Source organism: Tachypleus tridentatus, chromosome 9, assembly GCF_004210375.1.
Source record: "Tachypleus tridentatus isolate NWPU-2018 chromosome 9, ASM421037v1, whole genome shotgun sequence".
Classification (NCBI taxonomy): Eukaryota; Metazoa; Arthropoda; class Merostomata; order Xiphosura; family Limulidae; genus Tachypleus; species Tachypleus tridentatus.
In genome coordinates, this window is record NC_134833.1 from 55,128,285 (window position 1) to 55,272,463 (window position 144,179).

General features: G+C 31.7%; 1 protein-coding gene across 1 annotated transcript; it reads left to right on the top strand.

The window, feature by feature from the left end:
* Positions 1-4,250: 4,250 nt before the first annotated feature.
* LOC143225275 (synaptogenesis protein syg-2-like) lies at positions 4,251-99,005 on the top strand. Its single transcript, XM_076454372.1, has 9 exons — positions 4,251-4,580; positions 80,250-80,585; positions 80,781-80,888; positions 85,153-85,356; positions 86,054-86,347; positions 87,737-88,027; positions 88,460-88,747; positions 90,151-90,449; positions 98,892-99,005. The coding sequence occupies exons 1-8, from the start codon at positions 4,454-4,456 to the stop codon at positions 90,411-90,413; spliced, it is 1,911 nt and encodes a 636-aa protein (XP_076310487.1). The 5' UTR covers positions 4,251-4,453; the 3' UTR covers positions 90,414-90,449; positions 98,892-99,005.
* Positions 99,006-144,179: the final 45,174 nt, after the last annotated feature.

A 144,179-nucleotide genomic window follows, 5' to 3' on the forward strand; every position in this document is an offset into this window, starting at 1 on the left:
ACAGTTACTGCATCTTGTCAGACAAGAAGCAAAAATATTTTAAACAAATTCACATATCAGTACTAGTTATATTTGTTGATTTAAAAATAGAGAATTTATGGTATATTTGTCCCCCTTTTTGTTTTTCTTGCGTTTTACACGCACTTTTCTTCTTACGAGTAATTTATAGATTTTATAAACGTTGTTAACCAGCACAACAAAACGATAAACGAGTGAGAATTTTGAAGACAGGCAGCCAACTTCCAACTTTCAATTCACAGTGAGAGTTTTTCTTGCATTTCTGAAACGACTTAGACGAACTCATTCATAATTTCTTTTCAAAAATGAACCATCGTTTATTAGACTGTCATAAAACTGTCAGAGTTTTGTTTGTTTTCTTCTCAGCCATCACCCTACTGGACGACTCTATATACGTATACTTACTTATGGATATATATATATGTTCCATGACACCAATGAGGTATTGGACGAGAAAAAAGACATAACTGAATTCTGTCCCGATGCACGAATAACTTAGTGAAAGTAGTGGGAATGATAAATGTGCTGTGTTGCAGTAAACATTGTAGCTTGGACGTGGCTCGTATTAGTCTTCATGTTTAGTCTGTGTATAATATAATCATGTTAAATAAAAGAGAGGCAATATCGTATTTCATAGAAGCGTAAATATTTAAAGAAATGTTTCATACATATACATTGTACATTTTATATTTCATGTCATCTTTGTTAAACTTTATATGTGTTATTTATATATTTATATATAAATATATATACAAATTTATCCTAAATATACATTGTAAATCTTATTATATTTTCTGCGATCTTTGTTAAACTTTATATATTTCGTTCAGTTGACGAAGTGTCTGAGATTTAAATCTATTTATAGTCTAAATGTTAAAAGCAGGGAATAAAACTCAATAATAAAACTTGTAAAAAATGTAAATATATATATATATATAGAGAGAGAGAACTGTTTTTTCAATGAATAAAAATGATCCCCTTTTAAAAAGTAAGTTACTTCTTTAATTAAAATGAAGTTTTATAAGAAAACAAGTCCAGCCATTATCAAAAAGAAATCACTTTAACCCACAGCACTAACTACTTAATTAATAAGCGTACAGTAATTTATAAATCCACTGTAATATTCAATATATCAACATTTAATAAAAAAACATGCTTAATTTCATTTTGACCTTCTTGGGTTAGACCCAGCATGACCAGGTCGTGAGGGCGCCTGACTCGTAACATGAGAGTCACGAATCCAAATTCCTTTTATACCATACATACTCACTCTTTCAGCTTTGGTGATGTTATAATGTAGTAGTCAATCCCATTATTCGTTGAAGAAAGAGTAGCTCAAGGTAGGTGGTGAAAACTATCGCTCCTCCCCCTAGAGCATAATTCGATCTTACAACACTATAAACCAGGTTTCGGAACATGTGATTATCAAAGCTCAGATAGCCTATTATGTAGTTTTGTGATTAATTACAACTAACTAACCATTATAATTTATGATTATAATATTCTTATAATTTGTACAAAACTTCGAAACACTAATTTTCTATACTTTTATGCTTTATTTTATTTCTATTTAAAATTATTATAGTAAATATTATTTTATTGTTTATTAAGTTTTAGTGTCACTTGCAGAGCCATACACTGTTGATCAAGAACGAATAATAAATGGTACTGAATAAACGTATTTCTGTAATTAGTAAGTAAAGTATATGGTAGCCTGTATAATTTTGATTTAATATGTCCTAACTTATTATGCTAGCATATTAATAAGTTTAACAACATGCTATGAAAAGATTTTAACGTCATTATTTTTAAAAGAGTTCATGTTTTACGTCTGGAAATTTTCGTAAGATTAAAGAATCATAATAATTTACTTTTTTTATCCACTGATATCCGATGATAACATGCTATAATATTTTTACATGTTCCTGAGCTTGCTATGATCACACTCTTCATGTTCAACGCTTGTTTGCTTGTTTTGAATTTCGAACAAAGCTACTCGAGGGCTATCTGTGCTAGCCGTCCTTAATTTAGCAGTGTAAGACTAGAGGGAAGGCAGCTAGTCATCACCACCCACCGCCAACTCTTGGGCTACTCTTTTACCAACGAATAGTTGGATTGACCATTACATTATAACGCCTCCACGAACATGTTTGGTGTGGCCGGGATTCGAACCTGCGACCCTCGGATTACGAGTTGAACGCCTTAACACGCTTGGCCATGCCGGGCCCGTGTTCAACGCAACAAGTAATCTGCTCGGTTTACAGTCTTAGCTGGAACCAGTGAAAGCTTAAAACTTGTACCTTGGTCGCTGACGCGTTATGATTTGAATAATTCTTCATCAGTAATGAAGGCTTAACCTCGTCATTATTTTAAATTTGGTGCTTGTTTCTTTGTGTGTGTGTTTTCTTACAGCAAAGCCACATAAGGCTATCTGCTAAGCCCACCGAAGGGAATAGAACCCCTGATTTTGGCGTTGTAAATCCGGAGACTTATCGCTGTACTAGCGGGGGGCTTGTTTCTTTGTAAAAACTAAACAAATAATATTCTCTGGAGTGCAGTTATTCAAGAAATTGCCGTATGTATGATAATCTTTTCTTGTAGTTTTCTTCAGATTCGTGTATATTAGTGAATGGATTGAGTGAATGATATTAAGAGTAGCTGACCTCCGATAATATGGGTCTTTAAGTTTTGTTTGATTAGTTTAGGCTTCCCATGGTAATGTAACTGACACTAACAAGTATTATTGCTTATAAAAATGAAATAACAAATAAGAAAATTAGACGTAGACTTGTACTGACCAGAAAGAGTTAGTTAATGGCAAACAAACCAGTTTAGCTTCCCAGTAGCTCAGTCTTAAGTATCCGTATGCTATAGAAGAACCATATTTGACCATCTAATGTCTCTGGTGCGAGAAACAAAACCCCGGATATAAGTGATACAAGTCTATAGACTTACTGCTGTCCCACCAGGGGACATTCAGCGGCAAGTTTTAAGGCTTATAAAGCTAAACACCGAGTTTTGATACATATGGTGGACGAAAGTATGTGCATCGTGTCTTTTTGTGCTTAACTACAAAAGAGACAAACATTAAGTTTAATATATAAATAAACATAGCTGATTTTAGTTTTTTTCAGTTGCAAAGATCTTCTATGTTTACTTATAACTTTATTTGAATAAATAATTTTCAATATTTTCTAACGTGTTCTTATTTTTAGGTGTTTTTCACGTAGATGATTTAAATTCTCACAACTTTAGTATTAATTCAACCTACATTTATTAAATATTTATATTATCATTACAGTCACCGTGACTATACCTGGACTTTGTAGGTGTAATACATTATTTATTATAATTTAAGTTTATGTTTAGTTTCTAGGCTATAGGTAGAGCAAATTATCTGACCTAAAAATGTATATTTATTTACAAGTTTGTTTGTTTTCTGTAATGAAACACGAATATTTAAATAGTATATTAACTATCAACCAACAAATTTCCGTATCGTTGTTTCTATAATTTGTGTTTGTGTTTTCTTTAGAAGATGTCCATGTATATGTTCAGATGCTAAATACGATGTGTTAGATGCCAATTGAAACGAGCTTTTGTTGAAGCAAATACTTTACTCGAAAATGGTAAAAATACCTTTTCAAAGGTTTGCTTAAGTACTAGAGGCAAATGTATTAACCTACCATACTATTTAAGGAATAAAGATAGCTCTTTAAATGTTCATAGAAACATATATGTCACCTTACTACAGTTTACCCCTGAAAAAGATAGTTCAACTGGTCAATCTTTCGAAAATTGTCTGATTATGAGGTATCATATTTTTATTTTAAATCAATTTCTTGAAACTACGTGCCTTTCTAGCATTAATAACTATATTGCTTGTTGTCTGTTAAGTAACTTCATCATGTTTACACTTTGTTGACCTATGTCAAACAGTGAAATTAGAAAAAAAAAAGAACCACAAACAGTGTAGAAGTAGAGTTTAATGATTTCTTAAATATACCGTACCTATCTTAAGACAATCAACTCGAATGATATACGAGGTTCGGCCAACTTTTCGTTACAAGCTCAGTCTTCCAATAGGTTCTTTTCTTGTATGGGAATGTTTCCATACGACATAACACGTCACAGGCTGAAGCTCGTGCGCTATTCACCCCCGATGATAAGTGGTCTCAGCCGGAAGGCAGTCGATCGCTGTGGGAAGCGGGAGATTCGGGTTCTGCTGGGATCTCGCGTCCAGGTCTGCAGATGGTGAGGATCCATTTAGTCCGCTGCGAGAGATCAACGCCGCCTTGCAGTTAAATTGACTCTCGAAATTGAAGTTAATACAAATCGAGTAGAATACTAATGTAAAGTGCGTATAAAACTAATCATGGGCAAGAAACACTGACGCAGAGAGAGGATTTTCTAATCATATACAGGATTTACTAATATGTGCTTGGTCTTCTTCATGAGTAAAGCGGATTTTTGGAGAAACGGCTGTAGGATCGCATCCAGACAGCTGTTTTGGATTTCTACAACATTTATCTTTTTTGTCTATGGGCAGGATGAAAATAATAGTAAGTAATTCTGTCAAGAAAACCTGTTTTAAACTCTCCCACAAGTTATTCTAATATAACTTTGGAAATATTATATTGACGAGTAAAAATAAATCATAATAAATAATTTCCTTTCACTCCAGGATTTAGGGAAATGATTTTCAATAAGTATTTCATATTTTAGAAAAAAAAATCTAAGTACTCTAATTCCACATACTGAAAAATCTTTCTCCTGTGACTCAATTGTATGTTGTAGGTTGTAAAACTAAAGTTCGAAGCTCGATCCTTGCGAGAGTACAACATGATTAGCCCATTATACAGTTTAGGCTTACTAACAAACTTTTCAGAAATATACAACCACAACATTGTTGATTTTCAAAATGTTTGCTTTTTGTCAAACGTCAAAATTTCAAACCATTGGTTGGGAAACAAAGCTAATGTTTATAAAAAACAATTCAGAGCCGATAATAGAACTTTACAATTTGTGCAATATACATTTTGTGTTCATCTGCTTTCCGTGAAATAATATTTCCTTATTGGTTGCAAAATATAATTTTACCTTTTCACTGGCACTTAACTTTTTATTAATTATGATTGTTACATTATTAGTTCAGATGTAATTCATTCTCAGTTCTAACTCTTTTTGATATAAAATTGGAATGTTGCGTCACTGATTATAAAACCTAAATTTTCGTTTCGTTTTTTAAATTATATTATCCTTGAATTGTTAATTACGTATCGTAATTATTTGTGTTTTTGTCACTTTCCTGGTTATAAAATTCTAATTCGTATCAGTGACTGGAAGATATAATTTCCACATTTATACCACATGACTAGTTGCATAATACGTACGTATATTAAAGACTACGAATATACCTTCCACTTTATTGTCACTTAATGGTTATTTGTTTTGTACGTTCTTGATTATATCATGACCAACAAAGTGATAATAAAACATAATATAGTTTTTATTTTTCTTTCTGATTAGGATGTGAAATGTATCCTTTCCTTCTAGTCATGTTAGTCATAAAATAAGGTTATGTTGTAGCAGTCTACCAAACACAATCTCATTTTCGGCTGTTCCTTTGATTTTTTATAAAATACCATTTTTAAATATTTGCTTATGAAACAAAATTTCAGTTTTCGTAGTTACTTGAGTGTTCATGTTAAACATATTTTGTTTATAGTAATTAACTGTTACAGCTTAGTTATTAAACCTACTTTGAACCTCCCATTTACTGTCTTTATTATAAAATGCAGTTGCTAAATTGTTTGTGTAAAAGTAGTTTATTGTGTTTCTAGGCTGACTCTAATGTAGAATAGTTGTTTGGGTTACTTTGAAACGGTTTTAAAATTTACATATTTACTCTTATCTTCTTGTTTGTGAGACCATGATGTTTCACTGTTGCAAAACCTAATTATAACTTTCATCACTTGTTTGGCTGTCGAGCATGAAATGAAATATTTATCTCTACGTATCAAAAATTATAAACGGACATCTTGTCAAAACTTTTAATTTCAACTTTTATTTTTACTTTACTGGTTATAAAATATTATTATTAGAAAGTGCGTTATGAACTTCATTGCTTGATATTGTTACAACACAATTCACACTTTTTTTTTACTTTGATGATTATAGGCTACAAGTATTAACTTGTTGTTTGTAAGATTTATTTTCAAATTATAAAGGTAGTTTCATTTTGGACTGGAGTGGTCAATGGTCCAAGGTTCAGTTTTATTTGAATCTTAGGAATCTACAGCCTAGCTGTTTAGTTCATACTCGGGTCTAACATTTCAACACATTTTCATTGCTATTTTGATGTATTTAGAATAATAAAATTTAATATAGTTTTATAAACTACTAAGCAGTTAAAGAAATATTTTCAATTAAAACCTTATTATTATTGAACCAAGAGACAGAAACATTGATGACATAAACAAAACATCTATTACATATATATAGTTCACTTAAAGATATAATCAAATGTGGTTTGTTCTTATTTATTGTAAAAACCTAAATATAAAATATACTTAACCATCAATCGATAATATTGTAGTTTTATATTGTAAACCGTAATCCAAACTACTGTCTGGCGTGTTTAAAACATAGGTAATTACTAAACAACTGCCCTAGATAGATCATGGTGTGTACAGACAAGCGAACCATGCCTCTGGGGAAAGCTGTTTGACTCTTTACTAATCAAATCGACACCGATTACAAAACCTTGTCGACTTCTTTCTTCGGTCTCTTGTGTGGTGCTATCTCTAATTGTTGACAGGGTCCGATACAGTGCAGGTATTGGTTCTGTACACATTTCCTGCTGTTTCCTGTCAACAACTGTGGTTACCACTGGCTCAAGCACTGGACATACTGATCGATGAGAATTCCTTCTAGCTGTCAGATACAGGGCCAAGGGATGAGTTAGATGACCATTGAAGTAGACGTTTGGGGAAATGTATAAACACCACATAAGAAAAAGAAAAGTGAAACGTGGAAATGACAGTGATATTTTTATGTATACCTGAGTTCTCAAATGTTATTTTTATGCAAAAGTGAACAAATATTATTGAGATAGTGTTTATTACATCCTTTTATACAATAAATCTAGTCGTACGTGAAGTTTATTTTGTTATCTAAACAAAAACTTCAAATTTCGAAATAAATAAATCTAAATATAACGCTATAAATTTTAATATTCAAAGACAATGGGAATATAAACAATGCTACATTATATATATTACCTTCTTCACTTTGTCAGCTGTTAAAATAATCTGAATAATTGATTACATATTCTTGAAAGAATTTTGATTAACTTATCTTTAGTAGACAGAAAATTGTACTTACAATAAGTACACTTATAAGCAACTAATCTTCCGTAGACAGTTTATTGTTTTCGCTATTAATGTTATTTTTTTTTCTTTTCGTCATTTGCTTCCAACATGGAACTCTTGTCCACCTAGGCTTAATACTGAAAAACACATTCTATTCCACATGTTAATATAATAAATAAGTTTTTCATTTTCATTGTTAATTAAGACTGAAAGTAAAATGTACGTAACAATCATCAATTCATCCATTCCCACAATTAACGTTTTTGTTTGCCACTTACATAATTATGAATCAGAGTAATTGTTTTTGATAGTATATAAATACTGCGTGCCCGGCATGGCCGAGCGCGTTAGGCATGCGACTCGTAATCCGAGGGTCGCGGGTTCGCATTCCAGTAAGGCTGAACATGCTCGCCCTTTCAGCCGTGGGGTCGTTATAATGTGACGGTCAATCCCACTATTCGTTGGTACAAGAGTAGCCCAAGAGTTGGCGGTGGGTGGTGATGACTAGCTGCCTTCCCTCTAGTCTTACACTGCAAAATTAGGGACGGCTCAGGTTTCTCCTCCTGGTTGGGGGTTGTGCAGTAGGCTAACAATCTGCTCACTTAAAAAAACAGCCTATTAATGAATCCGCAAGCGATTGCGGCCCTATTTTCCTTCATGGAAGCGAGAGGCATAAATAATAATAATAAATACTGTACTTTATCTAAATATTAAATAATCAATACTGTATTAGCGGTACTTGTCTCTGCGTTCTTCTCTTTAGTTTCTATCTTATATTTGCCAAAAGTAGAATTACCATCGACACCCTTTATTTTTCAAACCAGCCTTTTGTCTAATATTTACAACTGAGCACAAATAAATGGCATTTGTTTCATGAAATTGCATGTTTTAGGCCTGATACACTGTCTTTATTAGTCTTAAAAAATATAGGCTTCGTCACCTTATTCCCTCTGTTTATGATGGTATGCTAGTACGTATGGAAACATACGATAAAAGGCAGACACCAGTTTTATTATAAAAATTAGAAACCAGAACACACCTTTATTGTTCCTTTCTTTATTTCACTTACACAACCGTTTTGCCCTTTCTTTATAGCCACCTAAAGTTTACATAACGCTACTAAATGTACGGCGCAGATTATCCTTTTATGTTCTCTTTTTACGCTATATTCCGCTATTCTGTGGAATAGGTTTGTCAAAGCTTTTGCTAGCAAGCCGGAGGAATGATAGAAAAAGCTATTAGATAACTCATCAAAGGTTAACTGGCTCGCTACAATCTTTTATACGCTTGTTCCTATTCAGTCCTTTTCTTCCAACATCAGTATATTGAACAAAAAAAAGAAGAGAAAGGAACAAAAACGAAATTATGTTTTGTTGTCCGTACAACAAAGTAGAATAAGGTAGGTTTACAAGTTGACCATGCAACAAAGTAGAATAAAATAGATTTACAAGTTGTCCGTACAACAAAGTAGAATATAGTAGATTTACAACGACTTCATAATAATTAAACCTGGAAAAGCTACGAAGGAAGTTTCTGCTACTTTATATTGCTGACTGTATAAATCTACCGTAGTCTGTCTTATGACAAAAGTATGTTAATATAAGGTCATGGTGAGAAACATTTGTTTATTCCTTTGTCGTAATATGTTGCACCAGCTCCAATGTTGTATTTGTTGTGATTAAATGTTAACATAAAAATTATTGACAAAAGTTAAATAATAATGCGTTATCAAAATTATGTCTTCTGACTGGATGGAGTGTTGAAGTTTTATCAACATGTCACGACTTCCAGTTTAAGGGAAGCAATGAAAACCGGATTTCGATACCCCTGGTGGACAAAGCATTATGTAATATTGTGCTTAATTTCAAACCAGCCTCCTATGTGATTACTATACTTGTTCAGTCAGGCAACTCATTTAATCAAATATGGTACGAATATTTCAAAGAAAAAAAAAACTTTAAAATATTGTTATCACTCTAACATTATATACGCTAATTTAAGAGGAGTTTGCTTTTAAAAGTTAAATTAATGGGTCGAATAATAATAGAGGAATATATTTTCAAACATATTTTTAACACAAGCACCATTAACTGTTTCTGACACATTTCAGTTGAAGAACTGAGTAGGTAATTTCGATATATTACAGTGTTATGAGGCTATGGTTTAAATAATGGTGAAATATTAACCCTAAATTTTAATATATTATCTTTATTTCATTATCAAACAATTTTAACTGTCAACCGATTTAAATAACAATTGGCAATATAGTTTAGTAAACACACGTTTAACACTTCTTGTTCTACTTGATATTTCTTGGTTTGACCGGCATGACCAGGTGGTTATGGCACTCGAATCGTTGGTAAAAGTGTAACCCAAGAGATGGCGGTGGGTCATGATGTCTAACTGCCTTCCTCCTAGTTTTACACTGCTGAATTAGGGATGGCTATCGCATATAGTCTTCATGCAGCTTTGCACGGATTAAAAAACAAACAAACAAAGCAAACAAATCTCTTGGTTTAATTAATTCTCTGATGTAGAAATTGCTAACATCATGAAATACATAAATATATTATAATCGTATTTTGTGAGACAAAACGTTTTTTTTGTTATTTTATGTGTTTTCGTACGTCCATCAATTCGCGCTGAATTGTTAAAACAATACTAAGTAAAATCTGTTGAATATTAAAATAGCAACAGGACACACTTACCTGTCCTGTCTTAATACGCGTTTTTTATTTGTTTAAACATATTATATAGTTATTCTACATGTGTTTTTTTATAAGATGAACAAGTAGTATTGTTACTACTTAATATTAAAATTAAGTTTTCTGAATGTGTTTTGAAGAACTTCTACACAATAAACAATGACAAATGGAAGCTAAATAAATTTGTAGATGGCAAAGTGATAATTTAGGACCCATTAGTAAAATTAAGCATACTGGAATAGGATAAAACATATTTCGCTGTTATGAGAAAAACGAAATACACTCTATAGTCACTTTATTAGGTACGCCTGCTCTATAATATAAATAGTTAAACGGGTGTGGCTGCAACTTAATATGTAAATCATGCAGACTAAATATTTGAATGGGGAAAATGAATGATCTAAGACAATTTGGCCGTGGAATGATTGTTGGTGCCAGATCTTGTTAATGAGAGAGGTCAGAAAAGAATGTTCAGACTCGTTCAAGCTGACAAGAATGCCGCAAATACACAAGTAACCACTATTTACAACAGTGATGCGCAGAGGAGCATCTCTGAAAGCACAACACGTGAACCTTGAATTGAATGGGCTACAGCAGCAGAACACCACGCCAGGTTCTACTCCTGTCAGCTAAGAACAGGAAGATGAGGCTACAGTCGGTACAGGATCACCAAAACTGGACCATTGAATATTAGAAAAAACATTGCCTAGTCTGATTAATCTCGATTTTTAGTGCGACATGCAGATAGTATGGTCAGAATTTGGCGTAAACAATATAAATTCATAGATCCATCTTGTCTTGTGTCTGGTGTTGTGAGTTCTTTAGGCACACCTTAGGTTCTTTAATACCATCTGAGCGTCATTTGAATGTCACAGTGTACATGTGTATTGTTACTGACAATGTTTATTTCTTTATAATTACAGTTTAGCCGTTTCTTTATGGCTACTTCTACCAGAATAATGCGCCAAATCTCAAATTACGCATCATCTCAAGCTGGTTCCACAAGCATAACAGCGACTTCAGTATACCCCAATTGCCTGCACAATCCCCAGATCTCAATGCAGTAGAGCATCTTTGGGATGAAGTAGAAAACGAGGTTCGCAGCAAAATATGTGGCCTACAAATGTGCAGAAAGTGCTGATGCTATCAAGTTAGCACGGACCAAAATTCCTGAAAAATGTTTCCAACATCTTGTTCAATCCATGCCGCGAAGGATTTAGGCTGTTCTGGAGGCAAAAGGAGACTCTATTCGGTACTAGATAGGTGTATCTCTTAAAGTGACCAATGACAAAGAAGTATCTGACGAAGTAGCAACGATATGTAAAACAGACCATCATAATAAATTAGGTATATGTACATACAGACAAATACAAAAATAAAACTAGTATATTTCCTTAACCCTGATTTTGGTATTTACGGAATGCTGGGTTTTGAATTCTAAAATTATCTTGATGAATGTAATGAGCGGACTTTCATTTCGTTTTCCTTTTAGAATTTTCCTGTATTTGTTGGTAACCTTGTTTCAAAATACACCTATCTGTTAGGCTTTGTGGTTGTGTTGTACATAATGAGAAATACATTAACCAGAAATAAAGATTACGAGTCTTGTCGGGTACCACAAAAAGATTAATCAGATATATTATAAAAGAAGCCTAGAGATAAAAGTCGTGTTTGTTTCCAGAAAACATGAACTGTGTGTGCGTGTGTATGTGTAATGAAAGCTTGGATTCCCGTGAGTGCGATACCCTTGTGCTGGAAAACATGAAAACTGACTGATTCTCTGTCGGAAACAAAGCAGCGTTTTATTACATACTAATTTGTTATTTATACATTTTGCATGATGTGCAGACGGAATGTTTTATTTCATCAACACAGAAAAAAAAAAGTTAACACATTGTTGATATGTGCGGTTCTTTAACCTGCTCGACCATACTTGAAATATGAAGTATGAATTCCTTATAATTACACCATAACAAAGTTTTAAACCTAACACCACGCTTATTGTTTTATATATGAAAACGTACAGAAATCCTATTGTAAGACAGATATGAGTGAGAAGAATCCAGCTATAAAGTAAGAATCGAACAATTAGTGCAAAGTAATTGTTCATAAGTGTAAAAACATCTTGTAAACTATTAGATTGTAAACAAGGAGCAGAATTAAGTAAGTTACGTCTCCAAATCTTTCTTTATAACCCTACAATTGTTGGACACTGCAGAAACATAGAATAATGAACTGAAATATTTGATTTATTGCATTTTAAACTCATTTCTACCTCTTGTTTATTTTTGTTTATCTGAAATTAAGCTAGTGATGACGTAAAGAAATGATCTTTCAAAATATCAGATAGAGAGACTGATCAGATAATAGAATTATGAAGTATAGAGAATTGCATAATTACGAAAAAACGCAATTAAAGACAACTAGGAAATTAGATAACACTGTGCTTTTTGTGTTTAATTCAAAACGAAGAAACTTATTATCGAAAATACATAATATAAGAATACGTTTTGGCAACAAAATTAACTTTTTTTTTCTGAATCTAAAACCCGAAACTTCGTCCTATTTTTATTGATGTCGGTTTGGTTTGAAATTCATGCAAAGCTGCACGAGAGCTATCTGCGCTAGCCGTCCCTAATTTAACAGTATAAGACTAGAGGGAAGGCAGCTAGTCATCACCACCCACTCCCAACGCTTGGGCTGATCTTTTACCAACAAATAGTGGGATTGACCATCACATTATAACGCTCCCACAGCTGAAATGGCGAGCATGTTTGGTGCTACGGGGATTCGAACCCGCGACCCTCGGATTACGAGTCGAGTGCCTTAACCATCTGGCCATGCTGGGTTCATTGTTGTTCCTTTGTCTCTAAACTTCTCATTACCACTAAGTTAAGTCTATGCATTGGCTACCGTTAAACTCAAGCTTGTGAATATATAAATAGCTGAAATACTTTTCATTGTTAGACATTTAATTCTTGGTCCGTTAAGCTTATGTTTCTTAGGCTTAGCGTTTTAGTTATTGTGAGAAATTCACACGAATGTATGATTATTTTATTCGATTAATATTAAGGGTTATTATAGTAATCATTTAATTACTAGCTTACTCTCTCTTATATGTTGAAGAATAGTAATTAGTTCAGATTTTGTGTTTATAAAAGAATCAATAAGAATCCAAGTAATATGGAACTTATGGTACATATATTTGATCATAAATTAAGTATAGTTCCTCATATTTAAAAAGACGTAAATTTATTCACCATTTCAAATATTTTATGGGATAATAGTGCATCATAAATAAACTTAGCTTATCACAAACAATAACATAAAATTGATTTGAAAATATAGATTATTTCTAGAGTTAAAACTTTTGAATTAAACTTTAATGTTTCATATTTCGAAGTTTATCAGTCACATAGATTTTATAAAATAAAGAAAGTACCTTTTGTTTCTTCGTTACTGAAGTCAAAACCCTTAGTTTTTAAATGTTGAATACCAGGAATTCTCTTGTTTCTCTTAAGGATATATGAACATTGTAAGATAAAGACGAACTCAGTTTCTCTTTCTAACTTTTATCTCGAGAACTGTAACATATTCACACCCTTAAAGTGTTTTATTGCTATTATAAACTTCCCAGAAAAAAGTATAACCGTTGTTTTAAGTCTATAAAGTTTGTCCTTTTAAAATACTATTTTTATATAAATTAATTAATGCCATATAATGTGCGGTGTTTTATGAGAATAATGGCTCTACTATAATTGTGTTTATTAATTCACTAGAAAATGAGTTTGAAGTAAAAAATATAAAACATTCCAAGAAACATACATGATGCTAATGTTTACACTTTTTATGAAATTCAGATGATCTGTTTCTGCTAAAATCATCTACATCCGATAACTATTTTTTTTCTTTTATTATAATACCTATGTTATTTGTGGAAATTACCAGATGAACATTTATTGTTTCAAGATACCATTTACTTGGACATAATACGTAATTAAGTCATGTTGAAATTTTAAGTTATTTTCTGTGTATATTCCACAATCTTTCCTAATGCATTGAAATTTTCAATTATATTTATTAAAACGGTAAGAATAAATAAATTCAATATATAGTTCTTGGCTACTGATTTGCGAGATAAAAGCTGTATAAAATAACACCTACATTCTGTTCAACGCAGGGAATAGAGCCTCAAATTATTGTTTGTAATTAAGGACATAACTGCACAAAGGTTAAACATGCTCTACTTACCATGGGTATCGAAACCAGATTCATAAAGTTGTGAATCTGCACAAATAACGCTGCACCACTGGAGGGGTCCGTCAGATTCTATATTCGTGAAGTCCATAAATTTTCTTCAGACCAAACGTGAGGCTATTAGCAACTGTAAATATTTAATTTTCAATCAAATGATTTCTTTTGATTCGTCTGATTGCGGTTATCAACTTCTAAAAACTTACAGTTTAGAATCAATTTGATATATCTTTATAAACATATTTTTAGTGTCCACAGATTTGTCATCTTACATTGAATCATGATCTCACATTCAACTAGGATCGAAAAATATAAATTCAAATTCTTTAACATGATGAACTAGAGCAATGAAATTTTCGTAACTTTAGTCTCGTAGCCTTTTTTAAGCGATAAATCGTTTAGCCTGGGTTGAAAGTATGGTAGTGATGGAAATGGTATTACAGGAAGATGAAATCGCTTGTAAGCACGCGATATAAGCAGTTGGTCTCCTTTCAAAAAATATATATTCTCGTTCACTTTGCCTAACTTGGTGAAGTCGATATCTTGCTTAATAGGAATCTAAATATTTTTTTTTTTTTTATATTCTGATTTCCTTTAAACTAACATGTTTTTGTCAATTATCTGGTACGGAATCTTCTTTTTGAAAAGAACTTGAAATATTGTTGGGTGTTTGAAATATTTTCTAAACTTTTGGAATTCACCAAGAACAGAAAACAAATAAAAACACTTGTGCAAGAAAACGATAACAAAGCAAAATTAAGTTTCTTAAACAGTTAAAAGTATAACTGACAGATCACTTCATTAAAGAATTAGAAGTTTCAAGTGATACCTTTTGCACACATATTTAACCGTACGAGCTGTCTTATAGCAATCAGTTGGTATAGCCCCCCAGTAATACAACGGAATGCTAGAAACCTGGTTTTGATACCCGTGGTAGACAGAGCACAGATAGTCCTTTTGCAGTTGATAACAAACAACAACAGTTGGTACAGATGCTAGTTGGTTGTAGAACTGGTAATTATTCGAGATTTCATTTGATTGGGTAACTGGTAATTATTCGAGATTTCATTTGATTGGGTAACTGGTAATTATTCGACATTTCATTTGATTGGATAACTGGTAATTACACAATTATGCTTTTTTAAAACTTGATATTCATGAAACATATTTATCGTGTTACAACATATAATGACTGCAGTATTCCTATTAACTAGTTAAGCCCTCGGTATACAGATAACCGTCCGCACCTGTGTAAACGGATGATGATATAGAAGAGGTTTGTCTTAAATCAGTTTATATGTATAATCACATACCTTACTGTATAAGTCAAAAGAGACGACTTTACCTTCGAAGTAAAAGTACAAACGAAATACATATACATTGATAATAAATTGTACCGCTTCATGGACTTTAATGAAGGGATCGAAGACAGAGCAAGAAAAAAGGAATCTCGAATGGAAATGGCAAGTCTTTGTGTAAAGCATCACTAGTCCTACAAACATTCTTTTTTTAAACAAAGACACAACATATTTTCAAATCAGAGATGGCACTAAGAGTTATTACCAACTCTGCTAAATTCATTCTAACGCTTTAGTATGGATAAAAGGAACCACTGGCATTTCACGTTATGACATAACGTATATAGAGGATAAATAAATTACCGGTCAACTCTAATGAACACCAACCATTTTATATGTGTAGGCCTTATAAGCCGTACGTGGAACTTATAGGTTTACGTTTCTCCTAATATATGAAAATTACTCAATAATGAGTTTTGCACATGTGTAAAACGTATTTATTCTACAAGTTTTACAGGCTTGGTTCTATAATAATTAAATCATTATGCCTGTACTTGAGGTTGATAATATTAAGTTAAATTACCTTTACTAAATTAATTAACAAGTCTGTGACACGCTCTTGACCCTGATGCCAGGACGCAACACAACAAAAACTGCCACATGCAACATAGCATAAAACATTACATTCAGGTGAGAGTTTCGTATTCACAATGTAAAGCTCAACATACAGGAATTTCTTCTCTTTTTCACTCACTGTCTAACACCACTCAGTTCTCACTCACACGGTAATACTATTCAGTTTTACCTCACAGGGTAACGATACTCGGCCACTCACTGACACCGTAACACTAGGTAGTTCTCACTCACACGGCAACACAACTCAACTCTAATTCACAGTAGTCAACTCTCACTCAGAATTAAATTAACACCACTGAAGAAGAGAAGTACCGTAAGGAGCACGGCATGGCCAAGCGTGTTAAGGCATGCGACTCGTAATCTGAGGGTCGCGGGTTCGCATTCCCGTGGCGCCAAACATGCTCGCCCTTTCAGCCGTGGGGGCGTTATAATGTGACGGTCAATCCCACTATTCGTTGGTAAGAGGGTAGCCCAAGAGTTGGCGGTGGTAATGACTAGTTGCCTTCCCTCTAGTCTTACACTGCTAAATTAGGGACGGCTAGCACAGATAGCCCTCGAGTAGCTTTGTGCTAAATTCAAAAACAAACAAAAACAAGTATCGTACCCACTCAAGTTCACATACGAGAAAAACAAGTCAAGATATCTTGACAATTTTCAATACAAAACATTCATGTTTTTATCTAAAACGCAAAACATATCGACCTTTCTTTTTCATGAGCGTATGCGAACAATCTCTAATTTTCATTAAACTCACAATACCAGGTTTTCAGAATATTAAAATTACTTATGAAAACTATCTAAATGCAAATGATACACACGTTTTTAAGCGACTCTCTCAAATAACTTTATCAATTATCACGCAAAATTACCTTTCAACAAATTTAGTAGAAAAATATAAGTAAGACTTGGACTAGCCTAGTATTAGAACTATTTTCAAGGCGAAAATTGGCCCGACATGGACAAGTGGGTTAAGGCGTTCGACTCGTAATCTCAGGGTCGCGGGTTTGAATCCTCGTCGCACCAAACATGCTCGCCATTTCAGCTGTGGGAGCGTTATAGTGTGACGATCAATCCCACTATTCGTTGGTAAGAGAGTAGCCCAAGAGTTGGCAGTGGGTGATGATGACTAGCTGCCTTCCCTCTAGTCTTACACTGCTAAATTAGGGACGGATAACGCAGATAACTTTCGTGTAGCTTTGCTACAAACAAACAAGACGAACCGGCGCGGATTGGCCTAGTACTAGCGTTCTTTACAAGGCAAACCAGTGCGAACTGGCCCAGTATTAGAGCTGTTTACAAAGGCAAACTGGGCGTGGGCTGGCCCAGTATTAAAACTGTGGATTTCGAAGCTGACGTTCAGTGTTTGAATCCGTGCAGTACCGCAACATTTTCTTCTGCATTTTAAGCTATGAATGCGAGACACAGTGGATTTTGTTACAGTGGATATTAGGTAGTGAAGGGCTACTGAATTGCCGCCTTCATCCATCATTGACAACTGCTTCCAGCATAAATGAAGGAACTCCATTTGAAAAGTCACACTAGTGCCTTATTATAGCTTACCTTTGTGACTGAGATGCTTATTCGCATTCTTCAAACCAGATAAATTAGGAATTAATTTACCTAGAGAAGTCAGTAAAACTTATATTCCTTACAAATACTGCCCGGCATGGCCAAGCATGTTAAGGCGTGCAACTCGTAATCTGAGGGTCGCGGGTTCGCATCCCCGTCGCGCCAAACTTGCTCGTCCTTTCAGTCGTGGGAGCGTTATAAAGTGACGGTTAATCCTACTATAAAAGAGTAGCCCAAGAGTTGGCGGTGGGTGGTGATGACTAGCTGCTTTCCTCTAGTCTTACACTACTAAATTAGGGACGGGTAGCACAGATAGCTCTCGAGTAGCTTTGTGCGAAATTAAAACAAACAAACAAACAAACCTTACAAATAATCAAAAGTTCAGTCTTAAATTCAAGAATGCTGCAAACTTCCCTGTCATTCATATATCTGAGTCATCTTTTTGTATATCTTTCTGTCACAGATATTTCACTTCTAACCGAGTAAACTAAACTTTCTATGTATCAGTTTCAGACGTGTTTTTTCTTTCAAAAATATAATTCTCAAGTTGCATTATGCTTTGTTAGAATATAGCAAAAACTAAATGCATTTATTCGGAACTTATAGTGTTCTTTTGAAGTACTGTACATTGTTTTATATTAACTGTCGTGGTCAAATTCAATTTGCAACTAACCAGATGATAGATCTAATTTACCAACAGGAGGTCTCCAAATCATTCTGATATTCATCTGAGTGAGCAAAAAAGTGTACTGTTCTCTATTACAAAATATAAGTTTGTATCACTCCCTCGTTATCTTCGCAACAGCTATTAAAAATGATGTGTTCTTTTTTTTTCATGGTTGTATAATATCGTCATTTAACACCCGCCGAAGCTCAGTATCCACCACGTCACTAATACACAGTATTTATTCACTGTGACCACATTCTTTCACTGGTGTTTCAAATTCTCTACAACCCGTGTTATTTTTAATTTGTTTGTTTTTCAACTGCAGTGTTTTCAATACGATGCTAGCAATACTGCTACTTTCATTTTTCTCTCTTCCTCATAAAATATAATAAGACACTTAATTGCAATTACATACCATCACTGGTGGACAATGAGCTCTCAGAGAGCAATTGCAACTTGTTATTTGAGCAATGCTGTTTTACATTCCTTTTTTTTTTTTTGCATTACAACATTTTGAGTAACGATCTAACAGAATGCAGTTATAGTTTCCACGAACTTCTTTGTGTGTTGAAAAGAATACTAACTTCCTCCCTTAACTGTAGTTTTTGGTTTACTTGGCTGACATTTGGTGTTATATCAAGAAAGCTACAGTTTACCTATCTCATAAGCTATTCTTATGGATGACTTGTTACACGTAATATACGTGTAATTCAAACTGAGACATATTTTCAAACCACAATGAGCCGCAACTATTTCTGTCTGCAGTGGGGTCTATTTAAATGTTTACAAGTAAAGTCAGTTTTTAGTTCTTTGACTAAGGTAACTTATTTGACAGTGCCTGAAACACTGTGAATCCTTGCTTTATTCTATCTCCTACTGTGGCTACCAACAGTTCTAATTTGCTTTAATGCATTGTTACAAACACATACAAAATTGTACTGAAGCTAGAATGTGTTGAGATAGTCAGTTGTCTCTCTGTGTTGTTTATCAATTATCTAGACTAGTAGTTATTGAATTTTGACTCTAATATTTCTATTATTCTCGTAATTTAACAGAGAAAAGTTCCATCTACTAATGTTAGAGGCATGTGTATGGTGTGAATAGTCTTGTTTCTGATGCCCAATAACTCGACAACAGCAATAGAGATATCAAAGTGATCCAAAAGACTCAATAAAGTAATGCTTTAACCTCAAATAGGCACATTACGTGTGAAATACAATAATAACTATTGGGTCAGAAAAAATTATTAATCTTGGCTGAAGTTGTTCAATGGTAGTCGCACTTCAGGAGATTAGATCTGCAAGAAGTGGATTCGTAAACAAGTTCTGCTGCTGACGTAGTTACAGGTACAATAATTGTTTAATTTTTTTCATATCAGGGTCAAAACGTCTGGTAGCCCTTAGTAACGTAAAAAAGTGACTCACTTAGCGGGATCTATAAGACAATGTCCACTAAGATATTTTTATAATTTGTTTCAGCAACATATGAATAAGTTTTGCTAGTTAAAAGGTGACTCGCTTGTGCATAAATTCCTAGATTTTTTTAAGCATTGCTGATTCCTTTAGCCTCAAGTTTAGTTCTGTCTAATCTTTTTGAACTAAATCTGTGGTTAAGCTTTTTTATGATACAGTCCCAATTTTTAATTAATACAAAATGCTGAACCATCAAGATAAAACACAATATTCCAAAATGCTTGGATCTGCAACAACGTGTCTCATGCAGAAACTTCGGATTAATGTATTACAAGTTCTCTCTTAGTGAGCTTTTAACCATAATATCAATTTACTGTGTTTTACGCTAACAATTCTCTCCAATCTCTACTAACCTCAAGCTAGAGGAGTTTCTTCCAGCTGATGAGGTTATGATTCGTACATCGTTATTCTCCACCTATTTGTTCCAACAAAACATTACTTTTGGTTTTTTGCTTGACATGCTGTGTACCTTATCTCAGTTTTGAATATTTCAAGATCAAACATATATCAGAATTATCATACTCCGAGTGATCACTCTGCTTAAACATAATCCACTCAGTGTATTCGCTGACAATATACGTTTACTCGTCTGCAGTCTTACATATTGATAAAATGGGATAGGTTTGTCTGTTCTATAGGTTTGTTCTAGAGTTGAGGATGGCATAGAATGGAAGCTGACAGTTGAGGTAATCAACAAAATCCCTCCACATGATTTCAGCATACTCCTAATGTCTTAGAGCTTAACCAAGGCACCAACTGAAGTGCTTTATCTTCTATGCCCCTTCATTGAAGATTTTGGTCACGAGGGCCGAATCCTCTGGTAATAATTCAGTCCTCTTAGCTAAGGAATATAACAAGAGCACTTAGCGAAGTGTGGAATAGTACCATGTGTACGTTCTTGGGCTTCAGTGGACAACAGTTGTTTCTATGTACGCTAATAACAGACGTGTGTGTGTATATTACTACTTGAGAGGACAAATTTTTTCAGAAGTCAGACACGTATTATATTTGAAAAAACATGAAAAATTAGTTGTACGGAGGACTAAGACGAAGTTGCACCCATTTAAAACTTACGGGATAGGATTATGAAGTATATCATATTTTATCTTAAGTGGAAAAGTGATATACTTAGGGATAATTAGCCATTCAGCACAGAAGTAGCCACGCTCAAAAGTGATTGAACAAAGTTTCCTTATAGAAAGTGTTTGAAATAGGTCAACTCAAGCGGTTGACAATGTAAATCAAATAAAGAAACCAACATGATAAAAACATTGCATAACAATTCAGATATGAAGTAAACAATAATGAATAATAATTGAAGGTAGCGTTTCTAAGAAAATATCACAATTAAAGATGTCAAGTTTGTTTGTTTTTAACTTTCGCACCAAGCTACACGAGGGATATCTGCGGTAGCCGTTCCTAATTTTACCAACGAATAGTGGGATTCCCACGTAACATTATAATTCCTCCACAACTGAAGGATTACGAGCTTTCTAACCCTTTAGTTTAACAATTAAATACAGAACAAATAACTTTTTTTTTTTCAAAAGTAAAGAGGATTTTGTTTACAGTTTAATTGGTTTTTTAATATAATCAGTATTTCTTAAATAAAGATACAAAAGACTTTAGCAGTAGAGGTGAATTAAAGAGACCGTTTATGCTCTCGATATTCTGTCATTTTAATTATCTTATGCATCTTTAAATTTAAATATGCACATATATATATTTACCTAGACCCAATCATTACCAATTTTACTTTTATTTTCAGTGTAACGAGCTAGCTTGCTGTGATCGAAAGTATTATATATATATTCTTCCCTTAAATGAGACTTCATTCTGATATAACGAGCAGGTAAATATAAACAGTAACTTCGAATTAGTCATACTAGGTATCGTAAATGAAATATTTCAATTATAGTAACTTTACACAAGAAGGATTTTTTTCATAAAACTAAAACAGTATAGAAGTTTGGTTTTATGATGGTAACATTGTCACTCTACGTAACTGCATGTTTTATAATAGAATAGTTAGTTGTTGGCTGTTTTTGTTATTAAAGTGTATTTAAGTATTATACGTCCTTCATCTGTCACTTTAATAAAACTATCTTCATTAAATTCCCTAAAGTCATGACAGTCGATGCTAAGCTTTGCTATACATTAAATAGAAATAAGTGTGTAGTGACCCTTTTCTAGCTTCTTACCAAATTGGATTTTATCATAAATCTAGCACTTTTGAAAGTTACCAATGTGTTTAGAAACTGAAACAATATAGTTGTCAACTTGACACAACTTCGTTCATAACTGATAGTTAAAAAAAAATTAAATTAAAATAATGCCACACTTCAGCCACAAAATTCTGAATCTTCTGTTTTATGCTAACTTTTATATTAGTTACAACTAAAATGCTTTTCGAAATATATATAAAACATTTGTTTTAATCGAATTTCAACTCACTTTATTACATGATCATTAAAATGGATAGTAATAAATACCATTCCCATAAATAACTGAATCCTACCATTCTGTTAGAATATTACACAGTACATTAACATGAAAAAAAACATTTCATTCTAAATGGTTCCATAAACATCCATTATGATTTTTTGTTGGTTTTAACAGACTAGATTAAAATTATTATTTATATTTTGAAATTGAACTATTTACCAACAGAATTAGTCAGGCATACACAAAACCCAGTGGCAGGACTTCCCCTGTTAAGGCGAGTTATGGTGAATTAATGATACTGGGTTGACATGTGCTCTGATTGATATATCTAGCAATGTTGTATATTGTGTAATTGCCCACGCATCGAACACGTTTCGTCGCCCTAAGATATTAGTTTAAGAGTTTTTCCTGCAGTTCAAGCGTGAACAGAGAACAAAAATAGAACAAACTGCTCATCAAAATGTCACGATAATATATTTTTAATTAGACATAACTTGATGATAGTTCCCTTAGCACATAAATCACCATATAGTTCTTCATGAAACGTTTTACGTAGTTCTAAGCTCTGAGAAATTGTTTTTATTATCTTCATTTAACAATACTAAAGTGAGCCAACGAATCTCAGAGGAGTTAACACTAACATTCAGTGATATGTGTCATAATAATTAACTGCAACTGTCTGTAAGTTACTGTAATACTCAATAATTCTTTTTGATTGACCACATAATAACCTAAATTATTTTAGCTGTATAAATAATATCACGGTATCGCTCCTAATTTATTATTCGATATTTTACAGCAAACTAATTGCTTGATGTTACTATATGATTATTATAGATACATTTCTTATTCATCAAGGTAAAACTGAATATATCATCTCTAATGTATTTATTTGGTTTACCGACCAAAGCTTTACTGATGAGTCTTGCATAGGTAAAACTGTTGCCACAGTAGTGTGACGAATGAAAAAATGCATAAGATTTCTACGTAACAGGTTCTTTATTCAGTTTTACCCTTGGCAAAAATCTCTACTGTTATTCATTGATGACTGTATATCAATAACTTCACATCATATAATTATTAAAGGATTATTAAATGAAATATAGAAATATTTTTGGGTAGTTTTTTATTATTATTACAAATGATTTGAAAAATGCAGTACTACATTTTTGATGAATAACATAACTATTTCATCATGAAATAGATATTACTGAGATAATGGATTGTAAAACATCTAACAATTCATTTTCGAACACTTCTAATTCTCCATATTGCTGAATACGTATAAACATATCATAAAGTCTGTGACGGTTATTGCAAAATACCATTATAAGTTAGGCTGCAAAAGTTCAGTCCTTTAATATAACAGGTTGGTAAATGTACACTAATCTTAACAGATGGTTTTATTACATCCGAAAAAAATTTCTACTTGATGTAAACAGTTTAATTAAAATTATTTCACCATTTAAGTTCTTATAAAAACATATTTCAAATGATATTTTTAAACATTAATAGGCCCGGCATGGCTAGGTTAGTTAAGGCGTTCGACTCGTAATCCGAGGGTCGCGGGGTCGAATCCCGGTCGCACCAAACATGCTCGCCTTTTCAGATGTAGGGGCGTTATAATATGACTGTCAATCTCACTATTCGTTGGTTAAAGAGTAGCCCAAGAGTTGGCGGTGTATGGTGATGACTAGCTGCCTTCCCTCTAGTCTTACACTGCTAAGTTAAGGACAGCTAGCGCACAGAGCCCTTGAGTAGTTTTGCGCGAAATTCAAAAAAACATACAAGCATATTAATATATATTTAATTTATTAGTGTTTACTACAAATAATTTGGTGAAGAGACTCTTAGTTAAAATACTTGATTCGTATTCTTAGTTATTTACATATTTATAGTTTTTTTTGTGAAATATATAAACATCACGAATTGTTATCCTAATCTGACTTTAGTTTAAGATGAACAGACTGAAGAATTCAATAATGATAGTAAATAATGAGGTTGACTAATATCGGGTTCACAAGAAAAAATAACTTATTGTTAAAATAATACTTAACAATGATTAAGAAAAATACTCTTCCAGCCTTGAACCAAGAATTTAAACATCAAATACGGAAACACTGTAAGATGAGTGTTCTTCATTATTAAATATATGAAGGTCAAGCCATTATTGTGAGTGTTCCATTGGCTTCTTTTTTTTTATTGGCTCAACACGTTGTCAGTACGCTCAATCTATTATTCTTTGTAAATAATAAGAGATCTCAATGATATGACCTACTGAGAGAATGGTATGATAAAAATAGATCTACTATATCATTCGGCAGTCAAGGTGCCATCATGTTTCTGTAGATTACTGACACCTCTATCTGAGACACAGCCTAAACCTAGCACTGATCGGTAACCATGCTTCACTGTACATGTTGTATATTTACTGTGATAGTGTTTTTCTGTCTTTGCAGTAAAAAAAAATGTCAGATTATTTCCAGTCAAATCCTATTTAATGTAATCTCTAAAGCCTACACGATTCAACTTTTTTATATTCCAATGATTGTGGTATTATGCCTATTTCAATCTTTTTCTGCAATTTTGGTTAGCTCTTCTATGTAACAGCTTTCCGGCAGGTATACGCCTATTTAGACCACTTCCATCTAAAGTGTTTATCTTTCCGATTGGCAGGATAGATTACTGTATCTCATGCTAAGTTTAGCTTTAACACACAATACTATAGAAGTCAGGATGTTAGCCTTGGTGGCTAGGATAAATTGGAGAAGTACTAACCTGTTATCTCTTAATAAAACTATATGAATTGAATTGAAAAATGTTCTTATTAGCGTAGAAATTGTTTGTGTCTTAATCGTTTTAAACATTTCTGCATATGACTTCGTTAGTAAGATGACAGAAAGCATTGCATCGTAATAACTTTTTATAAAACACTTTCGATTGTAATAGTTGTAGGCACGGTACTTTTTAAGGTTATGAAATAATACTTGCATATTAAACGTGGCGGTCTGCGGATCACAAGGCCTTACATTGGAGCCGCATTATGCTGCCGATTACGTAGTACTAGACGATTGAGTGATGTGAGTATTATGTTTTTTTTTGCTTATTCATGTGTGCCGTGATTACTATTGATTGATTACCCTTAATCCGGCCAATACTTACAAATTAGTAACTTCTATTTATTCTGCTACTCTTTATCTAAATGTCGCATAAAGTTCCTTTTAGATCGGAGATTTTCCTAGTATACCGAACTCGTAACAAACGTTAAGGTAAATTGCATTATGAGAGAGTCGCATTAAAATGTTAAAAACAACTATAATGGTATTTCTAAAACAAATATTTCTAACTGTCATTTCTTATAAAATGTCTTAAATATTAAAAACATGAAACGTATTTGAACGTTGTAAAATTATATATGAGCGTTATGCTCTTCTTACCTATAAAGAACACTAAAACCTTTGCTATTTTTTATGGTAATAACAGTAGACCTGATACTGATTTATTCGATTTTTTTTCACAATTTTCCTCCTATCTCACTGTACGTTTTTTTCAATTTATTTGATTAAAACTGTTGTTCCGAGAACTATTTGTTGAAGTTTGATTATGCAGAAGTTAAGTATTTTCGTAATGACAGTTCTAATTTCTATTTACTGTTAATGACACGGTATCATACATGAACCTTAACAAAACACGTAATGTAAATATAAAATATATTTAAATGAACGAGATACTCTACTATCACAAATGCAAATATGTGGTGTAATACAATTCTAAGGAAAAATGCATGGCTTTAAAAGATATTAGCTTCTACCTCATGGTAAAATATTGTGTTTCTATTCTTGTCATATATATATATATATATATATATATATATATATGTGTGTATAATTTAAATCACCTGAATATTAAAAGTTTGAACTTTAAAAAACATATCAAGTTACAAAGAACAAGTTTGTTGAAATCTTAGTTTCAATTATTAAATATCACTGACATATAGTTTCGTTTAAAACTGACGCTATTTTTTAAAAACCAAATTACAGCGTTGACTAATTAAAATGTAATGTCATGTTTGTGTCAGAAAGGTTTGTTTCAATCGATAAAAGTTTAAAGTTTCTAGTGATTTATTTGAAATAATTTTATAGTACTCTTTGCTTCGTAAAATCAGTGTTATTACTTTTAATTTGAGGACAAAACATATTTCGAAAACTCTTACTAATAAAAAGAAGTTTAATTTGACTACGAATTGATATTAATCAATTGAAATAATTCAGTCTGATATTGCAACGCATCGTCAGAGCAACTCAAAAGTTCAAAGCATTTGGTGAACGAGTAAATGTTATAAATGTTCATTTCAATCATTTTCAGGATTTTGTGGGTGATAAAAAATAGAAATACTTTTCTCAGTAGAATAAGAGAAAGAAAAAATTCTTTTAAAGAATGATATTTATAGGAGTTGTATAGTCACGTTAGTTGTTCCTGTTATTTAGACAAATGATTCCCTTGATGGGAGAGCTGTAAATTTATGGAGCACGACGCAGGAATTTGGAGTTCGATTTCCTTTTGTGAGCGGATTGAAGATAACATATTTTGTAGCTTTTTACTAAAAATAATAAAACAATAGACACATGGATTTTTTAAAATGTCTTTCTGGGTCATAAATGACATTTTAATTACAAGATTTGCCTCAATATTTGCCTGGTGATTAGCGTATTGAACTGTCTATCTTTGGATACGATGTTAGAGCCATTATATATATATGTATATATGTACACACATTTCTGAGTATCATTCTTATTTCCAGCTTTGAATGTATTATAAGTGTAACAGTAAATCTCACTGATCGGTTAAGAGTAGCACCAAGGGCGGAGGGTACTGTGTATTTCTCACCCTCTGATCAACAGTGCTAGATTATACCTGAGCCTTAGAAGTATTTAAATGTAACAGCAACATAAGTGTCATTTGGGACACTGTTTTATCGTTGATACCAAATGTGACACAACAAAGTGTGTACATATGATCTAAGAAAATGAATGTTGTCACACTTGTATTGAAATTTACAGTTTGAACATATAGAACCAATTCTTTTATACGTAATTTGATTTGATTTGTTATTTCTTATCTATTTGATATGACATTTCAATTTGGCCTGATAGTTAGAGTGGTCGACTTGCAACCTACGAGTAGAAGGTTCGATCACCGTCATCGAGCATCTTCCCTTTTCAGCAGTATTAGTTTTATAATGTAACGATCAATCTAAAATAGTAGCACAAACGTTGGCGATGGGTAGTATTGGTTAGCTGCCATCCTTCTAGTCTATGACTGCTACATTAGGGACAGTTAGCTTTGCGCGAAATGTAAAAACAAATAAATTTCTGTAATTTATGATGCCTTTTGAGTTATATATATATATAGAGAGAGAGAGAGAAAAAAAGAGAGAACTGCAGAGTTAAAAATAAAATAACACGAAACTAGAATGGTTCTTTACATGATAGAGATGAGCTAATTTAAGTATATTAATCTATATTCCTCTGAACATGTTTACTTTCTATATACACAAGTTTAAATATTCGTTGAGCCACTGCTGTAAAATTCTTTCTATGAATTTCATTTAAAGAGATCTTGTCTTTGTAATAATGTTTTATAGGACTTTATACTATGTTGCAATGAAGATTTTATTAAGCTGGATTTATGAAATCCGGGGCAAAAACCACTAGAAAACACTTGGCAGGGAAGCACATTATGCTAACATAATAATAGTAGGCAAACCAAACTTATAAACATATAAAGATATCTTATTGATGGTAGAACTACTGCAGACTTTATCAAGTTATTGGTCTATCTTCTGTACTATATACCACCCTCAATAAAATTCTTTCTTCCGTATGCTAATAAGTTGCAATTTACCATTAGAACATGTCAGAGTGTTTACAAACTGTTTATTTTTTCTTTACAATAAAGAAAGCAGTAAATAAAAGAGGACTTAAAATTGAAATTTTGTCTTCAAGGATGTTAAAATTAGCACTATAAACTAAACTTGTAATACCATTAAATGTAAGTGATATTTATATATATTTTAAAACGTATATATTGACAATCACCGAGAATTGTGTTTTGGTACTTTTTAATCATAGACTTCATTATTTTGATGTCGTGTATTTAAAATATACATATATAAATATGTGCTGAAAGTTATTAATGCAGAGCAAAACAAAGCACTTCTTTCAATTACAATAAATAATTTTCTTTAAAATGCGAACAAAGTACTTTTTTCAATTATAATAAATTATTTCCTTCAATTAACAGTTTCTAAAACTTATTTTACATTAACGAATAACCTCGATCTGTTACTTTATTTTACATTATTGTTAACTATGATAACATGAACACCTGGCTACATGATTGTTTTATTATTAAATCAGCATAGTTAGAGAGCTTCACTAGCAACATTCGAATTCAAATCCCTTTAGTCTATCAGGTGTTTAAGGTAATCGACTCGTAATCTGAGAATCGCGGTTCGAATCTCCGTCATAACAAACATGCTCGCCCTTTCAGTTGTTGGAGTATTATAATGTGACAGTCAGTCTTAGTATTCGTTGGTAAAAGAGCAGTCCAAGAGTTGGCGGTGGGTCCTGAAGACTTGCTGCCTTCCAATTAGTCTTACACTGCAAAATTAGGGACGGTTAGCCTGTAGCTTTGAGCGAAATTCAAAACAAATCAAACTATCACTTATAAATTGAGGAAGGTTAGCGCAAATGGCCCTCGAGTAGCTTCGCACGAAATTCCAAAAATAAAAAAACAAGCAATTATTGTTTACTCGAAGCTCTACCTATCGCATGGATTAAAACCTAATTATTAGCGTTGATTACAAGGAAAATGTAGAATTGGTGTAAAAACAATAATGACACAACCTTAACTTTCTATTAAATAACTTGTGAAATAGTAATAACCCAGAAATACATATAGTAAATCTAAAAATGTGTTAGGAACGGTTCGACTAGCTATAAATGCGTCCTCCTCTGGTGCAGCAGTAGGTCTACGGATTTTCAATACTAGAATCAGGGGCTCGATTCCCTTCGGTGGACTCAACAGATAGCCCGATGTGGGTTTTCTATAAGAAAAGACACAGTAGTAAATGTTATTTTCTAGCATATATAATTATGTTAGTGCATGATATTTGAAAGGTGTTTCATGATACAATTTCAAATTTTTGTAAATTGTTTTTATTTTATTAATAAGCAAGTACGACAAAATAGGATGATGATGCCATAAAAAAAAAGGAAAAATACATCCGTTGGTGTGAAAGATGTAAGTCTAAGAACTTACAACGCTAAAATACGATGTTCGATTCTTCGTGGTGGACAGCGGGTAACCCAGTGTGGCTTTGCTGTAAAACAAACAAACATTCGAAGATCAATAATTTATCAAAATATTTGGGAATTAGGCATTTTTCACGATACTGTTTTATTCTAAACAAAATTAAAAACGTAAATTTTTATATCACACGAAAAATAAGACTTCAACAAAAGTTTACAAATATATTCTCTTTACAACGTCTACAGTCTGTAATGATATTGCATTCGATATTTTGCATCATAGTGTCCGCATTATCTTAACGTGATTTGCATTTTCACAGTTATCATTAGGGTACACAAAGCAATTCAACTACAAGTAAACCACTTTTATTTATTGACAACATAGTTTTATTCCCACATTTTAACGACATACGAACCAACTACAACGTTGTGCCATTTAATTGTATCGTGGCTGCTGTCGTCTGAATGCCTGTTCGTTTTCCCAGGCAAGAAATGCAATTTACTCTTATAGTTAATCTCTCTGGAAACGCTGGAACTGCTTATGTAACAAAACATCTAATTAATAAGTTAATGATCCTCGTGAACATGAACCACGATTTTTAAATATTAAATATTTTTTTCTTGTATAATTTAAATATTCCGTTGTACAATTTCGTTTTCTTTAGTTCAGTGTAACTTATTTTATTTTCGGAAATATGTGTTTTAGCAGTATTTTCAATTTTAATAACTCATTCGTACTCGGAACGTCAATCTCAGGATTCTTGGCTCATGTGCCTTTAAAGCGCTCTCTGTACTTTGAGGTTGTGGGTACTTGAAGAGTAGGCGGTTTGTGTTCCTATGTTTGATGCTTTTCGTTTAATATATTATTTCAAAATAAAGAAAGTGTATGCGAAGGTAGCATCTGTGTACTTTTGGGCGGTAATTATTAAAAAAAAATCTACCTATTCAAAATACCATAAACATTTTTCAATTGAAATGTGAAAAGGATCTTTCAATATTAACCAAAATTAAATGAAAAGTGTGTTTTATTTTTGCATACGTGTGGAAGTTTGCACAAATAATGTAAACTCGGACCATTACTAACACAATGAAACGGTAGTATTATTGTGTTACTTTAAAGGTTTCTGTAAATTCTTACGTAACAAAAATTGCAATATACTTTTGCGTTGGAAGTCCGTATACTAGGCGTTGACCTATTAAAAATCATTCCACAGCTTCATAAGTTTGTCTCTGCGTAATCCATTTCAATTATTCGTTGAAGATCTGTAAGAAAGTGATGCATATGTAAGTGTTACATAATAAATTATAGTTCTAGAAACATATTTCTTACAGAATCTCAAAAGGTGTTCATATATGTTGCATACAAACATATGCTTTCCAACTATTAGCTGAATCCACTGTCATTACTATTTAATACTATTTCTTAATGCTTTGGTATAAGCTTTAACAAAGACGATTGAAATGTTTAGAGTATTTATTGTTTATTATGTATGATTTCATTCTTTACAAAAGTCAAATCAATTAGATTCTAGCTGGATTAAAATTCATTTGATAGAAGACGCAAGGTAGGTAACCTAGAGATTTTCGTTCATTAAAACCGTAAGTGTGTGGTCATAACTTGTTTCCTGAATAAAATTCTACTTATTAACAAGAAACACCACGATAATTATTAATGAACGTCTTATTCAATCCAACCGTGTTCTTCCGTGTGTATTCATTATTTAAACAGAAGCTTGGATGATACAAAGAAAAACGTACTTTTCATTTCAGTCACCCTCTATTGTATTATGAAGAAACTAGTAGAAACACCATTGACATTTTAACTGGTATTCACAATACAACTAAAATAGTAGGGTGAAAAAAATACTACAAATAACGCTTGTTCCATTATAACAGATCGTCCTCCTATTATCGAAATAGTATTTTACAATATACAAGGAGAAATAGCTTTCTCTTACCAACTATTTTATAAAGCGGGCATTCTTAAAACAATGGTTTGGATAATACGGAAAGGAAGGATAAGTCAATTTGAAACGATTTCGTACACAAAACGTTTCGAATATTCTCAAGAGAATTATAATCATTCTAACCGATCGTCAACATATGACTGAAACCTTAAACTGAAAAATATACGATAACAAACGAAGGTTGCATTCCGTCTGCTATCTGTGGTTTGGAAGGTTTCTTTCGAATTTCGCTCAAAGCTACTCGAGGGCTATCTGTACTAGCTGTCCCTAATTTAGCAGTGTAAGACAAGAGGGAAGGCAACTAATCATCACCATCCATCGCTAACTTTTTTACCAACGAATAGTGGGATTGACCATCAATTTATAACGTCCCGGCGGCTGAAAGAGCGAGCATGTTTGGTGTGACAGGGAATAGAACCCGCAATTCTCGGATTACGAGTCGAGTGCCTTAACCACTTGGCCATGCCGAGCCGGGTTTTGGAGGATAACTTGCAGTTTTTGGTTTTGTTAGGAAAGGATACACGTGTAAAAAATATTTTTGCAGAAAGCAACCAGTCAGTGTAGTTAATTAGTTCATACGCTAACAGCGCTTCGTAAAAAAATGTTAATTACGACAGTTTATTACTGCTAAGATAAACATTAATCACGAACAAAATAGTTATTTCCTGCGGTATCAAAATGTTATTAATTGCTCGAACAAAATAAGTCTTTCGCTGATGGATCATTCTGAATTTCTCTATTTATACACACACTTTACATTTCATACTAATCACTTGCAACATCACACGTGACTCAAATATAATATTCTGTTTTTAATATTTACAATAAGGTTGTAATGGGTAGTAGGTTTATTCTGCCCTTTTGTTTATTGCTATTAGTATGAATCAGTATTTCTAGACTTCTTTTTTGTACTTGGAAGAATTTAATAATTCATTATTTTATCTTTCTTTCTCTATGTTCATGTTGATATTTACACTAACTGTAAATTTTTTAGAATTATTAAAAGTTTGCACTTGAGATATTATAATATTAATTTAATGATAAATTATTTGTTTACGGAGGTAAGATATGATTATTAACAACTAAGCATAGTTTGTACATAGTACGATTTTTAAAACAATGATATGATTTGAAAATAACACGGTAATACCAAGTAAGACACACCATACTTTTAACATTTCTGTTAGACATAATTAAATATATATAAATCCTCTATTTCAAATGTTAGCTAAGCGCTTTTGTTTTCTAAGCAGCTGTTACTTAGACCAACACCCAATATATATATACACTCAGACTTACTTTGTTCAACACTTCTATTTATACACTAAAACTTTCTTAGTCCAGCACCCATATACATGTATGTTCACTCACACTTACTTAGAACAACACCTATATCTAGACACTAAAATTTCCTTGGACCAACATCTGTGTACGAGTATAAGAACTCAAACTTACATAGACCATCACTCGTTTATAGACACTCAGACTTACTTAGTCTCATACCAATATTTATATACTAAAACTTACTCAGACCATCATTTTTACATATATACACCCAGTCTCACTTAGACCAGCGCCTGTATACAGACGTCCGGAGTTATTTAAACTAGTGTCTGTGTTTGTGGCATAACTTATATATTTATTGTTATATATAACATAACCGTAGTTGTGTAAACTCTGATTCGTTTTTTTTTCTGTGATTTTATATTTTTCTTAAAACATTAAAGATCAGAGATCTTCTAAAAGAAAATATTTTATCTTTACATGTGTTTCGTAACAATAGCCTATTTTATGGAATAAATTAAATTTGATGTTTGTTATTAACTTATTGTATGTGAACACATAAAAGTATCACAAAATCAAAAATCACATTACATGCCCTGTATGTAATTTTGTCAAGAGATGTTTCTATTGATGTATTTCATATATGGAGAAACGAAAATTTTCCTTTTTAATATGTATTCATGCAGCATTGGTTGCAATTTTAATAGTATAACAATGAGGAATGTTCATAAAAATTTTAACAATGTTTAATCCATTTTCAGAGCTTATCACTTCTTTATGAATTTTTTGTCATGGAATAACGAGTATTTTCATTTTTTTAATAACACAAACTATAGCATATAAAGATAAAACACTCATTTTCAATTTTGAACATCTTGTAATTAGTTACATTATAATTTTATCCTCCGTAACTTCATAAGAAATGAAATACATGATGAACACAGAGGAAGTGAAAAAGATATTTTTATTCAGTATAAATGGTAGTAAAATTAAAAGCGTACAAATAGAAACAAATTTATTGTATTTTGTACGAATTATAAATTTCTGTTTTTTATTGATACAATTAAAGTGAAAACTAAATAAAAGAATCTATAGCGTGAGGTTTTTTCAAGCTCAAAACTACATAGTGGTCTTTAAAGAAGAAATCAAGAACTGAATCTTTTATAAAATAGTATAACAATTAAGTTATTAAATGGTAATATTTATTGGTATTTTTATTTCCTAATGACACGTATCTAGCATTCTCGGAAAAATAATTTTATGTTTGTTCTAATATACTAGTTTATAAACCTCGGAAATAACCATTTAAAGATTAAGTTTTTCTGCTGTTGTTATAGAGTAAACAATACGCATCTATTTGTGGTAACGTGTTTATCACAAGAAAACAACTAGTAAAAATAAAACTATGTGTCTGACACTAGATGGCACTACATCACAAAGGTTCAGAATTAGTTAAATTGTTTTTGGTGTTAAAGTTTAAAACTACGGAATAGGCTAACTGTAGCTAACTACACATCATTGGTATCGAAACCCTTTTTTAACATATAAGCATTGGGAAAGGAAGGGCTATATTTCTGATAGCTCCATATATCATATATTGAAAATGAATATATTGCAACATCAGTAACTATTTAGAAATCATACTCTGTTTTGTTTCATGGAATTCATTATACAATAAATAGCAAACTAACATATTATGTACATATTTGACATTTTGAAAATCACAGTTTAAAAGAATAAAACTCGTAGGTAAAGGGGGATGTTCTTGAAAAATCAAATAATTTTAAAACAACAGTGTACTATAAAATCAATGTAGCAGTCGACCTGGATTTGAAATTTAATTCTAAAAAAAAAAAAAATCTCTGTTCGATAGGTATAAGCAGGAAATTGCAAAATACACTTCCTCATTATGGGCCGGGTGTGATCAAAACAAAATCAATTATTAGGTCAGACAACAGTATCCAAAAGTTGACTATCTGTCAACCCAAAATTTGGGCTAGATATGTGCATTCAAAACAAACAAATTAACAATATTTTTTTTTTATAATGTAGTTTTATAAAGGATATAATGTAATTCACAACTCTATAAATTACGTTTCAAAGTATTTAAAATAGCGAATTGAGCTTTCTTCCATGTCTACCCAATTCCTTGGCCCACATTTACAGACCTTTTATTTAACCAAGTTACGAGAGGTAATTTGTGGGCCTAACTATTTACTTTTTATAATTTAAATTAATATCAAATTTCAGGTCGGCTTTCGGAGAATACCGGTAAAAGTGTTTTTTTGTGTTATGTGTTTTCTCGAAATACTTAGGGGTTGGATGCAAGGTTTTAACCTTTGTTTAAACCTCGAGGACGAAACGATTCGTTTGGCTCCATTTAAAAATTGGTACGATCAACGATTTTGAAAAAAACATACGTTACACACAGACACTGAATATTTATGTATAGATATAATACAGTAAAATGTGTCACAGTTCAGAGTTAGAGAGTTATAATGTGGTACATAGGAATTATTCTATTTCATTATTTTGCAATAATGGCCAAGTTTGCAATATTGTAATTATAGATTAACAGCCTAAGTTAACGCTATTCTTCATAGGATTAGATGTAAGATATTAAAATTCGTGTCGTGTGTGTGTGTATTTTTCTTAGAGAAAAGCCAATTAGGGCTATCTGTTATATCCAACAAAGAGAATCAATCCGCTGATTTTAGCATTATAAATCCATAGACTTACATTAAAATCAGAAAACAGTATTTTAGCAAACCTTACTCAATTCATATTAGGCGTTGTTTATCTGTTTGTTTGTTTTTTTCAAAAAACCACATAGTGACCAATCTATGCTGTGACATCACGGATAGCGAAACCGAATGTTTAGCGTTGTAATACCCTAGATTTATCCATGAGCCAATAGTAGAGGGCAATATCCACAGTCATGACTATTAGGAAGTAGAAGCAGGAATACAATGCACGTATTAAGGCTAACTTTAATCAACTTATGTTATGAAGGAATTACATAAGAACACTGATTTGTTTGATATACTGTGTGCTGATATCTAAATATTTTGTGTGTGTTAGTGACGTTGAATTTGTAACAGGTCAAAAATCATTCGCATTTGTTATAACTATGAATGTGAATAATTCTAAGGTAAGTCTTGTGTATCCAGTTGAGCTATTGATGCTAAAACTCAAAGGTTGTTAAATAAGATAGTTGAAGATGTCGATACAAGAAATAGAGCAAGAAATTGCAAACCAGCTTTTTTTGTTTTAGTAACAAAGTTAAAAAACTAGGATGAAAATTCTGATAATATAAAAGCACACAGTTCAATGAAACATAATTCGCACTGTTGATTATTCTGATCGCTGTGAATTGTGAATATGTTGATCAATGTACATTGTAATGGGACTGAATACGCAGCTCTGACAAATAAAAGAAACTTAAACGATCTACCACAGTAATGTTGATTCGAATTGTGATGTTTTTATAATATTTTACAATTACACAAACCGTATCTAATTATCTGAAAATTGAGAACATACAGTTTATCAATAATCAACTTAATGTATTCTGTTGTACAAGTGTCCTTAGGCTACTGGCTTCCATATTCATAGAATGATGTTCATTTAATGCAGAAATGAACAAATAAAGAAGACAGTCGTTTGATTATTACAACTAACGATTCCACATATAATTCCACGAGCTTTATTCGAGAGTTTCGATTCAAAATGATAAACTGCAGCTGTCAAGAACAAAGAAAAGAATAAGATGATTTGGGAATTTTTTTTAAATTTCTAAACTCTAAATAAATATACAAAAATATTTTGAAGAATGCTCTCTTTATATATATGTGTTAATATCAATTTTTAAATATGTATAATAACAATCCTTTATGACGATTCACTTTTATCTCTCAATCGAATTTAAGTTAAATTCAACTGCAACATATAAGATACATATTTTGATGACATGTAAAATATCAAAGTAAATGTTAACCTTTTATTCAGTAAAAACGAAATATTACATGTTTCAACAGCTTGAAATACAGTGAGGTGATTAACGATTTTCGTTTGAAATGTGTATTCTGAAGATTTTTTTAAGAACTATTAATGATAAATTATGTCTAATTTGCTTGGATCATTAAGCCAAGACAAAAAATGTAAAGATTAATTATATGTTGTAACAATCCTTATAAAATATTATGATTAACGCAATTTATTTTATCATAAGTAAAGACAATACCACATATGCATAATATATTTTATATAATATTACTTAGATCAACTCTCTAGTGTTAGTCAGTGTTTACAAGAAACTAGAATTTTTATTTATAAAGAAAACGCTTAGAGGGTTTTTCTCTTCTTATATAGTTGAAATATAGTAATTATAATTCACTACCATTTTTTAATTGAACAATCACTTGATTCTTCAATTTTTTAGCGAATAACAAAACAAACGAGTGCAAACTAATGATTAGCCATAACTAGGCTTCAATATTTTACGAAATGTCTATAATCTAGTTTTGACTTGTCACAAAACTTACATCAAATATTGGTTCATTATCTAACTTTTAAATAGACAATATTTGAAGTCAAAATTATTTAAAAAGCTACCAACTTGATATTTATTTAACATCAAAAGAAATATATTTGTGTGTGTGTTGGAACTTTTAAGTTAACATTAAAATTGATCAAAAGTCTTTTATATGACAATTGTAACTGATTAGTGACATCCTTTAAATTTCAAATGGACGAGCATTAAACATTGTTTTAAAATCTAAAGACCACTGGAAATACCAATAGTAACCATTTTACAAACTCTTTCTGTAGGTAACACCATATGTATGTATTTATCTATGTTTCTGTTGGTAGATATAGAAAATTACATGGAATACACGACACACATATTCTTAAGAAATTAACCAACAGTAATTTCACTGTAATTCATTGTAAGTGAAAAACATACAAAATTACAATATACGTGAAAGCTGAAACAGAAGTGTTATAAATTGCATTCATTGTAGTATATCAATAGCATTCCGTATAACAGAAATTTTTAGATCCTGTGTTTTTAACTGTTAATATATGAGCCCGTTTGTCACATTTTTCTGCTATAACTCATAACTATAAACTAACATTTAAAATCAGCAAAGTCAATAATTATATCGCGAACATTATGTACATAATGAACCATAAAGTACTACAAATTTTCAGAAACTTTTGAACTAGTGAAAATTATTTAAGTTTGTCAAACTTTTTTTTTTTGCTTTTACTAACATTATTTGACTCACCTTTTTGTTTCTCTAAGAAAATTAAGGCCTAAGAAAAAAGTGTAAATGTTTATTAAGGACAACAGTTACAGAAAAAAAAAACAATAACTTGCAAAGTACATTTTATTCATGGTTTTCACTTATCTTCAATTAAATTCAATGCCAAAATTCATTCTTTCGCTAATTGAAACTTAGAATTACTCAACCTGGAAGCTAATCATAAATGACAAAGAAGTTCCAAGTGAAAACTTTTCGAGTGCCGTGGTATTCTCTCTTAATAGTGTGACTCTTTTTATTATTCACGTAAAATAACTTTTGCAGGCTACGACAAGATGAGAAATACTTAATCATTGAACCGGTAACTCGAAATGTCATTGCACGTTGGTCTTAATTAGAAAATACAATTTATTTAAAAATATAGCCTTATTAAGTAATTCATTTGTCCTTCGAAAAAAGAAGCCAAAAATACTTCCAAATCTGTTATTTCACTTTCTTCAGATACGTGAAATGAAGATTATTCTGAAAGCTTAAGATTTTCATCAGTTGAGAAGACTGTAAAACGAATTTAAGAAATTTGTAACTTATTGTTTAAAAATACGCGAAATATATATTTAAAATTATTTTTGCATCTGGTATTAAGCAGAGAAGTTGAATCATTGAACAATAGCAAACGAATCTAAACATAATTTGTCTGGGTTGATAAAAAATTGCCTTATATTCCAAACGTATGTAATAATAGGAAAATTTATTGAATTACATATCTTACTTATGATAAATGGAATTTATAATTTAATTTAATATTAATAAGACAATTATTTGAGCTATTCACGCCATATTCAATTAACTGTAATGAAAAAAACTGCTATAGCTTAGTGGTAAATCATTTCACAGGAACAAAACTTGAATTATACATCCTGAGTTCCGTTATTAAGGAAATATATATAGAAACAAATAAACACTGAGTCAACAGAAACAAAATAAGACATTAAGTCTTTACAAACTCAGAGTCGTTATTGATCACAAGCAAGTATTATTTTCAATCTATAACATTCATGTTAAAGAACCTCAGATACGATAAGCAACAATATTCCTAAATATGGATCTTTATAAATAGCACTATTATCAGGAATCCAGTTTTTACATAACATTTGTCTTTTTAAGAAGAACATTCTGTCTTCAGATATGTAAGTAATTTACTTTTCTAGACTTACATGATAGTGCCAGAAAATTAGGAACTCGTGTTAGTGAGTGAAATTAATAAGTAATACTTCGATCGCAACAATTACTCCAAGAGTGCTTTTATTATATATAACGTTTGAATCGATACATTGTTGTTTACATTTATACTAAATGGATGACTAACACTATACACTAAAATTAAAATCGATGAATTTTATTATGAATAATAAATTTTACACATTGATGGCCTAGTTGTGAGTTTTTTGTGATCAAGCACAAAAATTCACAATGAGCTATCGGCTTTCTCTGCTGTGTTATCGCGAGTATCGAAACCCATTTTTAAGCGTTATAAGCTTGCAGACTTGATATCCGCAGTAAGCACATCATATTGAAGCTTTGGTCGTAACAATACAAACAAATACATTTGTGAAACACGTTTGCTTAAAAATAACAAAAGCAGATAAGGAATTTAAGTATCTTTAATACATGAGTAAATATAGAATAAGCTCTTTTTTAACGAGATAAGAATGTCGTTTGAAATAAAACTAGAAAGTTTTAATGTTAAATATCATTTCTATTAATTAAGATGGAATGAGTAATCCACGAAAGAAACGCTAAGTTGAATGAAAGTTCAGGTCTATGTTTGCAAAAACTTCGCTCTGCTTTCACGCTCTCACGCCTCTCTTAACTCATCAGAAACTTTGAAGGTTTTGGTCTACGACCCGATTATTTATATTCTTTCATTTTCCTTTAAACCAGCCTTTAGTCTTTATATTGCAATAGATGTGTTGTCTTACATATTCCTAACAGTGAAAAGATAATAGCCAGTAAGTGCGTCATAAAAGCGTTATTATAATAGAATTCAATTTTCAAAGATCAAGAACATAAGAATGAAAGTGAAAACCATTATATAAACGGGATTATAATAAAGCTAAGCATTTAATGTACTAATAAATATTACATTAAAATTCATAATTTAGAACATACTATTTGTAATAAACATGTCTAGTGCACTATTATCTTTTCTATGCAGAAATTCTCTAAAGTTAGATTTAGACGTATTTAATCCCGAATTATACAGCCTGATTCAGTACGGTAACAAAAATATACGTCGAATAGAAATCTGTTGGTTTTGAACTAGAATAATTACAGTAGTTTATTTTGCTTATTCCCTATTCACAGTACGGTGCCAAGCATGATGAAGTGATTAAAGAGTTCAACTCACAACCTGAGGATCGCAGGTTCGAATATTCTTCACAGTAAACATGCTCGCCCTTTCAACCGTTGGTAAAAGAGTAGCCCAAGAGGTTGCGGTTGATAGTGATGACTAGCTGCCTTCCCTCTAGTCGTACACTGTTAAATTAAGGACTGTTAAATCAGATAGTCCTCGTATAGCTTTGCGCAAAATACTAAAAAAACAAACGAACAAACAATTAACAGTACGAGAACAGTCAATCCTGGGTGCTTGATGTACTAAAGCATTTTAACCAGTTTCTACGAATTTCTTTTTCAATCTTTGATTGCTTCTTAATGTGGTGAAGTCTCACTCTAACGAGGTTTATACCGACTCCAAACTTCTATCACATCTCGTATTTATACAACATTTGTATGAACTGAAGTATTTGTCAATTCCTAGTTTTAACTATCCAATACGTCTTATTTTCATTGTTAAGAACTCTCTTACCATTCAATTAACTTTTCAGAAATACCGGCAACGAAAACGTCACATATGACCAGTTTATGAGGTATTTCGGGACAATTCGTGAATTTTAACTATTCAGAGTCAAAATAGTACTAAAACTATAGACCCCTGTTGGGACAGCGGTAAGTCTACGGATTTACAATCCTAAAATCCGGGGGCTCATCCCCCTCGGTAGACACAGCAGATAGCCCAATGTGGATTTGCTATAAGGAAAATATACACATACACTGAAACTATAAAAAAGATATGTTTCATTCAAATATAAATTTCATATAAAGTCTAACATAGCTCATCTAAACAGTCAAACGTTCATTAAAACTGTAAATACCACGTCAGAATCATTATGAGGTTACGCGAACGTTTTGGGGCATAACTTACGGGGGAAGATTCTTATGTCTTTGATGTCTATGACGTAGCTTGTACTGTTCAAACACGCATTGCTGCATGGGACAATGGATGATGTATGTCGTTTAGTATGCTCGTCTTTTAGCTGACTTATCTGTAATGATGAAATATAAGGTTGCGGCTACTACAGTGGTTGGAAGAAAGGGGCTAAACAACACATCACAGTGTTTGTAGCCTGCTTTAGTCCCCCATAGATAAATCACATTTGATACTTTTAAGGTACTATCATAGCATGTAAGGCACGCTTTTTCAGATTACTTACTGTTATTTGGAAACTAAGAATATGCTTGAAAGCTTAAAAACACAAATTCACACTTATTTTGTATATAGTATTATACATAAAAACACTTCCGGGTATGCAAAGCAACATGTTTTTTTTCTTATTTCAAATACATTATAACCAGTTACTTATATAATACGCTATATTTATTTTAGGTCTGACTATTTTACGTAACTTTACTTAAATCTAAGTCCAGAAGATTCAGTCCCGGTTTGGCCAGGTGGTTAAGGCACACGACTGGTAATCTGCGGGTCACGAGTTCAAATCTCAATCATACCAAACATCCTCTCTATTTTAGCAGTGGGGCGTTATAATGTGACTCAGCCCCACTGTTCGTTGGTAAAAGAGTAGCCCAAGAGATGGCGGTGGGTAGTGATGACTAGGTGCCTTCCCTCTAGTCTTACACTGCAAAATAAAAGACGGCTAGCTCGGGTATCTTTGCGCGAAATTCAAAACAAGAGATTCTTGGAAATGATAAACTTTGAGCGAAAACATTCATCACACAAGAAAAATTAAAATATTTCAAAACGAGAAGCCTATACCGCAATAAGTTTGATGTTACTGTACAGTGACATGATAGTTTGTAAAATGTACTTCACATAAATTTTAATAGAATCAATATTCCTCGTTTTCACAAGCGCGTGATTCGTTGCAATAAAATTTTATCTGTGTTCTGTTTGGAATTACTGATAACAGTTTTTTACAGTTATTACATTTTCTTGTTTTCTTATTTAGTTTATTGAGTGTTTTTATTATATATTCATTTGTAAATTCATCTCATAATACTTTAAGACCACTTTTTATACTGTTTTTCTCAAGTATTGCGGAAGTTCTCTTTAATTAAAATTCACCTAATCTTATGTTTTATAGGAATAGTTTTAGTGATGGTTGAAACTAACACATTAAGCCGCAATTTGAAATTTTCGCTCATCTTCTTTAAGACATTGCAAACTCGATTCCTTACAACCGCTTAAAGAAAACAAAAAATAAATTTCAGTGTATAAGAGTGGATAACACATCTGCGGAAAGTTAGGTAGAATTAAAACACACACACACATCTGATCAACATCGTAACCGAAAAGACGTTTTCTTTTCAATTTCTGAGTTTCGTCTCTCACAGTAAAAATATATACCGAATCATTACAGCCAACGAGTCGAAGAAATGTATAAGTAAGCATTCGGTTATCTTTAACTGGTTGTTCAAGATATCTTAATTGAAAAAACATTCAAGAAACAATTTGTGACAACAAGTTGTATATTAGTCCTGTCTTAACTGTCTTTTAGTAATTTTTTCACAGGATTTTAAATTATGGTCCACTTCAATCGTTGCTAGCCTCACGCAAGTTAAACTAATTTCGTGAAAAGCTTTCAAGCAACTCATTACGAGCTCCAAAAACTCACTTACGTCGACTATGAAGAGTTATGTGGCTCTAGAAACACTTAGAAGATCCGTTTTTACGACATTGCTTCAAAGTCGGCACATTTAGCCTTTAATGCCGGTGTGATGGAAAGATTCACAAAAATAGGTATAATTTAACTGCTATACAAATGCAAATAATTTATCACTTCTCTCCGATTTTGTAAATCGATTTATGTTTTCCTTCATTAATTAAAAAACTTAGTTTTTAAAAAAAGTTAGGTTTTCGCCAGACACATTTTATTTTTTCCTTTTAAATACTGTAATTATAAGGCTTTTTTATTCAAATCAAAACACTTTGCGAACACATCTAGGAAATACCATTTACCTTCGTACAACTAAACTTTATTAGACTTCAGCGTTAATGTAAGAAGTTGAAATAACTTATGAACGTATTCGCGTATATCTGGCTGGTGATAACTGTATTTCGTTTTGATATTTTGTTCATCGTGCGACTCGAATTCTGATGGTCGCGGGTTCGCATCCCCGTCACACCAAACATGCTTGCCTTTTCAGCGATAGGGGCGTTATAATGCGACGATCAATTCCACTATTCGTTGGTAAAAGAGTAGCCCAAGTATTGGCGGTTGGTGGTGATGACTAGCTGCCTTCCCTCTAGTCTTACACTGCTAAATAGGGAAGGCTAGCGAAGATAGCCCTCGAGTTGCTTTGCGCGAAATTCATAACAAACAAACACAAACACATACTTTGTTCAAATTGGTTTAACGCGAATGCTTGTTCTGGTGTATAATTTATTGACAAAATTAAGATAGCTTTAAAATATTTCAATTTGAACTTTGTCAGTGAAATATTGTTTGTTCTTGTTTCATGGTACGAATAAAATTTTAAACTGGAAACTATTAGGTTATCCCATAAGAAATCTTCGAAAATTTAATACAGAAAGTGTATCATCATTTCTATCTTTGTAGAAGGCCTTAATTACTAAAATAAGTAGTAGGACGTGTATAAAAATGTTCAGACAAATAAAAGAAACTAACCCAACTCCACTTTTTTAGATCACTAAGCAAATAAACCCTTATGAAGATAGATGTGTCTAAGAAACACATCAGGCATATATTGCTTTATGAGTTTAAAAAAAGCAATAGTGCAGCAGAAACTACACGAAACATTCAAGGTGTTTATAGTCTCCATGTAATAAAATGTCGAAGGTGATTTTTAGGAGTTCAGATCAGGTGACTACAGCTTAAGTGATGCACCTCGTTCATGTCGTCCTGTTGAGTTTAATGATGACTTGCTGCTGGCTGCACTTGATGAAGATTGTGCTGCTGTAACAGTTGAAGAACTAGCACAGAAGCTTAATTCAACCCATTCAACAGTTCACCATTATCTGCAACAGCTTGGAAAGGTGTCAAAGCTTGGAAATGGGTCCTCCATAATTTGACAAACGCCAATCTTCGAGCAAGAGTGGACATTTGCACTTCTCTACACTCTCGTGAACGTAACTCAACTTTTTTGGACATGTTAGTACTAGAGATGAAAAATGAATATTTTATAAAATTGTTAAATGCCGCAAACAATGGCTAAACTGGACCTCCACCTTAGTAAAGTCTTGTCAAGTGTTTGGTGGGATATTGTTGGTGTGATTCACTTTGAGTTGCTACCACTCAATGTAAAGATTACATCAAACTTCTATTGTCAACTGATAGAGCGCTTGAATGTTGCACTGAAAGTAAAGAGGTCTGCTTTGATCAGTTGTACAGTTGTTGTGTTACACTAGGATAATACACGGCCCCATACAGCAAGAATCACATCTACAAAGATTGAAGAGCTAGACTGGAAGAACCTTCCACATCCGTCTTATTCTCTAGACCTTGCCCCATCTGATTATCGTCTATTCCGAAGTTTGCAGAACTATCTTGATGGAAAAGATCATGGAACACGTGAAGATTTCAAATCTACCTATCTACATTTTTTCCTCCAAACCCCAATAATTTTCTATAAGTGGCATTCAGTAGCTTGTGAATCGTTGGTAGGAAGTTAATAATAATAATAGAACATTCATCACTGATTCAATAACATTTAAAGCGTTTGAAATCCTTTCTCTTTTTCTGAATCTTGCATCGGACATTACTTATGGGATGACCTAATAGATCAGTAGCAGATAATATAAGTTAGTTGCTTATAGTGTAGAAATAAACAAAAGTAATTTACGACGTTTTTTCGGAAACAAGGATTTCGAATTTTCAAACTAATTATAAGATTGATTTAAAAGTATCGTGTATTTACGTATCATACATTGGTTGTGAAATGTTAGAAAAAGTAATGTGCAGAAAAGTGGCGAATTAAGCTTAAGTCTCACGAACTTCTGAAATTAACATTAGTTTTAAAATGAAAAATAAATAAAACGAACGTTGTAGATCAAAACCTTGTACACGAACGTGACACAATCAAACTAAAGAATATTACAACAATTTTATTTTAAGCATACATAAGATTATTTTTAAGTTATACGCTCTCATATTCTGAGAGGGAATGAAACGGTTTAAATTTAGGATGCAGAGTAAAATCTAAAAGAAAAAAACTAAGGTAAATATCGACAACTTAAACTTAACTAACTTACAAGTTGTATCATGATTTCAACTGTCTTAAGACATCTTTATCACTCATTTAACCAGGCTTTTATTCTGCACGTTCTTTGTTGTATATCGTTTGAATATAACAATAATGCCAAATAATAGAAACAGTTAAATTTGAGAGTGACCAATTTGCTCAGAACGAGTTGAATGAAATTGGTGATATAAAATAATATCCCATTAATGAATAAAGTTATTTATTTCTTATGATAATATTGAGTACCCCAGAATCTGAAATGAGTTAAATCATGTTGTCATTAACACTAATTCTAAGTACATTTCTAATTTTACAATGTTAGATATCTAGTTTCGATACCCGTGGTGGGCAGAGTTAGGATGGCTCTTTGTGTAGCTTTGTACATTACTGCAACATTAACCTAAAATAGTTATTTTTAGCTATAGGTTTCTTTGTTTTTGAATTTTGAGCACAGCTACTCGAGGTTTATCTGCACCAGCCGTCCCTAACTTAACAGTGTAAGACTAGAGGGGAAGGAGCTAGTCATCACCACTCACCGCCAACTCTTGGTGAATAGTGGGATTGACCACTATATCTTAATGCACCGTGGCTGAAAGGGCGAACATGTTTAGTGCGACGGGGATGCGAACCCGCGAACCTCAGATTAAGAATCGCAGGCCTTAACCCACCTGGCCATGCTGGGCGTTAAACACTAAGAATAAAGAGTTTTATTTTCTATTCTAATCTCTCTAATTACATCATTTTACTTTTCTTTATCATTTCTTCATTTTTCTTATTCTTTATTTTCTTTTCAGGGAAAATGAATTTATTCATTCAATGTTAATTATTATTAGTTTCTTTTAATTATTCTTATGCACCTCAATATATCATAAAATAATGTCGAATATATGAAAGTAAACATTAACTGTAAATGTCCTAGCGGCAAAAGTAATCATGACATTCCAAGCAATAATAATATGCTTGTAAATTGTTGTAACATCTTTTTAAACAATGCAAAAGGAAGCTCTTTCTCAGCTCTGTCTCTTGAGTACGCCATGTTTCATACACTATGACGTGACATATTTCATACATGGCAACTCATGCTATTTAGGGCATTTTCTACTTACTTAAATTACAAGATTCATTATTTTTGAATCATTACCTTAACGACCTCAATTATTTTACAAAGGAATATCTTCATTTTATTTTAATTTGATTTATTTAAAGAAAGACTGAACATAACTTTAATATACAAGTATAAGGGTTCTCCATTTTATACTAAACAGATTATGTCGATTTGCGACTACTAGTGTATAACTTGTTCAAAGTTTCGTCAGAAAAATCTATTTATGCAAATATATTTATGAAATAAACATGTTATTCACTAACAAAAAAACATGACAGTTTCGCCATGAACATAAAATAGCTAGTGATATTTTAAAAATATACTTACACTTTAATTCGATAATATAACTTACATATGCTTGGTTAACATTGTTGTACATTTTGACTTTACATACTTGAAATAGTGTATACAACTGTGGCCAATATTTTTTTTCTGAGAACTTAACACATTGAAAATGTTTGTTTGTGCTTTTGATTTCGCGCAAAGCTACTCGAAGGCTATCTGCACTAGCCGTCCCTAATTTAGCAGTGTAAGACTAGAGGGAAGGCAAAACTAGTCATCATCAACCACGGTAACTCTTGGGCTACTCTTTTACCAACGAATAGTGGGATTGACCGTCACATTATAAAGCTCCCACGGCTGAAAGGGCGAGCATGTTTGGTACGATGGGGATTCGAACCCGTGACCCTCAAATTACGTGTCGAGCTCCTTAACCACCTGACCATGCCGGCCTCGTTTGAAGGTATTTGTAATATAGTTTCATTAGAAACCTGTGAGAATACATTCAAATTCCGTCGGATCATTTTAAATTAAATAATATAATGCACATATATAAAATTGATACCGAGGAGATATTGAAAGTCAATAGTTCTATTCACGAAAGTTCGGATACAGTACAGGTTATTTTAAAATGTGCCAAACTCATCCCTAAATGAAACAGTTCGAAACGTCATCTATTCTGGAAACTGTTAACACTTTCTCTAATGGCCCTACAAATTGCGTTGACCATTTTGATAGACATTCCTTTTGAAGAGACATCACAACCAAAAATCTAATAGTGGAACTACTTACTCTTGAACAAAATAAAACTACTATTATTTTGATAGCACGGTAAAACAACAGTTCCAAGGTTGTTAGCACTGACGCAAATCGCTACAGCCACATTTGGAAAAAAAGATAAATAAATAAAATGCTATTTTTTTACGAAATCGAACTGAACATTTTGTACTAAAATTAATCCTTCCCGAATAAAACTAGCGAATTTGCTTGAATTTCTGATGAACATTTTGAGTCCCTTATAAAAGGAATTTTAACTGTGGAGTTGTATTTAGAATCACTCTCTTCTCCAAATGTTTAAGATATCTATATTCTATGAAAGCTCATACTAAAATATTTGACTCACAATACTTTTTGGTATTTTAAAACCAATACAGGTAATTGTTACAAAAAATTCGTAGGTTTTGAGAAGAAAGCTTGGATTATATTCTCAGGATTTGTGAAAAAAGACTTGTATTTCTTGTATTAATTTCTATATTTGCAATACACAGGAAGTACAGTAAATATATATGCACCTTCAAACACACGTTAACAAGCTTATTGAGGGTATGAGTTGGAAAAATATGATATCCTTAATTAGAAAGGTTGAGATTTATTTATTTCGTATGTATAGGTGAATAGTTTTTAACGTGCACGAGTACAAATAGTTTTATTTCATTGTTTTGTTCCTATCTCTTCTCTTCACTTTAAGAAATGAGTACGTTATAAGAGTAACAGTAAACTTGTTAATATGGTTTATGTGTGGTAGGGTGTCATTGGCTTTTACCTCTTTTCGGTAGTTCAAAATTAAGGACGGTGTTAGCGTTAATATAAATAGTCATGTATTAACTTATTCACAAATTTCGTAGAATGAAGACTTACATACATCCCCGCTCCCCATTAGTACAGCTGTATGTCTAAGGATTTACAATGCTAAAATCAGGGGTTCGCTTTTCTCGAGCTCGGCTGTCCCACATGCAAAGATAGCAGGGGTACTTTGTAAATCCTCTCTTGTTGACCTAGGAGGAAATTAACTATTTTGAGGTCCACACAAATTGTCCAGTTGTGCTCGTGGTATTTTAGTAGGTCAATCATAGTCTTAATGTCAGTTTATATATTCCTCTCGTAAATACACAGAGTGTCCAATTGGAACATCTGCATAGACATTGTCATTATGAAGTAGAACGCACTTCAAACTTTGCTTAGAACAATCTAGAAATAATCGCCAGTCATTTGGATGGTATACTGGCATTTCTAATTCCTGAGAAGACCTGAGATATTATGACAATAAACAAACATATCCTCTTCTGTAAAAAAATGGCACAAAAGCCTGCTCCCGATTTTAGAAGTATGACACTTTAGTTGTATGGTTCAGCTGATTCTTTTCTTGCATCCTGGAAGCTAACACTTGCTGCATTTTTGGAGAGACCCAAATCACGCACAAGGTCATTCAATTGACCTGTGAATTACCCTTGATGAGCTCAGCAGATAGCCTGATGTGGCATTGCTATAAGAACAACATACATCTCTATTTTTTATAACATATATTATCAAATTATGTAGGATTTTTCAATATAAAAATAATTTGTACACATTTCTTCACAGTTCTATTTACGAACAATAATCTATTTAGAGCTCAATTACACGGTTATTATAATAATATAAAACAAAATTATTTTTACACATATATATGTTTAATGACACAGCACAGATAGCCCAGGAACAGCTGTTTATGAATAAACGAAATAAAATTTATTTGGTGTTAATCCTTAAATATATATCTAGCTTTAACAATATTGTTGAGCTCTTATGACAAATACAGGTGTTTCATTGTATGTGAACTTACACTAATAACCTACAAACCCATTTGCTTGTCAAAAACTTTCAGTTAATCAATTGATTTTCTCAGTTACTGAGACGCATAGTATAAGAAGAGTTACTAAAGCTCTTAAAATTCGACATTTCAAATGTTCAATTCAAAGATACTTAGCACTCACTTTATAATTTTCATACCCTTTTTGTAATATTACTGAATTGACTTCTCTGCAACACGCTGATTCCGAGTTAAGCCTAAAACCGAAAAGGTTGAGAGAAGAGGTTGGACATGTAAGAAATGGTTGAGACTTCTACATTTTATTCTTCTAATAAAAACCTTTATTCTTAATTTGTTGCCTTGCCCATTACTTATTTATCAAAATAGAACACTTGACGCCAGATATTCGACCCTGGTTCTTTAATTCTTTTTTTATTAAAACCTTATTATAAAACCTATTCTTATAAGATCTTATTTGTGTATTAGAGTGGTGTATTTAGATGAGTTAGGGTGGAACGTGTTTAGAGATTACAACCCGTGTCTCGTAAATCACATTTTCCACGGATATTCCGAAATATTTTTTTTCTAATTCTAGTAAATTAGTATGAAGAAGTGAAGGTAAAAGTACACAAATCACCAGAGTAAAAAACCCTGCCGTATATATTGTCGTGAATTACTCTCTGCTTTTGCACTTCGGTTGCACAGCAAACATCTGCTCCATGTTTAACGTCTGTCTCGTTAATCGATTATAACACAGTTTACACTTCGATAGTAAAATTCTGGTTCAACGTGTGTGTAAGTTCGATAATCTGTCAACAGGGTTTAGATTATTTTCCAGGTTATTTTATCAAGTGCTTTATCGTATCAGTCGCAGCTGAACTAACTAAAACGTGCTTTTTTTTTACTATGTCTGAGCTACGTTTATAATGTGATTTTCTGTTTGAAGATAGCATTTGAATGTGAACGAGCTGGAAGCTTACTAAAGTTAAATATTAAGGAATTTTATAGTTGTGTACATATGGGATTCAGTTCTGAAGAGAGCTTTAACGTTGGTTTTGTATGACAAAGTAAATTTCGATTTACACTAGGCGTTTTAAAACTTATAATTTATTTAATTGTGCCCTGGAATTAGATAAATTCCTGCAAATTTTCACATAGGCTTTACATAATAATATTTTCTTTAACATTTATATTTAAATTGTTTATAATACCTGATTTTCCTTAAAGAAATTATAAACTTGAATTTGAATGTAATATGTCAAAACAGAACTATTATTTATGTTAGCGATGACGCGTTTGTCGTTACTAGAATGCAAACTAAATAATGATTTAAAGAAAAAGTAATTCCAGTAGTACTTTATTAACATGGTGTTATGTATTTTTCATAATGAAACTGAGCTATACATGCGTTACATTTTAACTGTGTGACAGTAAAGTATAAGGACTACACGTGCTAAATGTTAATTTATGTTGTGTTCATTTTACACGCTGAGAATGTTATTTCATAGGAACATATCAAATATCTTATTCATGAAGATAAAATATTCTCTAAATAAATCACGATTAAACTGAGCTAATTAGCTGACAGTTAATATGAACTCTGTTTGACACGTGAACAAGACCAGTACATCATGAAACGTGACAGTAAGAAAGGATAAGAAATATAACTTGGACAAGTCACATCGGCCCGGCATGGCCAAGCGCGTTGAGGCGTGCGAATTGTAATCTGAGGGTCGCGGGTTCTTATTCGCGTCGCGCCAAACATGCTCGCCCTCTCAGCCGTGGGGGCGTTACAATGTGACGGTCAATCCCACTATTCGTTGGTAAAAGAGTAGCCCAAGAGTTGGCGATGGGTGGTGATGACTAGCTGCCTTCCCTCTAGTCTTACACTGCTAAATTAGGGACGGCTAGCACAGATAGCCCTCGAGTAGCTTTGTGCCAAAATCAAAAACCAAACAAACAAGCGACACGTAATCTGAGAGCCGCGGGTTCGCATCCCTGTCGCGCCAAAGATGCTCACCCTCCCAGCCGTGAGGGCGTTACAATGTGACGGTCAATCCCACTATTCGTTGGTAAAAGAGTAGCCCAAGAGTTGGCGATGGGTGGTGATGACTAGCTGCCTTCCCTCTAGTCTTACACTGCTAAATTAGGGACGGCTAGCACAGATAGCCCTCGAGTAGCTTTGTGCGAAAATCAAAAACCAAACAAACAAGCGACTCGTAATCTGAGAGCCGCGGGTTCGCATCCCTGTCGCGCCAAAGATGCTCACCCTCCCAGCCGTGAGGGCGTTACAATGTGACGGTCAATCCCACTATTCGTTGGTAAAAGAGTACTCCAAGAGTTGTCGGTGGTGATGACTAGCTGCCTTCCCTCTAGTCTTACACTGCTAAATTAGGGACGGCTAGCACAGGTAGTCCTTGAGTAGCTTTGTGCGAAATTCAAAAACAAATTTACAAGTCACAAGAAAAAGTTTGTTACCAGCCAGCCACACATATAAAGCGCATGCGTTGTTTTACTGATTGTAAGAGAAGCTCATAAAACGCCAAATATATGCATCAGAGTTAAAAAGTATGCTTCGAAACTTTAGTTTTAATGTTCGACTGATTCTATTTATTAAAAAAAGTTTGAATATATTAAAAGTTAAAGAAAGCTCAAAGCTGTTAAATTATTTATATAATGCGTGGGAGCTTAAAAATGGACATAAATAAAGCTTTATGAAATAGAGAGTAGCCATTAATCTGTGCAAATAAACCAGCAAGTGTAACTGGTATACGAATATAAGTGATTGTTTTCACAAACATTTGTAACAGGAGAATATCCATCTCAGTCAAAGTGCTGCTTGAAATTTCAAAGTCCTTGATATTAAGTGATAAACCAGCAATAGCCCAGCAAAAAGTGTTATAATATTTCTGTTTAACTAGTGAAATAGAAAAAAATGCTCGAAACTAAACATGTCCCTGTAAATCAATAAGTTTGGAACAGTCCTCGCGTGAAAAATCAGTACCTAACCCACGCCTGTTTTGACTCATGTGACAAACAAACACAGCTGAAACAAACGTGCAACTCAGATCGAAGCTGCTCAAGAAAGTTAAAAATAGTGTTGTTTCAGTGCAGGGATTTTTTTCGTGAGGCTTCACTCACGAAACTTGTGAACTATAGAAATGTACATTACTGACAACGACGGTATTTTAGATTTGATACGTTTATTATACTGACATTAATATACCTGAAAGTTCTTTCAATCAAGTATTATTCAAGCCATTTTCTTGGTAAACTACAAGGTACTGATACTTCATCGTATTGCTACTATAGCGGTGGTTTAGTGCTCAATTAATCAAAGTGTCTTTCTGTTATAAGTTCAGAGTTTGAGAGTTATACGTCACTACTTTGGAAGATAAAAAAGTACAATAGCAGATTGTTAAAGCATAGAACTTTTTTTTGACTATTTTTTAAAATATTTTAAAGTATCTTTACATTTTTAATGCACTATAGCGTTTAGATTTTCTGGTCATGCATTTTTCAAGTACTTTGAAAAGAACATTAAATGCTACTTTGAAGCAACCATTTTAACTGTAATTAAAGGAATCATTCTTGAAATTAGGGGGACAAAAATAAATAAAAGATTAACCACATGTGGTATTTCTGAAAATACCAATATATAAGGAAGAACAACCATCAAATAAAATCAATATATTTGACTTATTTTTAGTCCTATAGTACAGAAGACAATCAACACTTAGAACATATTTTGACTTACTTTTAATTCTATAGTAAAGAAAACAGTTAGTACTTAAACATATTTTTGATTTAGTTTTAGTCCTATAGTACAAAAGACAATCAACACTTAGAACATATCTTTGATTTAGTTTTAGTCTTATAGTACAGAAGACAGTCAGTACTTAGAACATATCTTTGATTTTTAATTCTATGGTTCAGAAGATAATCAAAACTAAGAACATATATTTGACTTAGTTTTAGTCCTATAAATCTTTAAAATAAACGCCTGAAGGACAACTCGTACTCTGAGTTATTACATTAAATTAAAACATAGCTTAAAATAATAAAATTACGTTTCCCTAACGATAGGAAAGATTCCTAATTTTTAACAACTAACAATAAAGGTGTTGTCTAGTGATACACAGGATCTATAGAAATGTTTTATCTCTGCAAAAGTGCATTCACACTAAAACAACCCGTTATTTTTTCTTTATACAAAGCTATAATCATCCTCTATCTAGCTTTTTACGTGTGTTCTCCTGGGCAATTAAAATTTGCGCATAAAAAGGAAGCAAACTTCCTTTTCATTTTTCCACATGGCGGTTTTATAATATTTAGAATAAGAACGCCAAAAACACTGGCGCGCACGCTGTTGCAGACAAAGCCGTAAATACTCGCTAACCGTTCGAATTATTTGCGCATAGGCAGAAGCTAGTTCAAGAGACACCATGTAACTGTTGTCTCACAGAATGATAATAATAATAATTTCGACCTTTTACATAAAATCTCTTCTAAAAAATGCATAGATGGTTTAAATATTAGCCATAAAGTCGTTAATACAGACGCTAGACTGGTGTAAATAGTCTTTTTTTAACTCAGTATAAAAGTAATTTCTTAAAACGATTGTTGTATCGCGTGTTCCTAACTAAAACAACACATAGCTCCTGTCTTAATAAATGAATGAACTACTTAGTTGAAAGCAGCGTTATCTAACAGTGCCCTTCTTTCCTCTCTTACCGACATTCATTTAACTCTGATTACAATACTTTATTACTTTATAATATTAGCATCTTTAACTTTTTAACAGTATTCTACTTTTAAAATTACAAAATATTTTATCACAAGTATTTCTGTTCAGTATTCACTACCGTCAGAAAGTGGCATATCACATCACGTCACATCTACTGTTTTATGAATTTTTTTCACTTGAAGTACTTTTTCATATTTGCCAGGTATTTTTTTCATTCTGTGCTGTAATACGTTTGCCACGGTTAGATTATTAATAACAATGTATATATGTATTTGGATGACTGAAACATGAGTCGTCTTATACTACAACCGTTTACTCTAATTCTGACACTTTGAAAATGTATGGTAAAAAAGAATTACCGTTCAAGACAACCGTGGAACAACTTTGAGAGATGCAAAACGTTTTCCACAACTCTATTTATGTTTTAGTGGCCCGGCATGGCCAAGCGTGCGACTCGTAATCTGAGGATCGCGGGTTCGCATCCCGGTCGTGCCAAACATGCTCGACCTTTCAGCCGTGGGGGCGTTATAATGTTACGGTCAATTCCACTATTCGTTGGTAAGAGAGTAGCCCAAGAGTTGGCGGTGGGTGGTGATGACTAGCTGCTTTCCCTCTAGTCTTACACTGCTAAATTAGGGACGGCTAGCACAGATAGCCCTCGAGTAGCTTTGTGCGAAATTCCAAAACATATAATATATTAATTTATAACCAGTATAGCCTACGATTAAAAATAATCATAAAGAACTAGATTGTCTGATGAATAGGTTTGTGTTAAAACAAATCCACCCCATATTAAGACATTGTAGAAATTAATAAGTGTACAGAAATTGTGATAGGCCGCATTTTCATTTGTAACTTGTTCTAGTAAAAATATTTAATGAATTCATTATTTTTATTTATACATGTTTTTATCAATAATGAACAATGAGTTGCTTTTATCCCACCTTGACTGATATGAACACATTTTACTCTCTAAGTTAAGGAAAGGGAATTGTCTGTTTGGATGCAGAGCAGAAAATAAGTATTTGTTGAGAGTGTTGTTGTTTTGAATTAAGCACAAAGCTACACAATGGTCTATCTGTGCTCTGCCCACCATGTGTATCAAAACCTGGTTTTTAGCGTTGTAAGTACACGAACATATCGCTGAGCCACTGGGAAGCCTTGTTGGGAATAAAGCTTGAGGAAAAATATGTTCATTATAGTTTATCAGCGTGGCCTGTTTAATAAAATATAATGGGTTCTACTTTATCAGTAAAGTTACAGTTATTATGTTTTCAAGATATATATTTTTTACATAGTATCGTTCAGAAAATATTAAAATATACGGGAGATAATGATTCTTTTCTCTGGTTTTTACCATGTTTTTGTTGCTCTTGTTTTTTCACCCCAAACAACACAAATGTTTTATTAGTTTATAACATAACGCTTGAAAAGACTCCATTTCCACACTCTAACTTTTCGTTTCTTTTCCTTTTTTTCATAATTGAAGATTATCGTAAACAGCCGTGTAAGAGTGAAAAAGAGACTGTTTAACGCCGTAGCGTAAATGTAATGGGCTGTACTTATTACTGGGTTTTGAAGCTGAAAATCAAAACTACTTATTAATGGCTTGTTGCTTCTAAGATTAAAATCCTTGTAGTATATAAGTTCACTTTTCTAACTTATAGTTGATATATATATTTTTTTCACAAATAAAGGAACCAGGAAATGACTTATTTAACAAATATTGATATTAATGTTAGCTCTCCAAGCACTCGAACTGTTTCTTGGATGCAAAATCTCCCGTGTTACGCGTGACATTAAACGTCACTTTCACTTAGCTTCGATTTATCAAAATTTGTTACCAATCCTCTCGCCCAGCTGGCATTAAAGTGGCAAAATGGTAACAGTTGCCAAATTCGAAACGTTTGTCCGTTTATGCTCTGTCCTTGAGTGATCCATTAAAGTTCCCTGACTAAATTAGATCAAAGTTATTTTAGGTCAGTTTCTCGCAACAATCTGTGATACGAGATAGTCAGACGGATAGTGCTGCCTTATACTTTACATACAAGGTTGTTAGTCTTTGAACTGAACACTTAACGGAAAAAAGAACACAATAGAAAAAACAAACAAAAACAGTAGTGAATTTCTATATTTTTTCGAATTTCAATAGGATCAACTGGACCAGTTATTACAAAACATACCTTGAAAACCAAGAACATGTTGAAGGCTGTAATGAGATATGGAAAAATGTCGCTTTCTTATTTCATTGTATTCGCTTTTGGATTGGCATAGACTGATTAACGACAGCAGACAATGAATAACACCTAAACCATTAAATATTTGACAAATGATATATTTACAATAAGTGTAAGCACCGCAGGTCATAGTGTAATGATAGAGTTTGAACTACCGAAATTCTATTCAAGAACAATTTGAAAATACACCGAGCGTGGTTCAGTGAGCAGTATGTAGGAGTTATGATCTCATGTTCGCGGTTTGCATCCTCCTTATCACCTAAAAAACAAAAAAAAAATTCCGTGTATTGGACAAGTAGATGTACTATGACAGTGACAATAATCACTCTATTTGATTAGAATATCCCACGAGTTTGGCAATAGGTAGTATTGGCTAGCTATTTTCCTTTCACATTGTCATCTGAAAATTACAGACGACCAGCACAAACACGTCTCGAATAGTTCTAAAGTTTCTCTGTGGATTATAGAGTTGTAACATTTTAAATAGAGCGTTTATTGCCTCAAAACATGAATATATAAATACATTTGTAATAACAGTTGGATGTTTCACTATATTTATGTAATCCCTGCTTACATCTTGAGTACCTCCGTATATATTTTCTTCTAGTTAGAGACTGGGTACCACCACAAGTGGTTCTCTAATTCTAACTTGAATATCACTGTAAGAGCAGCTTGTGATCACCACATCTATCCCCTTCCAACTGCAGTTTCAGTAGTACAACTAGACATATGTTTCTTCGGTGAGTGCTAAGTATCACTACATGTGGTCGTCTAATCGCATTGCATGTAGTCCTTGTCCTGTACGTGATTCTGTAAATATAGCTTCAGTACTACAAAATATGTACTCTTTAATTATGGTTTGAGTATCATCCTATATATCACATTTGATCTTATAACTACAACTTGATTGCCATAAAAAAAAATTACGCTTAATTAAAGCTTGCGTACCACCACATATGGTCCTATAACTACAGCTGGAACAACATAAAATGGGCACTCTAATTATAACTTGAATTCTTTTACACCTGGTTCTGTAATTGAAAGTACTTTTTTTAAACCGTGTGTATCAACTTAATAGTTTAACGAGTATTATTCCTAAGTTTGTCGTCGTAAAACTTGAATTACATTATATATGAATGCATTAAACAGTTTGCGTAAAATCTTGAATTATATTGTATATCAATGCATGAAACAGTTTGTATAAAATCTTGAATTACATTGTATATCAACGCATGAAATAGTTTGTATAAAATATTGAATTACATTGTATATCAACGCATGAAACAGTTTGTATAAAATCTTGAATTACATTGTATATCAATGCATGAAAGTTTGTATAAAATCTTGAATTACATTGTATATCAATGCATGAAACAGTTTGTATAAAGTCTTGAATTACATTGTATATCAATGCATGAAACAGTTTGTATCAAGTTGTATACACTACAGTCTTATAAACTGGAACAACAACAATTGAGATTTTCCCATGTTTAACATGCCAAAAATAAAATTGACTAACTGCATTGTTATTTGAGATAACAACAAAAAACTAATATAAATAACAGTAGTAGGATTATAAGTTTGTTTTATTGTATTAAGTTTTGTTTTGTCCTTGTTTCTTTGATGAGCGAACTGCTAGCGAAAAGTCTTATCTACACATGCTAAAAAATTTCTTTATTCCACAACTTCGAGGGACTCTTGGTTTATTACAAACAATTATCTTCCAACAGTATAGGGCACCACTACATTCTACCTGAATTGTTAAAGTGTTTTCAAACCAAACGTTTCCAGAGCGTTGGAATGGTAGGGTAGAATCTGTCAAAACTCTTTTGTTCACCCAATTTAACCCTTTCAGACTTTCATGTCCGAAGCTTTTTGTAAAAGAAAGTTTGCCATATCAAACCACAAGACCATGAAGAACTAGAACATCGAATTCATGATACTACCTCATCTATCCCTACTGCTGTGTTGGAAAATGCTTTATCAAAATTAGATTAATTATTATATTAATTCCATGAATGATGGAAAACATGTATAAGTCCATTAATTTTTGAAACTAAAGCTTACAACCTTACTACTTGTCTATGTATATATATTCATTTTTTATTGTAACTTCAAATAACTATAAAGTATTCAACTTAATTTTCTAAAATTCTAAAATTCATTTTTGGTCAACCTAATACGACTGTGTTAAAAATATTTACTTAAACTGTTTTGTTCTCAATATAATACCGTATTTTTAAATTACAATAATGGTTGATAATTAGGAAAATTCTTAAAAGTTGGCTTTAGTCTTGCAATTGAATGATAAAGAGATATGGAAAGTTTGTGGCTTGTATATAGCGACACAGGCAGCTACATTACTTTGATTTATATTTGATGATAATTACATGCACTTAAAAATGATAAATATTCACTTCAAAGCTAATTATTATATCACTGAAATTGATACTGTTACTATGAATTTTCGATGAAATTAGCTTAAAAGGATTTTGTGTCATTATTATTATTATCATCCAAATAATTGGGATGACAAGTATTTTATCTCACCTCATCTAAGGCTAAAACTAATAACCCATTATGTGTTTAAATAATAATTTCTGAGTGCACGGAGGAAATGTGTCAGTTTTACACAGAATCATCACGTTACATTGTAAGGATTTTGGTGTCTCCCTACATCACTGTGTTCTCTCATACTTTATCTAACAAAAGTACATCTTTACAACAGCCCTAAAGGATGGCTTACCAAGGATAGGTACGAAGTATTGGTGTTCCATGTTCATCCATATTATTTTGTCTTCCAATGTACTTTTGTACAACGAATATCTACATCTTGTAAATTCTAAATCCCTGATCTGAATACATACTTTTTCTCTGAGTAAATCAGTATTTTGCACCGGAAGAGCAAACAATACTAGTGAAACACCAACAGGTGTTTCAGGTACACTTTTTTAAATGCGATTTGCTCATTTGCGTGTTTATAATTGTTTTTATATACTTCGGTCATCTCTATATATTAAGATGTATTTGAATAGCATAGATGTGTGTGTATCAATGAAGTAAATCTCTTAATGCACACTGGTTTAAATATCTTCACCGAATATGTTCGCTCTTTCAACCATGGAACATAATGTGGCGGCCAATGACATTTTTCGTTGATATATAATTAACCCGATAATTGGCAGTAGATGGTGTTATGTAGTTGCTTTTCCTTAGCCTATCAACCTTAAATTAGGGACTCCAATAACAGATAGCTTGGAGTAATTTTGCGTGAAATGTAAAACGAAATTTGCTAATCAAGGTTGGAGGGCTAATAGTTTATAGTATGTGTTTCTGGTTCAATTAGAGATTGTAGGTTTTATTTTTTAATTACTAGTTTGAACTTAGGTTACATTTGAAATATAAATTTTATTATCTTTCTTATACTGCTTTTATTATGTGAACTCCTTGTCTAAGACTGTGAAAGTATATTCTCTTTGAAATACACTAAAAAGAATACTAATACATATGTTTGTTTTCTTTTAAGTTTAAATAGTAATATTAAAATATATGTTTTACTCATATCATAACAATAGCATTTTTTCTATTAGTCAATATAAATTCTTCTAAACCTAGTCACCCTAGAATTATGTCATTCAAATGTCAATTTACAACCATTTAGAAACACGTTAGTTTTCCTAAAGGCTTGCTTCTAGGTCATTATACAACGAAGATAAATCAACGTTTGTCATGTGCTATCCTTCCTCTTAGTGATACATGGTAATTATATCCACTATTTTAGTAAAAACATTATTATGAGTTTTGGCTGATTTTGTTTGCTTGTTTGCACTTAAATTCTCGTGATAACCCTAAAAGTTTTATGAAAAATTCAAACAGCCTAGTAAAGTGTTGTTCCAGACTGGGGGCAGTGTTACTGTCTTCAGATATTTTGGATACAGAGAGAGACTTTATTTTAGGCTTTACATCTACACACTGCTGGATCTAAATTTCTAGATACACAAACATAGGGAAAGAACAGTTGACGACCATTAGTGTAAAATTACGGTCACGTTTTAGTCCGTAATCCTAAATTGTTAGTAATATCTAGAAAAAAAGGAAAACAAACGAATACTTACTGTGTATTTTATTTACACCACTAGGAGGAAATACCAAAAGCAACCAATAATTCATTTTGTTGACTACACTACGTATTGGAAATATTTCTGAAAAACGAATATTTGTCGTGAAATTTCTGTTTTATACTGACGTAGTTTATTTTTATTAGGTCCATTTTTATCAATATTGCTCAAAATTTTTGCGCTATGATACTACATGAGAGCATAAACTGTTTTTGTTTTGAACTGATAATCTAAAAAAAAGTAAACCAGTAAACAGTTTCCACCACCATATTTTGAACCACTGTTGTTTATACATCTAGTTGGATTTGGCCATTAATAATTTTATAATAACTCAAAGTGTGGAAAACATTATTTTTTGCTATAACGGGATGTAAACCACAAACTTTCGGATTGAAAGGCCGTGAATATTATACGTTAGGCCATAGACGGGAAGTATTGTGTTATATATATAATAACCAGCATTATCTCTTAATAGAATCTATGTAGAAATTTTCCCATAAGTATACATGTTTACTAAAGGGAAAATGGCTGCTGTTTGCTGTTTCTAGAAAGTAAAGTATGTGAAAAGCACTGCGACCAAACCAGACACTACTAGTCAACCCACGAAATTATATCTTCACACATATCCTATAAAAATTGCAATATATACCACAGTTAACACAAATGAAATATATATATATATATATACATATATAAAATGTTGCCCAAGCTATCCTTATAGGAGATGTCCGTGTTTATCTATGTTTTCCTTTTGCCAAGCTTAATGTCAGTTTTACTTTTTAACACTTACCAGACCAGCAATGCATATGATATAAAATAAGTGTCATTTAAAGCTATTAAAGCATGTGCTCAGCTAGTAACTGCTATTCCCTGATGTCTGGAGTACGTATATCATGACAAGTGACATACTTTGATGGTAACAAGATCCTACAATACATTCATAGTCTTTCATACTGTAATCATTCTGCAAATACTAAAGGTCTAATAAATACGCTGTTATAAGAAGAAAATTTCGGGTCAGCAATACAGAGACTTCAACTGGTTATCTATTACAAATAATATTGCGTCCATATTGTTGGTCTGTTTATTATTCTTAAATAGATTTTGCACAGGCTAACATTTAATTATGTCAACATGAATACGCCGGATATAGGAGGAATGTTTAGGTCTAAGCAATTTATCCCAAAGAAATAATAATAGTGCTTCTTTTTTGTATTAATCTTTGACGCTAGGTGTCTCTCATGAAGTACGTTGTAAAGTATTTTTATTTGTAAAAGAACGGCCAATTAAAGTAGAAATTGTAAATGTTTGTTTAAATACTTAAGTTATTGAACATTAAAACATATTTTTAAAGTTTAAAATTTAAATGCATATATTTTAATAACAGCATGTTGAAGTAGTTATGATAATTTATGTTATTTTTAATGTTCGTGGTTTAAATTACTTTCAATCCATATAATAACAGACAATTTGTAATAAAATAAGATTATGTTTCTTCCGTTACTATAATTTCGAGGAAATAGCACATAATAGACTTATTCTACAGTGTTGAACTATTCGCTAAATTAAACGTTCTCTGATAACATATTAATGGAAGAAGTTTAGAATAAATTACTCTCAAGGAAACCATATGTCTTAACAATGTATTATACCAAAAATACAAGAAGTAATGACTTACTAGTTTAAGCCTTAAGAACTTTTGTTATCAATAGGAATGGTTAAAATGTTAATATTATTTGTAATTTCCTGTAGCTATTTCTTATTAAGCCCAATTTCAATTATAAAATAATAGGTTTGGATTAATTTACTTGTGCAGTTTGTACACGAGATTGGACTGTTTTTAATTTTTCATATTTAAAGCGCATTAACATTGGGAACATCGAGGAATAAATGGCACATAATAATAATAAATAACAAAATAAAGCTTAAATTAAAAAATAATTATTAACTATATATTATATTAAAAAAATAATATTGTGCTACTGGCAATCGATTGTTTTCCTGTCATAGGGAATTCGAAATTAAAGATGGCGCCACATCGTTTGAGTGCAGCATCAGAACTCTATAACTGGAGAAGGACAGTCTGTGTTTTGTCCGTGTGTAATCACAACTGTATAAGATTGTTTACCATTTCGAATAACTAATAATTTTCAGAAAATAGTATTGTAGTTTTACCAGTCGACATGATATTTATTTTTGAATGGGGGAAGATTTACAGTGTTTTCTATGTCATATGTTTCAAAATTTATTAATATATATTTAGCCAGTCATGCTAGCCGAAGTCTTGCCTCTTAGTTGAAATATAATGAAATTAATATCGTGCAAGTAAGTGGTTTATTCCTCTGACTTGGAGCAGTAATTCGTTTATGTATGTAAATTAAATTTAAAAACCTTTAATGTCTAAATAACGACTACGCAGTAAAGTATAAATAATGTGTAATAGCAAATTATACAATAAATAATTATTGTTATACTGTGGCTCCAACATTATCCTTTAAATTACGTACTTAAGCGTTCAAGTCAAGCTTTAATCACTTTACGAAAACGTAGTCATAAGAGGATTTCTCGTTCTATTATCATATAAATTATCAGATTTATAATGCTATATAAATCTCGCAGCTGAAGAAAACGTAAGGTGGGAACACTTATCAAAGTAATCAAAGCCATAGCTTTAAAGAGTTTTATGCGTAAAAGAAAACTACGTATTTGTACAAGAAAAACGTGTAACGTAGAATGTGAAATGCTTAGGTCCTTAAAACATAGCTTATATGTATTTGTGACTATACGCGTATCACTTAGTATAAAATTCCCTAACGCCACAACGGTTAAACTTTGGTAAGGTTATCCATATTGAAAAATATTGACTGTTTTATTTATTTGTTACAATAAAGGTGGGGATAAAGGACAACCAAGATTATATTGAAACCTAAATTAGATAAATTAGTTTTAGTTTACTAATTATTTAGTAATAAATAAGAATAAAACCCATAAAAAAGAATTAATTTTAAACCCAATTTTACAAATGATCATTTGTTTGATTTAGAGCTAAGCCACATTGATTTATCTGATGTGTCCAGTGTAAGGAATCAACCCTTCTATTTTAACATTGTACGTCAGTAAATTTATAGTTATCCCGCAGGAGGACTTTTAGAATGATCTACAAGCTAAGTGATTCTTCAACTGTAAGCTTGAAGACCAATGACACTAAAAATAAGGTTTCGATACTGCCGTTGGGCACAGCAAAAATAATCTATTTTTGTCGATTTGTACTTAAAAAAAACTGACAAAAATTCAAATGTCGAATCCTTAAGATTAAAACTAAATGATAATCATGCATTCAGTAAATTATATTTAATATTCGAGTCCATTATTATTTAAATCTGTGTAGTTTATTGAGATATTTTCGATTTATGCTTTCAAATAGCCTGCTCCCACCCTCTAGTCGTACTCGGCATGGCCAAGCGTGTTAAGGCGTGCGACTCGTAATCTGAGGGTCGCGGGTTCGCATTCCCGTCGCGCCAAACATGCTCGCCCTTTCAGCTGTGGGGACGTTATAATGTGATGGTCAATCCCACCAGTCGTTGGTAAAAGAGTAGCCCAAGAGATGGCGGTGGGTGGTGATGACTAGCTGCCTTTCCTCTAGTCTTACACTACTAAATTAGGGACGGCTAGCGCAGATAGTTTGTTGTGTTATACAATGATTTATAGATAATACATTTTGGACTTCTTACAATGGTTGATGTATTGAACGATTTTAAAAAGTCGCTATCTTTCTTCTTCTATTAAAGGGAGGGGAGGACGACTTCCAAATCATGACAAAGTGAAACTGGAAAAAAAACACAATAAAATAACAAGTATAGAGTAATCTCTATGCTGTAAAGCACATGTTTGTGAAACTGATTCACATATAACAAATTAAATTTTCGATCTTAGTAGACACATTTTTTTTTAAATTGCATTAAACTTTAAGTGAAATATTTGTGGATATATATCAACAATATCTGATGCGATATTGCCTTTTCATCCTGCCCTCCAGTGGCACAGCAAAATGTCTGTGGACTTACAAGCCTAGAAACCGAGTTTCAATACCCGTTGTGGGCAGAACATGGATAGTCCATTGTATAGCTTTGTGTTTAACTTCAAAACAATGAAATAAAATCTCTTTCTTCCGTTATGGAAATCGTACAATACTTTCATGCAGTTTTTACATATAACGTCGTATTATATGAAAGATATTTAACATTTTTTTCCTAATATATTACTTACTCAAAAAGAAATATTAGGTTAAACAGTCGGATCTCAGACTAAGATTTGGGTATAGTTAACCCTAACTTAAAACTGTCGATAACAGAAAAAACAACGAGCTAGCAACAACTAAGCTCTATGCAGCTAAATTTAACCAAATAGAATGATTGAACTCAATCTTAACATAAGAGAGGATCAGGTTCAGCAGCATACGCTGGTTCAAATTTTGACCCTTCCTATCTGCAGCCCAATACATTCAACGGTTGATCACGACTGACCAAATACAAAACATAAAGAAAAATATTTATAAACTGATAATTTATTAGAATTCTAAAGCATACTTTAAACTATCTTTAATACGAGATCACGAAAGAAATACTACATCGGAAAACTAGCATTTCTCTTTACACAGTTTAATATATGACTTTATCTAAAAAAATATGTTCGTTTTCTGGTACTTGGATGTATTTATAGTAACTATGAACTGTACATATTTAGTTGTCATAGTTACATAATATCATTCAGAGATAAAAAAAATAAAAGTATTTTTGATCTTCAGTTAAAGTACTTTATCCACTGGATTGATGAACTATGACTACAAATAAATGGATTCTGGAAAATAGTAATTATAAAAAAAACGACTCAGCATCTGAGTCTGAAAAAAAAAAAAAAATATATTGGTGATAGTGAGTTAATTCTACAAATTTTGAACAATAAGAATACCAAGAATGTTGTAACTTGAGTACCATCTTTAATTCTATAAAGTTCTTTTTATAACATTAATAGATGCAATAATGCAGTGTCTTGATCTCCAGGTTTCAGTCTACAAAGTATGAACAAAAAATCGATAAAACACTTATATGACGATTAACAGTTTTTATATGATTCTTACAATTAAGGAGGTAGTTGTATCACACCTACATTGTATTGTAAAACACATGTGCTAGCTAATGCTTGTTCCAAAGGTCTGAATACAATCTCACAGCTACAACTATAACCATTCTGACCAGCTGTTGGACTGCTTCACTTTCTCACGCTAGCAGACAAAGGAAAACAATGTGGACAAACAGAAATCTTTCTCGTTGACATACATCTTTGTCAGTCAGCAAAAATAAATTAGTAGAAAATATATGGTGTTGGGGAGAAATGACTTTTGTATGCAAAATTCAGAAAACAAGTGCTTGCGCATTCGCCATTTAATGCTTAGAGATGCACACGAGAGGGCTCAAACTTGCTGAATACCTTATAATAGAAGTTACTAACTCAGATATATCTTAGTCTCTCACTTAATTAAAATCGTATGATATGCTTTCGTTATTATTAGAGACACGAAGTGACCGTTACAATTCCCAACATAATATTTACTTTTTGAGATTAGATTAAATCACACGCTATTGAACCTAGCGTAAATGGGCATTAATGAAGGTTAAGTGCAGCAACGTAATTATTACATACGAGGTTTGGCAGCCAAAATAATTATACGATCTTAGAAAACCTCTTAGTAATCTTTCTAGTTAACAGCAGATGTCCAAATGGGTTGAAGTCACGTTCTTTAATGGAAGGAAATAATCTAGAAAGTGTAACCTTTTCACACTAAAAGAGTGTGATTCGGCGGAATGAAGACAGTCTACTTTACATTCCAGCTTCAAGAAACCCAGCTTGCTTTATCCAGTAGTTGTATTTCCAAAAACATGCCGCCAGGAATAGTCATTGAAAAATTATATAAGATTCTAATTTACGAAATTTGTTTGAATCATTTTTTGCTACAAGCTGCTAAAACTAGCATGAAATAAACACATAAATATAAATTACATGTTTAATTCGTTTGTTGTAAAGCCCAACGGATTTTACATGTCTGGCCAATTGTAGATATCGAAACCTGATTTTTAACGTTTTAAGTCAATTGATTTACCGTTAATCCACCAGGGGTGTTATATGTTTAAAGTATATTATAAAAAGTATTGATAAAAAAAACCTTGCAACAAAGAAAAACATATAATCTAGTTGTTTTTTTAACTAACTGTTTCAGAAACCTTTTGATACATGCTCCATATTTTGTTTATAGGATTGTTAAATCTACTAATAATATTTATTCTGCCTTTTAAGTTTTCTGAGATATTAGATAAAACTGTTTTCGGGATTAAATCGTTTAGTAAATAATTTTCAGTAGTAATATGTCCTACACACGGGAAAAATAATATAACAGTATCTCGCTAAAATCATTAAATTAACATGGACTATCCTGTTATCTTGATGTTCATTACTGACTTATTTATACAATAAAATAGAGAATATATTTTGAAGGGAGAAAATGAATATTACGATTGTATCTGTTCTTTTTAATATCTTCTTTAATTTAACCTCAAATGTGAATGAAGCGAAACAGAGAATGTAATTTTACAATGTAAATTAGTATTGTAAGACTTAAATTTTAATTTTTTTCTAACAATAAACAAACATACTATTCACGCGTAAAAGTTGTATAATATTCCAAACTATATTATGTATATATAAAACTATATCATATATACATACATATAAAATAGAAATTGTTCGGTTTTCTATACAAAATTAACCATCCTGTTTATAATTATTTATTTGGTAAACACTCTATACTTACATTTATAGTTTTCGGCTGTTGAATATTACAATAGTAAGAGTTTAATTTGAAAAAGTAGAGGTAAGTCCTTAGGAAATTTGGTAACAATATTCATTATTTCCGTTCATAATTTCCTGCTGGTAAAATGGTAAGTCTACTAATTTACAACGCTAAAATCAGATGTTCGATTCCTTTAGATGAACTCAGCAGATAGCTCGATGTGGCTTTTCTATAAGAAAACACATACAAACTCGTATTCATAATGAAATAGCTATTTTTACAACAGAAATAGTTTAACATAAAAAGTAAACAGATTTTGATAATTATTTCCATTCAAAAGCATACGAAACAAAATTGCATACAATAGAAAACTTGTAATAGAGCAAACATCACAGTGTATGTATTATGATTATAACAGTTTATGAAATCTTCATGGCATAGACAAGCAATTGAGATATTGCTTTCTACCCTTGTTTGAATCATAAGTTGTGTACAGTGTAAACCAAAAATGTAGCTTGATAGTAAAACCTTACTTTTTCAATGTTTGTTTCACGTGTTCTTCACAGAGTAGTTATTCTTGACAGTAACAGACTCTAGCTTCACACTTCAGAATATATAATATTGGTTTATAAATTGCACACGTTTTATTTGGAAGCTTAAAAACAGCATTAATTTAAAACAATACACACACTCATACAAGCAACCTATAACCATATATAATTAACAGACACTACTGCTTAGCACACTATAATTAGTAGAAACAGTTTATCCGTGTTACATGGTTAGTCTTGTAACATTAAATTACAGGATGTACAGTACATACATCACGCAAAATAAAGAAATTATCAAAACCTTCATTCCTATATATTATGGAAAACTAACCCAATCCAGAAGCTGAAACTATTATTTGCATTAGAATATTTTTATCATTCAGGCACGTGCTTGATCCTTGTAAAAGAACTATTGATTTATGAGCGGGCGAGTTGCAATGGAATTCGTGTGATACCACAAAAATATTCTCTGCACTTTAAGCTGTGATTCGTTCTAACGGTGACATGCAATCCCTTGGCGTGAATGGTAAGGTATAACCTGCTGATTGGCTGCATTCTCTTCGATTAGTAGCTCAAAATTAGGGATGGACGAAGAGACTCTTAATAAGAAATACAAAATTCAAATTGAGGATATATTCTTAGTATTTGTTTGTTTGTTTGTTTTGGAATTTCGCACAAAGCTACTCGAGGGCTATCTGTGCTAGTCGTCCCTAATTTAGCAGTGTAAGACTAAAGGGAAGGCAGCTAGTCATCACCACCCACCGCCAACTCTTGGGCTACTCTTTTACCAACGAATAGTGGGATTGACCGTCACATTATACACCCCCACGGCTGGGAGGGCGAGCATGTTTAGCGCGACGCGGGCGCGAACCCGCGACCCTCGGATTACGAGTCGCACGCCTTACGCGCTTGGATACTCTTAGTAATAAATATACAATAAAAATTTAAATTCATATTGTCCTCGGTTATATCCTGCAAAGTCTACTACAAATACAACTTTTTTAAAAAAATGAATCTGCTTATTTAAAAGTGTTTATTGCTGCAAAAATGTGCAACTTCCAAAAACATGCATAAATACGTGTGACAATAATTTTACAGATTTATGTAAAATAATGTTTCGTGATGTTTGCAATAAATCATTGTAATCATTGTAATTACCGTTGTAATTGGTTGTGTATCTTGCTAATTGTATCCAACATGATTACAATGTGCAGAACTTTACTGGATGCTGATTAAAAAATAAAACTTCGATTGAAGATTATGCAATTGTAATTCTTTCTAAACAAGTAAGGAGAAAACTAACTAGCACAACAGCCATTCAAAGTTTTGATTTCAGAGAGATTTTACTAGTCATAATAGTTTGTTTTTGATTATTGTTTATGAGTATTAAATTAATAATCCTTTATTTTCCTAATTTGAGCTGAAATAAAGGCCAGTATTGTATTTTGTTTGATTTGAATTAAGTAAAAAGCTGCTCAATAAACTATGTATACTCTGCCCACCACGCTATCGAAGTTCTGTTTCTAGTGTTGCAAGTCAACAGACATACCGTCGTGAGTTTCGTCGAGGAAGTATTTTGTGTGTTTGTTTGATTGGAATTAGAACAAAGCTATGCAGTGGGCTATCTGTGCTTCGCCCACAACGAGTATCGAAACCCAGTTTCTAGCGGTATAAGTATTTATCAAACAGTCTGTTTGCGAATTTTCATTGGCTGTGTGACTTTAAATGAACGGATACACATAGTACTTTTAATTATTTTAATTTGAATTTTATCCCAAAGGTTTTTCTAAATTTTTAACTAAATATTGGTACGGATTTGGAATCGTGCAACAAAATGGCAAAAATGTTTGATTGTTATTTATTATTATATAGCTATAAAATTATAATATGTTGGATAAATATATAATGTCGTAAAACATTAACATTTCCTAACAATTTGTTAAAGGTTCATGGTTTAAATTTCGTTGATTCAATAACATGCTTCATAATTTAGTGTAGAGGGTGCGTTTTAAGAGTAACGGTAAAAACCCTGTTATTTGGTCAAAAAAATAGTAATCCCAGAGTTAGAGGTGAATAATGTTGAAATATTGCTGTCATTTTAGTCTGGCAGTTCAGATTTATGGCTAACTGTGTGTAGATAGATAGATTATGTATATTTTTTGCGCAATATTTAATATATATATAATTCACAGCGAACAAAGTAGGTTAACTGGTTTGATCGAGCAAAATCTCGAGACTTACGCAAGTAATAACTACTAACTTTTAATATTTTCTTACTTTCATACATGAAACATTGGGATGTGTTACAAAATACTCAGTATTTTATTTATTTAATATAAACACTGAACAGTTTTGACGTAAGATCGTTAATGACAAAAAACAGAATATTGCTGACTTTGCTCAGATTTCGGGGAAACACAAAGACACAACAATTAATGCTATTTGGATAATAATGTATTTCTGATTCATCTCATGTTTTCACGTGTTTTTATGCTATACAGATATAATCTATTTAAGTATACAAAACCATTGTCAAGGTAAAAAACATCAACTTATAAACGAGCCCAGCCATATATTCACTTTATAAAGTAGATATATCAGAAACAAAAGTCAAAGTAACACCATTACTAATTTCTACTTTTTATAGCTGTGTTTCTTTTAAAACTTGGCGTTTCTTTTAACAATGGCGATGTATTTAATTTGGTCCCTGATCTGTGTTCTTAACATAACTGTTTTTTGCTGTTGTCTGTCAAATCATATAGTGACCAATGATTGAATATTTCGTGAGTAGCTAGCTGTTACTGTTCGCTTATTATTGAACAAAACCACATCAAATACCTCGATAAGGTTACAGTATAATAACAACATCGGTACAGGTTCAATACTACGCTGGAAAACGTTTGTTCGTTTAACTGAATATAAGAACTATGAAAAGTTGGAGTAGACACATTCCCTGGTTTATGTTATTGTTGGCAAAGTGAAACGTCGTGCAAGTTTGGATGTTGTATTTTGTAAGCACGATGTTTCAAAAGTTACTGTATTTGTTGAAAAATACGATAGAAAAAAAGAAACCTGAAAAGTACATTTTTCTTCACCTTTAACAATTCATTTTTTTTTATGTAGGAAAGGCATATTTATTGGTTAGGGCGCCCGACTCGTAATCTGAGAGTCGCGGGTACGAATTCCCGTTACACCAAATATGCTCGCCTTTTTAATTTCGAATACATTATAATGTGACGGTCAATCTCACTATTCGTTGGTAAAAAAGTAATCCAAGAGTAGGCGATGAGTAGTGATGACTAGCTGCCTTCCCTCTAGTCATGCACTGCTAAATTAGGGACGGCTAGTCCAGATATCCCTCGTGTAGCTTTGCAAGAAATTAATAAAAAAACAACATATCTTTCAGGTGTTTTATTTTCATCCAAGAAATTATTTACATGGCGAAGAATAACTTAAGTTAACACATAACATGAAGCGTATGCGTTAAATATCTTTGTACCTCTTGCAACTTCTAAGTTAAAACTTAGCAATCTGTTTCTTTAATTCGTCAATGTCGGTGTACCAGACTTTTAAAAACTTTCCATTTCAGTAATATTGATACCTTGTTAGAAACTACTGTCAATTTCTTTACGTGAATATAAAGAAAATTCCTCTATGTATGTTATATATTTCTCTAACCAACTGTAAAAATTATTGTTCCTGGATCTATATTTTCTGTACTCTTTAACAGTATAATTTGGGTCCTTCATCCGTGTATCCTTTCTAAAAAAAAGAAAAAAGACAAAAATCACACACCGCAAAGATGTCGTGGATGGGTTACATAAGTAAAGGTTCAATAATCCTTGAGTAGATTTGCGTCAACAACTCCCCCAAAAAAACACACGAAAAAACCTCCGAAGTATTATGTTACAAGATTGCTTAGTGATGAAGTATTGAACTATAATATAATAATAATAGATAATTAAATATCTGGTTAGTATTTATAATAACTGATAATCAGATGTTTTTTATAAGTGTACTACAAAAACATACTTCTATCGCCTTTTAGCAAGGAAAGATTAATGATTTATTAGAGTTTATCTGAGTGTTTCACAACACAGACATAGCCAAGCCTTAAACTGTATAATCCTGTCTAGTTTAATTACATGTACTAGACTACATATGCCACTGTTACCGCATTTGTAAAAAGAACTTTGAGTTTGTGGAGCATGAGAAGACCAAGTCCCAAATATTCGGCATAACAAGATTAGTCCAACAGTAGGTAGTAGGTGTTGTTGAGGAGCTGCCTTACTTCATGTCTATCAGTTCAAAGTTAACGAAGGATATGTACAGTTACCCGTTGTGGATCTAGTAAAACTAGATGGGATAATATTGTTACAAACTTTGATGAGGGGGAACCCACGTTGTGATTACAAAGCTGGAATGGGTAACGAAGAAGACATTGTACATTCGTTGTTATGTTAAACATGTAGTACGAAAACAAATTATTACCTATCAAAGCCGTATTCATAATTTAATATCAATATTAAACTAGTATTACCTTTGGGAAAAAAAAACAACTTAATATGCACATGTAACAACTCTTTATTGATTCAAACCTTTAATTCTATTTTCGATCTTTTAAATAGCGGTTATAATACAATAAAGTTTAAAAAACACATTGTCACAGCGGATAAAATATGAGAATACGCCAGAGTCAATTTACATTTATCAAAGGTGAATTAAAATTTGCCTTGAAAATAAAGTAACAATAACTTACATCGTTCACTGTTTCGTCTTAAATTCTCGTATTGCTGTAAACCACATATTTTACTTTCAAATAATGTGATGATTGCTGGTTTTTAACTCAAACAGTTTATAATTTTCTTTATTATTTGTCAAATTCTGTGACATTGAGAATCATTTTACTTTAACATGTTTTTTTTCTTTAGATTGTTTTGTTTGTTTGTTTGTTTTGGAATTTCGCACAAAGCTACTCGAGGGCTATCTGTGCTAGCCGTCCCTAATTTAGCAGTATAAGACTAGAGGGAAGGCAGCTAGTCATCACCACCCACCGCCAACTCTTGAGCTACTCTTTTACCAACGAATAGTAAGATTGACCGTCACATTATAACGTCTCCACGGCTGAAAGAGCGAGCATGTTTGGCGCGACCGGGATGCGAACTCGCGACCCTCAGATTACGAGTCGCACGCCTTAACACGCTTGGCCATGCCGGGCCTTTTCTTTAGAAGCAAACTTTAGAAAGATATAAAATTTAATCCGAAATCCACTGTCTTAATCGATTAATATCTATGATTTGTGAAACATTAAAAGAAATGATGTGTTCCATACTTTCGAAGTCAGATTTATACAAATTGCCCAAATTTTAAGATGGACGATACCGATATTTCTTTACACGCTTAAACGATTACACCTTTAAAAAGTTAAGACTATGTTTCTAACTAATGTGTTATATTATATTTAAACGACAAATATGTGAGTTGTAGATAAAAGATTAGTATAATGGACGTAACAGTTTATTTGGATTGTAAATATACTTGGTTTATAAAATATGAAAAAATAGGTATTATGTTTTATCTTAAGAAATTCGAAGTAAAATTTCTAGATTATTTGTCTGACTTATATAAATGAATAAAATACTTGTTGTTTTGGGTGTGTTCTTTGTCTGTATGTGTCTAATAGATTGTTTTATTTACACCATTATATTAATAAAGAATTAAATATTCTCTAACACGTAGCACATTTTCAACTCTTCATTTCTATATTGAAGATAACTTTTAAACTATAAGTAAAGTGTACGGCTGACTTAATTTTCAAATCTTTTGTATAATTTCTAAAATTAAGAAAACTTTGATTACTTACGCAAAGTGAATATTAATTATAGTTTATTATTATAAAATTATTATAGCAATCGTAATGTGTGTTAAGCGAATATTAATTGAGTTCATTATTATGAAAATAATTATAGTAACCGACGTTGTTGTTTTCTTTTCCAAACACTGAATTGCTATCGTAACTTTAATCATTTGGTCTTAGGACCAACTATGTAGTATTGCAAATTATATATTTGTTTATTCTAGATATATAATTTTCTCCATTACTTGTAATCTCATTCAAACATATTAATTAAATGATAGTTAGACACTGTTCTTATGAGGAAGTCAACTCTTTTAAAACCCATGTAAGATTAAGTAACGTATAAATATTTTGTCACAAACTTGTAAGAGTTTTAATTATTACATCAAAAACATTGTATTGATTGTGCAAAATGTTTCTAAAGTATAATTTTCAATTATTTTATGATTTTCCCTTTTTAAGGCGATTTAAACATACAGTCGTGTATCGTATGTGTCAGAAATAGTTAGATATAGTTCTTTAGGACAGGAAATTTAATCATTTACTACTAAAAATATTTAATCACTTAAGTAAGTTTTAATCGTTGTACTATCCTTGTATGACATAAGGAATGTTATGTCTTTTTTGGACTTCACATTTGTAAACATGAGATAAATTAACACGAGTAAATTATTTTGTCACAAATAAGTACAAGTGTTATTGCATAATAAGTATTTTATTAACAATGCCAAATGATGTATAAAGTCAAATCAGTAAAAGTATAAGTTATAGATATTGAATTATATCTATAATTTAAGGCGTGAACTTATAGACATGTATTGTTATTGTGTGCCTGGTAAAATGTATGTGGTGATCATGTTACAATAAAATAATATTACATGTCATTGAAAATACTTGATTGACTAAGTTTTAATTATTGTATCGTCCGTATTAAAATGAATTAATTAGTCATAAGTTTCCTATGACAATTTGGTTATATATGATTTAATTATTTAGCGTTAAGCGTTCTAAGACATGATGAGACAGGTATTGTATAAGTCATGGCGGCCTAAAAACACGTTCTCTAGTTTGTGGCACTATTACGTAATCATTCATTATGTTCTCTTTTCATAGCGGCCTAGCAAAGCGACCCTAATGACACACCTTCTGGTGACAACTTTTGACATGACGGCTTTCTCTCATGACGGTCCAGTATCGCGTCCCTGGCGGCAAGAAATAGAACTATGGCGTTTTTGATTGTAGTACCATTTCCCCTTCCTAACTACTGACACGTGTTAGTAATTGGTTACTCTCTCTGATAAGCGGTGCTATGCATGAACCTGGAAGTATTAAGTCCCATTCGATATCCATAATAATTTACCTTTTAGGGCAGGACCAGAGGTGCTACGGTTAATTGTGCATGTTCTGGATAACTACTGAAAAAACGTAATTTCTTTGATAGGGATTAACACTTAAATGTATTTTCACGTTTACAAAAACATATCCACACACATATATATGTGTATTATATGAAGAACTTCTGTTATCTGTGGAATCAAATAATATCTCTTATTGTTAATTAGTCTAGAAATGTATCACCCACAAGGGCGTAGTTTTTACTATAAAAGAGTTTTTCATATATATGTGTATTATAACTGAGTCGCTGGGGGTGATACATTTCTAGAATAATTTACAATAAGAGTTATTTGATTTCACAGATATGTAAATATAGAATTATCTGGTCATGTGATCTTAAAGATAATAAATGAAAATAATATCTTGCCAAGGGAACATAATGTCTTCTCTTTTCCATGTTATTCGTGTGGTATATGTATAAGGACAGGATATAAAAATGTAAAATATGAATGGGTAATTTTGATCTGGCTTTGATTGTGATTGACGTTTCTTGTCGATTTAACTTAATACCATCTCATTTTCTGTTAAAAATCATAGTTTTGTTCGCTCTGATTTACATTTTTATTGCAAAACCTTATAATTTGTATTAGTGTGATAATTTATATTGCGTCAAGTCGAACTAGATTTGAAATGAAAGTCTCTCTAGTTATAAACAGCTGTCCAATTATTGTTAACATTATTATCTAATTGGTCGGTATGTAGAAGAAAACATAAGGAAGTACATTAAAATAAATGCGTGTTTCGGCCAATTAGTCTGAAACAAATACATTAAGTTAAGTAAGGAAGTGAGCAAAAAACGTAAAATATCACATAAAGCAGAAGCACAGTGCACTATTAGATAGGTTCAATATATTCTGTGTATGATATAAGTAAGACTCAGTGTTAACTCTAATGACATATTGTACCTATACATACATATTGTATAATATAATAACCAGCATAATTAGATTTAACTTCGAAACAAAGAGGAACAAGGAAGGAAAAAATAAATAAATCCAACTCGCACCAGTAAAGTATCAACGTCTGTTTTCCCACGAAATTCTAGCCAGAGAGTTAATAAGTCTAATCTGACATGAAAATATTTCGTCACTTTTCAGGTCTTTTCAGACATTAGTTACTGCTTCATAATCGAATTTTAGAGATATGCACTATCTTTGATCGACTATTTCACTCTTTAGAGCATATCAAGTCTGTCTGTACGTCCTAAGCCTAACGAAGAAGAAATATGAGTTCATGTATGAGCCGAAATAAAAGGAAGAATGTTCATGCTACAATAAATAATATTTCATATAAATCAATCCTTTTAAAATCCATGTAATATTAAGTAAATACCATGTATAAAGTAATTGTTTGTTTTGTCTAAGTTATATGACATTCTCTATGTGTAAGATATTTCATTAGTGCTTTCTTTAGGGAAGTAATAATAAACTAGCGCTTCACATGTTATTTATAAAATCACATTTGCGATTTGTCGTTAAATAATAACACAATGGTGTTATAATTAGTTTGTTTTTCTAGTGTTAAAATGTGCATGTTATTTAACATAAGATGAAAGCAGAATCTAGATTAAATGAAATATTGAAAATTTGTAGAAACAACAATTGTTGAGGGTATGTAGCAATACTTTCCGATGCAAAATATTCCTATACTCAAATTGTGAAGATATGTTTAGACCGGAAATTTAGAATTTATAACACATGGTATCACTGATAACTAATGACCCTCTAGAAACAGACCTGCAACATAACATACTCCAGCTGTGTTAATTAAACTGTGGTGTCTTATAACAGATGGGAATCTATGAGCTCATAACCGTCCACGTGCCCAGGCAACAGTATCCAGCAGACAAGAGAAAGATCATTGTTAATGAACTGAAAGTAAGTTATATAAAGAAGTTAATTTCACGAGATATCTGCTCAACTATTAGATATCTCGAGCAGCTAGAGAATGAAATGAGTATTCATACTATTTTACACGAATATACATATGTCAACTCGTCAGACGCAAGGCTTATTGATTATTGTACTGAAGAAGGGTTGTTAAATAATTTTCGTCCTCATACATAGGTGGATTATAGTGAGTTTGCAGGGTGAATTAGTGTGCGCTGAACATGAAAGCCTTACAACAAAGCCTTTTTTTAATGGAAATTACTCTGCAGAACTACTGTTACAATACCTAGCAGTCAGATAAAATACGACCAGATATACAGAAATATACCACATGGCATGTTAACGTTCCAAAACCGTTTTAATTTAATGTAATCAACCTCTGTATCCAGAAATAGCAAAATTTCTCGAGCTGTGAACATTCTAACTACAACGATATTGTTTATTTACTTCTGAAAAACCTCATTCAGTTTCTATCTCTTTTAGTATTAGAATGGTACTCGAAGATTACTGAGATTGACATAAATCTCCTGCAAAGCGTGTTCCTTTTAACATTATAGCAAAATGTTTTTTTTTTTGCTGACATACAAAACACATTTGTCGGAATGTTATACTTCTAACTTTGTAGCGATGTGGGTTGTTTTCTTAAAAACCAACAACGTTAGTCTATGGACAAGAGAATAGATCATCGTGACTTTAGTTTTATAAAGCTTTAAAAACCCAACGTAACAATACTGTAATGTTACTTAATACAAGCATGATTTCAATTTATTAAAGCTATATACACCCAATGTAATAATAATGTAATGTTAGTTAATATAAGGGTGATTTCAATTTATTAAAGCTATAAACACTGAATATGACAATACTGTAATGTAACTTGTTACCAGAGTGACTTCAGTTTAGTAAAGGTACACTCAGTGTAATAATAATGTATTGTTACTTGACAGTACATGATATGATGATTTATCAAATGTATATACTCTTATTAGAAGCTAAAAATTAAATGTAAATTATCATAAATGGGTACATGTATTTGTTCACTCAACACTGTTGTAATATGGAACATCAATAACAAATGAATAAAGTAATGTGTTTAATATCCAGAAAGAAGAAATGTTATCTTAGTGCTGGTGGTATTAAAACAATAAATTACTATAAAACAAACATTTTGTTAGTGTATACATAATGAAAAATGAAGACGCAAACAAAAAAAATATATCTAAGGCTTGAAGATGTAATTACAATATCTGAGACAAAGAACCAGGAAACAGCTGTCATTTACTGATCTGTGTTAAAGCATTTAAACTACAATAAACTTTAAAACATCATAATATTTTATGATACCAAAAAGGTGCTACTCCTTAAACTGCCGCTTTTAGGCACATACCTTAGTAAGCCAACTGATTTGTTTTATATATACGTTATAAACGCTATCCGGATACTATTTGTGAAACAAGTACCGGTATTAAAAGTGTGTTTTATACATTTTAATGAGAAAAATATACAGCTCGTGTTATATTGAATGCGAAAACGAATTCTATATAAAACAAGAAAAAATAGTATATTTTCTTCACATTTGTTGTGCCTTCCATATGTGTTTTCTGCTGTGCTCTTGAGCAAATCTTTTGACTCTCTGCATAGAGCGTAATGAGCCTTATAACTTTATTATGCTATTTCTAAGGATTCATTACAGAATAAACTCAACTCAGCTTTCTCTACAGTCTTAAATATTTGTTCTCCTGACAACCACTGTACTAAATATACAAATATAACTTTATATATATCTACACCCCCAAATAGTATGTTTTATATTCTTACAGATTTTTAAATCTTGAAATAAAGACTTACTCGTTAAAGTTACACATCGATCTTGTTTTCAGAAGAAAAAAATATATATCCAAAAATTAGTTTACCAAGAGCGGAAGAAGTTAATGTTTTTATCAGTACGTGTAATAACATGTATATATATTCACAAGAAATTACTTTAAATGAAGAATATTACATGGTTGTAAGTGTTTGTATATGTATTTAGATGTAATATCAGAATAAATTAATGGAATTGAGTTGAATGTACGGAATCAGAGGGCTGGATATTCGTATATTGTTTCGGCAAGATTTTTTTTGTTATTCACATGAATAGGTTGCATGTGTCATGAAATTTGTACCTTGAAATTCAAAGTATTTTTGGATAGCACCTAATATTGTGGTTTGTCGCACTATTGCAATCTATTACGAATGTGTTTTTGAATGCATTTAATTTGATCTTAAAGAAAAATTGGAGTGTCTTGTATGTTAATAAAAAATTTAACTCTGCGAACAATACGTGTACTAACACTTCAAGTCCAAAGCTTTGCGCGCTAATTGTAGATCATTATTTAACTTTGGTTCACGCTCTGTGTTTCTTTTAACCCAGTTCCGTATAAAGTTTTTCAAACAAACTTCGTATGTGTGAAGCAAGTTTCCAATTAAATTACATTTAAAAAGGTGAAGTTTAATCTCGTCGTTCAACGTGAATCGTAATTCACAAAATAAGAAGTTCAAAGGGCTCCATTATCGCTTTAAGTGAAAAAGATTATGAGATAAATGGATGTGATTATAATAAAGTTTTGATTATCCACTTAACTTTTGTTATAAATCTTACATCTTATTTTTCTTACATTACTTGATTTTAAGTCATTCTTATAAAATGAAAATAGGTATCCATAAGTCACTTAGAATCCGATAAAAATGTTAATGATAAAAGCTACATTTTACTTAAAATTACAATTTCCATATGCATCAAGCCAATGATTATTATTAATGGAAAAGACGAAAACAACATTATGTTTTTCAGCTTCCCCAGAGATACAAGTCATTGAAGGATACACAGCCGCTCTCCCCTGTAATGTGACTATCCCTCCAAATAGAGACGATGTTGCTTTGGTGTTATGGTTCAGAGAAGATTCCGGTGTTCCCGTCTACAGCTTTGACGCCCGTCCTGGCTCCTTTTACAAAGCAAACCATTTTTCAGATGATCCTCTAGGATCAAGAACTTACTTCGATTTAAACTACAAACCCCCCATTCTCAGGATTGAACACGTTCATAAAGACGACGAAGGAGAATACGAATGTCGAGTAGATTATCGACAAGCTCGAACTGAAAAATGGAAAGTGTTTCTGAAGGTCATTGGTAAGAATCGTTGTTCTTTTTGATAAGATGGATAGGGATCTAGCACTGTTAAGTATTATGTCGTATGTTTAAACTTTTATATTCTCTTTGTCCATATTAATCTGTATAGAAATTTAGATAAGTAAGAAATAAACTCAAACGTTTCTCGTTCCAACAAGATATTACAATTGTATATTTTTATTACGTATTTGATAGTTCCTCCCAAATCTATAATCATAATGGATGAAAATGGTCAACGACTAGAAGGCCTTGTTGGACCATTTGACGAGGGGTCATCTCTGTTTTTGAAGTGTGAAGCTGACGGTAAGTTTGTATCTCTCAATAACTCTGAATTTGTCAGTTATCTCATAATTAGCTTGTAAAGAAAAGATAAAAAAAAGAATATCTCAGATATTTTTCAAAGGGACGTGATAATTAGTACTCGTTTATCTAGAAACAGCTTCGTTATTCAAGCTAGTTTCTTTAATTCATGAAATAACTGATAAAAAGTCAAATTAACAGTTTACTAAATCGTAGGAAAACTCAGCTTGTGTCATAGTTGGTTGATTATTCCATAATAACTAGGACTAAACAACCTCTAAAAGTATAAAATATAACAGATCTTGAATGATTCCAATAATAGATAATTATGTGTTTTCTCCAGGCAATGTACACAGGTGTCTTTTCCTATGATATCCTCAGTATGTAAGATATTTTACTACCGCTTCCTTTACGTAATAATAAACTAAAGATTCAGATTTTCAACAACTATTTGCAAACAATGTTTGTGTCATCAGGTATTATGGTTAATTTTAGCACTTATAATGTCTTTTTTTTTTAAATAGATAACGTGAACTGAGATATTTTCGACATATTCATTATCTTCGATATTCCGTATTCCTACTGTTCCAGTTTTCTTTTATATACTATGTTATTATTCTATTAATATGATGACCAGTGTTACTATAAGCTGTTTCTTTATTAGATATTTAGAGAAAAATAATTATGAGAATTTTTAAGTTTAGGAAAAAAGCTTTTTATAAGTAATATGTACTGTTGTATATAATGATGACTCATTTCAGAATAAGTTATGGTTGGTGTGGAGGTTAAATTTAACTTTCATCACACGGCAAGTGAGGGGTTGTATTTAACTTCCCTACACATCAATATTAAAATAATGTGGCAAAATATACGATGGTTGGTTTTATTTACGAAACTTTAAGATGGCTTACTTCATAATAAGTTATGGTAGGTAAAGAGGTGAAAATATAAGTTTTTCACTACATAGTGGGGATCTAATGGTTAGAGTGCTCGAATCGCAATCTTTGATTCGGGAATTTCAATCCCCGTCACCGAAAATTCTCGCCCTTTTAGTTGTGGGATCATTGTAAATCAATGGTAAATCACACTATACGTTAGCAAGAAGAATAGCTCATAGAATTAGCCGTGGGTGGTGTTGGCTCGCTGTTTTTCCGCCAGTTTATCATCGCTAAATTAGGGACAGCTAATCCTCGAGTAGCTTTGCGCGAAATTAAAAAATAAACCATATCATTACAAACTATGTTACGGTACATGCCACAAGTACAAAATTATAAACAGACAAACAATCTTGTAGAAAGAAAAAGCATTAAACGAAATAACTTGAGGGTTAAGTGAGAAATCCTCTTAAAAACTCGGCTCTTTTCATAGAGAAGAACATTGTATTAAGAGTTAATAAGCGCTTATGTATTCTCCAGACAGCTGATATGGGTATTAGCACTTTAATTAAAATAAAATACAGAACAACGTTTCAACTTTGTTAGGTCATCTTCAGGTTAATTAAGAGAGAGTCTGCAACTGTAAGCGCTTAGTCACTAGGCCAAGTGATTTTTTTTTTTTGAATTTCGCGCAAAGCTACTCGAGGGCTATCTGCGCTAGCCATCCCTAATTTAGCAGTGGAAGACTAGAGGGAAGGCAGCTAGTCATCACCACCAACCGCCAACTCTTGGGCTACTCTTTTACCAACGAATAGCGGGATTGACCGTAACATTATAACACCCCACGGCTGAAAGGGCGATCATGTTTGGTGCGACCGGGATTCTAACCCGCGACCCTCCGATTAGTAGTCGAACGCCTTAACCCACCTGGCAATGCCGGGGCCGGGACAAGTGAACAACTACTTAATTTACATGTTGCTTTGTTATGATTGGTCCTGTGACGTACTTTGGAGCGAAGGCAATGTTCCAAAATGGGTGATGATATGACCGGCAGAGATATGTAATTGTCCTTCTCTACAAATCGCAGCTACGTGTTTGATCATCCGGGGATTGGTATGCGGAAGGGTAACCATGGTGACAGATTATTTCAACAAGTTTAGAAGCCCATGGAGATATACATTTAGTAATATATAGGGCTAAATACTAGTGCCTTTAGGTTAAGTAAGTAAGACGTACTATCTTCTTCTATAACACTTCCAGTTATGTATTTAGTACGTACTTTCATCATGAGGATAGCTTTCACTGTTAACTCAGTGTATTTACTTATGAGAAGCCTAAATATCTTGAGGTAGCTGAGCTTCGTGACGTATTATTAGTTTTACGGTCGAAAATGTCGTTAACAGCAAAGAACATTCAAAATAGTCGTACTGATTGCCTGGTTAATTTTTGTTATACAGCTTACTCAGATCGAAGGCTGGTATTATTAATAATTATACCTAATTAAAATATTACTAACTTATATATGTCGTCATTTCATATACCCTTAAACGTGAATTTCTTTTACGAATTATTCATTTTACTAAGTAAACAGATATATATAAAATTGTTGGTAGTGTTCGTAGAAAAAAAAGAGATTGTTGTTGTTTTTTTAAACAAGAAACATTATAATTCAGTTTAGTGTCTGCCAATTCTGTAATAGATGTGTACGAACTATTTTCCGATTATAGGATGAATATATACATATATATATATGTAATAGTCATTCAAAAAAATTGAGAATAGACTGCTTAAATGTATTGCAGTACAAAATAGGTTAAAACTACTATTAAGTCTATTTTGACCCATCTAAAACAAATAATAATTATAATAGTTTGAACACTCTTAGTAATATTCTATTTAATCCAACTATATAATATTAATCATACGAATTGTATTATCAATATGGTAGTATCTTTTGTACTCAATATTTCATAACCTCTATCTGACGAAGAGCAGTGCATCTCTCAAGTTGTCTTCAGTATTGTTTTTTTTTTAAATAGATGACGAGAAGAGAGATATTTTCAACATATTCATTATCTTAAATATTCAGTATTTATACTGCTCTAGTTTGATTTTATATATTATGTTATTATTCCATTACTATGATAGTCAGTGTTGCTGATAGTTTTTCTCCCTATTAGATATTTAGAGAAAAATAATTATGATAAGCTTTAAGTTTAGAAAAAAAAAGCAATCTATAAGTAGTTGTAAACATGCAATTAAGAAAAATTCAGTTGTATTTGTTCAAATAAAATTCTTACATCCTAAGATCAAACAAGGCATAACTTTAGAAACAAATTATATTTAAGAGCTTTATTTCTCGTAATGATTTTTTAACCGTATGTAGTAATTTTTTAGATGATAAGTAAAATAAAAATGTCTCTAGTAATAATACACCCAAAAGTATACATTTAAAGAAACGTTGATCTATTATTTTTCTATTTGATTTATTGGAATTACGTCGTATCAAGTGTTACAAAAAATATTTTCTGTTCAATTCATCGGATTTATGTAGTATCAAGGATTAGAAAAAAAAAAGATTACTTTTATGTTTCCTTTGCTGTATCAAGGGTCAAAGACGTCGATCTGTACTTAAAATATTCATGACTCGGGGCAATAAGTGCTGGAAGTTTTGGCTTTCAGTACAATACCTATCATGATTTTCTATTGTAGCTTTTCAAGACACCACCTGGGGATTTCAAGCATTGTCTAGCGAAGCCCCTGTCAAGAGTTATTAAAAATATGTTTTCTATTTAATTTGCTATGCTTGTGTTGTATAGAAAGTTAGAAAATTATTTTCGTATTTAATTTGTTTTGCTTATGGCATGTTAAGGATTATAGAGCCTTAATGAATACCTAACATCATAAGTCCATAAACATTAGGCCCGGTTAAGAGGTGCTACTCGTAATCTGAGGGTCGCGGATTCGCATCTCCGTCGTGCCAAACATGCTCGCCCTTTCAGCCGTGGGGGCGTTATAATGTCACGGTTACTCCCACTATTCGTTGGTAAAAGATTAGCTCAAGGGCCATGGTGGGTGGTGATGACTAGCTGCCTTTCCTCTAGTCTTACACTACTAAATTAGGGACGGCTAGCACAGATAGCCCTCGAGTAGCATTGCGCGAAATTCAAAAACAAACGAAAAAAACACAAACGTTATTTATTGAAACAGGAATAAATCTCTGAAATATAATTTTATGTTGTGCCTTAAATCAGAAATAATTCCTAAGTGTATTGATTTATTTAGTAGTTAAACGTTTGATAGGAAGCCTATGATTATAGAAGATCTATCAATTATCAACTAGTATAGTCTGTGATAGAAACAAACTATTCGTCCATTTAATATTTGTTCAGGTGACCCTCCGCCCATTGTAGACTGGTGGGAAGATTCGGCTTTGCTGGATGATGACTATGTTATTACACCGCTAGGAATAACCAGAAACGAATTTGTTATTGAAGAGTTAAAGAGAGATCATTTGTGGCATACATTAACCTGCAAAGCTTCTAATACAAACTTCTCGACACCTGTTTCTAGCTCCATTACACTAGATATAAACCGTAAGAAACATTTTCCAATATTTACAATATTCAATTTTATCAAGTCTTTATTTATAGGACGTAGAGATGTTAGATATTTCAAGACATTTTAGTGTAGCGAAACGAATATATATTTGAATGTCAAAGTATTTTATTGGCAATTTCAATGTTTTCATAAATTTTATTTTTGTTGTCTGCTCCCTTGCATACCATGTTTTTATTTCTTAATTCTTCTAATTATTCTCATTTTGAGTAATATTAATATTAACTTCAGAAAAAGTGTAATATAACTACAACAGACTTCGTGATTATCAAATTAAACGATGTATTTACAATATAAGCTAAGGACAAAAAGTAATCACGAACTAATATTGTAATTCATAAAACTGGAAATATTTTACCCTTTCTTCGAATACTTCAAACAACATTCATTGGACTTCATCACTCTTTTTTTATCGTGACGTGTACGTGTTTTACGATAGAAAAGTATACGTATCTGCTTCTTCAACAGAACTATCTATTCATGATTCCGTATATATATTTGTAATAAGAACGATGTATTTGCTCAACAAAATATCTTAAAGAATGTATTAGATATTTTTTTACGTTTGACAAGCCTTCCTTTAACTCCATATTGAATAACAGTGTATGCTACGCAATATGCCGAACTTATTTATCTTGCATTGCCAATATATATACCTTTTATGTGTTTTTGAAGTGAAACCTCTGCACGTCTGTATCACAACGCTACAAAGACCCTTGTCGGCAGGTCGTAGGGTTGATTTGGAATGCCAATCCAGAGGTTCAAGACCTCCTGCTAGAATGACATGGTGGAAAGACGGGAAAAAATTATTTTCAGCGTCAGCTGTTACAACACCCGAAAATGTCACTATCAGCAAACTATCTTTTAAGTCAGAAATTCATGACCACGGGAAAATTTTGACGTGTCGGGCAGATAATCCTGATGTGATAAACAGTACCTTGGAGGATGTGTGGAATCTTGATGTTGCCTGTAAGTTAATCAAGATCTTCAAGTGTAAGGTCCCAGTTTGGAATATTGAAAATACGTTTATTTTCAGTTTCTGACGTTGCACGTTATTCTCGGAATAAAAATAGTTTACACAACTTATTTGTTGAACGTATAAACATCCAGGGTTTCCCGAAAAAGTTCAATATTGTATAACACGTTGTAAAATTCACATAACATAAACTTATATTTATTTTTTACTAGCTCATATATATAATACTTTATATCTATGTAGTATTCCTTTTCATTTCAATTTCTGTACGTTTTATTACATATTGTAATTTATTTCGGACGAGCTTCCAGTTTATTATGTTACATGTTACGATTTGGATTTAGAATTAATTAAATGTCGAAATGTATCAAGTTTATGATATTTGCAAATAAGATTGATACATACAGTTTTCTTTCTTAACATAAATATATTTTAATATATAAACGACAATACAATTTATAATAACGGTGATTACAAGTAGTTAATACAAATAATGATTTACATACAAGCGTTTTACAAACTTACAAATAATACTGAGTCTTTGATTTGGTCTGGAACTGAATATTTTATTAATGGCTCACGATGAGTGAATTACTTTCGAGTTGATATTGGTACAGTTCACTTATTGGCCAGCTAATTGCTTCACTGAACACATCTAAATTTTTCACTGAGGAAAATATCTAACGCCCGAAGTTAATTATTTGAAATTAAATAGTTTGTAATGTCGAAATCTATAAATTTCCCTTGTCAAATAACTCTAGTTTTTCGATTTACAAGTATTTGTCAGAGTTATAGTTTTCAATGTTTATTGTACACTAACTGTAGCAAACCAACAACATATACTGTCTCTTGGTACGTCAATTTTTAAATGTTAAGACGAGGTTCTCGAAATTTCAGTTGGCAATAATATTTCAAGATATGTTAGCGCTTTCATAAAACATATATAGTCTTTTACAAATTTAGGGAATAAGAGGGACTTTCGCAGTAGAGATTTAATAATGTAAGTTACATGCATAGCAAATTCGTTTTACTCTCTATCCTTTTAATACCAACGCTTGGAATTAGCATAAAAACTCGTTTTAAGTAACATTAAATTAACTTATCTGATACAATCTTAAATCTATTTCATTGTAGTTTCTTAGATAAACTAACATTAATTTAATAATTAACATTAATAGCTTTCTATTAAGAATATATTTTTAATTTAAAAGTTTAATATAAAATTAAATTCAGCATGTTTTAGAAATAAAAATAAACTAAATTACCATAACAGTAGGTAAGTCCGTTTTGTTGAAGTTAATGTCAACCGCGTTTTGACTGTTTTGAGAAACAATTTTCATTCGTATATCCTCTTTGTTCAGCGTTAGTAATATTCTTCACAGATTTGCCAAAACTTACGCTTATACTCGGGAAAAACGTGCACAGAGACTATATCAGAGAAGGTGATGATGTATATTTCGAGTGTGATGTTAATGCCAACCCCGCTGTTTCCGTAACTGGATGGGAGTTTAATGGAAAACCTCTTCTCAGCAATCCTGAAATGGGGATCATAATCACTAACCAGTCCTTAGCTTTACGGGAAGTATCCAGGGATAAGTCTGGCAGCTACCGATGTTTTGCAACAAACATTGAAGGACAGGGATTAAGCAACCGTGTTAGTTTGAAAATATACCGTAAGTTGAATTTAATATTTTGTATTGGGTACTTTAGAAGAAACTATTGCGTTGAAATATAAAAGATAAAAATTAACTTATAATGGTGTAAATTGTATTCGGAAAAGCCAAAAAGAAGTAAATCAATTCATTCTGAGATACTGGTTTCGAATACCTTCCCTACTTTCAAGTCTCAACATTAGAGTTAACTCTAACGAACAAAAGTGACTATAATATATAATAATTAAATTAACGTAGATGCAATCGACGGCGTCATGTTAATAAAATACTTAACCTAAGATTATAAAATATATTCTTAGTGAAACACTATACTATTTAAATAGCTAATTTGCACCCTAACGCTGATTAAAACTTAAGTCATTATGAAGATAATTTTATATTTCATTATTGGTAATTTTCTGATTTCGTTATACACACATATTTATCGAACAGATGTTCCTGTTTGTAAAATGGGCCAGAAGGTAACCTACAGCGTGGTTCCAAACGAATCCGTGATAGTGAAGTGCAATATTGAAGCTACCCCATCGAATGTTTCGTTTAAGTGGGCTTTCAACAACTCTTCGGAGATGATCGAGATAACCTCATTTACGTCTAACGGAACATATTCAGAAATAAGCTACAATCCTAATGCTCCATTCAGTTATAGTGTGTTGTACTGCTGGGCTAGTAACGAACTGGGAGTTCAGAAAGAACCGTGTATCTTCACTCTTACTCCTGCAGGTATACTGAACTGAACTTATATTATGTAAAACTTTAAAATATATTTTAATGGGCTATTTGTGCTCTGGCCAACAGGTGTATCGAAACTCTGTTTCTAGCTTTGAAAATCCGCAGATATTCCGCTGTGTTACTGAGTGCATTTGTTTATGTAGGATTATTTTAATGCGTATGATATTACTGAAAAAAAAGTTGTAATTTATGTTACACTTGTGGTTAGCATGCCGGGTTGTGAATACGAGACTCCATGGTTCGTCTAGCGTTGCACCAAAACCACATTTTTTGGGTCGTGGATGCATGATAACGCTGATAGAGAAATGTAACTGTTTAAGTAGTCCAAGAGTTGGCAGAAAATATAATTAACTGGGTGCTTCTCCTCTAATCTATATAATTAAAGTATCCTTTTCTCAGTCATTAAAAGAAACTCCCCCATCCCACTGGTATATCGGTTCCTCTTCGCACTTACAATACTAAAAACCGGATTTCGATACTCGTGGTTGAGCAGAGCGTAGACAACGTATTATGTAATCTTGTGTTTAACTACAACTTTAAACTATAATTAATGAGATCCAATATTATGATCCAACACATAAAATGTATGAAAGTTAAACTCATACTGTGGGATGTGGATATTAACTTAAAGTTTTGTTTTTCGAACTACTGCTACAAGTAGCGTTTAATTGCAGAATGTTCTATCTGATTAATGGAATACTTTTGTATTAAAAAGAACAAAACCTTGTCTAAGCGTGTCATTATTGAATAATCTTACACTCTGAAAATTATTTAACAGAATAAACAATTGGGTTGTCTGTTAAAGTAAATTTTACATTAATTAAAAATGTGACAGACGATCTGTTTTCTTTTCACAACTTTAAGAGTGACTAGAATGAAGGCGCAAGTCTCCACTCCGATTTTATATCATTCGCATGTAATTAATCTATGTATCACATATTTTATTGATTTTCTGATTGTTTGTTTCTTACGAACCACAAAACTATTCAACGAGCATCGAAACTCGATTTCTAGCGACTTAAAGAAACAAATTTACTTCTGAACCACCGGAAATAGGAGTTATTAAATGTTAAAAAGTGTATATGCATACAGTAAGTTGTCTTGAAAGGGAACTTTGTAAAATGGAGGAATAAATGAAAGAAGATATTAATATAATATTTGCTGCTAAAAGATAAATGCTAATGAACCGCCTTTTTTAAACTTAAGGTTTAATACAATAACTGCCAAAAGATTATTTTTTTTAAATATTTAATGTCGGAAGATTGGAATACTATCTTAGTTAAATATATATTTTTTTATAATGCATCAGATCTTTACAAAAGTTTATGAGGATACCCAGTCGATTTCTAAAAGGTTTGATGGTAAAGCTCTTTGCTTCCCTGACATTCGTTTAGGCACCCCTGAAAGTCTAAGAAACTGTGAAATTACGAATAAATCGACAACTTACATAAAGATAAAATGTGAACCTGGACATGACGGTGGATTAAAGCAAGCTTTCCACTTAGAGGTATTCAATACAGCCACGGAACGTCTACAAAGAAATATTACCAAAGATGACAGCCCAGTGTTTGTAGTGAGTGATCTACCTTTAGGAACATCTTTATCCTCGCTTTATACGCATCGAATTTTAAAGGAAAGAGCAAAGCTATTACATTAACGGTTAGCACATTACCATATCTTGAGAAAAGAACAGGTACGTGTTCCATTTTTCTATTGAATAAACATTTCTTAAATGAATAAGTAAGAACATTTGAAATAATCTCTACATCTTTGCCTTTTATTTTAGTCAGAATATACTTTCAAATATCTATAATCTTAACTTTACGAGGTTGATAAACTAATGTTTAGTTTAGTTAAATGTTTTTGACTTAAATTTGTTGAGTAGTATTTGTATTCAAAGAAGTGAACTTCACCTTTTAAAGATATTTAATTTTATGATATGTTTTTTTCCAAGCTTGCCAAAGAGTTGTAAAAAATCTCGAGGCTACCTATTATTAAAAAAAACAAAAAACTACGCTAAAGTAATTCCTTAAGCTCTCTTGTTCTTTATTGTATTCAAAAACTCCCTGAACTCTGTAATAAACATCTTCCGAAACAAATACATTATGCAGAAATTGGTACGACGAAATTAAAGCATTCCTCATTTGCGAGTTTGGGGATTTTGTATGATTAAGTAGACATTTGTTTGTTAAAACTTTACTTAGTTTATTCGTGGAAGTTAAGCCTAAGGTGCAGTATTCAGCTTCTCGTTTTCAATAGTAGCAGAGAAACTTTGAGAAATGATTAATTAATGTCGGGGAAACTATTGAAGATAGAAATAATAAGGATGATAATTAACATTGTATAATTACTCTCGCAACAAAATTAAACTTGTGACATTAAAGGTTGTAGTAAAATGTAGGTCTATAATCTTAATTTTAAAGAATATCACAATCTCTTTTCAAGATTTGATGGTTACAGTTGGTTATAAGGCAGATGTGAGGCAGATAAGATATATCATACTTTCTAATTTTCAAACAGATATTTTAAAAATACTTCTTGTTGTTTTTATCTAAATTTGATAATTTATTCCAAGTTAAACACCTATCTTAGAATTAACTTTAGTTTGCCCTAGGGTACCAGTTTTCTCTTATTTTGTCAACTAATAATTACATTCACATCAACTCTATGAAGTAAAAAAACAAAAAAATATGGATAATTGATTTAAATATGTTATTTTAAAATTAGAATTCTACCGCTTTATTAAGTAAACAGCAATTAATATATTTTATTATAGTAAGAAAATTAATTAATTATAATGTTTCCAAGTTTATTCTTGCAGCAACAACAGTTTATATATTATACAGAAAAAATACAATGAATATTTATATTAAAATAAAATATTATAATGAAAAAACCTATTTCCGAAACATAGCTGGTGGTAAAAATATGTTGTTTAATACTATTATTAAGTTCTTAAAGATTAATTTAAAGAAGGTTTATGTTTTATGGTTAATTATGGAAATGTAAATAATTGCAGGGAATACTTAAAACGCTGAAGTCACCTAAAGTTTCTTTGCATCGGTATGATTGTTAAACATACAAAAAATATTATTATATCTAAAAGAACAACACCTATAGGCACATGTAAAACGAAACAATGTTATTATTATTTTCCTAACGAGTGATTAGGGTGATCTATTCGTAATCCGAGGGTCGCGGGTTGGAATCCCTGTCGCACCAAACATGCTCGCTCTTTCAGCCATGTGGGCATTTTATATGAAGATCAATCCAACTATTCGTTAGTAAAAGTGTAGCTCAAGAGTTGGCAGTGGGTGGTGATGACTAACTGCCTTCCTTCTAGTCTTACACTGCTAAATTAGGAACAACTAGTGCAGAGAGTCCTGTGTAGCTTTGCGCAAAATTAAAAAAAACAAACAAGCTCTACTCTACTCCTGTTACAGAACCTCGTTGGGATTCTTGAGTTTTAACTTTAATTTATTTATTTGTAGGCCCATTCCATTACGTTATGTACGTATTATGTGTGAAAATTATTACCATTGTTACTTTAACATAAATATATACGCTTCAGTACCTTTCTATTTAAGAAAGAATATTAGTCGTCTTACTCTTCTAGTTTTCTTTGTTGCTGTCGTTTGTGTGTCTTTATATATCAAGTATAAAATACTTCCATACCTTCAAGAGACAGTTTCTGATTAAAAAAAAAAAATTCATTAATAACTTTCAACTGCATAGAATATAGTAGCCTTTGTAAGTAAACCAATTGTACTAACCAATACGTAAAAGTTAGCTTGATGTTGGAGAGTAAAGTCTATAACACTTCAAATTTTACTGACCATAATGTCAGATGATCTAAATATCACAGACTTGCATTACATTACAAAATTATGTATCCCTTGGATCCACGTGCGTGTGTTTTGTTAACACGATATTAATGTAATGAATGGCCTATTTCCGCTCTTTCCACCCTGGGGAGTCTAACCCCGGATTATACCCCGGTTTAAGTGTGTAAATTTACTGGTGACCTTAAACTGGAACAGTAAAGTAATAGATGCTTTGTTCGCCATAATTAAAATGACACGCATAAAATATGTTTAACGTTAGTTTTTATTCCTCTGTTATGAATTTACAGTTCTTTGTTTATACGTTATTTTAATATTTTATTTCTCTCTTAACACTTGATTTTCAGCACACGATCATTATTTATGCGCTTATGAGGTTCTTTTATAAGTAAATAAGAAACCTTTCGATAGTCAAGATAAGAAAGAAGTTATAACTGTCTCTCAACGTATCATGCTGGACATGCTACAAAGTTATGAAAGTTTACATATTATTAAAAAAAATCATCTTACCTTCTTAACATGTGCAATTCATACAGCACTCAAATCTTGTAATAGAAAGCAAGTGTTAATGTCTATTGCGAGTAAGAGAAAGTAACCGAGCTTCAATAATCTGACGAGCACAGTTAGAATACAGAAATAATTGTACATATTGTAAGTACGACTATTACTGTAGAGTTGCGTATATTGTGATTTAACTATACAAGTATTTCTCTTTATTTTATAGTATGAATTACTTATGCATTAAATAAAGTAGTTTTTTGAAGTGATAGAGTTTTCAGAAATAAATACACGTGCTCGAAATATTATCCAAATACGTCTCTGAAACATGAATACAAAATGATGACGTCTATGGATTCCTTCGTCCAGTGGACAGATTTATGTATAGAAAGTATAAAATATGTATCTGTTTATTTTCCCATTTGTATCTACTACATTTGTTCGCTCTTATAATTTTAAACTAACTTTTAGTTACTAAAGCGTTCTAGACCTTGTACTTTTGATTAATAATGTATAACTTGTTTATTATCTGTACATTAAAGCATGTATCATTAAGCGGAATTATGAGCTACGTCTAACACTCAACTTATTTAATATTTTCTATTAATGCTTCTCTTGCTTCAAGAACAAAGTAGCTTATGTTTGAGCCTTTCTACCATGTCATGCACATATTCACAAATATTTGTTTATATTAGAAATTATTTGAAAAAAATTACATCGAGTTCAAGTGCAGCGGTGCGTCTCTCAGCACCTCTAGTAGAAATGATTGATAATCTTGTGAATATACTATTATATCCTTGATGTTTAGTAAATGAAGCTTCCTGAAAGCATAAGGAAAATGTCTTGCTTTTATACATTAGAAATATCTACATTCCCAAATAAAAAAAGACAGTGTTTGCTAGAGATAAACAGTGTAATTATTTTAAAATATTTAAATGTGAAGAGGTATTGGGTAAACATTACTATTATTATTTATTTGTCACTATTCTGAATTCAAAATAATTACGTTTGTAATTATAAAAAATAAATTGTAATTCGGATAGTTTTTTTAATTCATCGTGACTCATATATATATCTTGCCGGATACTATTTAGTTAGCGTTCCGGACAAAAGATTCCTATAATTTTTTTTTTCACGTAAGACTGATTTACTTTGATTATGCTTTAAACAAGAGAGTCAGGATTTTGGAAAAAATAAATTTTATTAGGCTATTGTTATTGATTTTATTTGTTAACCATTGTGGAAAAGTCTCCACACACACACACACACAAAACGATTCTCACTTCAAATATAACAAGCTATAATTTTGAATCACGTAAGACAAAAATACTCTAACTTTCCTAAGAAGAACCGAAGAATTTATACAACGAAGTTTTTTATTTCAAGTTGTAGCTGATAGCTCATGTGTCTTTGTCAACGAAAAATCTTTCAATACTCCTATCTTAACAAAGACTTAAATGGTCAAGGAATTGTCTTCCAAGCATATATATATATATTGGTTGAGTTTAAGCGTACATTTGGTTTGGAAAATTACACGACACCCAATACAATATTTTGCTTCCACATGCATTTATTTCGGTAACTGTGAAAGATATCCTTAATAATATATGCTTTTATTTAAAATTATCTCATTTTATGGCTAGTTATACGGATTTATTGCAAACGTATTATTTTCTACCTACTTTTTTACTATCGAGATTACTTTATTTATTTATTTAGAGTGTGTATTGCATAAGAAAATTTAATCTTCTTCAAAAGCAATTAAATAAGAAATTGAAATAAATTTTAGAATCACCGTTAAATTCTCGATGTGACGAATTAACGTTTGTAAAGTTTAATTCGCTAGTTTTATCCTTCGTATGTACGAGAATATTAAATTTGATAACCATGGTAGAAAAACACACTCAATATGTAAGGTAATGAAACTTCCCTATATGCAATTCAAAACAAATCCCCTGTCTATAAAGTAAAAATTTAATCTGAAATTCTCTCACTGAAATCAGTATCTAGTCTTGACACCAGATGTTATCTTGTTTCACTTGTTCACGTTATTAGTGCTTTTGAAAGTTTTACAAAATATTAATCTCAGAAGTAATACAAAAATGCATCTTTTATTTTTTATTTAAACTAATATTTCACTGTGTTTCTCTTTATAAACTCTACCAGTATTTGCCATCTGTGAGATGTAATTAACTGGTATAATATATTTTATCTATTCTCATTCTATGTTGTACTATATAAAAGTAAAACAGTAAAACCCAATATCTTACTCAGAATGTATGAAATTTGAAAAATAAATAAAACAGTTCGAAGTTATGAATCATAACTAATCAAATATAAAATATATCATAAATATATATTTGATCACAGTTGTCTACTTCATCAAAAATAATTACATTCTACTCAGTTTTACAAGACACCTGAAGAATTAGACTTGTTTATACATTGCATAGAACTTGTGAAAACTACAATTGTTTCCAATAATTGTATTAGTTTAAAAATATAACACGCTTAATGCAAGTATTTATTATTCTTCGTGTAAAAGTTTCTGTTGATCCAAAAAAAAAAGAAAAACTGATATTCATTCCATCTCGCCACGTTTGTTATCTCAAATACTTGGTTTTCTAACCGAATAATGTCGAAATGTAACCTCTTAAAAAAAAAGCACCTAGCGTTTCTAGGTAGGTGGAATTCAAGCATTTTCGACTTATTTATCATACTGAGAGTTATCGAATAACGCAAGTAGGGGAAGGTATAAGTAGCTTCACGTCTCTTAAAGAAGCAAAGAACGACTAAGCGTGAAAGAAGTTGTGGAATTTTCTAAGTAATGGACATTTCTTGATCTTGTCGACAAACACATGTCTTTTATTTGTCTTAGCGCTAAGTTACATAATAGAATATCTGCATTCTCTCCTCCATGGACAATTAAACTCTGGAATTTAACGTTGTAATTTCGTAAATTTACTAACCTACTATGAAAAAGGTTTATTCTGCACAACGCGAATGACATGTATCTAAAAGGATGCATACGAACATTCACGTTTACGAACTTCATCAAGTGCAACAGATACACTAAAAAGGCTGACCATTGATGAACATCATGCTTCTAGATTGGATAAATTACAATAGCAATTGTGTTGTTAAAACAAGATATGATGTTTGATGTGCTGTCCTATTTCTTCTTTGATAAAACACTCGCTGAACTCGCATACGATGACATACACGAGTCTTCCTTTCTCACTGTGTTTCCAGGAAATTGCGCACTAGCAAACTTATCATTTCGTTTCGCAAGGCACACATAAAAGAATGTTCGACTGAATCGCTGTATTAGCTGTATTATGACTATTTCATGTTGTTATAAATAACGTGTTCAGCTACCACACGCAAAAATAAAGGGTTATCAGTGGGGTGCGTTAAATAGAATTTCATAACTCTTGCTTGCCAATGAATTGGACGAATGGCGAAGATGTTTACTGAAGTGCCATAAACCCAATAGAAATCGTGTAGCGATGTCGTAAGATCGGTGGCTAGATATATTGACATGTACTTTACTACACGTGTCACTTAAACGTCGATACAACTATTACTAGCCATTTTAATAGTTTTTGTCTTTTCCTTACTGCCTTCAACTACTAATCAGAGATTACTCAACTAGATCACATGGTTAGTTTTTAATAAGGCAATCAGAGGATTTGCTGTATTTTTTTTTCAATAAAAGTAATTACTTAAGCTGTTTAGAAAACTGACTTCATTCAGTATCTCATGTTGGTTAGCAAGCACTTAGAAACTAACTATGAAAAGTAATATTCTTTCTCTCAACCCATTTTAATATCACATAATAGAAATATTCACATATATTCCAGATCAGATTAACTTCAACTTGGCCTGCTCTATAGTTCGTCACTGTGGAAAGTTATATCGCTTGAATAATGTTAAACGCAAGAGCAATGAAGCTTACGCCCAATATTGTTATAACTTGCAGTAACGAGACATACATCTTATGTTTTTATAGCCAAGTATTTATTGCAGTAGCGAGACCTACGCTAAATATTGTTAAAATTATTTTTACTGCAATAACAAGGTCTACGTTTAATAATCTTATATTTTTTGCAGTAATGAGACCTATCGTTATAACCTTATAATTACTACAATAAGTCTACTCTTTATCAGAACAATATCTTAGTAAATAAGAATCAATTCATGACTTTTTATACGAAAACAGAATTAAGATAAAACAAGTGACTTTAATTCGGAAACATTTTTTTATCATGACTATTTAAGACACTATGTAATGCGTTATGAGTTTTAACTAAGACACAAAAAAGTATGTCTACAGAAACATGTTTTAAAAAAAATAACTTTAAGTAAAGAGTTCGTACACTACATTCATTTCACTAAAGCAACGTGTTCGAGGTGTTTTTACTTAGTTACGCTTTGTAGCCAAAACAAAGTCAGAACTTTACGTTTTAATGATTCTTAAGGTGGGATTATGCTTTCTAGTTGGGAACTTTGTAATTTTTTAAAGTTACTGAGAACCAAGAAATTCAAGTCGTGAGATTTGTACCACTTAATGTAGGAGAAGAGTGCGTATTTCACATTATTATTATAATAATTTATGTGCAGTTTAATCTTTGTTTTGTTTTTGAATTTCGCACAAAGCTACTCGAGGGCTATCTGTGCTAGCCGTCCCTAATTTAGCAGTGTAAAACTAGAAGGAAGGCAGTTAGTCATCACCACCCACCGCCAACTCTTGGGCTACTCTTTTACCAACGTATAGTGGGATTGACCGTCACATTATAACGCCCCTACGACTGAAAGGGTGAGCATGCTTGGCGCGACCGGGATGCGAACCCGCGACTCTCAGATTACGAGCCGCACGTCTTAACGCGCTTGGCCATGCCGGGCCGCAGTTCAATCTCCAGAAATGGTATTTGTGTTGGGATAAGAATAGTATGAAGGGCTAAACATTTTATTCATTTTGTATTCTCAAATCCTAACAAAGGTTACTGCTCAAAGGCAAAATGTGTTTCATGTTTTTGATTATCTACAGTTAAAAACATTGTATTTAATTTTCCCTATTAAATTGTTTGAAATATCCACATACAGTTGAAGACTCTTTTGTTGTTTGCCTTTGCTAGTATAGATTCCTTAACGTATATGCTTTATATGCGCGCAAAAGATAATTAATTAAATTATTGAGGGCTGATATTATTAATAAACATTATTATTATCAAGAAGAGAACATTTACTGTATGGAAAATTAAATACTGTTGAAACGTTTTTACTCAGTTCATCAAGTTAGTTCCTTACGAAATGTAACGAAAAAGGGAAGTCATATCTTGGTATTGGAAGTAGTGCCAGTTAGAAAAGAACATTTAACGATGGTGTATTTTTAATAGGGTTTGTATGCCCCCACTTTAAATTTTACATCTGTATTTTACTTTTTGACCCAGCATGGCCAGGTGGTTAAGGTACCTTGAATCGTAATCCGAGGGTTCGAATCCTTGTCACACCTGTGGAAGCATTATAAGTGGCGGCCAGTGCCACTATTCGTTGGTAAAAGAGTAGGCCAAAATTAGCGATGAGTTGTGATTACTAGCTGCCTTCTCTCTATTCTTACCCTGCTAAATTAGGGGCAGATAGCCCTCGTGTGACTTTGCGCGAGATTTAAAACAAACAAACAAACAAACAGTTTTACTTCATATTATTTTACATGAATTTCACAGTTTATTAAAAGTGCGCTGTTGGTAAATATTTATTTTTTTCTTTATCTTTTTCTGCAACACATGATGAAGGAATGGTTATTAGTCCAATAATTGGAGCTCTAATTGGAATTGTCCTGACTTTGGTTTTGGCTGCAATGATTTCTGTAGCAATCCTGGGATACCGAAGGTATAGCAACAAAAAGGGTAAGTATTACAGTAAAATAATGTGATTTTGTCTTTATTAATACCCGAGTTAGATCGAATACATCGATGGATGAATATCATTTTATATTTAAGATAATATATATATATATATATATATAAAGAATATGTAGCTACAATATTTACATGATTATTAATTATGGGAAGATCATTTGATGATATTTTATTATAAATGTAATTTAATTATTATAATGTTTACTTGCTAAAAACATGAAGAGTGTTCATTAGGGAAATAATATAGTTACAACTTTGTACTTATTACAATAACGAGACCTACGTTCAATATTGATATAACTTTTTATTTACTACGATAGCGATACCTACGTTAAGTATTATTATAACCTTGTATTTATTGCACTGATGAGACCTATGATGAATAATGTTACAGTTTGTTTGAATTTCGCGCAAAGCTACATGAGGGCTATCTACGAAAATGGCATTACTATTTGTCTGTGGACTTGCAGAAACCGGGTTTCCATACCCGTGGTGGGTGGAGTATATATAGCCTACTGCGTAGCTTTGGCTTAACTTCAAACAAACAAGTGAATAAAGAAGTAACAAGAGCTACGTTTAGTATTGTTATAAAGTTGTATTTGTTGAAGTAGCTAGATTCGTATAAACATGTTTAGCTACGTGTTTATTAACATATTAATATGCAGTGTCCGGATGTATCTTAGCGACTACTATCATTGTACTTGTTTATGTGTATTGATTATTGTATTAATATTGTATATATCTTTATATAAAATGCATTTTTGCGTGAAATTCGACAAAATAGAGTTAATTTTTATTATAATGCAAATCCTTACTAATTACGATACTAGGAACCTTCTTAAGCTTAGAGTACGTTAGTGCTTTTGAGAAAGAAACAAATGTTTTATGATGCATTTAGGTCCTATTTGTTCTCCTGCATAGTAACATAAAACAGAAAAAAATTCGCGTTCTATTGAAATATAATAAAAAGCTATTTTTCTCTTACCAATAGTTTAACTTCTTCCTTCATAACTTTTTTTCTTAATTTTAGTTTCAGAATTAGCAGATGGACCAAACACCAACAAGTAAGTATATCCCTTTTGTTTTAGCTGTATTGACGAAGAGGAAGTGAATTTATGTTAATAATTATATATGTATTTTTGCTACAGTAAAACTCCATCACCACATTTTGGTCCACCTCATCCTTTGATTATTATATTGGTGTTGTATATATCTGTATATTAGATATTTCTTCGAAATATAAAACGACAAGATAAAACAATAATATAACTTATATGTTCAGCACGTGTGGATTGTTAAGTGATAATATTGCGATTAACTCAGTCATTTTACAAACAATCAGTATTCACATGTGGGCATCAGTTTGATAACTTATTTTCCGAACTCGTTTTTTCTGGAGAAAAAAAAGCACCAAAAACACACAAATCAAATAAAGTTCACTGGAAACTCAATATCTGACAAAAAATAAAATAATAATATGAATAACAAAAGCAATCAAAATTGTTATTAAAAATCACAACGAAAACTTTGCTATAAAGTAAACTTGTCGATATAAAGTTCAGATGATAAAATAACGTTGGTGCTCTTAAATGGAGTATAGGATAATTTTCTTCTAGCGTTTTAAAATTGTTGGTAAACAACGATTATGAAATATACAAAGACACAGAATCGTTGATAAAGGAAGTTGATTTAGACTCTACTGCGTAATTTACGTCATTGTTAACGTCCAAACGGGCTCATTTAACGTGTTTATCAATATCGAAACATGCAAGATTCTCATGTTTATCATTGTCTAAGTACACTATGTTTACATGTTTATTAAAGTCTAAACATACACAGTTTATACCTATTTATTAGTGTGTAAACATGTTTGTTTTTCATGTTTATTAACATCTAAGCTGTACAGTTTATAAGTATTTATTTGCGTCTAAATGTTTACTTACGTCTTTTTTAACGTCTAAATTGCATAGCTCGCGTGTTTGTCAGCGTCTATATATACTGTATTTACACGTTTATTAACGCTTAAGCATTTACAGCTTCTACCTTTTTACTAACGTCTAAACATGTTTGGTTTACGCGCTCATAAACGACAGTTTTTTACTAATTTATTGAAGCGTTATGAGTCTGTCATATGACAGTGTGACATTTTAGCCATTGGGTTAAATATGTACGTCATACTAGGAATTAATTTTCATCCGTCTGATAGAAAGACAAAATATGTCTGTAAGAATAAGAAATTTTAATACTGCTTTTAAGCAGTTGTACCACAGAATAGAGAAAACTTCGCATTTCGTGAAAATTATTGAAAAAAAAATTTAATGTAGTTAGTAAAATAAACTTGAGAACTATCTCTTTTATAAGTTCCACGCTCGAGCAGAAGTAAGTCTACGGATTTACAACATTAAAATGAGAGATTTGATTCCCCTTAGTACTCACAGCAGATAGGCCGCTGTGGATTTTTTATTAAAATGCACACACTCTTTTACAAATGCGTTAAAAAAGTTAAATTGCGGTAATAAATTAATGGTTCTTAACCTTCAGAAAATTGATTCGATAGTCTTCTCGTGTACACCTTCAATTTCCAGGTAAAAGCATTATCAATTATACTTTTTTTTCATATAACGAACCCACAAAGTTTATTTTCAGATAAAGAAAACAATATACAATAATAGTGCATTTAATTTTCAGAGCATAATTGCAATATACTTGCTAATGTTAACAACTGTGAATGGCTAATATTAAGAAATGCTTATATTATCTGAAAATTATTGTTGCAAGTTATGAAAAAGTTTGGATTCAGAATAAAACACCATATATATATATAAATAGCTATTAAACTAGCCTCTTATATATATATATAATTGAATGCGTTCTTATTTATCTTCATTAACTAGAGATTTTACTACCCCACACAAAAGCCACATGCTAGTAAAGCGGTAAGTCCATAGATTTATAATACTAAAATCATGGGTTAAATTCCCTTCAGTAGGCTGAGCAGATAACCCCATGTGGCTTTACTGAACAGAAACAAAATATGTCACATTCATCTTTATATAACATTTTCAGGATTGTCTTTTCATAATTTGCAGGCTTTATTAGTTTTATGTTATTCTTTTTACACTGTTGGTAATGAAAGGAAAATACATTTATTTTTCTCTGTAGTTTTTACATTACACTATACATTCGCGCATTGCACTGTCAATACCACTATCAAAAAACACAAAGATGATTTATTTCCAGTATATCAATTTTACCTAGCTGATGTAAGAATAAACACAGCCAGTTGGGAATATCTGATTCGAAGTCATTCCGACTAAGTGTTTTATTTCTCTTCTTTGGGCCACGATCAATAATACTCATAAAATGTTCAAATATTTATTTATTCTAGCTTATGCGAAACTGAAATATAATATAAATCAAAATCAATGTGTTCACTTACACGAAAAGTAGTAAGAAAAAATAAAGAAGAATTTCGATATTTCAAGCTTAATATTATATACAGAAAAAACAGTATCATTATTCTATGAAAACGAATATTTAAGAATTCACAGTGGATGCCTTTTATTTTTATTTATTTTAACAAAAGATTTTTTTTTCCTCTGGAAGATAGGAGATATTGATTTAAACAAAGCTTTGAACCGAATAAATGCATTTCATTTGGTCTCCCAAACAATTTTCTCTGTTGTCGATCCAACACTTCTATTTTACTTGAGCTTGAAAATTTCGAGGACGAGAACCGTTGAAGTAGAACTAAGATATGAATATTGGTTCATGGAGTTCTGATTTAATGTGGAGGAAAATTCTTCCAACTATCGTAATATGACGATATTATGAGTTAGCTGTCAAACCAACCTATGTTTTCCTTTTTTTTCTCTCTCCTAGAAGAGGTGCGTGACACCGCTGTAAGTATATCACGAAGTTTAAGCATACAAACTACAAAATAGCTAACGATCCCTTCAAGTTCGTTTTTTTTTTTTTAACTTTCATATAAATCTTTTATAAACTACCAAACAAAATATCAGTAGTGCTTCCCGATATATTCTATGTTCGAGAGAAGTGCATTGATAAAATTTTGAAAATATAACGATTGCTTCAAATAATAAACATTTCTCTGTCAAATTATTATTCATTATATTTTGTTTTTCCTTTATATATATAAATGTCGGTATTTTCCTATAGTAATCGTCTTTGGGTTAAAACTGAACAACATAGTGGTTATAGCTACGATTTGTACCCGATGGGACAGCGGTAAGTTTTCGGATTTACACCACTAATATCAGGGGTTCGATTCTCCTCGGTAGACACAGCAAATAGCCCGATGTGGCTTTGCTATAAAAACACTCACACACTACGATTTATATCAGAAATTTGTAAAAATTTTACGAGTCAGAGTCATGCATGTGTTTTTTTCTTTTCTAAGCTTTGCTAGGTTCTGGTTATTCTTATCTCCTAGTTACGACCGTAAAACACAACCATTCCGGTCGCATGCTAACTATTCATAAAATAATAAACAAACTAGAATAAATATATCAGATAAAATAGAAAAAAAACTGATAATCACTATTGTCTCTTTAACTAATATGTACAGATAAACTTTTCTATTAAGGGATAATACATTGTTGCAAAAAGAGACGGAGGAAACAGCAGACACCACGGACACCAGAGATCCTGACGTCATACCAGCTATAGCAACTGACACACACGGTAATACGCATTAAATAGTTGCAACTGGTGAGATAATTCTGCTCTTATAAAATATATCTATTTATTACTTACATATTTTGTTCACAACATCCATAATTTCTCTCGTTTCTTAAATTGAACTAACTGGGCCAAAATTAAAGAAAACATTGATCATTGATTTACTTAATTTCAAAGTTTATTTATAATTATGTAATATAAAAATAAATAAAAATACACTCCAATGTAAAAGAATAGGTTGTGCTGTACTAATTGTTTCAGTTGAATTGTTTGATGTTTTGTTTCTTTTTATGACAAATTTAAAGAATAATTTACATTGTTTTTGTTTCAGATTTTATTTATAGTTCTTTGTACAAAACGAGTTGATTAATATGAGTTAAAAAGTTTTATTCAAATATCTTTCATATTTCTAGTACGAAATGAAGCTCTTAATAGAGAGGCGATTTCATTTCATAGTCTACACAATGGTAAAGGTCGACCTGAATGTCATTTCTTAGATATTACTCAGATACACGGCATCATTCCAGCTGGAAATATAATGGTAAACTGGAATTTCTCACCTTAGCTTGTAAGTACACATTTTATCTTTAAATGCATCATGGACAAGCATTATATCTTATGGAACAATACATTTTGTTGGATTTAACAATAACACCATAACTTCGTCGTGATGTCTATCACGTCTTCCCGAGCGCCTTCTTGTGACCATTTCCGGTCCTTACGGATTCGTTATATCCATGATCTCAGTGGTACATCTATCACAAATCATTGTCTGTTTTTTACTGATATCCAAATAGACCAATTAAGTTTACAAGAACACTGTAAAGCAGAAAATAACAAACAAATTCGTCGTTTGTGAGTTATATTTGGTCAACCACACTCGTTGTTATGAGTTTATCAAATTATATTATAGACGAAATTCGGATTTTTAATATTGGAGATTACACGAATAAATTACATGGAATTTGATTTGTATGAACTTCACTAAGATTAACCAATACTTATGCTTTTAAAATATTATGGTAGCAATTGTTTGTTTAAGGTAAAGCACAAAGCTACACAATGGGTTACCTGTGCTTTCAACAAGGTTTCTGGCGTTATAAGTCCACAAATATACCGCGTTGCCACTAGAGGGCTATGGTATTAAACACCTGAGAAGTGTAAACGAAGTACCAATCAAAACGTTTCATTAGAGTGACTTCTCACACTTATGTTTTTTCAGCCTGAGTTTTCTAGCTTCTGTCTGTTTATTTGACCTCTGATTACAACTTTAGTCATATTTTCCTTTGACATTTTGCCAAAACAAACATTTACAATATTCGGTTCACTGAGATATCTGAACGATAAAGATATACCCTGTTATATATCACGTTTCTTACATGCGACATCTATGTAAATGTAAATTTTATTGTGGTTACGAAACGCCTGTAAATTATTTATGAAATTGTGTTTAAAGAAGTTAATTATAACTTGAAGTGAATGAACAACCAAAGGTTAATATATATTATACTTTTATTTGTAATATTATTACTGGCGACAATAAATGTAATATTCTGAGTTTTCATTAATTCTGAAAATAAGATGTGAGATTTCTAATTTATGTGGTCAGGGTGGCCTAGTAGATAGCATATCAGGGTTAATTCCGAGGGTAACCATTTCGCCTCCTGTTTTTCCAAAATTGTACTACGCATCGTCAGACTATGGATACTTTATAATAGTGAGAGTGAAATTCCACTATTCCATCAGAGAAACCAAATACAAGGTTGTGGGTGATTCTCACTAGCTACGTTTGTTTTAGTCTATAAACTCAAAATTAAGAATTGCTAGCGCAGTTGAGTAGCTTTGTGTGAATATCTTTAGCAGTTCTGACTTTTATCGATGTTTAGTTTTATATATATCTTAGTATTTCCTGTATCATTAGTTATTTACTTTATTTATACTGCTATCTAACGTTATTGTAATAATTTTTGTCACTCAATCATATAAATATTTTCGACGATGTTTCTGGTACTGCTTTGAATTTGCGAGGTATAAAAGCAAACTTGGATTTGTTTTCAAATTTGTTATCTGATACTAATGTCTGTATTTCCTCCTATAGTTGGTAATTTTTTTGTGTGTGTATGACAGTTTGTAACTATAAGCCTTTTTTTCCTACCATAAGTTGAAATTTATCCAAGTAAACAAAATAAAAAATTGTAACTATTAATGAGTTTTCGAATGTAAACATGGAGTTTTGTAATATACTTTCATTTTCGTCGTCAAATACCGATTTTGAGTAAAAAGATAAATATATCAAGTTTATCGAAATTCTTTGTTTCAGAGTAACCATGAGATCATATACGCTGAATTATCATTACCCAAAACTCAGACTCTAGAACGGATTAGACGGCAGGGACCATCCACAGAATACGCGCAGATTGGTATTTTTAAACAAAGGCAGCCATATACGATACAGCCTGAACAAGATGATGAAGAATGTTACATTACAGCTGAAACTCCCTTAATGAAAACGTCGTCTTTTCTCAGTTCAAAGGTAAGGTCGACATCTGTTCAAAGGTAGAGTCGACACAAGTTTGTTGTTGTTGTTTTTTCTTTTGGAAGATAAATTTTATTAAAACCTTTCATGAAAACTTTGTCTTTCTTTGATTCAAATGTATGAAAGACATAAATCGTTTGTCTTCCTTATGGAAAACAAATGTCAAATTTTTTTAAACTATTTTATCTTATTTTTCTCTATAACACTCCCATGGAATCATAACCAGGACTAACGAATTGTTTTATTAAAAGATCCATTTCTTGCCGTTAAAGTTTGTTTTCTTGAAGTAAAATGTGATTATTTCAGCTTATTCAAATCGATGGTTATAACTCCATATCTATACTTTAGATACTTAACAATGGCTTTCAATACAATTCTTCTTTATAACTTGACTATTTTAGGAATAAGACAAAGTTTTCATTTAAAAAAAAACATTGAGGATTATCACGGCTGTTAGAATTTAATAAACAAAGCAGCGTATCTTTTATCTGTTTTATGGTATTCTAAATAACGAATAGCAGTAATTATAATTATAATAATTTATATGTGACTTATTAAAGTTTCTGCTTTTGTTGTACCGAGTAATATGTGCACAGATTGTGTAAACAATAGACTTATATGTGGCAGAAAAGAATGAACATATATTAAGTGCTAACACTGATTTTGTATTGCGATTTTCAGCCTCGAAGAAGCACATTTGGCGAACGAAATACTGCATCTACTTCGGTGTGAAATGAAATATCTAAAGAAAAACGTATTTTTGCGTTACTACTCAAACTCAGAAAACAACAAAATAATTTTTAACCTACACGTCGAAACATATCGACGTTAGATACTACAACCATTATGATCCATTGTAGCGGATGACATGTATGTTCTAATGATTGGAGTGTTTATGACAAAAAGACATGTTTGCTTCTTTATGTGAAATGAATTGCATAAAGCAACTATCAAAGTTCACTGAAACCCGAACTTCTGATTTATTAGCATTATCGAGCTCTTAATTAAATAAGCAAATTATGAGAAGATTTTAGCATAAACTACATGTTGCATCTTGTACGCTTGTTGATGTGTCCGTATTGTGTATTTTGATTTTAATAAAAGATTTCACAAACAGTAGTGCATTATATTCGGTATCTTTGTTTGATATAATTCATACCTTAGGAACTAAAATCAAATCTATGTATGAGCCATCGTTTTACTATTTTAAAATGTTGCACGTTTCTGTCAGTTTCTTGTCAACGTTCAAGAATGTGGATTAAAAGCTGTATTACCTTAGATAATATTGATGATAATATATTTTTCTTATACTTTAATTAAAGTGATAGACCTAAAATAAAATAATTTTCATTTTGGTACGTTTCATAACATGTAAGAATATTTTAATTTTTAGAAAAATGAGTTTCGTGACAGCAATGGACACACAGGTTACGAATATAGTGCTCCTACAACAAGACATTTCTGTGTAAAAGATCGAATAACTGGTTTAATAAATTATCTTTGGTAGAACACAATTTGTGATTGTCGACAGAAATATCACACACAGCCTAAATGACGTGTAAAAAGCTGATAATGTTAAATATTTGATATATATCTGCTCGTTCCTGTTCAGATATGACGTGAAATGACAAAAACTATAGATGCTACAGAATATTTATGACTGGTAAAAAGCTAATAATTCTCCATGAATATGTAGTAATAAGTATGCTATTCTTGTTCTTTCTTATACCTTTTTTTTGTCATTATTCTTATGAGTTGATATTTTAAAATATAGTTTTCAACAACTAAAGGTCTATGAAACCATAAATATGTCAACATCGGCTTACATTTCAAGCAAGCTGAAATACTGTATTTCGAATCATTATTTCAACTTGCCTGGAGATTTTTCTCAAATCTTATTTCATAACGTGTAGGATAAATACTGAAACAAAAAGAATAAAAGACAGTGTTGAAGATAATTTAAAACAAAACGTTTTCTTTGCAACGTAAGCTTATTAACTTACCGTTGCTGCACGAGGACAACAATATTTTTTTATTTCTTCATTTTCAGTAACGCTGGCAGTTTAATAGGAGAATATTCAGTGATCAATAATGTGAAGATATATTACCGGAAAAACGAAACAAAAACTTTCAGTTCTAGTTTCTTTCTTGAAAGAAAAACGGTCCTTTTTTTGTACTCGTGTCTTCTGAAATCAAATATTATTACGAAATTATAATCTAACAAATCTCACTTTTCATCACGTAAAGTTTTGCTAACGTTGCAAGAAAAGATATTTTTTTTTTAAATAGGTTGACGTAATATGGGTAGTTGAAAAGTTTGAAGTGTTACTTTTACGACTATATATATATTTTAAGAGTAAGTATTGTGCATAATTTACAAACGAAATACGTAGACTAAAGAGCAAATCATGCACCCAGTGGCACGAATTTTTACTATTGTCATAGAAGAAATGAGCAATATAAATATGTGAATGGTTACAAAGTAAGAATGACTTGCTAGTTCACATAAACTGTTCGACTTCTGTGAACACGAATGTCATGAAGAGAAATCGCTAGAAAAAATGCTTAAAATACATAATACACTCCAATTTATCATAAATTTAGCCAGCGTAACCTGTTAGCGTAGCACATTATGGATCTAAAGGTTTATGGTTTTCATTCTGTGCCTGAAATGAAAGTGATCCATACCTCAATTTCGTTGAAACGTTTTCAGAATTATTGTCACAGCCCATTTTTTTTTATTAGTGTAGCCTTGACTAACAGCCATTAGTTCTGGTATATATTTCATTGATTTTCTTGAACAAAACCAGTCACAAAACATCATATGCTGAATATGAAACGTACTAAACTAGAAGAGTTTTTTATTGCTCTAAATAAAGAATAAATGGCAGTGCTTCACTCAAAAAAAAGTTATATTGCACTGCTAGTCTAGTTGTCCAATATGATACATATTTTCATGAGATTGTAATCTTTATTGTTTTAAAGGAAATTTTTATTAATTTTTGCGTCTCGGAACAAAACTTGCAGCACATATCTCAATTTGATATTTCTTATTATGTCACGTAGTAGAAAAAACAAAATAATTTTCTCACACATTCTCTTTCTTTTAAGTTTTACTTTCAAATATAATTGTTTGTAAAAGAAAGTTGCGCTTTAATCTGAGAAGAGCAAACAAAAGTATTAATTCTCAAATTTGTGTTGTCAGACTGATTTATTCTTTGTTTTCGGAACGTCCACACTAATGATTTTAGTTTACTTGAAGAAACAGAACAAATTATCCTCAGCGATATCACTGTTGTAATTTGTAAACTGAACAAATTGAAATATACTTCTGATTTTGACGTTTTATCAAACAATGGGCCAACTATAAAGTTGTCAGTAATTTTTATGTATGGTCATATACTCAACTTTATACATTCTTCACTAATTGAGTTTATTTTCTGTACATTCAATCGAAACACAAAAGTAGAATACTTTTAAGATTTATTGTTTTCCAGTTTCATCAAATCTCCGATCACTGACTAGTTTGTTTGTTTAGAATTAAGCACAAAAGCTATACAATGGGCTATCTGTGTTCTGTCCACCCCGGGAAAAGAAACACGGTTTCTCGCGGTCTGAGTTCGGAGACATGCCGCTGGTGCCACTAGGGGGATCACTGACTAGATTAAATATTTGCTTGAGCAAATAAATATTTTAAGTAAACAAAACTATATATCTGTGTCTTCGTTCAGGATTACTGAGTTTAACAATGTGTGTGGATAAAAAAATGTCACAATAACTATTTTGCATATCGTCTGTAAGCGTAAAACTATGTTGGATAATCTGTGATGATGAAAACCCACTTGAAGAGAAAAACATATATGTAAAAACAGCTGGTATGGGTAGAAAAAGCACTAGTACAAGAGCGAACAACGTTTCGACCTTCTTCGGTCATCGTCAGGCTCACAAAGAAAGAAAGTCACTCACCTCTTTCTTTGTGAACCTGACAATAACCGAAGAAGGTCGAAACGTTGTTCGCTCTTGTACTAGTGCTTTCTCCATCCATATCAGCTGTTTTTACACATATATATTGGATAACATTTTTAATCGTTTTTCTTGCTGGGCGTTTTAAACCCAAAGAGCTAGACATTGCATAACACAGCGTATCAATAAGTTATCCAACTTAAACAAGTGTTTTATATTTGAGAAACAAGAAAATTTCAGTTAGTACGATTATGGTGAATTATATTATTCGTTTTATCAATCTGACGTTCGAATAAATAAATATTTGAAGAAATATACATCGTAACTAGAAGAAGCAAATCTTAACCAGAGAAACGTTTCGTTTACAAACAAAACTTTATCAAAGTAAAACCTAAAAAACTTAATGATATTATAGCCAAGTTCATAGCAATATATTTAAAGATAAATGTGATTTTAAATGTTTGTTTTTTATTAAGATCCCTTCTCTCTGCTGGGAAGTCATAATGGTGATAATAAAGAGATATTAAGTTAAAGATAAACTAATGACACCAACAAAAGTTTATCTCTAAAACTGAGGATGGAAGTTTTAATTTTTTTTTTCACTAACTCTCATGAATCTTCAAACAGGTTAGTCACATTTTCTCACTCATGAATAGTAGGACTATCCATAAATCATAAAATATTAAATGGGATTTTTTTTCTGACTGCGTGCTCAAATATTCTCTTTGTAATTGAATTTTAGAAATGCAATCGAATGGCTGACATGACAGATATTTTAAAATTTATTACTTAGAATTTCAGAGTTTTTTATTTGTGTTAATACATACATTGGTATAGGAAAACAGCAAAACTGAACTTTATAAATACTTGTAACAATATCAAGCTTGAAAAATAAGACTCAAATACACACTAAAACACAGACACATATCTATTTATCTATGCATATAAGCATGTCGCATACTAATAATACTTAGTATGAAACATTTTAATAACGTTTATGATATATGATAGTAGCTTCCGATCATATTAAGCTGTGTACTTAGAGCAGAATTAAAAGTTAACCTGGACATTAGGATAGCTAATTAAACATAATTGTTTTTACGTTTTTACTTATAAAGATTATAATGCACTGTTTCGTCATTTGGGTATCCACGACTTTAACTATATCAAAAATCCGTGTTTAATTCAAGTAAATCTAAAGTTAACATACTGGATTGAAATACATAATTAATGTCTCTGTAAGTGAAACATTTATAAATGAATATGAAATTAATTATCATCTACAAATATCACTAACCCTCCCGAAATATCACACATTTTTATCAACACAATAATTTTTTACGTTGATATTTGATATTCTAGCCACATTAAAGGTAACATTTTCTATAAATTTATATTTATATTTATTGTAAATGATGCAAATATATTTGATGGTAATCCTTTAAAGTACCTCACTTCATCATATTAGATTATTTAAATGCGACGTTTATAATTTGAAATAAATTACTAGTTGTCATTCAGACTAGCATTTGCTGAAAACAATATAAGAAAAGCACAGGAATTTTTTTTTGTATTTTTCACTTAATAATTTTTAATTAAATTAAGTACGTACGTCAGATTCATATTAGTCACATCTCTTTATACACAACCCTAATGCTTTTAATTATTCATCCATTAATACGTATAAATATATCCACACTCAGATCCAATTTTAAATATTTGTAAACCAATTGTCTTACTCTACGTAAGCCTTGTAATACCTCTATTTTCATTTGTAAAAGAGTAACTCAAGAGTTGACTGTGGGTGGTGATGATTAGCTGCCTTCCCTCTTCTCTCTCACTGCTAAGTTAGGAATGGCTAGTGCATGTAACCCTCGTTTAAGTTTACGCGAACTTCTAACAAATCAACAACAACCAGTTAGTTACCTGAGACTTCTACAGGTTGAAAACATTTAATCTAACTTTCTAGCCACCTCTGCCTAAAGGACCGCGAGCACAGATAGCCCTTGAGTAGTTTTGCGCGAACTCCCCCAAAAAAAAAAAGGCAAATACAATGTCTTGTTCTTTTCTAATTACTTTTGTCATTATTTTATATTAATATATTTTAACATCATCCACTGAAATAAATTTTTCTGGCCTATTTTGTTTTCACAAATCCTTTCGTTTATTTAGTATTAAATACAAAGTTACTTAATGGCTGTTTACGCTTTGCCCACAGAAGGTATCGAAACCTGATTTTCTCTGTCATAAGTGTTCTCAGAATTATAGCTGAACAACCATGATATTCAAAAGTCAGATTGTGCGATATTCATGTATATATATATATATATATTTATGTAGTAAACAGAAAAATAATACAAATAATTTCCATTAAATTTAACACAGTAAGATTGTAAAAAAAAACAACCAAATTCGAACGTTGTCATTGGTGGTGGTGTTTTCTTACAGCAAAGTCACATCGGGCTATCTGCTGAGCCCAACGAGGAGAACTTATCGTTGGCAAAGAGGAAGAAATAACAAAGTTTCATTTTCTATCAGAGACTTTTTAGAAACATTTTTTGGGGAGGGACTATATTAGTATGCGTATAATAGAGAAATTCTTCGATGTTAAGAACGAAAACTGTCTCTTTCTTACTAAAACTTGTAATATTTCAACTATACTATTTATTTCAAGTTTCATTTTTTTGTATATTTAATTTACGTAACAATTTTATTAATAATATTTGTACATTGAACACGATGTGGATTTGAAAATGAAGAAAATATAATAAAAGTGAAACTAAATTAAATTAGGTCTTACCAATCATGTACATTTTGTTTTAAATTAGTGTAACGTTTACTTACATAAAAGATGTACATGACAAAAACGTAACAGTCGTATCCACACTTAACACGGATACGGTAGTATTAATCTTTCCGTATCAATTTTCCGAATTAATTTAATAACAATCAACACATGATAAAATGAATATTTGTAGTGATATTCAATGAATGGTTTAAGAGGTGTTTGGGCAAAACAGTGCATATAATAGTTAAAGGTTATGTAAATCAAGCACAGACACAAGTTAAGAAATCAAATATCTAAAGTATAACAGTTCTTAGAAGGTGAATTGCGAATGTCTGTAAGCAGTACGTAACATTAATGTTTTTATTAGTTTGTTATTATTATTATTTCACATCCCTGTGAGAAATGTATTTTGTTAAGATGAGTTACATTGACTACAAGTGACAAAACCTACAAAGTTCTTCTAATGGAACTCTGATAAGGAAACGAATTATTTCTGAAAAACATTCTACTAATCACTCATACTAGATGGTGATTTACAATCCAGTTTGATCGTATGTCTTTCTTTCTAAGCATATTGATATTTTTTTTTTATGAAAACGTTTAAATCAGAGTCTGAGAAATAAAATCCTTTCATTTAGCCTAAGTATATCTTACATTATATATACAACAATTATATTTAACTATATCTTTAAGGTTTTATGTCTGTTATTATTCAACTTAATTTTTGAAAAATACATTCATTCTCGTTCAAGCCATTAAAACCATTACAATTTTCAGAATAAAATGACACTTATAAACATTTCACTACAATCCTACTATGATGTCAATTCAAATACAATGTCTTTTATATCCTTCGTAAATTGATTTCATACCTCGAAGCGAAATTTTAAGTTCTAATGGAATCCTCTGTGGAAAACCAAATCCTAGCGTTGTTTTTGTAAATAAAAAGAGAGACTTCTAGGAGAAAAAGAGAGACAAAAATAACGTAATATATAATTGATAAAAGTTGTTCTTCAGTGAACATTAAAAGACAAATAAGATGTATTCCACCAACCAAATAAAAACATGATGTGGAAATGATTAAAAAGCATGTTATAAGGAAGAATATACGATGTTCTTGACACTACTTTAAGGCATATAGAGAACAATAATAAGGTAAAACGTTATCCCAAATATCAGAATGGCTCAGATAAAGTAAATTATACTATAGACAGATACATAATTTTATCTTAATAAAAAGGAAGCCGAATAATGTTTTCAGAGATATACAATTACTAGTTTTAATATAAATGCTACATTAGCATATTTATAACTTTGAATTTTCAGTTACAAGAGCCTGATACACTAGGGGGGACTTTGTTCTGGTTTTGATTTATTTGGAATTTTGCTCAAAGCTACACGATGGCTAATTGCGCTAGCAGTCCCTAATTTAGCAATGTAAGACTAGATGTAAGACACCTAGTCGTCACCATCCAACTCCAGCTCTTGAGCTACTCTTTTATCAATGAATAGTGGGATTGACATTATAACGTCCCCACGACTGTAAGGGCAATCATGTTTGGTGTGATTGGGATTCTAACACGTGACTGTCGGGTTACGAGTCGAGTGCCTTAACCACCTGGCCATGCCGGGCCCATACATAACGAACGCCAGCAATTTTTTCTATCATCTTATTTTTTATTGATAAGCACTTACAAATTCCTTGTTTGGCACTTCTTAGGTGAAAAATGTACAAAGAATATGAAAATATAAATACATTGAAAAAAGGAGGATGATTACATATACTTCTCTGTATAATACAGTGAATTGTATTAACTTTTGTTTGTTTATTTAGAATTAAGCAAACAGTCACACAATGGGTTATTTCTACCAACCACGAGTATCAAAATCCGTCGAATCCTTCTGCTCAACGCCGGCGATATTTTCTTGGGCCAAACACTTGAAATTCTCGTTCTGTATACCTCATGGTATTTTAAGAAATTTGTATCAGCAGTTTCCTACGCCCAATCTTACCAGCACGTTGAGAGAGACCTTTCTTTTGCAGCTCGACAATTCTGCCACGTTCAAATTCTGTCACCTTTTTAGCCTTTGCCATGTGTTTACCCAATGTAACACAGGAGATGTCAGTGGGAAATGTTGACAACGCTAATGCTTGAACACAAAAGATTAAACTTCGTTACATGTTTACCGATTAACGCTTCGTTTCAATATGGTCTTAAACTTTTGACCAGCTGGTATTTAGGTTAATTTCATAGTGTTCACATTTTTCCTATTAAATGCTAAAATAATTTTTTATTTTTATTTTCTCTTTTCTTATTTTCATCTTTCGAAGCTCCACTCAAATAAGTGGTTGAGTCTAACAACGCAAAATGCATATTTTTTCTTTATGTTCCTTGGCCTTAAGATTTTGTCCAGCAGTGTATCTCTGTGCCACTTGGGGCAAGTTGTATTAGCATTTTAAACATGTTATCATTGTACATCACTCTCCGATACCTTTCAAGTTAAAGCACATTTTATGATAAAATCTCTTATTATTATGATTGTGAGACGAAACACTGTGGAGGTTGACTCAAATAATACATATTTAAGGTACATTTTGTTTATTTATAAGTAAGCTCAAAGATACACAACTGGGTATGTGTTCTCTGGCATCTAACATTGTAAGTTCTTTTACGTATTATAATTTATATCAGACGAATCTCCGATTAATACTTTAAGTATGACGATTTCAAATAGCCGGAAAATTTAATTTTAATTTAGATGTTATTGAAATATCGATATGTATCAGATTTAAAATGTTTACTGAGAATTTTAATAAACACATTTTTCTTTTTAACAGTTATTTTAACGTGTATTTTAATATACGAATAACAAAACAATTTATAATAATGAATATTACATATGATGATTTATATAAGTTTTTTACAAGCTTAGAAACAATACTTCTATCTGGTCTGAATATTTTATGGTTGGTTTACGATGAGCGAACTGATTCTAAGTTTATATTATCACACTTCGTTTAATGGCTAGCTAGCTAGCTCTCTCTTCTTGAATGGCCTCACTCGACTTACAAACTGATTTTCCTTCGACGAAGATATTTAATATCATCATAGAAATAATAACGTTCGTTCGAAGTTAATTCACTGAAGTTAAACAGTTTGTAATGTTTGAAATTTATAAACGTTCCTGGTCAAATATCTAGTTTTCCGACAAATAAGTGTTTATTACAGTTATAGCTTCCAAGGTTTATAGAATACTAACTAAACCAAACCAACAATATTAAACTGTCTCCCCGCGTCTATTTGTAAACTTTAAGGCGAGAGTTTCAATATTTCAGTTGGTAACAATATTAGTATTTACATACACACATAACACATTGTTGATTCTTAGATTTGAGAATCTTCTTCAAATTTCTATCTCAGAGCGATGGAATGGGCAAACATAACACTTTTATTGATAAGGAGATAACAACATTTTGGCATTCCTAAGTCATCTTCAGGTTAAAAGATGATGTAGAAGGTCGAAATGTTGTTCTCTCCTTATTAATAAAAGTGTTAATACTCATACAAGCCGTTTTGATATACATGTTTTTGTTTCAAGTGGGTTTCTCGTAATCAAAAACTTCTTCAAATTTATTGAACAGGCGGGAATTTTACAATGTACATTTAACAACATAAGATAGAGGACTTTTTAAATATATATTAAACTAAAACAAATAGCTGTATTAAAATAAATACATAATAGTACATCTGCATACATATTGCTATTCCATTGAAGAGTGTGGCATTTTAGCGTAGAAGTTACGAACATACTATAAGTGTGTTGAAAACTATATTGAACTACTTTATGTATGTCAATGTTTCACATAATTAAACACAATTATTGATATATAGTTATAAATGTACATCGTTTTCATAACATTATAATCTTCATTCTCCTGAGAATCTTAGAAGTTATTGTTTTTTGTGTGTACTTGGGGGGAGGAGTTGGACTATTTGTCGTCTATAAAACTAGTTTAAACGTAATTCTTCAGAAATTGATTACTGATTTGCTTCCATTTATTGCTGTTTGTTTAATGTGTTTCTTATAATGTTTAATGTTCACTGCAGCCCCCCCGCTAGTGCAGCGGTAAGTTTAGGGATTTATAACACAAAAATTACGGGGGTTTGTTTCCCCTCGGTGGGCTTGACAGATAGTCTGATGTGGCTTTGCTATAAAAAAACACACACACACATGTTCACTGCCAGACTACCTAAATCAATTAGGGTTAAATTCGTATGTTACGAAATTGTCCAAAATGAGAACAATTTGCTATTATATTGTACGTGGTCTTTTTGAAAGATGGTGAATCATAATTTTTTTTCTTAACTTACTTTTTAATTATCTTTGAACATAAGATTATCGAAAACATTTAGTACTATTGTAATTACACACATTATTTGAATTTAAGAGACCCATATTTAAGTCGTTCGATTTTAATATATTCCATTAACATTCCATTTGCATAGCAAGCATACTTGTTAATCCAAGAACAAATAACGAATTTCTATTTTCGGACATAAAAATAATGTACAATCACAATTTACATGTTTCAGTGAATTCCGCCCCATTTTCTGTCTACGACGTCCATTGCCTTTGAAACACATTTCGTTAAATTATTTATGAGTCAAATTGCTTTGATTTCATGGTGTTATTACACGCCAACTATTAAATCTTATTACAATTAATCCAAGTAATTACTGTTGTGATCTATACGCATTTTATGTGTGATTTCGCTACAGGTTTTCTCAGTTATTTAAATTAAATAATGTGAAATGGTAACGGAATACCATTATATAATATTATACAATATGCGCAACGCACCAGTTACAAACAGAATAGCAGTAGGTCAGTAGTTCTTTCTTCTCCACACATGATGAAACACCAATAATGTAAAGAGCCACAATTGCAGTGTTTAACACATTCACCCACATGACAAGTTGGTTTTATTGCTACCAGAAAGTTTATTTCTTGTTTGTTTGTTTTGAATTTTGCGCACAGCTATTCGAGGGCTATCTGCGCTAGCCGTCCCTAACTTAGCAGTGTGAGACTAGAGGGAAGGCAGCTAGTCATTACCACCCACCGTCAAATCGTGGGCTACTCTTTTACCAGCGAATAGTGGGATTCACCGTCACATTATAACGCCCTCCCAGCCGTGAGGACGAGCATGTTTGGTGCGACTGGTATTCGAACCCGCGACCCTCGAATTACTAGTCGAATGCCTTAACACACTTGGCCATGCTGGGTCATTATTTATTTCTTATTACTGTAACTAAGTAAACGGTAGAAGAGTCTCTCCTTGAACGTGGAATCACTGAGATGGTCTTTATGAACACACTAAAATTTCGAAACATATATTCTAAATAACTAATGCATTAACTTACTTTGATTCCATGAATATTCCAGCTAGAAAGTCTTTAATAACATATAAAAACAATAAAACATAACGATATTGTCAATATTTCACTAATTACACTATGTAACAAAATGTTTACTTTATCTTGTTCTTCGGTAGAAAGTGTTACTTCCCAATTGCTTATGCCAATAGTAAATTGAAAAAAACACACACTATTTTTCTCTTCAAACTTTGTTTTTGTAGCCTGGGTAATGAAATTTAAAAATTTACCCTTTTTCCAGAACATTCCAGGTAGAGTCAGTACTGAGTAGCTGATAAAATATTTTCTCGAACTTACAAGAATTTTCAAGAACTTTCTAGAATGTTGTAAAACTTACAAGAATTTCCTATACTTTTGTAGAACTTACGATAATTTTTAAGAGCCTTTTAGAATTTTCTAGAACTATCCATAGTATTATATATACAGAGGCTCACCACTCATCACTTCAGTTTTGTTCCAGCTGCCTAATTGAATGCATAGACCTGATGATTTTATCAGAGGTGGTATGAAGAAAGTGTAAGCATTCTCCAGACAAATTTTGCTATGTATGTGGCCAATTTATCAAGACAAGAGTGAAAAATTACTCTGTGAGAGCATCTGCTAAAATGTATGAAGCCTATAAGGCATATTTCGGCATGACAATCAGGGATCAAGACAAAACCTGAGCACCTCATTTTACCTGCGAGCACTGCAAAAGAATCTAGAAGGTAAGACGGACAATTGTTTCCATACTTGTATAGTAATAATGTATATTATACAAGTTTTAGACCTTTTAAAATGTGAATATCTTTGATTTTTTAAATTTCCAATAGTATAGAAAACATATCAAACATAAAATATTTTGCATGAACCTCTTACACATTATTTGTGGATGAAATAAGTTTATTCTTCATAATAACAATTTTATTTTGTTCTTTTGCAGTATGGTACAGAGAGAAAAAAGAGAGTCTTGAAGTTTGCTATTCCAAGAATTTGACGTGAACCCACTTACCACTCAAGCAATTGCTACTTCTGCATGGTGGACCCTTCCAAACGTCGGGCTGGCAAAAATGTATCTGCTATCATGTATCATCCATCACCTCAGTGCCACACTGCCCTGAGCTCCCTGTACCCACTCCGCCAGAGAGAAAGCAGCAAATCAGAAGAGGAGGTCGACGTTGAAGATCCAGATTACAATTTCAGATATGCAGCTGGTGAGAAAACCCATACTACCCAAACCAAAGAGACCTTAATAACTTTATCAGAGATCTTGGTTTAACAAAGTCGAATGCCGAGCTTTCCACATCTAGGCTCAAAGAATGGGATTTGTCAGATGAAGGTGTGCAAGTCGCAAATCAGAAGTGTCACCGACATTTTTCAAGCTTCTTCATTCGTCGAGATAGGCTTTGCTTCTGACATAATGTATCCAGTCTGTGCGAGGCAATTGAAATTGCCTGTAACCCAAACGAGTGGCGCTTCTTCATTGATAGCTTATCCAGTAATCTCAAAGCTGTGCTGCTCCATTATGGGAATATGTATCCGTATCTTCCCTTGGCTCATTCGGTGCACCTCAAATAGGAACACAACAGTTTCAAGATTTTACTAGAAGCCTTGAAGTACGATCAGTATGGCTGGGACGTTATCGGAGACTTCAAAATGGTGGCATTCCTGATGGATCTCCAAGGAAGCTTTACCAAGTTTCCCTGTTATATTTGTCTTTGGGACAGTAAAACACCGCAGCACACTACAACAGGAAACACTGGCTACAGCGGACCGAGTTCTCTGTGGGGAGGCACAATGTCAAGTGTGAACCATTAGTGGAGCTCCAGAAGGTGTTGTTCCCACTATTGCACATAAAATTGGATCTTGTGAAACAATTTGTCACAGCCCTTGTTAAATAGTCTGCAGCCTTCAAGTAACTTCGATACTTCTTCCTTAATCTGTCTGAGGCAAAGGTCAAAGCTGGTGTCTTTGTTTAACCACAAATAAAAAAGATGCTGGAGTTCACAGAATACCCCAAAAAGCTCAATAAGAAGGAAAAAAAGGCTTGGGGTAGCTTTGTCGCAGTTGTTCGGGCTTTCTCGACAGTTACAAGGCGGAAAATTATGTGGAACTTGTTGAGGCTCTTATGTAGAACTACGGCAAAATGAGCTGCAGGATGTCCCTAAAGTCCATATCCTTGATGCTTATCTTGATAAATTCAAGGAGAACATAAGAGTATGCTCATAGGAGCAAGGCGAGCCCTTCCACCAAGATATACTGGACTTTGAACGCTGCTACCAAGGAGCGTATGACGAAAACGTGATGGAGAGATTATATTTGCGGGCTGATACGTCAAAGAGATTTACATTTCAGTCGCAAATCTCGAAAAAAATTACTCATTCTAAACATTTTTATAACTTTAGCATAAATATATGTAAATTAGGATTCATATGTTGTTTTATTCAGACCTTATGCAAATGAAAATGTGCAAATATGCCCATTTTACATAAAACATTAATTTCCAAGTTTCATTATCCAGGTCACAAAAAGAAAGTTTGAAGGAAATAATAGCCATTTTCTGTAGTTTTACAACATTAGCAATTAAAAAAAACACACACTATCCAGGAACAAAATTTGTTTTACATAGTGTTGTTCACGAATTTGTAACACGAAATACCATATTACTTTCAATGTAATGAAATACGAAGACCACACACGTGTGTAGAGTATGTAAACACATTGCTCACTTTATCAGTGTAAAAACACAACCAGTCCGTGATCTATCCAAGGTTGTCTATATAATTTAGGTTATTTCATTAATATAGGATAATTTTCACAGAAAATCTCTGCAAAAAATCAGTTTTCCAGTGTTGTTTTTAGATAAAGGAAATCGAGCATTCGATGTCACTTGGAAACAAGTATACTGCTAATAAAAATACAGTGTTATGTATCTTAATTTACTGCTTGGATTACCTATGATAAAAACAAGAAATTATTGGTGAAAAAGTATGTGTCGTGTAATTGCTTTCAAGTACTATTTGGGTTTATTTTATTCTAATTGTTACTTATTTTCACACACAAATCAACAAAAATACCAGTAATGAAAAATATTAAATATGATAAAAGTGAATAATATTATTGTATTAATTCCTTCTGCTTGAAGTTAGAAACTTGTTAACAGAATTGCAAGCGTGTATTTTTTTTCTAAAATTAGCAAACGGTTAGAATTTTCAGAGTATATTTTCAGTAAAAGATTCAATTTTGATTTTTCATGATATTCAAATTATCTTATGTATTATCATGAAGATATTACAGATTATTGAATCATCTATCTTTTTAAGCAGGTGTGATTTTAAGGAGTAATCAGCAGAAACAATGACTGTAAATTTGCCCCTACTGTATTGTGCAGATAAAACAAAAAAAAGAAAGAGACAATAATGAGACAAAATAAAATATTCTTCTAAAGGAGAAAGTATATTTCTTATAGTTTCATCTATCACGTATAGCAAATTCTTGTCCATATGTATTTCACCATAAAACCTGGAACCTTACAAACTTTACTTCAAGGAAAAAAAAACAAACTTGTTCATAATATTGCGTTAACTCTTGGCAAAGATGAAATCCCCTCGGTTTTCTTCAATAGACAATGTGTATTCAAGGCAAAGATATTTCTTGATAAAATAGCACAAAATAAATATATAGAAAACATTTCCACGATACAGTCATAATAGTAAAATGTGTGATGTTGTTTGTGTATTTTGTGATAAGGAAAGTAGATATTTAAAAGGCAAATAAAACCAGGAAATTTTCATAAAATAAATGGATCTTCGACCAGATCAAACAAAACATTCTAAAAAGAGGACGGAAAACTTCTCTTTTTAGTAAAAGTTTAGTTTTACAATTAATTGAGAAATATAACTTATAGTAATATAGTTTATTATATCTTTAGAGCAAATACATACTAATATAAAATTATTTAAAAGTTAAGACAAAGTGTTAAACATATATGTTTATAAATTGTATGGAAGTTTTGAAAAGTATATATATATAAAATATGAAGTAAAGTTATTGAGTATAATTCTTGGATTTTCTCAACACAATTTAGTTTTTTCTTAATAAAAGTGTTATTAAACTGTTATGAAAACTACTCACATGAACTTTTTATTCAATCAATTTATAAGCCTTTTAATTATGTTTAATTTTAATTGTTTGTTTGGTTTCTGAATTTCGCATAAAGCTACTTGATGGCTATCTATGTTAGCCGTCCCTAATTTAGCAGCATAAGACGAGGGGGAAGGCAGCTAGTCATCACCACCCACCGCCAACTCTTGGGCTACTCTTTTACCAATGAATAGCTGGCCTGGTATGGCCAAGCGTGTTAAGGCGTGCGACTTATAATCCGAAGGTCGCGGGGTCGCATCCCCGTCACACTAAACATGCTCGACCTTTCAGACCTTAAATTAATTTTCTTACATACTTATCATGCACAATATTACAACATTGCAAACAATTTAGCCTCCTTATACATCAGTATGTCTGCCGACTTACACTGCGAGAAACTGGGTTTCAATGCTCCTGGGAAGCAGAGCACAAATAGCTCGTCGTGTAGTTTGTGCTTAATTAAAAACAAACCTATAAACATAACTAATGGCATTTTCATATTTCTTTAAATACTGTTCGTATTATAAAAGTTTATTTTCATCTGTTTTAGTAATTGATATTTCCATTCAATTTTTTGGTCCCGGCATATCTGATGATATAATGGCTTCGAGATTTTGTTATTTTATTTTTAAATAAAAACTTATATTGACCGATTTTAAATATAATTGCAGTTTTGGACTCAGAAAGTCAAATCATTTCGATTCATATATTTAACCACACCAAAGTTTAAAAGTTTCATTTACTCTAATTCTGCCTGAAATAATTTCAAGTACTGCGGCTGTTGAGGACTCTTACTTGTTAAAGATTAACAGATGATGTATGTGTGGTCTCTCTTTTCGTCGATACCTGTGGTGGACAGAGTACTGATAACACTTGTGCAGGTTTGTGTTCAAATAGAAACAAACTAAAAGGTTGGTTGTTTCTAATATGTTTTTATCTGGAACGATAGTTTGCTAAAATTGCATTTTCTGTAATTAACCTGAAAAGTAGTTATGAAAACGTGTAACAATGTTAAATAGAGTTTGGTATTTTAACGTGATGAATGATTAGATAAGTCGGCTTACCGGTAGAAGAAGGAAGAAACAAAAAAAAAAAAAGGCTTAATATCTTCCATTTGAAGTGACAATTTTTTTAAACTACATTTTAGAGAATTTTATTAACAAAAAGAACTGAACTGGAAAAATTCTTTATTTAAAATTATGGTTTAAGCCTTTGAAATTTTGAACGATATAATTTTATTTTCTTTGATTTGAAAATATGATTTTGTAATTTACTTATAAAGATTAAAAAAAGAAATCATTAAAGTGACGCCTAAATTTTCCAAAAACATTCTATATTTTTTTTTTGGAGTACCTCATATGTTATCAAAGTTGCTTAAATATAAAATGGTAAGATGCCAAAAAAGAAAGAAGGAGTACTGGTTATTTGGAATACAAAGTTCTAAAAAGTTTAATTTTCGCGCAAAGTTACACGAGAACTATCTTTTGTTTATGAAGTTTGCAAGCTACACTAGGACTATCTGCGCTAGCCGTCCGTAATTTAGCATTGTAAGAATAGAGGGAAGGTAGCTCGTCATCACCACCCACCGCCAACTCTTAGGCTACTCTTTTACTAACGAATAGTGAGATTGATTGTCACTTATAACGCCTCCACGGCTGAAAGGGAGAATATGTTTTCTTTCTCAACCTAAAGATGACCTAGAACGGTCGAAGCGTTGTTCTCTCCTTATCAATAAAAGTGTCAATACCCATATCAGCCGTTCTGAAATACATTTTTATTTCAAGTGAGTTTCTCGTCATCAAGAAAAGTTGAGTATGTTTGATATGATGGGGGTTCAAACCCGCGACCCTCAAATTACGACGCCTCAGTTTTGGATCAAAACACCGATTAAACCCTTGGGAGTTTGATGAATTAAAAAAAAAATTACAGTCTCGTGTATGTTTTTATTAAAGTAAAAACAACATTAAATGCTGTGAAATTACAAATGAAGTTTTCAAAACTTAAGAGTTTTGATGGAAAACAATAAATTTTGGAAAAATATAATCTGAGGGTTGCGGGTTCAAATTCTCTTCACATCAAACACGTCACCCGTTCAGCCTTGTGGGTATTATAATATGACGGTCAATCCCATTATTCGTTGGTAAAAGAGTAGCCCAAGAGTTGGTGGTTGGTGGCGGTGACTAGTTACCTTTCTTCTAGTTTTACTCTGCTAAATTAGAGACAGCTAGCGCAATTAACTCTCGTGTAGCTTTGCGCGAAATAAAAAAAAGAAACAAAAACTAACATTAGTGAGAGTTACCTGTTGAAGTTTAGATAAATTTAAAGCAAACACAAACTAATATAAAATTCCAAGGTCTCACTAATAGGAATTATTTTGTAATATGTATTTTTCGTAATGGCACACTCAATGGTAAGTGTTTCTTTCCTGTATAAGAAATAAAAAAAAACATAAGTGATTAAAAGTATGAACTATATAGCAAGTATTAAGGCATGAGAGATATGATGTAAATCAAAATGTTTTAAAATTCTACAATCGTGTGTATTGAGATTGTTAGAGACCGGACGTAGCACATAACTGGTTATCGTAATCTAAATTCAAATACCCACAGTTCATGTTCTGTAGCAGCAAAATCATGTTTTACCCTGTGAATCCGACGGTCTATGATTCACGGTTTTTTACCGCGAAATCGTATCCCACATTTTGAATCCAGTAGCCCACCTTTGACGTTCCGTCGTTGTAAAGTTGCACAACATACTCTGAATAGAGGGGTATATGATTCACATTCCGTTGCCGCAACATCGTGAAACCCACTTTCTGGCTTTGGATGCGTTAAAAGAGTAACAGTTAAAGGTATTATTCAAATGAAGTAGAAGAGCTGGTTGTCTGTTATTACAAATAGCAGTCTTCCGTCTAACCTATCAGCTCAAAGTTTAGCACTTTATATACAGGTAGTTGCTATGTGGGTTTTCTTTGGAAGAAAAGTAAAAGTGAAGGTGGTCAAACTCTTTATAATATAACTTCAAGTTTTCTTTAAGAATTGGAAAATTTGAAGAAGCTGAAGCATTGAGAGTTTGATGTAAATTAGTTCAAATATCGCAAAATGAAATCCAAAATTGAAGGTCACAAGAATTTGAACAATACAAAAACGTGATATGAGACTTCTTAGTTTTACGGGTAAATATATATTCAAAATTAGGTCTACATCTCTTAGAGAAAGTGTAGATTATCAAGAACCTTTTCAAAATTATGTAACTTATTTGAAATGTATTTATGATATTTTTGTTTGTTTTATGAAAAGCCAACCGACATCTAATGTATCTTTCTCTTTCAAGTGAAGGCATAATAAATTTATAAAATTTCTGATAAAGTCACCGGAGAATATTTTTCTTCGGATTTTTTTGAAATTCAGAAATTGTGTGCAATTTTATTTGTAAAATCAATTCAAATCTATGTGATTAAAATTTCAACAATTAAGCCAAGAAGCCTTGGTATAAGCCTGAATATTTCATAATACAACAACTGGATGATTATCGTACTTAAGAAAAGCGAAATTAAATAAAACGAATCGAAAAATACAAAGTTTAAGCTTTAGGCGTTTTGATAAAGACTTAAAGACCTGCTTGGAAGATAAATTGAACTAGAAATAGTAAAAACACTTCTCAAATATGAAATTTTAAGTCATAACAGATTGAATTTTTTGTCAATTTAAAACTGTAAAGAATAGCCAAACTAATACCAAACCTCAATGCAATCATTAAAAACGTGATATAAACTTAACTTTCGATACTTAAAATTGATTGTAACTTTACAGTAATATAAAAGCGATATTGAAGATGGTCAATTTTTTAAAGAATAACTCAATTTAAACATTTGCTTAAAAATAATTATTTGAAAAAAATTGTTTTCTTGTATACTTCTTTAAGAAGATTAAAACTATTTGGTATAATACGCATTTTTGGAAAATGAAAAAAGATCAAATTCAAAATATTTGAAGATTTAAAAAAAAAGAGTTGAAGAATTTCTTTTACTTTTGTTATTAAAAATGGTGACTAAATTTTTAAGAGAAAAAATATAAAATTTAATTTTGTCAAAATTATTATAAAATCAACAATGCATTGGTCTTTGGACACTTGAGGTCAACTTTAACTTTTGGGTACCTGATGCTCGGAATTGTCTCTCATTAAAAAACCAAAAGTTGAAATCAAGCGTTGCGAACTTCAAAAACAAAAAAATATCAAGTTTAAGATTTCTGACTTTTAAGGAAAATCAACAGCTTTTGAAAACCAGATTGTCTGCAGAACAAATGTATATACACAATTGTCAAAACCATCCAAAATTAAAATTAGGCATACGTATATTCTAAAAGTTAAAATAAATTTAATAATGTTTAAACTCTTAATATAAATTAGAATTTAAGCATTTGGCGATTGAAAGGGACTTGCATTTTTGAAGATTCAAAACGAGATTATCTTTCTCAGGAAAAAATGAATTTTAAGGTATTGAAAATTTTAAAAACAATAAGTATCTTGGAAATTTGAATTTTATTTTCATGTAAAAGAAACTAAACACCAAACGTAAACAACATTTGCATAAAGAAAAACATAAAAGAGTTTTAAGTAACAGTGATTTTAGTTAAGTACTAAACAGGGTGTATCTCCTGATGACAAGAAACCCACTTGAAATAAAAATGCATATCAGAATGTATCTCAGCGTGTAGCTATTTTGAAAAAAAATTGACTTCATATATGGTGTTTAAAAATTCGATTATAAACCTGAAATCTAGTTGATAACAGTAATTCTTGAAAAGCTGAACTTGTGTATACGCTTTTAACTGAAAAAAGCATATAAAATCCTATTTAAATCGTGACAGTTTTTATTTAAATTAATTATATTCAAACCCAACATTTGGTGTATCTTTTCTGGAGAGGTAACCCTCAGCGGGACAGCAGTAATTCTAAACACGCAGCAGATGGCCCGATTTTGCTTTGCTGTAAGAAAACACAACAGATACACTTTCGAGAGGTACATCGAAATATTACGTTGTGAAATTTTCACTTAAAAAGCTATTGGTAGTTGTTGTGGAAAACACTAAATAATTTAAATGTTTCAATCAAACGGAAAATTCTTGCACAACAAATGAAATATTAATAGTATTCAAACTTTTACAAAACATCTAAATTTAAGTGTTGAATGACTCAAAGCAATACCGATTTCTTTGAAGAGCCAAAATTGGCTAAACGCCTAACAAAAACTTCAGGAATTACGATTCGTGAATTTGAAATTTAAATTTGAAACACTCTATCAAAAACACATGTTCTTCACATTAGATAAAACATTGGAAGAGAAGAAAATTATATGAGACTCCCAAAACTTAAGACCCTGGAGAATTTGTGTAATCTTCAATTTTTGAAGAAAAATAATATACAACTGAGTTCTCGTTTACCTAAAACAAAAGTAAACTTCAGTGTGTTCAAAATTCTGAAAATAATAGCTACGTTTAAGCTTTGAGTGTGTGATGCAAATTAATTTTTTTGAAAAAGTTCCATCTGCGTTAAATTTCCAACAGAAATTCAAAATGAAAGGCCACAGAATTCTAAAAATTAGAAAGCTTAATTCTAGTGTAAATATAGATTTTTTGGGGGGAAAGCCAAACTGGGTGTATATAATGTGTACAAGGAAAACAAACTAAAGGAGGTCGAGATTAAAACAAAAACACTGGTGCTAGGAGAATTAATCTAAGCTCTAAATTTTGCTAGTACACGAAATTTTGCCTTTTTTGCAGTAGAATATTCGAAGTTTTAAGTAAAAATGTTTGTCATCTTCAAATATCTGTTTCTTTTTTTTCCATTGAGTTTAACTGGAATTTATTTAATTGAAAAATATGGTATCTTACAATAATTATAACAGTATTGAAACTATTATGTAAATTTGTTACTGGCTCATCATGTTCTATTTTTTTCTTAGGATAAAGTGATTTACACACTTCTTTAAATATGTCTTTCTTTTGCCAATGAGGTTAAATAGATTGTGAAAACACTTTTTTAATAGAGAAAAGAATAAACAAATATTTAAAATTGTTCTAGTATATCAAAATATTGACGTGTTTTAAATTCGTCCTATAAAATACACAAAAATAAAATTCTTTAGACATTGTTACTCTTAAGCTAGCTATTAAAAGTACATTAAATTGCCATTTGTTTCGATAAAACTAAACAGTTTGTGTGACTTCAAAAATTCTGTTAATCTAAAAATCCAAGGACATAAAACTGAATTGTTTTATCAAAAATATTCAACTTCTACAATGTTATGTGTTTCATTTTCTTTGAATAAGAGTAATAGTATTACGCCGAGTGAGATAATTATTGTTTTAAAAACCACTGAGTTAGCGTTTTTACTACTATCATCAGTTAACTTGTAAAATGAAAGAACATTATCTAGTTAGAAACCTAACTGATTGCCTTTGAGAAAACATTTATCTCCTTCAAACTTTTTTATGGATATATTTAAAGGATATTTGCTATAAACGTTTCACCACCTAAAATTTAATGTTCTTATTTTTAACAACGGTCTTACTGTAAAGGAAAATCAGAAATATATCAATTTACTAAAATTTTTAAATATTTTTCCACCGACATTAGCTTGATTGGTAATATAAATGAAAATACTTTTTCCTAAACATTGAATTTTTATACCTCGTTAATATTAGCATAAAACTTTATCTCCTCTAAAATTTTTATTTAAAATTGGACATCTTATTAAAGAATATCTTCTAACGTTATAAAATTAGATATTTTAAAACAAATATTGATATCCTAGAATTCTTACATTCCAACAAGAAACAAGTGAATATTGTTGTGACGTATCATATAACCTTATTCAACAATATTAATTTTAATAATTATAACTTGAAGTTTCTATCTAAATTTCGTACCATGTTTTTCAATTTTGTTTTACTATTTTGCAAACATTATGTTAATTGCAATAAATAAATCAAAATTATTACATTGTAAATTTCTCAAAGTTTCAGCAGTGATAACATTACGCAATTTGTGCATTGTTTCAATTGTTCTTTATATTTTGACCAGAGTATAACCCGTTACTAATGACGAAACAAATACTTTCAACCCCACTTTATAGTACACCCTAACCTCACATCTCATGTATAACTTTTTTCTTTTTTCGAAATCAAGCTCGACAAATAAAGAGGAAGAAAAGTACAGTCTAGGCAGTGAAGCGTCGGTAAATTCCTTTGTGAGCCAATCAAAGTTAAGATCCACAGGAAATGAATTTGTGGTGTATTAACAGAAAGTTTAATGGCAGAATTAAGTTAAATTAAGAAACTTCTAATATCTAGAAAAACCAGTACGTTTTGGTAACACTGTTTCCAACAACGTATTTTATGTCATTTTGCTCAGTAATAAAACTATAACCTAATATTGTTGTAAGCCAGTGTGCTGAAACTATAAAATGGAAGGTATAAAGAACAAAACTAGAAAAATATTTGTTGATTTCTTTACTTAAAAAAGAGTCTTTGTTGATTAAAGGGGTTTGTTGTTTATTTATTAAAAACATTGGCATTGTAACGGAAAATAGTATAATTCAGAAATTATTTAACTTTAAAATTCATTCGATGAATTAACTTATAATTGAATCATCAAAACTGTTAATAACTAGTGTTATTAATTAGTAATTTGTCTTTCTGTCAAATATAATTACATTAATTGTGTTTCGTTAAAACATTGATTGTAAAGCAAATATAGAAGACATGGATCTATTGATACTGAATTAAATAAATGAAAACCTTAACTATTAATTATTTTATATGAAATTAAATTAGCTATAATCTTTAAAGGAAACTTTGATCACCCTAAACTTGTCTTTCTTGTGTCACTAATATTCGTGAAAATTAAAAAAAACAATTATCACGCAAATATCCACCGTTTTCTGTAGCTGAGCGGTGAATTTGAGTGCTAATAACGCAAAAAAATCAGGTTTCGATATCCTATGTGGATTCTTTGTTTGTTGTTAAGCGCATATCTACAAAATGAACAGTTTGTGCTGTGCCCACAGCTGCTGAGCCAGGATAGATTATCAAAATTTATACAGTTTAAAAATCACCATGATGTAGCTTTACGCTTAAAAATAAGCTAAGAAACGAATCATCCAATAAAATTTAAGTATTTGTGTTACTTATAAAAACTTTAATGGTCAAAATTATCCTTCGTACTATTTCATAATTAATAGGTAAATTGTATGATGTCAAAATTCGTTTTCTCAAAGAAATTCAAAGCCGATTTTACCATAATTATTTGAATTATGAAACTAGTCTTTTCATCAAAAAACATTACTATTTTGATAGGGAGTTGAGTGGTACATTAATTCTTTAATTATTGAAAGGGTTAGGCAATTTATGTTTTAACAAATATTTATCATAAAATTTTTAACTCAATTGTTAATGAGATTAATTACTGTGAGAATTTAAATGTTCAATTGATTAGTTAAAATTTACAGTATTTTACCTTTCTTTAAATTTTTCATCATTTCTTTAATTACTTTAGATAACTTGTCTTTTGTCAAGAAAATTACGCCTAAAATGACCTGATGGTTAGGGCACTCGACTTACAATTCGAGGGTCACAGGTTCAAATTCCCGTCACACTAAACATGCTCGCCTTTTCATCCGTGGGGGTGTTATAAAGTGAGGTCAATCTCACTACTCCTTCTTAAAAGTGGGCGGTCTTACCTGCTAAATTAAAAACGGCTGGCGCAGATAGCCATCGTGTAGCTTTGCATGAAATTCTGAACAAAAACACAAGGAAATAAGCATAATAATAAAAAATATATATATTCAAAGTTATTTTATTTAAAAAAATGTTCTGTAACTTTATCTCATTCACAAAATAAGATTAATATTGATATGTCCAGTCAAATGGTTCTACTTTGTGAAACAAAAGCAAAGATTAAAATATTAAACCCTTGTAAAATGGCATGTCTGCAGACACGTACGGCTAGAAACCGGGATTCGATACCCATGGAGGGCAAAGCACAGATAGCCAATTTTGTAGCTTTGTGCTTAATTCCAAACAAAAACATAAAATAGTAAGGTGCTTATCAAAACTTAAGCAACCTTAGAACTTCTCTTTTTTGTTTATTTTTGCCACTAAAGCAAAATTGGTTGTCATAAAACAAAGCCCCCCGCTAGTAGAGCGGTAAGTCTACGGAGTTACAACATTAAAATCAGAAGTTCGATGCCCTTCGGTGGGCTAAGCAGATAGCCCGATGTGGCTTTGCTATAAGAAAAACACACACACAAATGAGACAAAAGTCTCAATATTCCGACAGTAATTTAAAGTTTTCTTCCTTGGTGTCATTAGCTAAAACTTTAATAGTCCTCTTATTCTAACTGGATTAATAACGTTAAGACGAGTGAAATAATATCTAATTTTGGTAACTGAATAGTTGAGTCTTGGTGTTCGAAAACAATAAAAGTAGCCATCTTGATATTTCTAGGTAAGTATTGTTTCCTCATATGAAAAAAAATTATATTTTTCACATTTCATTTATATCAATAACGTAGAAAGAAACATTTTAAATGCAAATCATTATCCCATACTTTTATTTTATCTTCTTTACTTTTAAGCAAGTAAAAGATTCGTAAACCAGAACTTCTGAACACGTCTTACTTTCTTCTTAACTTTGCGAGGTTGTGTCAAAAAATTTTGCAAAAATGCACTCGTTTATTAATAAAATTCCTTCCTTATCTACACATCCTGTCCCTGTACCAACATACATGCTCGCACTTTCAGCCGTTGTGGCGTTATAAGTGACAGTCAATCTCATAATTCGTTGATAAAAGAGCATCCCAAGAGCTGGCGGTTCGTGATGGTGACTAGCTACCTTCACCCTAATCATTCGCTGCTAAATTAGGAACGGGTAACGCAGGTATCCCTCATGAAGCTCTGTACAAAGTTCAAAGCAACTTAAATATCCATTTACATATATTATCTCTAAATTAGTTTGAGCGTAGACGACCTATTTAGTTATTTTGTTTCTCTGAAATTTATATTTTTCTCAAAAGGAATAAATAAATCTCATTGAAAAAGTTGTCTAAAGACCAAAATAATAGTATAAACACTGGGGGATTCTACCAATAATATTTATCTATAGAATGCATCTAAGTACAGCTTATCATCATATCTGGGAAGACAGCTAGTCATCACCACCTCTTCGCGGGCTATTCTTTTACCAACGAATAGTGGGACTGACCGTCACATTATAACGCCCTCCCCGGTTGGAAGGGCGAGCATGTTTGGTGCGACTGGGATTCGAACCCGCGACCCTCAGATTACGAGTTGAACGCCTTAACCTTCCTGGCCATGCCGGGCGTTATTCAGGTAAGATTTCCATGTAATACTTTTTTTTTTCAAATAAAAATAATTCAGAATGCGAATTCCAGAGTTTACACTTGTTTCAGTCCTAGATTAAACTTTTCATATCTTTTAATCTTCATTTTTTAAAATAAAATATTTGTTTTTCAATGTAACCTTACACTTGTAAACACGCATTGTTCGGCGGCTTATTTTCATTCATGTAATTCGTGGTTTTGTTGCTCCATTAGTCAAGCCAAGGCTTATTAAAGCACATGTTGTTACTCAGTGTTCCAGACGGTAGGTGCGGATGAGTTAGATCGATTAATCCCAGAAATGACAATTGCACAAGTTGGACATACGACACTACTATTGCATTTCTGACACTATTGTTGATTCTCTGACGTTACTAATGATTTTCTGACACTACTACTGGATCTCCGACACTACTATTAGGTATCTAGCCATTGACAAGAATGAAGAAATTCTGTTGGGATTCGGATTCAGCAGAAAATTGTATTTACCCACGAAACTAATTATTATGTGATGATGCGTCCATTGATCTTTACTCTACACACGCGTATGACAGCATCTCTTCAGAAACTAATTAGAATAATGCATTCTTTGAGAATTTCATATTGGTTTCTAAGTGTATGTTACAAACGTTGTGTGATATACAGCTTGTCTGTAGAAATACATTGATATACAGTGTACTGGTAACGAATAGCGTAATATACAGTGTACTTGTAACGAATACTGCGATATGCAGTGTACTTATAAAGCATACTGTGATATGCATGTATCTGAAACAAACATTATGTTTTATAACTAATATGGCACATTAAAATTCATACAAATTTGTTTACGGTTTCACCAAATGTCTCAGATTATCTTCCTGCAATTTAAAGTGCATTACCAGTTCAAGCACATGTACATCAGTGGATGAACATTAAATCCACGGATTTGCAAATCAAAATCCAAGAATAGATTTCCCTCTTTGATCAGAGTGCAAAAATTTTGTTTAACCTTTCACAAAGAAAAGAACAAGCAAACATTGCATACGTTAATGAATAATAAAATAGATAGTATTAATAATTAGTATTTACATTCTGAGAATATTTTTAATGAAATTAAAACTTTTCAATTTTAAGTAATTGTAATTTGTTTCTCTCATTTATGTCAATCGGTTTTCGCATAATGGTAATCTTGAGATTTTAAGTTAAAGCCCGTGTTTAACAGAAAGTATACTTTTCTCTAGTAGGATTAGAGACTTGCGTATTTTTATCTTGATAAATAAAACGTTTTAGATTTGAAACTTTGAGACAAACTCTTGAAAAATAACATAATTACTACTTGTCTGCATATTTCTTGCATACACTTGAATTTTACCATAAACTGCTAAGTATTATAGGGTGTAAAAAAGATCGTGGCAATTTTATCAAAGCCTATCATCATTACTAAATTACCTCTTTTGTAACTAAACGAGTTAAATTATCTTAATTGTTGAAAATATCACCACATGAATCAGTAGTATAAGCCTAATTGAACTCACACAGTATTTTATCTTTGTTAGATGTTTTTACAACATTTTAAAAAGAACCTTTCACAAAAGCATAGATGATCCAGTTACGTTTGTTTTGAAAATTTTCAAATTCATCAGTTTCTAAGTACTAGAGAAATTAATGCTACAAGTTAAGGCTACGTAATTTTAATGCACGAATAGTCTGAGCTATCAATCGATGTCATAAAAGTGACAATCTTTCAAACTGAGATGTCTAAGAGTTAGATCAACTTTATTCTTCCATATGAATGTAAATTTCCATGAGCAACAGCGCAAAGAAGTGTAAAATGTTTTCAAACTGTACTGAGGCCCTCTGTCTCATGAAATGAAGTTTTGATAAGAGATGGGAATTTACAAAAAAAAAATATTATGGACGAATGATTAGTGATTATTTATCAAAAAGTCTCAACGTGCAAAATAGCTCATTATCCGGTAATATTTTTTTTGCCTCAAAGCGAATTGATATGGAACTTATAAGTAAATAAAACACACAACTGTTTTAGTTAAAAATGTGTTATCTGTACTCTGTCCATCACAGGTATCGAATTCCGGTTTCTAGCGGTGTGAATCACTAGGGAAGGCGAAAAATTGTTATAGACATTTTAATATTGTTAAGTAATAACAAACAATAGTTAGAGGATACATAGGGAATAAGGGGCTTGTAAGTAAAATGTATTATTATTAGTTTAACTGATATCACTGTCTAAGTCGCAGAAATTTTATTGTTTGCCATGCCAAAAATTAAAATAAATTCTATTAATAAAAGAAAATATGTCTTGCAGGTAATATTGTAATTCAGAGTAACAGTACTTTTATATATTATTCCTGTGACAGTTTACTGGATATAGAAGGGCATTCTTATCAAAGTCAAGATGTTGCTGAGCAGGTAATATGAAACTTAGCACTGAATATAACGATAGTCTACTGCTTAGGAAACAAATGCAAGATAAAAAACTAATTTGTATTATAATGAACAATTTAAAGTCCATAAACTTACTTCTAAGTTTCCCGAAGAACGTGCCAGGATCATATGTGAATATGATAATAAATATTTTTCTTACTACCACTATGATTCATACTCTTCTGGTGAATATTTGCACTGCATCTCACGCATTTTTAAAACAACATTTTTCGAACGAGATACCACGACGAGCACATAAGTAGTAAAGGAGTAATCTTATGTTTGTGTGAAGACCTTTAAAAGAGCAGAAACCAGTTTGCAAATAAATAAAACTAAACGGCACTTTTCGTAAATAAAATATTAAAAACAAACATACAATGTAAATTCCTACACAATAAATAAGATTTACTAGAAACAGGGCATGACGGTAGAAACTATATGTTTTGACAGCGTTCTAATCACCATCATAAGGCGACATACTGATTTATGTGTTTACGTAGGCCCGGCATGGCCAAGCGTGTTGAGGCGTGCGACTCGTAACCGAGTGTCGCGGGTTCGAATCCTGGTCGCACCAAACATGCTAGCCCTTTTAGCCGTGGGGGAGTTATAATGTGACGGTCAATCCCACTTTTCGTTGGTAAAAGAGTAGCCCAAAAGTTGGCGGTGGGTGGTGATGAATAGCTGCCTTCCCTCTAGTCTTACACTGCTAAATTAGGGACGGCTAGCACAGATAGCCCTCGAGTAGCTTTGTGCGAAATTAAAAAACAAACAAACAAACTAACAAAACAAACGTGTTTACGTCATCTCCAATTTACCTAAACGAGATTACACTCTCAGAGCCATCTAGACTACGAACACAATCCTTCCGGAAACAAATATTCAATGTTTCATTTCTTCCATATCTGCGCCACCATCTTTATTCAAACTGTTGTTTTTTTCTTGATGTTTACTAATTCTCTAATACTTAGTCTTCAACTCTATTCGATGTAACGTGATTGCTACACGGGCTGCAAAACCCAACTATTTACAAGACATCTGTTTACTACATTTTCATGTTTTGAGTTTTAAGTTCCTACATGTTTAGTCAATACACAATCGATCACAGACATGAGTAATTTTATAAATATTTATAATTTTTTTAATTTTCCCTGTTAAATTTGCAAGATGTTCATTTAACAATAAGGAAAGAAATTTACGGTACAATTTACATATCATTTTGTTACATTACTTACTATGTTAACATTCTTTGAATATGCTATAACTTTTATTTTTATTTATAATTTTTCACGTGGTGATAAGTTAAATTTATTGCTTTACTAAAATACAATGTCACTAATCTCGTGATAATAGCTTCTGTCATAGTCTACACGTTTCAAGGGAAATTAACTCCAATCTTAAGTCAAGAACAAATTTCCACTGCTCTAAATACAAACGTGGAAAGACGGGTGTAGTTTTTCAATATTTTAAAACAACTTGCATGTTAATATTGACCTTGACACGCTGTGACAAGGATGTCATAATGAATGAGAAACGAGTAATATGATCCAACTGAAACTATTTATAAAAACTGTGTGGTCCTTGATTTAGCAGACAAGACACACACTCTAAGAATGAGCCCCAAATTGTCTATAAAAGGGATTTAAACATAAGAAACGTCTTAGTAATTTATAGAAAACTCTTACAGTGTATTTTACTTGTCATATTACAATGAGAGGTTACTAAAACTTCACTAATAAGTCTTATTAAAGGAATAAAAACATATCCACTATTATCCTTCAGTATCAAAAATATGTACTTAAAAAGTTAAATATTAGATCCTTTGTTGATTACACTACTCGTACTTAGCAACAAGCCATAAAATGTATTTGACTTTTATTATTATGATGCAAACATATTTATATGTAAAAAAATTAGCACACACACAAAGATTATGTTCTTTACTTGAAATATAGACTTAAGCCTTGTCATTTAATGAAGTTTTATTATTAAGATCACACAAGTAAAATAATACTAATTCAGGAAACACATGTGTCGTAATTGAAAACTAAACAATAACAACAGCAACAACAACAATAAATAATAGCATTTTGTTCCCCCGATAAGACAGTGGCTAGTTTACAGACTAACAACCATAAAATAATAAGATTTAAATTCCTACGTTGAAGATTGCAAAGAGATCACTGTGTAGCTCCGAGCTAAAGGAAAGTACACAAGATATTACCAATACAAGTATCACCCTAAATATTGCAAAGAACACATAACCGACACAGTTATTTAGTTACAATCAATCTTTTTGTTTCTTCCATTTTATTTAAAACATAAATAACATGATATAATTCTGGGAGAACATATAAATGAAGAGCATCGTACATTATAAGATGTTGTGTCACAGCTGGTTATTAACTGGAACTAAGATTGGATTGTCTTTCAGTGAGCACAATTCACCTGGCAACGAAATTTCTAACAGTCTTATCGAACAATGCGAACACGGTGATTGAACAATAGAAGTAAAGAGATGCTACTTTTAGCTCACAACAAAACAACAAACATAATTTCCTATAATGCGTGTTCCTAGCAGGAATTCGTAAAAAAACAAAACAAAAGGTGAGTGAATAACTAATCTACCAAGTATTTAATATAAATAAGGAATACTTGTCTTTGACATAAAGATGTAAGATACTTTTCGTTATGTCAATTACAAGTAAATTCATACTCAAACTTATGTCTAAAATTTCATATTAAATTGGTAAATCGTGTTTTTCACTGCAGGTTTCGTATTTTAAACTTGAATCAAATAAAGACAACGAAACGTTCCAACAAAACGTATAAAGTTACTGCAAGTAACAAAACTCTCGCGTCAAAAACATGTACGTCAAATATGTCGCCACTATATTTCTGTTTTGCGAATACAGCATCCACGTTTGTACAAACACAACCCGATTTTATCCTATATATATATAAATCATCAAGTGGAATTTCTTCAACACAACGAGAAACTTTTTGATAGATTTTCATCTCTTTGTTTTTCGGGGAACCGTCAATGCTCGAAGAAATCGAATGTCACGCTCTACACGTTTCCAGCTGCATCATTTCGTTTTGGATCAAAACAAATTTATATTCAGAAAATTAGATATGAAGGTAAGTTTGTCTTTAAGTTATAAACTGACAAAGTGTTTTTATAAAATAAATATATGCTACTAGTTCTGTTAATTTCCAGAAAATGTTTTAACACATTCAATAAATGTTGAATGTTCACAAATATAAATATATATATCATGATAAAACGTGAATTAAAAGATAGTAGCTACTAAAAAGTCACTAAAACTATACCATTTAACATGATTAATGTCTTTTTTAATGTTACACTAAAATAGTATTTTTTTCATGAAGTTACCTTAGAATAGTTAACAAGCGTAGTTAAAAGAACCAGGAAACGGAAAAAAATGTTTATATTTGAAAACTGTCGCAGTCTTATTTTAGAACGAAGAAGAAATACGCGATTTTAGAATACATTAAAAATTATATTAATTCTATTTTCTATAAAAAATGTATTTTGTTTATTGAAAAGTTAAGAAGATAAAGAATATATTGCACAAGTTAAAATACGTTATCAAAATTAACATTCAACAATCAACTTCTTTATATAGAAACAAATTCATAGCTTATGACCGAGTAATGGAAATAAAATTTGATTTCCATAAAATAGAAACCAAATCAATTTAAACAAGTCTATATTATTCATCTTAAATAACTTTACGTAATTCGGTATATGATTTCCTGTAAAAAGAAAACGTAAAGACTTACGTTAACAGTTAATTACTTTCTCTGTTGTTTTGTATATTTTCTGCTAACATCAATATTTAATTTAATAAACGACGATTAAATTGTTTTATCTCTAAAAAGGAAACTATTTTTTCATAAATCAAAATGTGTATTTTATATAACAACAATAAGTTTTATTTGAATTTGTTAAGGTTTATAAGTATGTATCGATCCCCAATTATGTTTACAAAATTTTATTTACTTTTTGTACTTGTAACATTTCAAATATACATCAGCATAGTAACTATCTATATGTAAGCAAAAAACTACCAATGAGTTACGTGTCGTCACAACTGCTGGTATCAAGCAATAATCTTAGTGTTATAAGTTCTCTAGTTTACCGCTTTGCTGTAACTATAATTTTTAGATATATTTCATTTCTTAACACTTATAAAAGTAGTTAACATCTTTATAGCAGCAACGGATACCTTAGTAACTGAGTATTATTATTAATAATCATCAAATTAATTCTTTTACAGGAAAACGTAGGTCTGCGAACTGACAAGTCTAGAAACTGGGTTTCGATACCCGTAGTATACAGAGCACAGATAACCCTTTGTGAAGATTTATGGTTAGCCACAAGAAAACAAAACGTTCATTTGTTAAAACGGTATGATGCCGTTAATATTAACATATCTAAAAAAGTCCATACTATATGGTAAATAAACCCGTAAAATGTTTTAAAAAAAAACATATAAACGTAAAACTTAAAGACTATGGAAGTTTTGAAGCATTGAAAAAATGACTTCTTCAACAATGAACACTTCTCGTGCTTGCTAATTAGCACGTGCGTTGTTGTTGTTAATCGTTCAAGAGTAATAAGCGGATACGTCACAACTAAAATTTCTGGTAAGCAGGCTTAATAATTTATTTACCTTTTCAGTAGAAGTAACCATTACCTTTATCTTATTTTACAATAGCCGTGTGATGATAACGATTTTTTCCGTGTAAAATATTATTCTAATAAACTTGATAACATTTTTCTTATTCAATTCTAATTTCTGTTTTTGCCTCCTACTTTTTATGTGATGCAGTATGTACTTATATCGTATATCACATTTTACAAAACTTTAGAAATATAAAATGAAAAAAAAAATTATATTAGTATACTTAAATACACGTTTATATATACATATATATATATGAGCTCTTCAACTCTCTTTACTACATCCCTCTTTCTTCATACATGTATATTTTATAAACTATTCGGTGTCGTAGTGACAACAAATTAGCACGTGATTTGATTTCAATCTTTATGTCATAAATAATTTTTTTTTGATACCATGCATAATAAAAAATAAAAAACATAAATCATGGAAAAATATTCTTAAGATCTTTAATTATTTAATTATATATCCATTACTAAATACTTCTAATTATTATAAGAACTTATTAGGCCCGGCATGGCCAAGCGTGTTAAGGCGTGCGACTTGTAATCTGAGGGTCGCGGGTTCGAATCCCCGTCGCGCCAAACATGCTCGCACTTTCAGCCGTGGATGCGTTATAATGTGACGGCCAATTCCATTATTTGTTGGTAAAAGAGTAGCCCAAGAGTTGGCGGAGGGTGGTGATGACTAGCTGCCTTCCCTTACACTGCTAAATTAGGGACGGCTAGCGCAGATAGCCCTCGAGCAGCTTTGAGCGAAATACAAAACAAACAATCAAAACCTATATATTTCATTTTTTAAGGAAGTTCCTTATTTGCTGATGATCTCAATCTCAAAAGGAAATACCAAAGAGTTTAAGTCATAAAAATCGTCAAGGGATTGCATGAAAAAATGGAATACATAAGTATTGTTAGACACTTTTGTTACTATGACGATACTACAAACCGGAATATTTACTAACTTCTAGGATAACTATCTGCTTGTTAATTCAGTCAATAGCATCATACAGTTAGATATCTAAATCCACTAGAATGTAGAGCTTTAAAAGAGTAAAAACTAATGATGAGAAATATTCCTTGTCAAAATGAAACACATATACTCAGGCCTTATACATCTTTAATAGAGCTGAAAAATAAAATCCTATTAAGTTCTGTAACATTAGAATGATAAGAATCGTATAACATAAGAGCAAACTTAATACACTAATAGTTTACAATACTAACGTTCTTAAGGTGGTGTGCAAAAGAGCAGAGACTGATGTTAGTGTTGTAAGTCCTCAATCTTACTACGTTCCCGCCGTGTAATAATCTTCTTAAGAGAAAAGTTTAGTGTTGAGTGCTTAAGATTTAATCATCAGTCAATAACTAAAAATTTTTAATGGCTTATTACTAACATTTCACATTTATTTGAAACTAATAAATATGTATAAGTACATATATATATATATATTACACTAACCCTAAACTTCATTTTAATTTTTTAAAATATTTTTTCAAAGGAAACAAACACAAACATTTTACCCAGGTTTGGTTATTTTTAAGACAATTGGCTTGACTCTAGTTATAATATCTTGTATAAATACTATGTTTTATAGATAAGTCACAAAATATGAGTAGAACTGGCTGATTCTATCTGTATATCCGGATAAAAACAATGTATTGTTCCAGAAATTTTTATCTATTAATCTTCTTCTGAGACGTTTTGTTAGTACTCTTTTATAATTCAAGTCGTATTTCTTATAAAGTTACATACAAAATATTAGATGTTCTTAAACATTTTCGGCAAATACCATCTCAGAGTGCACAACATATAGAATCACATTTACCTGAAATAAATACTTTAAAACCTTACACTTTTGAAATTAATTTGAGAGCAGATAAAATTAAAACTATTTTGATGTACATTGAGTACTGAGTTAAAATTTATGATTTACAAACTTTGTGTGTTTGTATACAAACATCATGCACTCATAGCTGTAATATCTTGTCACGTGGTGACAGGTAAAATGATCATATTGAAAGAGGCACTGGCCCGGCGTGGCCATGCGTGTTAAGGCGTGCGACTCGTAATCTGAGGGTCGCGGGTTCGAATCCCAGTCGCGCCAAACATGCTTGCCCTTTCAACCGTGGGGGCGTTATAATGTAACGGTCAATCCCACTATTCGTTGGTAAAAGAGTAGCCCAAGAGTTGGCGGTGGGTGGTGATGACTAGCTGCCTACCCTCTAGTCTTACACTGCTAAATTAGGAACGGCTAGCACAGATAGCCCTCGAGTAGCTTTGTGCGAAATTCAAAAACAAACAAACAAAACAAACTTAAGCCACTTGACTTGTGTTACGTCTAAAGGGAAAAACAGCAAATTTGGTATCCAACATAATTTTGAAACAATGAAAAAATGGTATACAATGCAAATATTATGGAATTGCTCCCCTACCTCTATTGTATTAATATAATGTGTCAGTGTTAAGCTATTAAATTCCACACTAACAGGCCATGGTCAGGTGGTTAAGGGGCTGGATTCGGAATTCAAAAACAAACAAACGAAACAAACCATACTAACAGAATGGTTACAAAAGTAGACATATTTGCGTTGTTTTCATCATAAAATTGGAATATATTTGTGGTTTTCAAGACAGAAATGACAGATTACAAACCTGTAATTTTTTTTTGGGGGGCGGTGAAAGCTATTCCATGAAATATGTTTCTGTAAGCAATGTTTGGAAGTTCTGGAGACAATACGTGAAACTAGTAGTGTTGAAAATATAACCTACCAAAGAAGACATCATAAAGTTTCTATCAGCTAAGCTAGGTATATTCTTTACGCTAAACCTAGGAAATTAGTAGAGATATTGTCAATGCAATAGCTTTATGTGTGGGTGTACACACTGCCTCAAGAATAGTACGATACACATTAACACTAGACTGTTTCAAATTATGTGCAGCTGTTCAAAAACCATTGTTTAGATACATAAATAAACTCTATGGCCATCATAGAGTAAACTGTGGGAGATATATCTTTACAAGTCAATCTTAAATAAAGTTTATTATCTGTCATACTTAAAATAATTGAATGAATACAACTAGGAGAAGATGTTCTTTAGATTTCAATTTTAATAAACTGTATGACCATCATACCTCAACATAATGGGATGAGTAAAATTGGGAGATGTTCTTTACGTGTCAATCGAAGTTCGAATTTTTGTAAAACATGAATCATAGTTTTATTTGATGGCAGAGAGAAGAACTGTGACATGGTCAACGTAACGTACAGTATTTACAGTGAAGCTTGCTGGGAAATCAATACAAATTGGAGGCTCATTGCGCCCCGTAATGTTAGAGATTTACACAAACGTGATAGCATAGAAATAGTTAAAATAATATTTTATCTACCATGTTATTCTCTTAGATACAAAGTCTATATTAGACAGAAATTTATTTTCCAGCAATATTATAACTCCTTATGTAACAAATAATGTATAATGATAACCGAAACAAAAACGAGGCTGACTAGCAGTCATGGCTTGGCCGGTATAAAGTCCTTCTATAAATATTGTTAAGAAGCAAGTATGATGAAAATATCTTCTCATACGTAAAGTGTTTTAAATTGACCATTTTTGATGTTGATATAAATATACTTTAAGACATTTCGCTAACATGTTTTTAAGATACTGTCAGAGATCAAGGGTGACGTAATTTCAAGGACATGAGAAGTCGCGTACGTTTCCTCAAGTGTGTGAACCGAATGTGCATTGTTAGAATCTTGTGTTTATTTATATTTAAATGCAGTTCACTCTTTAAAATGAGGATTACGTATTTTCCATAATTTGTTAAATGTTTTTTTTTCTCATGTAATTATTGTACGTATTTTATTTAAACCCTAGGTTAATTACTGTAGTGTTTATATGTAATTTTACATCACGTATAATGGTTTGTCTTTATGAGTGTTTTTTTTTTAATGTTAGGTGAGAACGCCATAATGTGAAGGTTTATCTTACTATTCATTAGCGGTTACTAGTGTAGACTAGCAACATTCCTTCTAGACTTTTACTGCTAACTTAAGGACTTGGAGAGAATGTTAGCG

Excerpts from the sequence above, each read along its gene's own strand:
- LOC143225275 (XM_076454372.1), top strand. The coding sequence starts at position 4,454 with ATGTGCTTGGTCTTCTTCATGAGTAAAGCGGATTTTTGGAGAAACGGC. Across the intron at positions 80,586-80,780 it reads AGTGTTTCTGAAGGTCATTG|TTCCTCCCAAATCTATAATC; the intron begins GTAAGAATCGTT and ends CGTATTTGATAG. Across the intron at positions 88,028-88,459 it reads TGTTAGTTTGAAAATATACC|ATGTTCCTGTTTGTAAAATG; the intron begins GTAAGTTGAATT and ends TTTATCGAACAG.